Below are 115,622 nucleotides of genomic sequence, written 5' to 3' on the forward strand. Positions count from 1 at the left end.
GACTACAATTATCCATCATGTTAATCTAGCCCCAACAGTCCTCATGCCATGGCAGAGCAAGAGCAAGAGAAGGAATTGCAGCCCTTGCAAGAACAACACTCTACTTCGGGCAGTTTTCCTTGTCTGCCCAACGGTTAGGTGGAGTTTTTCTTTTTTTTTAATCCAGCTCTCCTTTGTGCTTGCACAGAATGGATAATTCCGAGAGGGGAGAATAACCTCATAAATATGATTATTCTCCATTCCGGATCGCCTTTTTTCCATGATGCGCTGGCTGTTGTATGTATTTTTGCCCACACACCAGAGCTTTGCTAGACTGGAGTGCCATTCACAGCACATTTCCTGTCCTGGAGATTGTGTTCAACACAGATGGCTCTTTATCGCTAAGTATATGTGAGAGCTAAATTGAATGTGCTCTCTTGTCTAATATTTAACAAAGCACATTTAGTTAATGACTAATGTTTCATTATTGCAGGAAGCTTTTAGTACCAAAAGGTTAAGTGGTTCATTTGAATATTGCCCGAGTATCTTTGCCCTGTCAGGATTTTTTTCGGGAGTTAATTTGCTATTGTTGTGATCGTGTCTGACAAGTGGTGGGTAAAAGGAAAGGCAGGTTATGGGGGTCTGTTTCCATGACATAATTTTACCAGTATTTAGCAAGCTGGATTTTACTCAGCTGAGCACATCTAATTTGCATGGACCCTTATTCAGGGATGAAAAGCCAGATTCGAGCATAGGCCATCCTCCACTGGGAATTATTTACATGTGAAGCAAAGGACTTGGGAGAAAGTGATGAAAAAGCGGGCAAAATTAATGGAGCTAGAAGAGGTTAATGGAGCTACCAGAAGAGGTTTGCTATGCATTCAAACAGGTAGAGGAGTAGGTTTAGGTATTATTGTTAAAAATAAAATTGTAGCAACTGAGTAGTAGTAAAGCATCGTGGAAATGAGTTTCTGCTACACTGATATTAATGATGTAAACTGCTTGTGATCTGGTCATAAAAATGTATATACATATATACACATATATATATATACACACACATATGTATATGTGTGTATGTATATATATATATATATTTTTTTTTCTGATAAGAAAAAAGCCCCCTTGTTACTTTGTTTAGGCTGAACTCTCAGTTCTCTGAACGAGTTTTTCAGTGGAAATCAGAATCCTGGTAAACCAGTTCACCACATCTTTTTTTTTCTCTCTAGTTTGTTGAAAAGAGAAACATACATACGCACCAAGTCTACACCATCCCATTTTACTGTTTTCCTGGATGGGTGCAGCTTGTGAAGCTGACTTCTGAGCCCTGCAGTGAGAACATGGCTCGTGCAATTCACCCAAGTGGTTTTTTTTTGTTTTGTTTTGTTTTGTTTTTTCCATGATCATTGTCATTACTTTGCCACCCTGTGATAGAACATAAGGCTAAATGTTCACCTGTGGCTTTATAGCACTAGCACTTTCAGCAGAACTTCTTCTCAGGACTGTGTGCCGACCTTTATCTTTTGAACAGATGTGGATACATTTTATTTTGAATCTTCAGCTAATTTTATTTTATTTTTTTCTTCAGATTAATGCTAACAACCTATAAATTCACCTCTCTGGAAAAGGCGGCTAGCTTAGTACAGCAATGCTAATACCAAGAAAAAAATCAATCAGAAAGGCTTTGCTTTTGAGGTTCTGTGTATAGGATTTTATATTTTTAATGGGGTTATTTTTAACTAATTCATTATTACAGTTTCTACATCAACTCTTTAAATAGGGCATGCTCTTGCTGTTGTTGTTTTTCCTATATGTGAACAAATTAAGATAGCTTTTCAAGTAAGACTTGCTTGCATTATAACTGAACCCGATCTGTTAATAAATTCAGGTACCTCTTGGCTACATATTATTTTTAAATATGTTAGATAGAAATGAAGCTTCTTTACAGCTTTCAGTTTCAACAGTCTGATCTCCCTCAAGCTCTGGTACAGAAAGTATCCTGGAATTTGAAACTTACTGTGCAGGGAGATCTAAGTTAACCTTCATCATTTAATTTGGCACGTGCAGACTTCTTAATCCTGGCACAAAAAAAGTTCAAGGATACTTTCACAGGCCTTCTACCAGCCCTTGAGACGCCCCTGCAGTGCAGTGCTGTTTCTGTTCAGGACTACATCTCCGCAGTTTTAGAATCACTACACTCCTTCCCCCAGAGACAAACCTGATTGTCTCTTTGTTTACTCTGTAGTTCAAAGCTAGAATTGTTTCCTGAGATGGTTCTTGGTAGTTCCACATGTATCGTTCAGGCACAAGAACTAGCTTGAACATCAACCTCACATTTTTCATGTTTCAGGAATCTAGAAAATTTGGAGGTAAAAATGTTTTATCTTACATTGCTCAAAGTACTTGAAAGGAATATTAGCTGCAGGAAAAACACACATCCTTTTTTGTAACTTTTTTTTTCAGCTCTATTAGACCAGTAGATCCATGCTTTGGGTGGTATCTTTCTACCTCTGACACTAAACAGCCAAACATATTTCAGCAAACCTCTGTAGAGCAAGGGGTTTCACAACAGTTTAGGCTGCCAGGCAAAAGAAGTGACTCCAGAACAAAGAAACCTGTTTTAAACATGATAGCAAGTGCATACCTTGAGACAAGACTCTGTGCCATATTTAAATGAACAGGGAACAGTTGCTCCTTCAGGACCACTTCAGTAGAGGCACCGAGGAAAGAGTGAACAAAAGGGATGTGTAAGGTGCACCTCCTCTGCTACAAAGTAATGGGAAAGGAAATGATTAATTTTAATAGACAACTCAGAAGGCAGATTATGACCATGATGCATGAGGGACTTAAACCACTGTATCTAGCTTTCTGTTCATCGAAACTAAAGGTACTAGGGATAAAGTACGTAATGGTCTCCATGCTGTGCCTGGCTATATTTCAGAGGACTGATGTGGATTAATGCACAACACTCTTGGATTAATGCAAAGCCCGGGAGGATGGGCAATGGGGGATGGCGAGTAGTGTGCTGCCCCCTCCAGAGGTCATCGCTCAGGGGCACGGCAATGCACCCACCAGGGCAACAGGTACCCCAGGACACAGGCAACGAGGTGTGAGAGAGCATCTCTTAATGTGCCCAGCGCTCCCTGTGCCGTGGGGGCCAGACGATGCTGCACTGCAGCCTGGAGTCTGTCTGCTCCACGGATCTGAAAATGTTTGCCCACAGGCGCTTTCAAGTATGAGTTGACAGAGGAGGAGTTGCTAAATTTGTGTCAAAAGCCAACATTTTCTTGCCTCCACAGGTCCTTGCAATGCTTAGCTCCATGTACCCTGCAGAAAGAAGAAATCTTTGCTTTGTGTTTAATCCTCTGGGAAAAAAAAAAGTCCTCAGGAGATTAGTCATTTCCTTTTTACCTCTTAAACTATGAAAACTCAGAATTGTTGAAGGGACCTCAGAAGCCACTAACACTTTCCTTGAGTACAGGTAAATTCTCCCCTTGTAATATTATCTACTCCTTGACCTTAAATTCATAGAAAATAGGGAACTTCACTTTTCTGAGTTCCTATTTATAGTTACTTATTATAACATATTTCCATAAACGTACTTCTCAGGGATCCATATCAGCGTAGTGCTTTTCACAGAATCCTTTTGTTTTAAAAGCTATCTGCTTATGTCTTGTCGTAGAAGTTGTTTTCTGCTTCCTGAGTTTATCTGAAATTTGCTAAAAGTTTTTTAGCTGCTTCTGTTTCCACACCCAGGATGTCAATGTACAAAACTTAAAATTTTTAGAAGAAAATTAAGTGGACTACTGCTGCAATTGCCTTTTTAAAATATGCTGGATTGACTCATTTGGCTGAATAGCTGTAAGAGCAGAGGCTTCTACTAAAAAATATGATCACCCAGGCACATCTCACTAAACGAAGGCTAGAGCAAAGACTTCTACATCACCTGTTCCAAGGCAGATAAAACGTGCCCATCAGGAGACCCTTCAGCTTATAAATTGTCATCAAAGTGCAGGCAAAAGTGTCCTGATGTGAGTTGGTATCAAGGAGCAATAGCCTGAAGGCAGTACTGGAAACATATGGTCTATAGGAATTGAAGTAGACTGCAGTGGTAGCCTGAGCTGGATTTTGGCTTCTCCAGTGCTGATGTTGTGTGGCCTCAGCAATTCTATCAGCAAAGTCAGCTCCAGGTCCACTCATGTTTTCTTCCTCAGCTTTAGTCACTGCAGAGATGTAATAGCTATTATATGCAGTGGGAACTGTGTGTTTCCAAGGTATTAAAATAGTCCTGTAAGGACTCTTGCCCTAGTTTTGTTTAGCTTTGGCATGTGTTGGGTTCATAAGATTTTAATGCTGTAAATACAGAAGATTTGTGCACAAACTACTGGGAGCTTCCAGAGTCCCCATGCCAGTCTCTCAGCAAACACAGCTCTGCCTGCCTGGCAGCAGCTCCCAGGGCCGAGGAGTTTGCAGCGTGGTGAGCAGCATCTCTCAGGAGGATACCTTGGCTGGGCAAAGCTGCACACCGACAGCTGGTCGCAGCTCATGTCCTGGAGAACTACAGGAGTGTTGGTCATCAGCTGTCTGTATAGACATTAAAAACAAACAAACAACAATAATAATAATAACAACAACAATGACAACAACAACAACAACAATAATAATAATAAAAATAATAATAAAATGTAACCAAAGTAAATGCATCAAGCTGCCTTAAAATGCTAATGTCAGTAAGAAGACAAGTCATCCTTTTCTTCCACGTCAGGACCCCGCCAATTCGTTTTGCAAAGAGGAAATTGAAGAAGATCGTTGATGAAGCAAAGCTGTTGTGTCACTTGTCACAAGGGCAGCTAACACTCATTTTTCCTCAGAGCTTTCACTGGTGCAGTAGCGCTTGATTTTCCACGGGCACGCGCCTAGCCATCACCCGCTGAGTTTTGCCTCTTGCCATATGCTTTTCCCTCTTTAGCGTGGCGTTTCCTACAGGAGCTATGCCCGGTACCTACTTCTAATTACTCTGCTCCTGTGCTCCTTGCCAGCCTGGGGCGAGGCAAAGCCCCGCGCCGCCTTGGCTGCTCAGCCAAGCCTTCCCTCGCCAGCTCCAGCAGATGTGCATGATTAATGTATTATTTACATTTGGCTGCCTGATTATTATTTTTTTTTTCTGCCTCTAACCTTTACACTTTCACAATTTTATTTTGACTCTGAAATTCTGGGGATTCCACTTATAACCTTTATGTTTATTGGTGAAGGAGCTGTATTATTAGGCTGTTTTTCTCCCCTCTGTCTAATTCTGGAATTTAATTATATTTTTCTTTCTGCCTTTTGGTACAGGTGCAGCAATTAGATGGTATTAAGTCTGTTTCAAATTTATCAAATAGGCTTGTTATTGTCCTTTTTGTATACATCTGAAGTTGTAAATAAGTTATCTTTCCCATGAATTCGCCTGACAAAACTTTGCTATATCACCGAGGTAGACAGTGCTGATACAGATGCCCTAAGAAATGTCTTTAGATAGTTAGGGATGTTCCCCGGCCCTTTCTAGCCATCAGCATAGAGAGGCAGGAGTGGAAAGAGAAATGCTGCATTTAAGAGGGCAGCACAGGTCTGATAGTCTTGGTGAGTTGCAGGGAAGCAACAGGAGTTTATACAACCTTAAGTATTGAATATGAATACTTAAAACATGAAATTATTCAGGGATGAGTTTGCTTTTTGACTCAAGCTTGTGATCTTAGGCCCCTTGGATGAGCTTCCCGACATTTTCTGTGGCTGTTTGCTTTTTTTTTTTCTTTAGTGGTTCTAAATTGCTATCAATGAAAGAACAAAAGGTGAGATTTTTTAAAGCACTATTTAAGGGGTGAAACACAGGAAACACTAGCTATCATGTTGATGCAGCTTGCATAATTTCGGAAAGTGGGAATTAATGAACCTTTAGTGCTAGGCGTGCACGAACGGAGTTTGCATGAGCAAAGACCTCACCCCAAAATACTGTTATGAGAGACAGTGAACATAACTGCGATGTCCCGAAGGTGAACCAGCACAAGGAGTGCGGAGGAAGAGAGGCTCTTGGTGGTGTAATTTCACCGTGCCTGTGCTCTGCCCAGCACTAGCTAAGGCTGAGAGTTTATTCTCTGTCATTATACTAGGGGAAAAACATCCATCTTTTGGAAGGAAGTCCTAAACACATTTCAAAATGTTCTTATAGGAAAGCACAGGCAATGAAAAGCACGGACATGAATTTACATAGCCTCCAGGTGGTACGTACCTCTTCACACGGTGAAAGGTAAGGCTGCCAGGTTTGTTCAAACGGCGTGGGTGTGCTCAGTGACCTTCACTGGTGCCGATGCGACAGGTAGCAGCTTGCTGCTCCTGAGGCCAGGCAGGGTAATTCCTGGCTGATGAGCGATGTGGGAAAACAGTTCACATGAGATAGAAAGAAACTCTCTGGGAACCTCACCGAGCAGGCTAGATCCCGTGGGACAAACTTTGTATATTTTTGCTGTGCTGTGGGGCTCAAGGCTTGCACTGGTCTTTGGTGCAGCCCTTTGTCAGCGTGTTAAGAGGAATAATGTATTTGTCCTTGACTTGCCTCCCAGCCTGCTGCTGGACTTGGGTGAAAGAAAATCCGTCCCAAAAGGCCAGGTGAAGGAGGGCCTTGTGAGTGGCATGTTCTGCCCCTCAGCTAAGGGCAGTTTCCTCCAGCTGAGGTGCCTGCTTAAGTGCCAGTGCTAGCTGCTTCTCTCCGTGGTGCATGGCTGGAAGGTGGCTCACGGACCCCCGGCGTGCAGTGCCACCACTGTCACAGCACTCAGGTAGAAGGGGGACAGTTGTGTGAAGCTAGAACAGGTAATGATGCATAAAATAACACATCCAAGTTGCTGCTTGTTTATGATTTCCCTTGCCAGGACCACCTGAACTACCTGAAGGAAATTTTATAACTAAGTTTTTTGTGATGGGTCTGACCCCACACAACATTTAGATGATGTGATATTTAACTCCATTTCCTTTGGTTTAGAAGACAGTTCGATTCAGGAGACCTTGTCTGAGAGTTTTGTTTTGCATGAAATCAGCACTTGCTCTTTGTTATATGGGTGATGAAGTCAGAGACGCACCAAGCAGCCACTCTTAAAGCTGTCTTCAGCTACAGCTCCTGTAAATCCCAAAGTAGCCTGTTCTTTTCTAAAAATTCCCTTTTTATTCAATCCTGTAGTATCTGAAAAAGAAATAAAATCCTCCAGGACAGAGACTGCTTTTAGCCAATTATATACCACAGACTCTTGTGGACGCTTAAGCATTACTTTCCCCTGGCAAAGAGCTGATCAGACATTTGGGCCTTTCCCAGTCTGGTTTCAATCTTACCAGCAATGGCCTGAAACAACACAACCAACCTGACCCAGGTTGACCCTGCATTGAGTTGGGCTTGGACAACACCATCTCTGGAGGACCCAAACAGCCTAAATTTTTCTGGTTTTAACCCAGACTGGGGACAGTCAGCTCCCACTCAATGCAAGTACCAGGCAGTATCTTCAGGGTGTTATTGGCAATTACAGGCCATAATAACGTTCCTCGTTGCTATTGGATTTTTAGGCACTACTATCATCAGCCTCATTACCCACTGAAAACCTGCTGCGTGTTCAGCCTTCAGGTTTCTGTTGGCAGCCCTGGCCTCCGTGACCTTGTGCTGTCCTGCAGCTATGGTTGTTGCAGCGAGCCGGGCCTCTGGGGCTCGTTTCTGCCAAAAGTCAGCTATGCTGTATTGATTATTTGTCTTGGAAGGAGTTGCCATCTGGATGATTAGCGTGGACCCTTTTCTAACCACTGTCTAGAGGCAAAACAAGCTGAACTCCTGCTGTGCCACAGCCACAACTGGCTTTTATTTTTTTTTTTTTTGAAGCTGACTCTTTGCATTGCTCTTCCTCCCCTGACGTTGGGATGAAAAGGTTGGGAGAAATGCAAACCAGGGCTCTCCAGTGTGTGTTTTCTTGCTGCCTGAAATTCCAACAAGTGATGCTCCTTGCAGGAACATTCTTAATTCCCTTCACCATCATGCTGCACCCCAACACCTCTGTAAGAGCCTCTTGACGACCCCCAAAACCAAAAGCCTTTGCTTGAGCCAGAAGAGCAAACCTGGCCTGACGGCGCTGCAGAAACCTCACCAGATGAATACAGGCACAAACTTCAAAACGAGAGCTGTTCAGTTTATTGTATTTTTACCCTGCCAGCTCCCTAGCTACGTGGTGCCCAGCCTGCCTTTGGTGTCCTGCAGCATTACCAGCACCATGTTCCCTGGCAGAGCTGCCTCCTCCTGCTGCTTACCCCGTCCTCTGCTGCCTGAGCACCAAGATGCTCCAAGAGGTTTGAGCTGAGCTCACATATAAAACATCCAGGATCCTCCTGCAAAAATCTTGAACAAGAATGCAATCTAGGTTTCTAGCGAAGGCCAGCATGGTCACATATAAGATTTCCTACTATCACCAGGAGGAAAGACACAAGGAGGAAATACCCAAGTATGACTAGAGAATGGCTGAAGTAGGTCCCATACATGTGTCCTAAATTCTTCCTCTTTCAGAACTTGTCTTTTGTGCTCCTCCTCTCTTGCTGCCTCCCCTTGGAGATACACATTTCCTTGGCTTGTCCCAGCCTCCGTCCCAGCCCTTACCATCGCCTTCCTAGAGTTTCCTCATCAAGCCATGCAGTATCACTGTGCACCCCCAGGCCCCCTCCTGCCCTCCAAACCAAGACCACTTCCAGAACTGGTGAAAGGGAGAGTGAAGTCCTTCCTCTGCCCACATGTCCCCCACTTTAACTACTGGCTTTAATCCCAGGAGGGATTATTTTGGCAACACGGAGGCAAATTGAGGTTTTCCAACTCTAGAATGGCAGTAGCTACTTCCACCTGAATCTTCAAATTCAGCAAAACCCACCAGTGTTGAAGAATATCTGTTTTTTCATGAACATCCTGTACTTGCTGACTTCAGCCTTCTCATTTCATAGAATATGAAATTTCACCACCTTTGTCTGTCAGTCACCCCAATGAATTTTCTATTGACCTCTAAAAAATAAAAATATCTTTATCTTTCACTTGGCCATTCACATCCTATTGCTTATGTATCTAGGAATGAATGACAAACATAATTAAAAGTATTTATTAAAAATCAACATATTTATACATTTGTACATTTCACAGACTGCTGTATATGTTCACCAACATAACCATTAAGTCAGAAAGCATTAACAGTACAGATTTCCATCCAAACAAAATTTACTGCAGGGGAACTTCAGTTTTATAATCAAACATTGTAGAATGTCATTAACTTTTTTGTTTCCTTTAAAAATAGCAGCACATTTAATTATCAGTGTTCACAGGGCACAAGCCCCAAAGTGTTGTACAGCAGGAGAAAAAACAGTAAATAGATGCAATGGGAGGAGAGCTCACAATGAAAATGTATCAGTTACTGCCAATTATAAACAGCAGGATGTAATAAAAGACTTAGGTCTATGCTGAATAAAGACTGCAGCAAATTGGGAGAAGCAATAAAATGAAGCTACCTCTTGATTAAACTGTATAAAATAACATCTTTTAATGTCATTCAGGATAGGAGTCTTGCAAATAACAGGTTTCGTTATAAAGATTAAGCAGAATCAGGATAATGCTTGTGTGCTCAAATATGTAATGAAGGTCTCAGAAAACATAGACAAACTCCATCTCTACCACCACCTTTCCACAGTTGGCATTATAAGCTGCTCATGTTGTTGATGTAACTAAGTGATGTTTTATTGAACAGATAGAGATGTGCTAAGGAACATCTGGAACTCTCCAGACTAACACCCATGTCAATTTATTTAGGGCGAGGAAAGCAATATTAATTGGGTAATACAGGTTATAGGTTTTGGAGGTTGGAGTGTGGGCAGTAAAGCCAAGTTCCCACTGTAGCCTAAGCTCCTGTGCACAACTGAGCCGCTGGAGGACAGGCTGCCTGAAAAAGTCACTTCATTGGTTCTTCTGGTGTACTCTGTATAAAGAAAAATAGCTCATGTTTTTCCAGACTTTGAGCCCATTATTCTTATATTATTTACATGATAACTATCTCTTCAAATCACAGAAGTGAAGACTTAAACTCTCCCTAGTCATAAATGTACAGCCGTTACTTCGAACACAGCACCAGATTTTGGGCAACTTCTTTCCTCTTTTTGTCTCAGAGAAGGAAAAAACTGCACAGGATGACATACACACAGATAATAGACAATTTTTATGAGAGGAAAAGAGGATATACAAAAGAAATAGAAGTGTTTAAGAAGTGCTTTTTGTATGCGTCAACCACTGTAACAGAGGATGGATAAAAAGAAAGTCAGAAATGCAGTATTTCCTTAATTAGAAATTGTGGTAAATGAGTCTCAATACCTGCAAAAGCATCCGTGTGAGAGACTAACCTCACCTGTTATGCCCTGAATCACAGACACCGTGACATTACAAAAATTCTGCACTAGTGTTTGGATTTCAACACATACAAAATTGAGGACATTCATCAGCAAAAAAAAAAAATTACAAACAAATATTTTACCAAGAGCTAAATTAAGAAGAAATATTCTGCTTCAATCTCTTTTCTCTAAGGGCAGGTCACATCCCCTAACTGGACAGAGAGAATAAAAATCAGCAGCTTCAAGCTTTACCTCTCAGAGCCCCAAGTCCATTCAATTTCAGATCTAGAAGGATGGTCAACAAAATAATTTTCTTTCCTGCCTTTATTAATCTAGTTGTCAATTAACCACCAGATTATCATTCCCTCGCTGCTCTGTAGCCATGTCAGAAGAACTTACCGAAGCAGCAACGCTGTCCCAGCATTTCAGGTATACAAAACTAGAATGAGCAAACTGACAGCGCTAAGAAATGGAGGAACGAACTCAGGTTCTCCAATATGAAGTTCCTACAGAAGAGGTGGTGCGGTTGTCCTCCTAAGAGGATTTAAGTACAGGCACCTTTCATGAGTTTCCTGGTGATAAAATACAGCATCCCACACACCACTCTGACTAAGGGTGCCATGTCCTCTGGCTGTGGGTTATCCCAGTTGCTGAAGTGCTCTACGCACACTGCAGCAGCATCCTTCACCTGCCACCTCCCTGCTGAGCTCTTGTTCTACCTCAGCCTCGTGCTGTTTTTTTGCTTTTTTGTTTTCCTACCGTGGGACTTTCATATTAGTTCATCCAAATGAGTTCCAGTATAAAACTCACCTGGGGAAAAAAAAAAATCTAACAATGTATGAAACAAATGTTAATACTTTTTCCCGTCCCCATTCCTGGAGGGCTAAAAAGGATAGATCTCCCATCTTCAACAATCGCTTTTTGGTCATCAATGATTGCAGATGATTGCTACCTTGTGTTACTCCTATTTCTGTATTTGTTCTGTATGTAGAAATAGACATTTGTTACTGCTACGTTTTAGCCAATGTAAAAAAATGGAAAAATCATTATTATAAATAGTTTATATTTTTCAGCCTTACCTTTTCATGCAATAACAATTAAGAATTTTCTTGTGGTCTGGAATAATATGATCTCTAATCCATTGCAACACTAGTTGACGAAGACTAAGTTTGTTCATCACTACCTAGCAGCCAGAATTAGTCTTAACCATGGAGAGTGATGTTTGCTTTAATACCTCCTTATTAGATAGGAACAAAGAGCACACTGAGGATGCTTGCAGCAAAATAAAGTATTTCTTTTGAATTGCATGCTACTACACACAGAAAGTTTATCAGATCTTTGAAAGGTCACTGCCTCTCTATCAGCAAATATTTTGGGGACAGGGAACTACAAATTTGTCTCTCATCACTGTTATTTGTATACATGTCTGAAAACCATGAATACAAGATACAGAACCTGCTCATATCAATGAAACACAGGAGAATCACCCATAGCAGAAGTCAGAAGTGACAGAGAATGTCTTTTTTTGAAGGTGCTTTTCACTAAATGTTTACATACCTTAGTAGAAAGAGCTAAAAAACTTTTTTTAACCCAACACAATGGCTATACTTTTCTGATTTCTGATTCAGGAAAGAGAAAGATCCAAAGGACTTTTGCTTCAAATAGAAAGAAATGGATATCCTGGATGTAGTCTGGTTGCCCATTCCTGTATGCAACACAATGTTTATGGAAAGGCTGGCTTATGAAACAGCCTTATAACACTTCTGAGACTTCTGCTGAGACCGCAACTAGATGATATCATGCAGATGATCCACTTTACGGGAAGTCTGAATTCTGATTTGGAACACTAAAACAGTAAGAAGCCCTACTGACTGTCAGCTGCATGCTGTTCACTATTTATTAGAGCATTAAAAAATTGAAAGAAATGCTTTGACTTTGAAATTCTTAACTTTTATTTAAAGTCATCATTTTCAAACCTTTTTTTTGTGGGACGCTGCCTCTTTTAAATTGCTTTAAAATGGTTAAACAATTCATCCTGGCAGTTAAATATTTTTTGTTGTCTGAAAAGCTTTAGTTTACAGAATGTTTTGTAGAATACAAAAAATCCAGTACCCCTGTAGTGCATCTTTGTAGATTTGCTCCCAGTTATACCACCTTTCCATGATTCTGATTGCACGAAGTCATCCACAGGTACTAACACCCATTCTTGTGGAGTTTCAATCTGCTTAAGTTATGTTATAGCAAACATTTAGCATGTAACCTATATGCTTATGCATCAGCTACATCCTTATCCTCCAAGGAAACTCTATGATAAGACCAATTTATTCAACTGTATGTACAGTATATTTGCATATTAATAAATAAATCAATATTAAAGTATCTTCCCCATATAAAAGTGACTACAGTCTGACCAGACAATCTGACTTCATTTTTTTCTTCCGAGCACAGCTGTGTGACCAAGGCAATCAGTTTCCACTCAGTTTACTACAGTAACTGTAGGAGTAGAAACCTAACAGACCAGTGCTCAAGTTTAAATTCTATACAGCAGAGGAGAGAGGAAGGAAATAAAAGTACTAAAAAGTGCAAAGCCAATGACTCGTAGAGCAAAGAACAAGTTCATAACGTGATCCTGGGGAAGAGAATCCAAAAGAGGACATGCTGCAGCAAACAACATAACCAAAGCATGTTTTTGTCCTGATAGTCAGCTGCATTATGCCAGTCTTGTCATGTAATGCTCCAAGAACTCCAACTTCAAGAGATGCCATCTCCACCTCTACACGTTTATCGACACCACATTCAGTGCAAAGTGACATTTCTGAAAATAACTGTTTACCTTGTCTCCATAACATTCATCCTTACTGTGAAGAAAAGGCTTGCTTTCTTTGTTTATTACTATGTACAGAATAGACTATATTTACACCTCTCTGTGGTAGTGAACTTTTTTCCTATATCAACATTCATTAGAAATTGAGAAGGCAAGTGGCCACATTTTATGTTTATGGAATTCTTCCCATTAACCCAAGGACTATCTGTTCATCTTGATTTATACTTAAAGTAGCTGCACTTTGTTCTTTTTTCCAGCCCACTTTCAATGGGGTGTAAGTCATGGGAACTTGTGGGACCTGGAACATATTTCAAGTCTGATTGCTGGAGCTGGAAGAGTGATGAGCCATGTTTGAATTCAGACGTCTGTTTGCAGCACAGTGTGTGTGGACCATACCCCCATTCGGGTATCTTACAAATACAGGCTCGCAGAAAGGATTTTGGCACACTTGACAGACTTTTTTGTCCGAAAGGAGAATTGGGGTTCCTTTTTGTTTGACCTAAGGAAAAAAAATCCAGACATGAATCTAGCAAGGAAGGAAGACTAAGATGCAGCAAAAAAAAACAAAAACAAAAACAAAAAAACAACAAAACAGATCACTGGTAACATCATTACAAACACAGTCAATGACATAGGTGGCAAAAAAAAAAGATTTAGCTTTTTAAAACTATTTAACTTGAAATTCAATTTCCACATTCATACTAGTTTGTTTTCATGCTTCTTCCTAATCTTTTTAAATTGTTTTTCAAAGAAAGGCACTCACACATTTAATGTAGCTAAAAACCTGCAACAGCTTCCTAAACAAGGACACATGACAACTTGACAGCAAACCGAGTACTGTCACATTCTTATCGCAGATAGATTAAGCTGGATAAACTTTTATTAGAACAAAACAAATTTAAAAATCCACTCGAAACTTTAAGCAACACAGCTCTATAGTTAGGAATAGAAGAATGCTTCATAAGTGAATTTATCACTAAGCAAAGATTGACAAACTTTAATTGACGCCAAGTGCTGTGCGTTAATGCCAAGCTTTCTTGCAACTTCTCACAAGGCTCAATCCTAGCAAAAAAATGCTCCGTTGTTAGAAAAAACTGAAAGAGCTTCATTAATCTAGAAGTCTCAGATTCACTTTAATTCAGTCCACAAGTTCAAAGTTGCTCCTATTTCTAGGCTCCACCTCCCCTTGTTTTAATGAGAAAGCATAAAATTGACTCTAGCAGCCATGGCAAAAAAAAACAATAAATGCACCAATTAAAATTGCCAAGGACCCTATCTCAACTTTCTCCTAACTCTTCAAGTGTCTGACTATAGTTAAGACACATTGCAAATACATAATAAAGCTTCAAAGTGCCTCCATTAAAAACAAACAAAAACCTACCTTCTCGTATTTGTAGATCAAGTTTTCGGCTTGTGCTAACCCAAGTGCAGCCTGAGTCATTCTTTTTGTATGAATGCTTTGCCTCACCGCTCCGGCCAGGAAGGGGGAAAGGAGCTGCACTGACCAGCTGTCAGGCACCAGCTGCAAAACCAGAGCTGCATCAAACTCAGCAGCATGGTTATTCAAGAGATCCACAGCAGCCATGACTAGCGCATAATCCGAAGCGCCTGGATTTAGATATACCGACAGCAGCATATGGAAAAGCCTCCGTCTGTACTGCAGATCTCTGTTCTCAGAGTTCCATATACAGTATTCTTCAGCAGCATGGAAGTCCTTTAACTCATGGACAAGGATATGCAAAGCCTTCTCATGTTCTTCTAGTTTTCCATACAAAATTGCACTTTCCATATGAAGGTCCGTGCCACGGACTTTGTCTGTTAAATGAGAAACAAGGCAACGTTTGCTCAGTGCAGTAGAGAACACTACTACTTCTCCCAAATTCAATGTAGACAAGCCCACAGTAAGCTCAGTTCCCACGAATTTTGCAGAGGTGTTGGCAGCTGTATAGAGGACAGATATTTATAAGTAAAAGAATGCACGCAGCACTTAAAAGAACACCGCAAACTAAGGAAGAAGAAATTCCTAAATAACAGGTGATAAAACCAGTATCAGGAGTATGTTTTAAAATTCCACCATGTGAGTTTTGCATGTCCCTGCTACCACGTATGATAAACCCTAAGATGAAACTGCAGTATTTTTAAGCTCTGCGCCTGTCAAATATTATAGAAAAATACAGATACTTTGAAGTCTGTAAGAGACACTAAAGATCAAATAGAGTCCTTTTCTTAAAGAGAAAGGCTACAAACCCTTAATCTAGTCTGGCAGTTTAACCTTGATATGTTAGCAACAGGCATGACAAAAGGTATGGATATACAATGTTTTTTTTTTCCCCAAAATTGTTTTACCTGTTTTGTTTTTCAAAGGAACACACAAGCACGCACTGATCTCACCTTTATGTAAGATAATATAAGAAAACCTATGTTCTGAAATACACTGATTTCAAGAGAATAATCCAAGCTGTAACTCTTACTCTGAAAAATGTAAAGATGAGTAAGAGTTTCAATCAGTATGTTATACTTGTACATTACTTGTTATATAATATTTTGTTGACTAGAAAGGCAAGGAGGCAGCAAATGTTATTTCATTATTTTAGTTATTACTCACCTGTTTCTCTTTCAACAGCCAGCAGATTTTTCCCACTGACTTTCAGAAAGTATTTCACATCTTTCAGTACAACAAGCCATTTCCCTTTTATCCATTGGAAGGTACATTAAAAAGCAGGCAAAGAAGCACTGGCCTGAGGTATTTTAGCTCAACCGTTGCTTGCCTTATACTACAAATAAGATATATACTGTTCTTTTCACTTAAAAAGGATCCTCTTTTTCTGCACAGCATGAAAACCAGTTTTCAGGGCAAGAGGCAGTTATGTACAACAAAAGCCCTAGTAATCAGACTCCTCAAAGCTTTTCTGTAGTTCACACTAATTGAGAAACAGACTGCTTAACAAAAACTTTTAACTTTTCCATGTGCAAAAGATTGTCACATGTTACATGCACATCATTAAAAAGAAACTGAGTATAAATTAAGATACTGTATGAAGACACGTTTTCTATCTAGTTACATGCTCTGTGTTTGATGAAGTGGCAAACATACCATTCTGACTGATGAACTCAGATCAAAGGGAACAGTAACAGCCGTTGTATTTGCTAAATTACCTTGAGTTTGAAATAGGTGTATTTGGTTGATAGGCTTACCATCTAAACCTCAAATACTTTTTTTTTTTATCCATAAGAGAACTTTACAAATGCTGTATGTTAGCTCCAGCAGGAAGCAAAGTTATAGAGAAGTGTGTCTTACCCAAAATAAAGTGAACTCTATAAAGATCAGATTTTTGAAGAAGACTGCGTAGTTTCGACAGAAGTTCAGTTGTTTCTGTACAATTATCCGTGGTCACAGATTTTAGCTGAAGTATTGTCTCCAAATACAATGCAGCTAGGTGAGTATGATACTTTTCTTTCTACAAATGAAAAGAGCAATGTTAGCTCAGTTTACAAAAGCCAACTCCTTCTCCCCAATGAACCCTTCAATGAACATTTACATAATTACACAGAAATGTTTAAGTTCATTCATTTAATTCAGATCATCCAGAAGTCTTTTGTTCATGCAAACAACTTATTCAGACCAGCTTTACCAGACAGGATATGCTCTATGTACAATACTGGGTTCTCTACATCAACAGGACAGATTTCTGAAATATAGATATGACATCTTGTTCCTAAACCCCTTTTGCACCTAAAGTAAACAGGATTAATAAATAGCTTTTCTTGTGCAAAAATTATTTCCTTTCAAAATCTCATCTAGTGAAAGTCAATACAGTAAAACAGATCTCTCTCCTTTGATTATAAGGATGTTCACTCTTCTCCTCCTGTCTCCCTAGTTTAAAATAAAGTAATTTTGGCTTAATACAGTTTTCATCATATTCAGGTAAGTTCTTTGACCTTTTCTATTTCTGCAATAAAATCTGAGAAAGCTGCCACCAGAGGCAGACAAGCACTCTGACAGCACAATGTTTTTTGCATTATTCATTACCTCATAATCGTCAAAACAAGCTGATGATTTGACTGCTGTTTGAAACATTCTCACTAAAGCAGTCATAATAATCTAGTACTTTCCAGAGAGCAATTAATTTTATAACCCAGCCTTTACTAGCAGGTAGTAATAAAACGATTTAAAAGTTTATTTGAAAACATTCATAACATTAGAAATAGTACATTAATTGTTAAGTGTCATACATGTGGGATATCTGAAATAGCAGAGGGAAACCATTGACCTAGTATGTACATTTTAAGAATGTAGACTCATGAACTGTTCAGATTTACTGAGTTTTTGCTTTTTCTTTGTATTCATTTTTTGTAGGCTAAAGTAACTTTTCCTATGCTTAAAATGTCTCATATCCAAGTATTATAAAGTTTTTCTGCTTCTGTATTATACTTAAAAATCCCACCAAGGATAGAACAATGCAGTCACTACAACCAGTAAACACAACTTTTGGACATTCAACATAGAGATGCTTGCAATTCTACAGAGTGAAAGATGCATGTTTTAATTTTATTTCTTCTTCAGATCTTTTCAGAAGGAGAGAATAAAACATACCTACTTTTAACATACTGAATTAGCAATTTTAATATATTACTGCCACTGTGCAATAGGATTAGCAGTTGCTCAACCAATTTTCTATGATCTTACTGGAGTTGCACTTTATTTTTTTAAAAAAAGAGAAAAGAGAAAAAACTATAAACCAGTGACATTCTCTAATGGGGAAACTACACCACAGTAAGTTTGAATGTCTGAAAGCAATAAATGACACTTAAAAAAATATGGCTTCTAGTGATCAATATACAGTCAATTCTGATAGACTGAGTACACTCTTATGTTCCACCTTCTCCCATGCACTTTGTAGGTGGCTCAAAGTTCTGTGTGTCAACAACTCCTTGTTTGAGGATGTATAGTTCAGTCTGAATGAATGCCATAGTGAATATGCAAGCATCCCAGAGAAATTTTGATTTAAGTATCTTAAATCACTGTTTGTGGATTGAGCCTCACCAGTGACACAGAAAAGCAAGTGAGAATCAGATGTAGAAAAACTGACAGGAGGTAAGCAACTGTTTTGCCATCACGAGAGTTGAAAAGTTATAAACATAAGGCACTTCTCAGCTCCTCATCTTCTAGTTTAACCTTACAATACTCAGAAGAGAAAGAGTGACATAAAAAGCCTTTAAATTATGCTTATTTCCTCTAGACTTTGGTTATTTTCAGAGTTGCTCATCATACGCATAGGATTTAGAGTGTACACTATTTTTGGTATTTTTGTAGGACTCACCTCTATTTTTCTTTCTAATACAAGATGTTCTAGATATTTAACACGTGCTTTAGGGTATTTGTTAAGGCAACTGATGATATCATCTGGATTGATGTTTTTCTCCTGTTCTTCCAAAGGCCTTTTAGTAAAAATCTGTACTCCAACCTAGAAAGAGATAATTGTATTTAGGAACTTACTGACAACCATTTTTATTACCATTCCACTATCTACTTAATAGCGCTATCAGATCAGCTAGTACATTATTCAGAAAATAGACAATGTAAAAACTCACTCACACCATTAAGATTACACTACTTTGTGCTTAAAGTGATCTTACCTGCTTCTATCTCCCTTACCTCATTTGGTGTTCTATACATTGCCAATACAATGTATTATTCTATGTTGTTCTATATGTGTACCTTTCATTAGGCATAATCTATTCCACCTACAAGAAGTATTGAACAGATCTGGATAACAACAAAACAAAATACTTCAGTCCTTTGTAGCAATAAAGCATAAGTTGGAGACCAGGATGTTTACAGCCTTCTCCCTCTGTGCATATCATCACCTTTAAGAAACTTCTACAATGACCAAAACCAGAGTTGAGAAATCTGGCCATTACATGCAATAACTGAGCTTTTAACTAATATAGATTAGGTAGTGATCAGTTCCAACAGCACAGACTAATACAACATAAAACATCCCACTTCACACCACAGTACACCAACAGATGTTTCAAAACTCTATTTTTAATTTTTGTGGAATAAGTTAATTTGTTTAGCAATGAGATGTTGTCTTGAATGAAGACTAGTTATTCTATAATTCCTATAATGTAAACAGATAGTACCCTTCACTGAAATCCTTTTATATATGAAAAAGCAACAGCAGCTAACATCTTAGGTGCATTTTTTTTTGAAGGTCTAAAAATTATCTTAGAAATGTGAAAAAAGATTATATATATCTTTCATTGTTCAGACTGTTCAGAATGACTTAAGCTTTGTTTTCAGAAAAAGAAGAGGCAAATATCACTAGCACAGGGATTGCTAATAGTGGGACTTAGAAGAATTGAGATGAAAACTTTTAGGTTTCTATCAGTTACTATTTACTAGTTACTAAATATTCAGCAAAAATGGTCCAATCAGCATTGATACAAACATTATTCAACACCCAAACATTGCTGCAGCATTATATATATGATGATCTGGAAAAAGTACACCAATTACAAACCTCTTCATTTTTTTGTAAAACCCATTCAGAGTATTTCCACACTAGATCTTGGTCTGAGCAGAACGTAAGGAAGTCTACTATATATTCATAGAGATCCGAACGTGTAGAATCTTCAATGTCTCCGTCAACTATCTGCACCCATAACTGCAAAAAGAAAAGATTCAAGTGCTTAAAACATGTACTGTCTTCTAACTCAAGATGTATGCAAGCTACTACAACACTTAGTAGCAGTCGTTGGTACTTGTAACAATTAGAAAGGGCTTCTAGGAACATCAGTTGTAAGGGACCACACTGGTCGCTAAATTCATACCTCCTCTCCATCAGTCTTTTCTTGTACCTGCCATATTCAACTAGTTCCAACCCCATAACATGCGAATTCTCACTATCTGAGAATGACTAGCAGAAGAACTGAGGTGGAGGTACACCAACCACAAAGAAAGTTTTTGATAAGAGTCCTTTTCTCTGGTACAGTCTACTTTTCATGTTTTCTGAGCATGAAAAGTAAAAGCAAATGTTTCAAACAGTTTGGAAAAAAAAAGACATGTTGTTCTTCTTTTATTTTGACTGAAGAACTTTAATCACTGTGTGAGAGGATTTGCTTTTAGTTCCAATTTTAATTTGTGTAAAAATTGCAACATCTAGCAGACCAGTTTAGCAATGAACTTTGCTCCTTGAAACCACCAAAAACATATCTTGTATGCAACAATGGAGCTTCCTGGTTTGTTTCCTTACTATCTTTCTGCCCAGGAAATTACTATTTACATCTAATTGACTTGAATACATTTGACAGTAACTGCAATAAACATACTCTAAAAGCCACACAGCAAACTTCTTAGATACTAGATATGCCCTGAGATACACATTATTTATTGATCAAGCACATCTTTCTAGATGAAGTTTTTCAGACACTAATAACAAAACTGTTTAGTCTGCAGTCTGTAAGCCACCACTGGTCTTAATGACATCAGAAGGGGGTCCCTAAAGGAATTACTAAATCAGTTGAAACTCAGAAATATTGTAAATTACGTCCTAACCTGGCAATGAGCAGTGAACAAATTCCCAGTTGCTATCAGTGTCTGTCATGAGATTACATTACTGCTTTGCTCTGTGCATACAGACTGATCAGCACAGGATCAGTCCCTCAAACACCAATTAAAGTGGTATCTTAATGATTTTAGTGCTTCTGTACATCTTTTAAGAGTATAAACATTATGGTATGAACAGTTTTGATTAAGAACAGGATACAAGCATGCAAAGCACTGTCATCTTCAATAAGTGAGGGTCTTTCAGATCTAACACATTAATTCACTCAAGGAAGTCTTAGCATACGTTTCTCATATATACACGTCACTTTCCAAAATGTGAAGTTAGCACCTCAGATTTTTATCTCAGGTGTAGGATTTTGTAATGGTTTACAGATGACACTAAAAGCTTTATTCTGACCTGAAGTGCTGCAGCATCTTGACCATTGTAGTGATACAGGAGACCAAGGGCAAAATACCTGTATAAAAAGAGAAAACGGTATTAAAATTGTTAGATCTTCCCTACTAATATCATTATCATTTGATTAACAAGGAACGTAACAGTTTCTTACAGTGAGACTTGTAGGTGACATGCACATAGCCATGTCTACATTCAAAGGAGAGTAGTTCTGTCCTAGAAAAGTGTCTGTTTCTCTCTAAAGATAGTTTCTAGTTACTAGCTCCAACTTGAACAGTGACAAACTACTTGTCAAATTAGAGATGATTCCCTTGCTGTTCTTCGAATTTCACATACACACCTAACAACTCCAAATAAAAAAGTATTCATCCAATAGCTAATCATGTCTTTAAAATCAAATTTGTATGATGCTTTTATTTAAAACTCTGTTTCACTATCAGAAACATTTTCTTTAGTGCAACACAAAATCCAGTCAGGCAAGGAAGAGCTTTGTACAGTACACCCACACAGAGGTCTTTTTGTGTACTGTAATACAAATGAAGCTGAAGTTCTATAATGGCTGTTCCCACAAAATGATGCTCCACACTTCACATTTGCAAAAGCTTGCCATGCAAAGCATACATACCAAGAGGATTCAACAAAATACCTAAAAGGAATGAAACCACTAAGACTAATCACAATTAAAGACTCCTTGTCACCACTGTAGTTGCTACTAATGTACTACATGTTTTAAAGAAATGAAATCCAAGACAGAGATACTACCTACGACTGGAATATTTTACACATTTACTATCTGGTGTTTCCTGTTTAATGACTAACACCCAATTCTCCACCCACTGGCATTTCTAAATTGAAGTCACTTGCAGCCAACTTAAGCAGTGTCCTTTTAGTGGATCAGTGGGAGTTCAAAATCTGAAAGCAAGCCTTCTTTCCCTGAATAACTGAGTATAATTTAAAAGCTACTAGTTAGCAGATAGTTTCTACGTGTTTTGAGGCATCTTCTCCTTCTGTCCAAAACATCAAGAGGAGTATTACTACTGCCTCTATTCATTTCCCACATCATCATAAGATGCAATAAATTGCTTGCCCTCCCACTCCCCAACCAAATCCTTACCAAAGGTATTTTTGTGTTGAACACAAAGTTTCAGGGAGAAAACTGTATTTACCAGCATAGGACAGAATGAATTTTCTTCACTTCAGACTACCAATTAATACCTTTCCCCTGAAATTTGTAAATGCTCACAAGTAAGGCCAAATTGTCTTTTGGACCTGAAGCTGGAGAAACTGCACGGATTTGAACACATTGCTCTAAAATTCAACAGCGTTTAAGACAAACATGTTCCCTCCTGATCTCAAAGGTACCTTACTCAAAAAAATCCACTCACTTTTTGTGCTTTTCCAGCCAGGCTGCGCTATCTGTTAAAAGACAAAAGTTCTCTGAAACTAGCAGATCTAGCAGGCTTTCGTGATTCGCCTCTGCATATAACTTGAGTAAAGCTGTGTCGATGTCTTCCTTATAGCCATTTGCAACCTCAGTGCTGCGGACTTCGTTCAAGTAACTCATGAGGAATCGTTTGCATTTTGTCATCTTCTCCTGGTCCCCTTGGGTCAGCTGGTTGAGGTCAGCATACTCATGCAGGGGGGGATGAGACCGTATAAATGAAGAGGAAGTAGGCAACAGGAAGGGGTAGAGAGAGATCAGCTCCCGGACATCAAGCTGGCCGCTTCTGCAATTACAGTGTCAAACTAGATGAAGCAAAAAGAAAGAAAAAGTATACATAGGCACACACAAAAAACATAACATTCTGGGAACGTGTGCTTACAGTTAGGACACTAACAGGTCATCAGTTTCTGAAAGCTACTGCCTTCTACACTGGAGAAAATATCTTTAGAATAAATTTGGATTTTTTTTTTTTGACATTTCTACCCAAATTTGTTATTCTTTTTACACCTCCAGAGTATCAAGAACTCAGAGACTGGCTAAGCTTTTGCTTTTGACATCCTACAGCTATTTGGTGGCACACACAAAAGTCATCTAATAGGCCCAGTGCTGTTCCTAGCAGTATCATAGATTTCATTAATACATTATGGTAGTTACTGTGTTGATTGAGGCAAAAAAAATGGAGATGGTGAACCCTTGCATGCAAACCACAAAGACTCTGCAAGTGTAATTCTGCAGAAGACAGGCATCTCCCACAGAGAACTGAAGGTTTCTGAACACATTTGGATAATGAAAATGTTTTCCCCACCTCTGAAATGCGCCAGATTCCTCCTTCAGCTTACTTCTTTAGGAGGCTCTGAAAACGACCCGTGGGTACTAACTATGCATCCCTCTAACCAGTAAGAGGAAGTCTATTCTGCAGGCTTACATCAGTGTCAAATACTAGCAAGAGGCTTTTCCCTTCACATGTGTAGGGCATCTATACCCTATCTAGGAGCAGGCTTTAACAAAGAGATGTTACCCAAAACATTTTTCTTTCTAACCCATTGAAGAAACTACTCAAGCACTGGTAGAATGACTGTTGTGACAGAAGAATAAAACCAGAATTTTGTTCACGCGGCAAATACCTTCCTGATTTTCACAGCTAGAATGATTCTTCCTCCTAGTCCTTGCTATAGAAGAACAGCAAGAAACCAGGGGTTATGATTCAGTTCCCTGTCAAATTCATTACTCAGAATTCATCTTTAAAGATGAATAGTCCTGAACTGCAGAAGATACGGTTGCTGAGAAAACCCTCAAAAGGAACTTTTGAAGTTCTTCAAAATAAATCCTGTTTAGTTACTATTTTGTTGCAAATAAAACTGAAATAGTTTTGATCTATCCAGTGATCAGCAACCTCAGAAAGACTTTTCCCTTCACAAACTTGACTGGAAAGTATCCCAAAAGCAAACAAGTCATAACTATGAAAGCAGATGAAGCAGGAATATTTTTACCTTCTGCAGGCAATCAAGTGTGAAAGATCTGGGCAACCTGCTCTAGGCGGCCCTGCTTGAGTAAGGACCTTCAGAGGCCATTTCCAACCTCAACCATTCTGTGATCCCACCAGGTGGGTTAATCCCTCCTTTACTGTTCCGAAGCAAGGAAAGCAATACAGTATGCCTCAAGTTGTTCACTTCTTACCAGAGAAATTATTCCAAAACCATCCAGGAAATATGAGCTGGTAAGAAGCATCTCCATGGCAACAATTTTTTTTTTAAAGTTCTAAATAATTATTTAAGAGTATTCTTTGGCTACTAAATCTGTACTGTAAGAATGAAATTCTAGGAGACAGGAACAACAGCAAAAAATTTAAAAGCAGTAAGTACCCTGTCCAGAACCTAGTGACCGCAACGCATGGAAACAGCAATGTGGAAAGCAGAAGTCTGCAAGAGAGAAAAATCTGAACGTGACAAACCTTCCTGTGAAAAGAGGTTTGAAAAGAAAGTTTTTCCGATTCATACACAGAGCTCCTACTGCCTAATAAAAACAGCTCTACACTAGAAAGGCCAACCTCTAATAAGAAGCAGTGTTCATGTCTACTTTGCAGATTCCTGCAGTTGAGGTTTCCTTTTAATTCCTTATTTCAGACTTTGACTTTGCATTTGGTTTTGAAAGTTTTAGATCCACATTACGTGGAACTCACAGGTTGATGAGATTTATTTATTTTTAAAGAGGCAGAATAACCAAGAAATAGCAGGTTCTGTCAGTGGCATGATCTGGCAGTTCAAAGAGCATTTGGGCTTACATTAATGTAGTTGCAGCTCTGGTTAGTTCAACTACTCCACAAAATTAAGACAGGAATAATCCTATTTTAAATAAAAAAGAGACACGGGGTCTTTTTTTCTACAAGATTCTTCACTGATTTATGTTAGAACACAAAGCTAATCCGTAACTTGAATAACATCAACAGTCCAGTCCAAATTTGTGCAGAAGGAAGAAGTCTTATTAAATCCATGGAAATTAAAGTACAGAGACAACAGTTTCCTTGCTGGACATGCTTTCATGTACTTGGATATGGCCCAGGTTTAGATGGAGACTATGACCATGGAGAAGTTAAAAGTGCTGTATTTAACAAGTTTTAGAACATGTTCCAACTTCCACAGTTGCTGAGGTTCTGCACCCTTTCATCTTACCATCCAACTTTTCCTAAATGAGGAAGTAGTCAGTTACTTCACCTCTGAACTTCATGGATTCTGGCCTTCATGGCCATCTGAACATCAGAAGGAGAACCAAAACCAGCTTCCAACGTGGTTAGGCCATGCCTTGGGCTGTGAATCGAATCACCAGTGGTTCTCTCAGCAGGTCTGATTTGAGCTCAGATTGTACAATTTTGTTCTCCCCACAGCAATGGTAACTGGCAATCAGGCAACCTCCTTAAAAGCTAAGCATCATTCAGAACAGACTTCTTCAGAGACACAGCAAATACTAAACAATGGCCCCATCTGCATGAATGAGTAACATTCACCTCAAGGCTCATGGCTCCTGGGAGCTGCAATTTTTGGCTTGGTCTTTTTCCACTGTTTTTGAAGGAAATGATTTAAGAAGAGAGTTACAAATAGCACCTTCCCTTAGAATATTTGTTTGAATTTTCAGCTTCTAAGGTTTAGCAAAATATAGCTAGCCACTTACTAAAATGTAGAAGACAAGCTCTTAGCACTGACAGTTTGATCTGTCTTAAAAGGCAACTTCCCTCTGAGTAATTCTGCATTAGGTCTTTTCTGGCTTTATGTTTACAAACTGCACAGTAGGCAGAATTTACAAGACATGGGAAAATTCAGGTCCAAATTAAGACTCCTAAATTTACAGATATCAGAGATATCAATGTAGCCTACGTAATTTGGCTGTTTTACCCAGATATCACTAGCTGTAATGGAAGCTTACTTAAGATGCAAACCTCACAGTAAGTCCTACTTCTTATGTATCCGAGTATAGTTACCAGCATTTTTTTATTATTATTTTTTATTCTTTTTTTAAACCTTCCTAGTGTAGGAAAGAACTTAGCTAGAAGTCCATCTATGTCTCTTCCCATGTGAGACAATATTACAAAAAGAAGAGTTTATACTTTGATTTGTTAGTTTAATCAATCTGTCAGATTTGTTAAACTGTCAGATGTAAGCAACACCTAACCAGGGAAAGGACATAAGCAAATACCACAGAGAAATAGTTTCACTGTGGCATCTATACCAACATCTCAGCAAAATAACTAGAATTCGATAAACAGCCTGCTAAGCATGCTGTTTGGTCTAACTGCATGCAAACCCCTGACGACAGCAACGTGAAATAGCATGATTTGTAAGTTATAATGGATTGTATGGTGCTAATAACAACTGAATCTGTCAGACCAAAAAAAAGTTTTATCGTTAACAGCATGCTCAATTTAAGGTTGACAAATTCAGCTAAAAAATAAAATCTCTTCCCTTTGTTGAGCTATTTCAGTTTCAATACAGCTAGCACTTCCTTCCTTCTTGTCAATGTTCTCCAGTATTTTGAAGTATCAACATAACCTAAAGGAACTCAGTAGGAAAACATTCCTCCTAGAGGTTTCGGTATCTAAGAACTATGACAGTAAGCGTAAAGTAACTATCTTGACAAGGTTAACCAAGGCCTATTGGTGCAAGAAAATGACACCTGTAGTCCACTGTAACTATTTCCCCAGCTAATCTATAACTCAGATACTTTCTGAGGAATGAGATGATCTCACTTGAAATTTGGCCAGAAGCAGACCCACATCACACCAGTTTGTTGGAGCTACTGATGACACTGCTAAATCCATCTTTTCCTCAGACAGACATCAAGTTGCCCTTTGGCATTTTAACACGAGTTATTTCTGACTAACGCCAGCCTGAGATACCTCCAGAGCAACACAGAGATTGGAGGAAGTGTTTGCGTGGATTGCCATTACCTTTCCCATTTTTCCTTCAAACGTCAATAAGCCTTAAATGAACAAGACTGTCTGAGTGTTCAGTCAATGCATAACCAGATATTATTTGAACTGGGTGTAATGTCCTGGACTGAAAATCAGAGATCCTGCATTCTACAAGTTTTCAGTCACCCAAGTATTTATGGCTTACACACGGCTGGTCAGAAAGGATGCTTGTCTGTACTTTCTCCCCCCAGCAAAGGCTTTTAGCAGCTTATGAACAGCTGTTCTGCTTTGGAATAGCAACTTTCAGAGGAAGGGAACACCCCAGGATGCTGACTCAGCTCCAAAATTCATGCTTGGACAGGAAGTTCTCATTAAACACATTTCTTCTGATAAAGAAGCTTGCACAGTATCATTCATTGAAGCTCATTTGTCAGATAGACCACAAGCTGGATGGGTGCTGAATAACTGATCTTGGCTATTCCATCTCCATTGGTTGTGGCCAGAACAAGTTGCGCATAGACACTGTTCAGACCTTTCCTGTCTTTCTCCAATTTTTACCCAGTGTTTCCCATTACCCTGGAGAGCAGTAGGCAAAATGGAAAATTCCTTCTCCAGTAGTAACTTTGCCCAAAGCTTCACTTTCCTTGACACATTTCTATTAACCCAAGGACAACCTTTTTTTCCTCCCCTATAGGATACAAGTCTACCACCTACAGCAAGTTGTTTAACCATAACAATTCTATTTCATAGGCTCTCAACTGATTTGAAATGAATTTCAGCAGATAAAGATTCTCTTATGTAGTCAGCATGGATTACAATAACTCTGCACAGCTTCCCTGCACAGAATGAGGTACTGCTAGCCGAAATGAAATTATCAGATAAAATAAAGATAAAAGCAGTCAAAAATGCTGTTTATGGAGTGAAAGCGGATTACCAAGGTCATTGTATAAACAGGGCACTGTTGAAACAGCTGAGTTGGGAAGGTTTGTACAGACTTCCAAAAGAAGTGTTAAAAATAATTTCAGTAACATGATTCTCAATAAAAGGTGCAGTTGTGTCAACTGTATATACATTGTGACTTTTTGTTAAAAAAAAAAAAGCTTTTTTTCTTAAGAAGAGACATGCCACAGTGCGCACTCAGTAATAACGCCTTGAACTTCATATGCATGGAGTCAAAAAGTCTCTACACAATCAAGCCACAGGATTACAGCCTTAATGCTGCTGTCTGTTAGTATACAAAAAAAACAGTTGCATTAACTCTTCAAATATTAAATTGTTTCAATCTTACTCTGCTTTTCCCCCAACCAAGCTATTTTATCACACTGATCTCCAATCTGCATTGAAAAACATTCAAGTGACTAAGTGCTTTTAAAACTAAGAATGCTAACTCCTTATTTAAAAAAATAATATATTTCTTGTCACACAATTACCTGAAGAGCTCTTTTGCTTCAAGGAACTGAAGCTGTGCAAACTGTATAAAACCTGCTTGCTGCAGGATTCGTTTGTACATTACCTATGAAAGACAAGAGGGGAAAAAAACATTATTATATTTGTAAGGAGCTATTCGCATGGTACTAGTCATAGCTGTAATAAGTACCTTATAAAATCACTGAACACATGATCTTCAAGCAGGACCATCAAGTTAAATGCAAAATAAAGCCTTGATCTTCCCCATTTTCTACTGTATGTACCTGAACATACACAGGGTCTTGCTACCCAGACTGAGTTTCTTTTTACAGATGTGTAAACACAACACTATACACTAGTACTTACTAAAAGCAAAGTCAATGAGTAGCAAATAAAAGGTTTTTTTATTCAAAAAATGACTTCTCTAACATCAGTATGGCCTGCCTTGAGTTTTTGCTCATGGTATGTGCAAACGTGATGGCTGATGGTTATCTTTAAAGTTCTTGTAATTCAGCAGTCAAAGAAGAGAAAATAAAGGGTCCCAGCTGACCATAAATATTCAACTTTCTCCTCTTCTGACCCCACTTCTCCAGCAACCTTGCTGGTGAGTTTCATAGCCTCTTTCCCAGATGATCATATTTATGATTTTCTGCCTTTTAAAAAAAATACTTTTAAAGCAGTTCAATTTATAAAATATAGAAATCATACATAAAAACACTAGTAAGAAAAACAGAAGTAAAGCACAAGAACAGCAACGTGGTATGAAGTTTTATGGTTAAGATCACGACTCGACAGAAAAAAGTTTACAAAAAAATCACTTGAAAAAGAACATGAGATGTACTTTACATGTGAGGTTTTTTCTTCCTTCAATCTGAATGGTTAGTTACCACTAGATTAAATGTGGGTCAAATATTTCCAATGGCAAAAAGAGAATTACTAGAAGGAAACTAAATTGTGTTTTGCAAAGAACCCACCATTTGTGACAACATCGGCATTTTGTGAACGCAGCCAGCTAGCCACATCCACTTGCCCTTCATTTTCTCCCCCACATTTCCATGAATAAATATGCAGTTTTCTGATGTCTAACACAGTACCTGAATGCTGTTCTTAATTATAGGCTCCTATTTTCAATCAAAATAGCTAGAGAAACAGCAATACTTTCATGAACAAATTCTAGGCAGGAATTGCTAAAGAGTGACAGGCCCCAAGCAGGGTAGACCGATAGTCCAACTGCTGATTTTTCACCTTGATTAAAGACTGTGGATTGACTAAGAAAAGCTTAAGTCCATTTAATCTGTGCATATTTCACTAATGGATAATCCTAAGGAAACACTTGATCACTAGTAAACCATTAAAACCTATTGATCTGTAAGGTTGTAGGAGTCTTCTTGTCTCTCCAGTGTCACAAAGAGAAGGGAAAATAAAGGGAAATGTTATCTGGTGCATTTTTTCAGACAAATCTAACAAAGAAAATAAAGAAAATCACATCTTTATATTAAGTAATGTTACTATGCTATATGTCCAACTGTACTAATTTAAAAGACAGTTAAATAAAGCTAAAAGGGAAATTAAATACAGCAATAAAGTAAAACTGCCTCATAATAATACATACACAAAATATATAAAATATTTTTCATTTCCAGCTATGGTATTACACCAATGAATCAAAATCTGTGAACTGATGAATGCCTGTCTGGTCACTGCTTAAGGATGCAGATTGAAATCCTTTACCGTCAACTACCTGTACCTTGTTCCACCAGGAAACTTCAAGATCTGGCCTCAGACTTGCTAGGGAGGGTTAAAATACAAACACTTTTCATCTTACTAAAGAAATTAGAATCAAAAGGTGGTTTTTTTATTATTATTTTTTAAGTCTCTTCAATTTTTCCAATGGAGGGACCACTAATATTTACACATTAAGAATTAGGACATCGGAATTAAGTTTGAATTGATCTAACACACTGAAGACACTGCCTTAATTGTATAGCTTAGTCTGTACAGCAATCTTTTCAAATAGAAGTTAAAGTGAACTCATTGACAGTTTAAGTGCAGGCCTAAGAAATCAGCTTTAAATTTAAACTGATTAAGTGGTGTATTAACACTTAAATGAAAGTGAACATCTTCACTTGTCCCTTGAAGTCGTGCACCAAAGGGTTGTAAAATGTCTCCTGGCTGGCAGAGGCTTTCCCAACTTTTGAAAGATAAACTGGTAAGTATCCAGGTTGATTTTCAGCCAAGATAAGCATTTGACATCAAAATGTCTCATTATAAAGATTATGGAAGCAACAGATGTGGAAAATTCTACAGTCTTCCTCTGAGTTTTAAAAACAAGCTACATCTATATGCCAACTACAGTTAATTTTTGTTTATGATAGAAGAGCCATCTTCCAGAATGAGTTCTTCCAGGCTCATCTGCCATAATATTGTAATTAGCATCTTTTAAAAAGGTACTAAGCTATAATCCATCACATTATTCAACACATTATTTATTCCCCTACCATTTTTGAAGGGCAACTATAGGACTTGAAGTGCTTTAGGCAAATTCTGTATTGTTGACTGAATTCACATTAGAAAAAAAAACTAGTGAGAACAAAAGTCTAGCTACAGAAACATGAATTAAGATTTGTATTTGTACTATTTGTATTTGAAAAAGCACTGACAAACAGAAAGATGACTGCTGAACCTGCAGTGGCTGTAGTGAAGCCTCAATTCTCCCAGCTGCTAGAAAAAGGTCTTTCTAGGATGATCAGAATTACCAACAAGATTGCAAAAAGATTTTTTGTAGAAAGTTACTTTAGCTTTCTGGTCAGGTTTGCGTACAGTTAAACAAGCTTTTTGAAACTAGTGAAAAATGAGAGGCAAAAAAAGAGATACCTATGCAAGATGTGTGTCAATCTAACCAAGGTCTTCACTACCATCAACCATGATTTCTGCAAACTTCAGCTGTCCTGAAAAATTAATAAGTAGCATTCAGTCATTTCATGGTAGCATGGTAGAAAGGCCTCTGTATTCTTCTGACATGATATCCAGCTATGCCATCTCCTTGCACCACTTTGCTTAGCAGCTTTTACTTCACAATAATTCTTGATGTTCAAAAGACAAAGAAACTTTCATGTAATATAGCAGAGAAATTTGCTGTCTGCAGGGGCTATAGATTAAATAACAGGTTAGAGCTACTAATGCTTGACCTCCTTCTTTCCAGTAACACTGGTTGCACAAACAATTCTGCGAATGCAGTATTTTACTGTTTCCAACCCACTGTCATTCTGCACCATTGGAATATATGCATATTTATGCTGATACAAATGGAGACAGCGTGCACCTGTGTGCATGCAACAACAACGCAGTACTCAACTGCAGGAAAAAAACCCATGCCCTCAAGAACTCTCTTGACTGAGTTAGTTACATGTAGACAGCAAAAGCCACCCCAAACCGGGGAAAATAAAGCAGCTTGTGGAAGACAGGTTTTCCTTGTACAAAATACTACCTGTATCAAGAAGTTACAATTGCTCTTTTGTAAGGATAAATTATAGCTCCTGGATCAAGCGTCTTAATTGAATACCTCGATCTTCCTAACCCCGCTAGTACAAAATGGCAAAATAAATCCTAGAGTTTGTCAGCTACTCAAGAATCAGTAAAGCTTGCAAAGTAGACACCTGAAGGTATCTATGAGACAGAAGTTGGAAAGGAGCAACTATGTGATCAGTTAAAGTACGACAACGAAATTATGCAACAGATGCATGCAAGGCATGTAATTTGGTTGTACTCCATCAGATTTATATTACGTGAGACTACAGTAAAGACTGATGTGCTTGTAGCAAACCTGTAATGACAGCATTAATTATCAGAGGCACATTAGAAAGCACACTCAACATGTTACATTTCCAACTACTGATGCGCTCTGAAAAATTGGACTACCTTGTCAACAGCTAAACCAAATTCAATCATTTTAATATGAGTCAATGGGAGACTATCAATTTAAGCTGGTTAACATCAGCCTGTAGGTACAACTCAGAACCACAACAGGTTTTTTTGCATACAAGCAAATAGCTTTCTGTTTTTCAGCCATAGCATTAACCCAAAGTAACTGAACACCCTTAAAAGCACAAAGTAAGAAAAAACTTATTCCTGGAAACAGTAATTTCAGGAAGTAAGACATTCAGTGCACATAATGTACATGTAAGCAGAAAGTGACTTATCCTAAAGACAGAAAAATCCTAAAAGCAAGAAAACGTCCGAGGAATGAGGTTACATATGAATTTCAGATAATGAATTGCAGGTAAATCTGTGGGGGAAAAAAACAACCAACAACAAAAAAAACAGACATCTTCCATGCTAATAATCATAAACTGAAATAAATAATTAGAAAATTAATGCCTTTGCATGATGACCTTTAATCACATATTCTGTTCTGACAGAAGAATTCTGGTTTGATTCGTTAGGTTGCAAAGGAAAACTTGGACATAAAGATGCAACACAAAACTGAATTCTGAATTTGCTGAAATGCTTCTCAATACTTCTGTACTTTTTAAGTACTAAGGTAAAACTATCTGCAAATAAAAGGAGGGAAATGCTTTTCTGGCCAAGTATTTTTTTTTTTTTTAAACTTGCAGAGCAGCCTCCCAGCCACTCATTCTACAGAGGAATTAGGGATCGAAATGAAAATCCCTAACATTTTCATTTAATTTAATGACTTCTTTCTTCCAAAGGCACTGAACAAAATTTAAATGTTGAAATATGAACAAAATTACAAACTTCTTAAAATTAAGATATACATATCCTGCCAGACTAATTCATTTTGGAATTACTTCAGCTGGAAGTAATGCAACAGATGCCATTTTGAGGGCAATGAAATACTCTAAAGTAGCTGAAAATAGAAAAAGACTCATTTTAGCTCTGCATGTAGGTTTCCTGCAAACTACAGATAGTTTCAAAAAAGAAAATAACCATCAAAGATTCATTCACCTGCTTGGTGAATTTTTCTCATGTTCTAAAACATTACTCAGGAATAAAATGATTATTCCTTTATATTACAGAGATTTAATGCTACTTTATCCAAGTTTCAGTCTCTAAATCACAGATAGGAACAAATCCAGTAGCATATGTATTACGATATAAACACAAGGTAGAAGGAAAGGAATACAAATCTCAGTAACCAAAGATCTAAGATCACTCCCATTTTTGAAAAGGGTAGAAAGGAGAACCCAGGTTACTACAGACTGGTGAGCCTCACCTCTGTACCTGGAAAGATCATGGAACAGAGCCTCCTGGAAGCAATGTTAAGGCACATGCAAGACCAGGCGGTGATCCAAGGCAGCCAGTATGACTTCACCAAGAGCAAATCACGCCTGACCCCTCTGGTGGCCTTCTGCGATGGAGTGACTGCATCAGTTGACAAGGGAAGGTTGACCCATGTCATCTACCTGGACTTCTGTAGGGCCTTTGACATGGCCCCACACGACATCCTGATCTCCAAATTTGAGACAGATAGATGTGAAGAGTGGACCATTCCACCAGTAAGGATTTGGCTTGCAGATAACACCATGCCGAGTGATGCAGTCGATACAAGAGAAGGGATGCCATCCAAAGGGATGGGACAAGCTAGAAAAGTGGGCCCATGGGAACCTAATGAGGATTCAAGTCCAAGTGCAAGGTGCTGCACTTGGGTTGGGGCAATCCTGGACATGATTAAAGACTGTGAGAAGAACTTGTTGAGAGCTGCCCTGCAGAGAGGCTTGGGAGTTCTGGTGGGCAAAAGGTTTGACATTAGCCAGCAGTGCAGGCTTGCAGCCCAGAAGGCCAACTGCATCCTGGGTTGCATCAACAGGCGAGTGGCCAGCAGGTCAAGGGAGGTGATAGTCCCCCCTCTAGTCTGCCCTTGTGAGGCCCCACCTGGAGTGCTGCATCCAAGTCTGAGGTCCTGAGCACAAGATAGATATAGACCTGTTAGAAAGGGTCCAGAGGAGGGCCATGAAGATGATCAAGGGGCTGGAGCACCTCTCCCATGAAGAAAGGAGAGCTGGGGATGTTCGGCCTGAAGACAAGAGGGCTCTGCAGAGGCCCCATAAAAAAGAGGCTTATAAAAAAAAAAGAAGCCCCATAAAGAGGCTTATAAAAAAAGATGGAAAGCAACTCTTTGCTCAGGCAGATAATGATAGGACGGGGGGAATGCTTTTAAACTTAAAAGAGGGAAGATTTAAATTACAGGTTAGGATGAAATTTTTCACTCAGAGGGTGGTGAGGCCCTGGCACAGGCTGCCCAGAGAAGCTGTGGGTGCCCCATCCCTGGAGGTGCTCAAGGCCAGGCTGGATGGGGCTTTGGGCAGCCTGAACTAGTGGGTGGCATCCTTGTCCATGTGGGGAGCAGGAGGGCATTGGGACTAGATACCTTTAAGGTCCCTTCCAACCCAAACCATTCTACGATAAGATACTTTTCATTCTACGATAAGATACTTTTTTGCTGCACAAAGATCTTAACTATTCAGTTACACACCAGTACAAGCCTGGAACTACCATGTACTTGGCTTAGATTTCCCATCACTTAACTTCAAAGTTGTAATACTGTGGAGTTTAAGACACAGTGAGAATTCCCAATAAAAAGTCAAACTTAAAAATTCTGACTGGAAGTATACTTTTTTTTTTTAAACAGCAATAGCAACTAACAACTGAACCTAGAATAAGCACCGCAGTGTTTTTTCTATCGCTAGTTTATTGGTTTTGTTTAGTTATACGCAAGAGGAAAAAAATACCAAAAACAAAAGAGCAGCATTCAACCCTGAAAATGTCATAGCTATTACAAACAAACAAATTCAGTAGCACATCTATTTCCTCAGGCCGAAACCGTAACAGGTACTAGTTAGAATTCTTTTCAAAGTAAATCCCTCTCCCACCTTCTACAGTCACTTGACCATCAGCATACACAGCCCCCACCATAGGTATACATTTTCATGAAAATTAAAGGACAGACCTGAAATTTCTCTTTTGGAATATTTCTTCGAGCTCCTTTTGCTAGAACAAGGGCTTCTTCCACTCTGTGACTAGCTAGAAGATCCTGAATCTGTTTCTCCAAAGGCAGAGGCACCAAGATATACACACACTTACTGGTAGCAACAATCACCTTTCCTGGACAGAGCAAACAGACATATTCAGTTTATAATCTCTGCAGGAAAAAAAAAAACGATTTTTAGAAATAAGCTTTAATATTTACTATCTAAGACAGAAGAATCTAAACAGGGTTAAAGTTTTAAAACTTGCATTTCTTGTTACTATATTCACCAGGTAGTACAGTTTACCTGTAAAATGCCCCTCATATGAAGATAATGATTAATTTTATTTATTTACAGCAGATTTTGTTCCACTCTAAGTAAATGAACAGCTCATCATAAGAGATGATAGCCAAAGTTGCACAGGTCACCACTGTAAAACTATTGCCCAGATTCAAGACAACAGAGACTTGTAGCTAGCAGTTTATTTCCTCAGGCTTACATTAGGAAATTGTAAGCTGTACTTCAAAAGGTAACTAGTAACACACAGTTCACAGTACTAGAGTTTGTAACTCCCCTAGAAAAAAGAAAAAGAGAAGTGATGCAATGTATTCCACACTTAAATAGTCTTTAACTGAAAAACAGATCATAATTTTTGTATTTCTGTTTAAAAGTTCTTTATAAAATACCTACTTCTGAACCTCTAACAGATATTTCAGATAGCAGTCCAAAAGCACAATTGTAAGATGTTAAAACTGCCAGGAAAAGTAGCAGACTGATATTTGTAGCTCACAATTATAGACTCATAACATCAAGCTAATGCTGTTCCTTCACACAACATAAAGCTAATAGTGTAATACAGTAAAGAAAATAAATTGTAAGAAAAAGCTCTAGGCCCACACACTCCTATTTGACAAAGGACTCGACAATTGGAGCACATTCAACAAGCATACATTTTGCTAGAAGTGTTGAATTTTGGATGACAATTTTCCTACCATAGGCTGCAGGAATCTAATCAAAAGTATTTGCAAAGGAAAAGTTACAATGGTTAACATGCTTGCTAGATATTTTGTTTAAAAAGAACAAATGGAAGTAACTGTGCCCACACTGGTGACTGTTCCAGAATTACTGATACAAAAAAGCATCCTTTTGAATACCTTCAAAGTCCTGTAGAATGTGTCCTTCTTTAAAAGGTAAGGTTTGCTTTTGCTGCTGGTCAAGCATGCTGTGCACTGTAATGAACTCTTCATCTAGAGCAACAACGTAGGGAAAGCACAAAGCTGCTCCGATCACGTTCTCGGACCAGTGCACGGGGGCACGCTGTGAAATGCCATCTACAGTCGCAAACATGCCTACAAAAAAAAGAAAAAAAGCTTGAGGGTTGCACTAATCAAAGACTATTCCCTCCCCTTCCCAGCATGGATACCAGGGTATAGAAATAACATGCCCAAAAGAACAGATGCAGTATCAGATAACACAACGACAGTGCATCATAGCTCCCTGGATCTTACACACCTGTTGGTTTGTTCTGTTCAAAGTTTTTCTTTATCCTTCACCCACAGAAGCAAACACCATGAGAAATGAAAAGAGAGGAATACTGAAAAGGCCTAACAAGAACTATTCGAGTTATTTAAAAAAAACCCTAACATTAAAGAATTATGCCATGTTCAAAATCATTCAAAACCACAAATATTTAGTGAGATCCAATATTCAAACAATACAAACAATATTGTCTTAAGAGCTGCAGGCCTGCACTGCCTGACCTATCCTGCAATATAGGCATATTTATTCTTTGCCATGTCATATGTCTGAAGAGGATTTTAATATATAGACAATTATTTACTTCATCACTTTTGCCACTGCAAAATTTTCAGAGAATGAGAGTCAAGTTCCTTCCTGTAAGGTGTAATCAATCATTTGAAAAAAATTCTGAGATTATGCATAAAACATTTTCACAAAAGCCAAGCACAGATTAGACTTAAATATCATAAAATCACAGAATCATTAAGGTTGGAAAAGACCTCCAGGATCACCCGGTCCAACCATCCCCCTGCCACCAATGTCACCCACTAAACCATGTCCCTAAGCACCAGGCCCAACCTCTCCTTGAACACCTCCAGGGACGGTGACCCCACCACCTCCCTGGGCAACCCGTCCCAGTGCCTGACTGCTCTTTCTGAGAAGAAATGTCTCCTCATTTCCAGCCTGAACCTCCCCTGGTGCAACTTGAGGCCATTCCCTCTAGTCCTATCGCTAGCTATCTGCGAGGCTGACCCCCATCTCCCCACAAGTTCCAACAATGCCTTCAATGTAACAAGATTAAATCCTATATCTTCAGTTAATTTGTTTTTCTCTGCCGCTGTCTTCCTGTCTATTCTCTTCTACCAAGTTTGACTTGCTTTTGAACAATGTGTCTTTCTATTTCTTGTACTTGGTATTCCCCAATTCTATTTCCTGAGACTTTTCTAGCATTAACCGAAGAAAAATTCCTGTCTGAATTTTCAAACATTGTTCAGCAATTCTGACAGCGAGCCATCCTGAAGCATGATGTCGATTCCAGTTTTAAACATGAACAAATACCACCTAAAATCAGTACTTTTTACACTAAAAGATGTGACTATGGAAATTGTTCTACAGCAGGAATGAGCCACTTGACAGCTGGCAGAATGAGTCTGAGCTCTAAAGAACAGAGATTAAAAGATTATGTTATTCAATTTACAAAAGCTCTTCCAAACAGCGGATAATGAGGTAAGGCTAGCTGGGTAGGAGGGCCATATTGAAGGGGAAGTAAAAAAAAAAAGATGTGGTTGTACATGGTTACAGCACTCTGGTATAAAATTAAGATTCTGGATCCTTCAGAACAGCTTTGAAATGACCAGACCCTTCCTTTGAGTAGGGGTGCTAGACAAAGACATCATTTCACACCTATTAGCAAACAATGTTATTTACTTTTACACTATAATGATTCAGCTTTTTTATCAGAGCACCTTGCAGGAAATACCATAATATGCAATCCGAATTTACTCTATAGATCTCAATAACCTTGTGGATCAGAAGTGAAATATGACACAAGGCTGACTGTGCTACCCATTTTTAATGCCTTCCAGTTACTCCAACTCTCACCTAAGGATAACAATAAACACTACAACTATAAAAAGGCTGTGGTGTCTGGCTAAGTGCAGGAATATAATTGATGAAAGATGAAGTCACTGATTAATTTCATATTAAAAATGCACATGCTATCCAAAGGTTACAAGAGCTACCCAAAAATGCAATGACGCTGTTTTAGCACTAAGAGATCTAGAAGTTTGTAGAATAACAGAATCGAAGAAAAACGTAAGTTCTTCTGGAGGACATCCAGTCCAACCCTCCAGGCTCAAAGCAGGATCAGGTTACTAAATCAGAGCAGGTTACTCAGGGCTCTGTACAATAGACTGCGTAGGGTTTTTGTTTGTTCGTTTTTCAAACAAAAAAGTTTCTTAGCAAAAATATCTGGAAAAAGTGAAATAAGGAAAGCAGCATTAGTCTTGTTTAAAAAACTAATATGAGAACTTTTGGTTATCAAAGTTGACAGTATGAGGAATACTAGAAGTGGTTGCAAACAGGAAGGGGACGTGTTTGTTACCATTGACCACCCTGCTTCATGCAGTATCATCAACTGTGAGAAGACCCCACACACAACCTTTTATCAATCGTTCTGCTTAGCACACATGCCTGCTGTAAGTCACAAGGCTCAGTTGTCCGTTTGTAGGCTACTCAGGCACTACACAACTGCTCAAACCACACACTGCTGATAAGAGTTTATGCTGGAAAAGCAAAAGGAATAAACTAAAGTTAAGTACTTAAAATTTGTGTTTTGCCTATTAAAGTCATGGAATAGTTGAACTTGGAAGGGGTCTCTGGAGATCGCCCAGTTTAATCTCCCAGCTAAAGCAGGTTCAACTAGGTTGCTCCAGACCTCATCCAGACAGATTTAAGTACCTCTGAGAACAGACTCCACATCCTCTTCTAGTTCCACAGTGTGACCACAATCAAAATGAGGGTGATTTTCTTATGTTTCCATGGAATTTCCTGTATTTTAATTTGTACCCGTTATCTCGGGTAACCCGTTAGCACTCCCCTCATGACACTGACCACCACCCTTCAAGCACTCATGGGTGCATCCCATCAGGTCCTGTGGATTTGTCTGCCCATTTTATTTACTGTTTCATAACTTAGTTCTTCTCTACTGCCGTCTTTGTTGCTCCAGATTTTCCCAGTGGACCCAGGAGCTGAGGATTCCAGAAACACAGTCAGGCTCACGGATCTGCAGGGTCCTAGAAAAAGGATTCACTTTCCTTTTTGTCTTCTCCGATGCTGTGCTGTCTGTGGATCATATCCTACATCATCTTTACATGGCAATGCAAATTCCCAACCAAGCACGCATCACCTGAATGCAAGGACAGTATTTCCAGCTGCCCCAGTCTCAGCTCTCTGCAGCCTCAGACCTGGGGAGTTGCATCCTCCCCTTGGGAGCTCAGCGCATCAAGACCAGTCATGTTCCATGGGTAGCTGCTCCAGTGGGTGCTAGGAATGCACACCCTGCACCAGTATACAAGAACAGTTTGTTGAAACTTATCAAATAAATGAAGCTACAGGAAATCTGATGAGAAACATTGAACAAAAGCCTCATGAAACGAGAAACTGAATTTTGGTAAGCATAGTTTCATACCTATCAGAATTCAATTCTGATTCATACATATGAGAATTCAATTTTGACTCATACATATCAGAATTCAATTCTGATTTTCAAGTCTGAATGAACTAATTACTGGTCTGAATGAAGACACACCAAAAATTAAGTTCCCGCTCCCTTCGAAAGAATGAACTATACGCTAACTGCAAGTAGAATCAAAGTCCTGAATGGCTAAATCTATCGATCAACTATGAACAGTTCTGATTTCTTTACCTTTGTTTCAAAGGAAATATGCTAGATGCCCAAGAAACTCAAAGATGCTTTACTTATGATTACCATTTCAAGCGGTTGCTTGCCACCATTCTTAACTCCAGTCTTTAATCAAAACGAAATTAATCTAGTAGATACACATCACTTCAAACACTATAAAGCCAAATATATTAACGTAGAATATTTCCACCTCAGTAACAAGAAGTTGAATTTAATCTAGATGCTCTACCAAATGCCAAATGAATGCGTATTAACAAGATGTAGAAAAGCAAACCAAAATTAGAATTTAAGATTCACATCAAGCCTTTTCAAGTCCATTCACTTAACAGAAAGAGCCTGCCACAAATGCCAAGATGCCAATGATGTTTTATAAAGGTGCTCACATACATTCTCAACTGCAAAGAGACTATTGCTAAAGACACCAAGAATTTTACTGAGGAAAAACATCAAGGTGGATGATAGCAAACAAATCTACAGTGAGGATGGAATGGAAAACAGATGATTAAAAAATATCACAAACTGAATTTGGCAAGGAAGTACTATACGATCAGTGGCAAGCACTCTTAGTAAGGTGTCTAAGACAGCACAAGTTAGGCTTTGTCTGCATCACAGGAAAAGAGAAAGTTTACAGCACATCTAGAACTACAGAAGTGTAGATTTCTGTAGAAGAAGTGTAGAAGAGTGCTTAAGGTATCACGTACCTGGTATTTTAACCTCAGGACAATCTACTTACACAAACACGTTGGATTTTATAAATAAAGGTCTTTACTGTGTAACTCTCTTCCAGGACAACAGATAAAAACAAAAGTCTAACTAAATATAATTCTGCTTTCTATTTTGTGAGAATGTATCTAATCTTCTAAAAAATGAAAACAAAGCAATTGAACAGAATCTGATTTCATTCCTAAAAAAAAAAATAGATTAAAGTAAGAATCGTGTCTCCCTAGAAATACACCAAAAAGGAATACCTTCAGACAATCCATTCATTACTTTTAACTTTCACAGCACTACTAAACTGGTTAACATCCACAAATTCACATCCACATTCAAAACAACAAACAGTTCTAATATAAAGCATGTAACCAAGATGATTTAGAAAAGTCTTCAGTCTAAAAAAAACAAGTTCATCTTGGAACATCTTTAATTTGCATAAGCTGATATTCTAATGCACCCCTACTACTTTCAGGGAAAAACTCTGAGTTGATGTATATTTGGTCACAAGGTGAAAATAATATAAACACCTGATCTCATCCTTGATTTCCTTTGGAATTTATTAAAAAACACCATGCAGATCCCTGAATTACAGACCTAAATATTTCAGATCTCTTTGCATCATGTTATTCCTAGTGTGTTATGAAAGACAAACTGTACCTCTTAAATGTAGGATCATACAGCAAACAGCATGAAAGCATTCTGCATTTGGTCATATCTGGGATATCGCAGCTTTCCCAAAAAAAGCTCAAGATTACTGAACTTACAGCATGTTGTTGATTTAGACAGATTGCAGCAGCATTAGTCCTTACAAACATCCATTAGATGAGAGTATTATCTCTCATGATCTAACTTCATTTCTGCAATACTTAATCATTTTCTGTAATGCAGAGCTGAAAACTACTTAAAAAAAAAAGCAAATGAGAGAATCAGCACTGTCTCTGGTCACAAGATCTACAGTTAAGAGAGCTTACTTCTGCAGGAGTTGGGATGCAGCTTAGTTCCGTAACGTTTCTTATTAGTGCTGCATAAAACATACCTATTTGTGAGTCTGCTACAGCCTCTGAAAGGGAGTTTGTACAGACTCTGAGTAACAGCTGAGGAAAAAATAGCTTGCCTACATTAAGTTAAAAAGAAGTCATAGCAACATGGGGCTCTTCAAACTCACTGCAGCTAGTCACTGCAGACAGGCTATCAGCCTTTGAAACTTCACTTGGTACCAACCAAGTTTTATTCACTCTGGCCTGCAGGACACTACTTACCTTGTTATCTGTCTGTACAGACATAAAGCTTTCTACAGGCAGGATTAAAATACAAATAACCTGATTTGTGCGCATTAAGGCGGCAGGAGAGCAGTAACATTTAGTATTAATAATATATCATCTATTTTTGTATCACAACATTCCAACACAGAACTGTGAAGAAAAATATCGTGATTCTGTAAAATACTAGGAGTTACTTAAGTTTTCCTTCTCAAGTCCAAAAAAAGAGAAGAATAACCTTAGTCTCACCTAGCCCTCCAGGACCAGCCAACAGAAACTCTTGCCTGCCAATCCTCTTCACAATCGGCCGTTTCTCATCGCTACTGAAAGGAAATAGATCCTGAGAGACGCCAGTATTATAATTCAAAATGATATACTGTGTAGTAAGTGCAAGACACAAGTAATAGCCATCTACAGCCACGGCACAGGGTTGCTCTGGAGTAAACACTTCCTTCACGATCTGGACTCTGTCTTCAAACACCATGAACATCTGAATGGTCCGTCGCTTGACCGAGATAATGCAGACTTCGACGCAGAAAGGGTCCCCACTCACAGGGTTTTCATTTAACGTGAACGTCACAGCTCCTTTGATTCTAGCACCAGTGGGGACAGGTTCCAAGTTCATCATATTAACTAGTGTTATCGTGTTGTCACAGAGCACAAGAAGCCTGGTGAGTGCAGATGCCGCTTTCAACTCATTCACTGGCTTCTTGAAGCCCAGGTATTTATGCAGTTGCTTGGTGGCAGCAAAAGATATTTTTCCAGCTGTCGATAGCTTTTCATCCAGCAGAAAGTGATAGATAAAGCAGTCGTTGGTTCCAATATAGAGGTTCTTTCCACAACACTCGATGCATTCGATGTTGATGTGATTTTTGTCTCCCATTAACACCTCCCGCTCGACAGCAGAAACGAGCTTGAAAGCTTTAACACTCATTGTGTCTTCCGGGTGATCTGAGTAAAGAAGAAAAAAAGTTATCAAATCACCACCATCAAATATCAGAGGTAGCCATTTAACATTAAGCAGCACAAAAACTTCACAGTTGCTTTTTCTTTCAACGGGCTATATTCTTGTTTCCAGCCAGATTACACGAACCAGAATGAGCACGTTAGTAGCCACAGAACTGACTCAAACTGACTTTTCGCTTCAAGTCTGTTCTGAAGTAGATTCACAGTAGCACCCAGATATTTTGAAAGTAATGCTTCTTCCGCATAGAACAAGCCCATTGCTGGCTCTCTAATACTTTGGCACTGCATGCAGTTCTTCCTAGTGGATTACAAACACCTTCTCTACGTGAAAAGATACAGGCTCTCAGACTTCTAGAGTAGCTACAAGGCTTTGAGTGCTACAAGTTAACATCTCATGTTGCTTTACATTCTATTTGACAAAATTTACTCCTATTAGTACCTCTTCTAGTGAAATAGCATAGGCAGATTCCATTTAACACATTTTCCATTCCTTACTTTCCAACAGTAAGAAGTGAAATTAACTTTCAAGCTACTGATAAATAATTCATGAAAATCACCTAAGTGATTTTTTTGGGGTAATATCATCAAGCATCAGTTTTAGAGATGTGTGAGTAGCACTAAATACCAAACTATGCACTGGCAAGTATTAGGCATGGTCAAACAGCTGACTTGGAAATATGACCAATACAGCACTCATTAAGCCCAAGAAACACTGAAATTAGAGGAGTTTCTGTTCACTACTACCACAACCATTCCGAAAAGATTGTTTCTAAGTGCTAAGCAGCACTTATAATATTCACATTCTGCAAACTACACCTTCCCTTTTACAATCAAGCACTGCCAAGGCACAGATCCAATTCACGAAGCGATTATCAGTGTTTAGAAACCAGTTGATGTAATTTTGCTGTACTCCAGACTTGTCTTTTATATGGAACAGGCAGACACCTGTGCTGAGTGATCCGAAGAATAGACGAAGAGCTGCTGACCTAAATTAGTCACCCTTCACTGTGTCATGACTGCTCCATAACAACCACTTATCCACTCAAGACATTCAGTGTTGGCTTTGAGAAACAACACACACAATTCTCCTACACTGTGGAGATATAAAACGTCAAATGAGAATTCTGTGGACCAAAATGCTCCTGTAATCACCCTGAAATTAAACACAAATAATAAAAATGAATTCTGTTTCAAACCACTACATCTAAAAGCAAAGTTTTGCTCTTATAAGGTAATATTGAAAACCACAGCAAAAATTTCCAAAAATGAATAAGCAAAGGTAAACTACAATTCATGAGTTACCAGTAACTGAAATCAGACCAAAGTAAGAATATATCCAGAAATGGATTACATTAGAATGTAATGTAATCAACAGTGATCTTTTAAGCCAAGCATTTCCTAGTTTTTCCAGAAGTCAAAAAGGATTTTGGATTTGGATTCCCTGACTGTTTCAAACTGCAGCCTCATCTAGGGTTTAAGCTTGTCCTCTGACCTTCAGCTAAGAAAACACGAAAACACCAGAGAAATACCCCAAGGTAAGATGATAGCGAAGGTCTCTGAGCAACACAGCCACGCTGCCCTCCAAAACACAAGACGTTAAGCCAAAGAGGGCAGCCCAAAGGTTGACTACCGAAACAGCTTTTGGTCGTTTGCTTTTCGGAGAGCGTGTGCAGCACGAAGTGCCGGGCTGCGTCCCGGGGAGGACGGGCGGCTTTCCTGCCTGGGAGTTTAAAGTCTGCGTGGGGCAGGGCAGGGCAGGGCAGGCACATCCTCTCCTAACGCCTGCCGTCAGGAGAACCTCGCAGCCCTGCTCTTGGCCAAGCAGCCTTCAAAAGCTTGCAGAATAAGAGCAAATGAAGAATACATAGAACTATTTAATACCTAATTTGAGGGTTTTAAGGTAACGAAGGACGAACCCAACTCCCCGGACACGAAGCCCGAACACACCGGCGGTCTGACGGCCCGGCCCAGCCCGGCAGCCAATAAACCAACCCCCCCCCGGTCACCACACGGCGAGAAAAGCGCTCCCAGGACCCCCGGGGCCAGCCGGCCCGGCCGCCGGTGGCGCAGACCCCCGGTCCTCCGGGTGTTACTCCCCCACCCGCAGCCACACCGGGCCCCGGACGGCTCCCCCCCCCCCCCCACCTGCGAGCGCCGGGCGCCGCCGCTCCGAGAACCGCGGCCGGGCCGGGCCGGGCCGGGCCGGGCCTCGCTGGGGCTCCGCCACCGCCGGCCGCGGGCAGGGGAGGGGCGGGCGCGGAGCTTCCGGTACCGCGCCCCGCCCCGCCCGGCCCCGCCCCGCCGCCTTCCCGTCACGTGGGGCGCGCGGGCGGGCCCCGCCCATCGGGGAGGGGTGCGTCACGTGAGGGGGCGGGAGGACGGCCGTTGGGCGCTGACGGGGCGCGGGGGGGCTTGGGGCGGTCCTGTCAGGGGCTGTGCTGGCGTACGAGGCTAAGCTGAATAAAGAAATAGCGGCGGTGGGGGGTGGGGGGTGCGGGAGGAGGGGAAGGGGAGGACGCGGGGGAATGGGTGGTGTGAGCCAGCAGGAAACAGCCGGGGGGGGCGCTGTGTGGGGGGATGGCACAGGCTGCCCAGAGAAGCTGTGGGTGCCCCATCCCTAGAGGTGCTCAAGGCCAGGCTGGATGGGGCTTTGGGCAGCCTGGTCTGGTGGGAGGTGTCCCTGCCCAGGGCAGGGGGCTGGAATTAGGCGATCTTTAAGGTCCCTTCCAACCCAAACCATTCTGTGGTTCTGTGAACATAAATAAACGTTACACTGCTGGCTTGTACAGTTAAATGATCTTTAATATTCCAAATTTGAATTCATAATAATAGGTCTATCTTAAGAGCTCTACGTATCTATAGTATATATGTGCTAAGTAGTTATATGTGTGGCTTGTTCTACGTGCAGGTGTGTTTGTGTCACATAGCTTGTTGCCTCTTAGTTCTGTAAAACGCATTAAATACTTGAAATCACATTTTACGTCACAAGGGCAACGCGGTTAACTTACATCGTTATTTGCAACTCCCTGTCCTGTTTCTAAATGGACAGGCAGTTCGCTAACTCAAAGCAGAAGGCACTTATTTCACTTTCTCCTTCTGTATACTGAGAAAGTTATAATAAAATGGGTTTCCTCTGCTTACTGACCAGCACCGCATCGCAGTGATCCTCCCCTCCCCTCCCCTCCCCCCCGCCCAGACTCCGCGCTCTGACGTCAGTTCCGCCTCCAGGCCCCGCCCCCTCGCCCGGCGGCCCCTCAGCGGCCGGAAGCGGTGCCGGCGGCACAAGATGGCGGCGCAGCGGCGGGGCCGGGCGGGCGGTGTCGCGGCGGAGCGGCCGCTGGGGCGCTCGGACTCGGAGCTGCTGCTGCACCCGGAGCTGCTCTCGGAGGAGTTCCTGCTGCTCACCCTCGAGCAGGTGCGACCGCGCCTCGCCCGGCACCGGGGCGGCCCCGCAGAGGGGCACGGCCCTGCCCGGGGCCGGGGGGGGGAGGTCGGCCGCGGGGCCCCGGCGGTCGCCGTGCGCGAGGTTTTCTCCCAGGCCCTCTCTGCTCGCCGGTCTTTGTGCAGCCCTGCGCGGGTGCACCAGAAGCACTCGGGGAAGAAATAATTGGGAAATAATAATAAATAAAGGAATGCTATGATTCGGATGCTCATTTAAAAGAGGCGTGCAGCCTGAGAGCTGCCCCCCTTGTTTTCCTAGGGGCTGTGTCTGAACCTTGCTGCAGTGGTTGCTGAAGAACAATTTATCCAACTTTGCATGTCCGTGAGGCAGCATTTATATACAGTAAAGTTACCCGTGGAAAGTCGATCTCTTCTCTGTTAAGGCTGGTGCATGCGTGCTCGGTGAGCTAAAGGCAACACATCCTACACGATCAGCAGAGATAGCGTTTAACTGTGTGTTATTGAAAAATCTGAGTTTGAAAGTGACTTACAGCCGATTTTGAAGCTTCAGTTGATGTGGAGTACTTGCTGCTGCCTGATCTGCAAAATTAGGTGAATGAAACAATCATTTAAGGCTTCTACAGGAGCTTGCTCAACTTTGTGTGCTCTTGTTCACATAGTTTATGTGCACAATAGTGTACAGGTTTTGAGCCCATATCAGAAGTTATAAAGCATTGTCAAAACCAATAGCAGCAGACACTTGACCTGTTTTCAGTGACCTGTGTTTGCATGACGTTACCGTTTTTTTCTCTTAATAAATTTGATCGAAGGTACCAAAATTTGTTTTCACAACGGTGTGTATGATCAGAAAGAAAACTTGCGTGCTCTTATAACTGACAGTGACAAGAAGTCTCTCTTAGCAGCTTACATGTTGGGAACTGGTGCAGAAGCAGAGCTCCACATCTGGGAGTTTGAACTGCGTTATGTTCTAATTGCCTGGTTTTTGGAAGTATGAAAGAGAGCTCTGACTTTGTAGTCAGGGAGGCGTGTTAAAGAGTGCATGAAAACCTCGGTTAACAGCAGTGGTTCTATCGTAACTTAATTCTCTTGTGTAACTATTTTTATTGGGAAAAAAATTGCAGGATTTGCATAGCAGTGGACTGCGGGGGTTATCTGTGTGGGCAAAGGTGAGGAACTGCCCTGTGCTGGTCACAGCAAGGTTCAACTGTCTGACAATGATGAAAACAGCCCATCGCACACCAAAACTTCAGCCAATCAGAGGAACATGTGGTACTGCTCAAATCTGCTTTACAAAGAGTGGCAGCAGCAAGAGGCAGGAGGCACAGAGAGGCCGTGCAGGAGTAGACAGATGAGCAGATGTGAGGAGAATGGGGAAACGGGACTCATGAAAAATTGATGGTTTTGGGGGCGTGGCTGGTGATGGGCTCCAGCCTGTGGAGGGCTCTTGCTGGAGCAGGGAAGGCCTCATGGAGACTGTGGTCCATGGAGAAACCCATGCTGGAGCAGAAGAAAATGAGTAAGAATCAAGGAACAGAGGAAGAAGATGCGTAAGAAGTCAGAAATGGCAGAAAGAAACCATTAAACACATAGGGAGACGCCTCTTCTCATCCCTTCCTGGTCTCAACTTCTCTTGTTTCCAGTGTGGATTACTGTCATTCCCTCTCAGTTCCTTGCACGAGGAAGGAGAGCATTTCTTCACAGAGCTCCTCATGTGCCTTCTCCTCTGTGTCCTTTGGTGTCTCCTGCCCCTAGTGGCTTCTGCCCTTTGTTAAAGGTATTTCAGCAGCGGCGCCATGTCCTCCTCCGCTTGGTTGAAGCTTTGGTGTGCAGTGGGTTGTTTTCAGAGTTATCAGCTGTCACTGGCACAGGGCATTTCTTTGCCTCCCACAGGGGTCACCCCTGCAGCCCCCTCCACTGACACCCTGGCATTTATGCCCAATTCACTACTTCAGAATGGCTTTTGAAAAATGAAATTTTGCCACTGTTTGCGCTCTGAATTTGTCATAATAATAACTTTTTTTCTTCTGTCCCCCACAGAAGAATATCCTAGTCAAAAATGATGTAAAGATGGACAAAGATGGCCTCACTGATCTCTATATTCAACATGCCATTCCGTTGCCTCAGCGTGACTTACCCAAAAGTAGATGGGGGAAAATGATGGAAAAGAAAAGACAGCAAAATGAACTGAAAAGTGAAAATAAAAGGTAATTTCGCTTTCAACGGGATAGATCTGGAGAGTTTAGGAAAATGCAGTTAATTTGGTCTTATCTGACTACTAAAACTTGTACAAGTTTTGAACGTTGTTACAGTTTACCAAGAATGTTGTCGTCATCTGTGTCGTAAGTGTTGGATTCTCCTACTCCAATTGCAGGGAAAAAAGTATGATCTTTTTTTGTAATCTAAATGTTATTAGTGGTATCTAGTTTATAACACTTGTTTTTTTATTGCTGTTTCAAAATAGTGTATGAAGAAAAAAATTGTTATTAGTTTCACCTAATAGTTGTTAAATATTAATAATCATGTTTACAGTGTTTAAGACAAATACCAGCAGCATGTTGAACTATGCTTGCTCACTGAACAGGGTTGGTCTGCTGAGTCAGGAATGTATGCTGCAGCAGTTTTGTGTGTCCAGTTCAAAACTAATGCCTCCTTTCTGAAAGTGTTCTGCCTTGTGTTCAAAACCTTTACGTTTGGATTTGATCAGAAAGCAAAATCTTCTTCGGAAGTTTATTTATGTTTTCTTCCCCAAACCTCCTCCCTGCCCAAGACTTTAACTTTGATGTGCATGAGTGGCAAGTCTGATTTAGCTCCATCAGTAAATGCTAAAGGAAAGGTAGACAGAAATTCTCATTATGTTTTTTGCACTATTACAGCTTGCTAATTTCATAAGTCTGTTTTAGCCTTACTGAGGTTTCTAGCAAGGAAGAGCTAAACAAATTCTGGCAAGTTATTTTTTTATTATTTTTTTAAGCAGTGTCTAGAATACTGACTTGTCTTGTTATGTCTTTTTTTGCTTAAAGGGTCTGTTTGTAGGTAGGTCTGTTTGTGACTTGAAGATAAAAGCACGAGGCTACTGTTCAAATAATAAGACACTGTTGATGTGCTGAAGTAGGTGCAAAAGAATTTTTTATCAGAGAACTAAAGATAGCGGGGAGGATGTTTTTGAGAGAAGGCAGCTGTGTTAATTTTTAGATGGGAGAATGGCTTCATCCTTATATCATATGTAGAGTAAGTGTAGGAGCTGTTATTTTGGTACACTAAAACTCAGTAAGGGTCAAACCTATTTTTACTAGGGAAATGGTCAGTAAAAGTAAATATGTTTAATCTACCAGTCTGCTTTTCTTTAGCAATTGCTCTTAGCATTTAGCATCTAGCATGCCAGGCTTAGTTTTTGCTCTGGTGCTAGACGATTTTAAGGTTTTCTAGCAGTCACTATTTTTTGCTAGAATGAGATCTTCATACTTGACAACTATGCTGGCAAAGAGCTATCTAGAATAGTTAATCTTTTCTTGCTAGCACTACTGACACCAGAGAACTGGGAGCAGGTAATGGAATTTCAGCACATTCAGTAAGTAAAAGTTGCACAGAGAAAGCTTCAGTTACAGTATGGTCATGGGAAGAATCATGGAAGTTTGGTCATCTTTTTGGATGTTAAAACGGTATGTTTTTCCTCGTAGCTGTGTTGTCAGCTTCAGGAGAGTTGGTGTCATGCCGTTGTGAAGAGAAGGAAGTAGACCTTGACGTTCTTGTTTTTAAAAACAAAACCCCTGGCCATTATGAGGCTGTAAATTATGTGCAAGTCAGAGGTAAACTGACCTAAAAGTAAATTACTTACTCAAAGTCAGATAAGCTGATTGATCATTTGAATAACAGGAGCTGTCTGCTGCATTCCACTGTGGAAAGGCTCTGCTTTCCAAAGTGTGCTCGCAGTACTGTGGGGCTTGGAGACGATCAGCAGAGCTCGGTGTGTAGTTGCATACCTCTAATAGCTGCAGGTAGGAGGTAAAAACACATTAATAACTTCAATTGGAATTTAAAACTCAGTGTTGAGTACTGTGTTTAGTCTTACTGCTGGTGATTGCTGGCATGTCCTAAAAGATTTGCTGTGTATCAGCTGAGTTGCAGTGTCATGTTATACCTCAATAATACAATGAAATATCTGAGGTCATAGGTGATAGCTGAACATCTTGTTTCTGAATTTTGAGTGTGCAGACAATCATAAGAACAAATGTACTGTATCCAACTTCAAACATTTTAATTAACAGTTATTTTGTAGAAACATCTGTAAGATCATCTTGACTTCTGGAAGGAGGAGGATGGTTTGAATCTCAAAATGTATGTGTAGTTTCTGAAGTGCTATGGAGTCTGAAGAATCTCATCCACAAACTCATTCTCTGGGAGCTCTGTGGATGTGGCCTTGGTAGAGCTGATAATTTTTTCACTTGATAATTTTAAGTCACTTGACAGGCCACTTCAGCATCCTCTGAGAACTGCTAATGCACTGAAAATACTGAGTTCAGCATATAATGTAGCACTCGTGACCAGTTTCTTAAAACATTAGCAGAAGAGGTGATCACCTGCCTGTTTTGGTAGCAGGGTAATCAGGAGTCAGGACCTTAAACCTACACTTCTCACTGGTTTTAGGGTGTTACATTAAGTACCAGGCTAGGCTAGACAAGGAACCTTTTTTGTTCAACTGTCCTTATGGTCGGGACGTGCTCCAGAAGCCATCCTGACTGCATGAGTGAACTGAATAATCATGTGAAAGAGCAGAAACCCTGCTTGCTTGTGTAGAGTTGTTGGTTCCTCTAGCAAACCTTGAGTTCTTCACCATACACTACATAATAAACATCAGGATTAGAGCATGCCCACCATTCAGCCCGGCTTACAGTGTGGTTTGAGCACTTCCCTGGAATTTAGGAGATGTGCATTAAAATTTAGGTTTCACAGAGTGTCTTGTGGAGAGGAACACGATCTCAAAATGTTTCTTTTCAGCTGTTAGCGAGCTTCAATATCCTCCCTCAGAAGAATGCTGGCTAATGTGAGTCCTGCTCTGCGGCTTTTAAGCTTTCTCTACTTCGTGTAAAGAAAATGAATGTCACACCTCAGGTTCTGTGGTCTTCTGTAAGCCACCTATCTAAAAATTAGATGTTGTGACAATTCTTGATGGTACGGTGTCCAGTTTTATTTTGGAACTTGTCCAAAGTGTTTCTCTGGGAGTGTTACCTGTATTGTAGCATGTGGAAACCTGTACAAGTGCTACAACTCTAAAATTCAGTTTAGCATAGATAACAATCCAGGTAGAATCGTAGTTAGTTCTTGAATTACTAATCTTAAAGCTTAAATTAAAAAAAAAAAATTAGAAAAAACACTTTAAATTAAGGAAGGTGACTGAAAAAGGTTTAAAATCCCTTCTTTCACATAATTTGTAAACTAGCTTTCCAGAAAGGCTGCTGGGGAATATTTTTTGTTGTTGTTGTTTTTTTCCAGAGTGTTAAATAATTATTAGACGAAGCCAAAGTGAGCAAAGAGTATCATGCTTTATTTTTGAGGCATGTATCAGCTTTTTAGGCTTTTCAAGTGAAATTGTACTCCTTAATGTAATGGATGTGTTAAATACTGCTGTTGTTTCAGTGAAACCCTATCTACTGTCTGGTTGAACACTCCTTGGAAGTGAGTCATGTTTTGTAGAAGCTCTTCTAGAAACCACAGTTACTGTACATGTAACCCAAAGAGCTGTCTGATCTCTTGACAAATGTACCAAATGAAAATAAGGTCTCTGTGTCTATCAGTTCTGGGAACCTGATGAATAGAAAAAGAGGAGGCTTGTGTGACGTGTATTGTTGTGAACAGATAGTAGTGTAGAAGCAAATCTGAAGAAGAGCTGAACTTTCTCGTGCTCTGTGAGCCCCTAAACTGTTACTTCTTAAATTCCAGAAATCCCTGGTCTTGACAGAAATTGTACATGAGATGTATCATTTCTTATTTTAATGTGTGAAGTTTTCAGCGGCTACTAATCTAATGTTTCAAATCAAACAACTGAAATCTCTATTTGTGGCTTCTTTTAAAGTCTGTAGATATATCTAACATCAGTATTGTCAAATTAATGAATGTATTTCTTTGTTGAAAATGCTATAGTTCAACTTCTATTCCCGTTTTATGCAAGATGGCTAAACAGTAAGTGCGTACTGAAAAATGTAATTTCTAAACAGGAATAATATGACTTAATGGTGGTTTGATTTTTTATTTGTTAAATCTGCACAGTTTATCTTTGCCATTCTTAAGCAACACATTTTTAAAACTTTATTTATTTAGAGTAAGCTATGATAACTGTGTTCTATTTTTTTTTTTTTTGCCAGTCAGGATGTTTTCTGATACTGGTCTTTTAATACTAGCTTGATAGTATTCTTTTTTTCATAAATCAGTTGTTACTAAATTGGCCAGCTCTGACTAGACACAAAGGCACAAACTATTCAAAAGGCATTAAATCTGCTTAGGGTTCCTGCTCAACGGCTTATTTCAAAACCAAGTATGCATTCTTTTTTGCTTAACATTTTCATTATGAAAAATGTTATCTCACAGTTTCTCTAGGATATCTTACTACAATTTTGAATAAGTACGGAATTGAGGAGATTTAGAAGCATCGGAATATTAGATCCTGTTCTTGTAAGGTGGCTCATGCTTTCTCAAATACTTTTGAAATACTTAACAACTATTATGTCTTTTGCTATTGAGGAAGAACTACAGTGGTATAAGTGTACAATCTTAGAATGTTCCTCACATAACCCTCTGTGTTGACCTCCTACGTGCCCCATACTTCCCCCTCTCTCCCCTTCATATTTTGGGAGCAATTCCTGTTGCTTAAATTTGGGGCAGCTAAGAGTTTAAGGTCAGTATTTTGGGATGTATTTTTACTTTAGGCAAGATTAAATTCATTTTTGCTGCTCATGTCTTGGATATGGTATTTTTGTGTCATCTGGCTTGTGTTTCTGATCGTTTTACAATTTGTATTTTCAGTGTTACAGCGGTGGAAGGATTGAGGAAACGGCCTTTGATTGTATTTGATGGCAGTTCAACCAGCACAAGCATAAAAGTGAAGAAGACAGAGAATGGAGCTACTGATCGCCTAAAACCTCCCCCAGCTGGAAGCACCACCAATACTGTTAGGAGATTATCAGCTTCTTCAAATGCCTCATCATACATTTCAGCCTCCAGTTTATCAGAGGACGCTAAGCTGGAAGTGAGGAATAGTGAGGCTAAGCAGAACAATATTTCAAAGACTAATAGCAGTGTATTGGCTAGTCTGAAGGCGTACCCTTTGACTCCAGTAGCAGGAACTACTGTTGTGAAGTTAAAGAGATCTGTTCCAAAAGAAGACTCTGAGTTGCCGGTATGTATGTCTTGTTTCACAGTTTATTTTTATTGAAACTCGAAAGAGCCAAAGGTAGACCCTGGTAAGAATCTCCAGGATTATTTTATGTTGGAGTAATAGTACAGCATTTAGAAACAGGGAGTAGCTGGTTTGGGAAAGTCTAGGAGGAAAGAAAAAAAAGCAGTACTTTATATTTGTTTGTGGGAAGTTTCTGTGTTAGAGGCAGCTCTGTAGAAAACAAGCATGTAATTGTAAAATGAGTAAGTAGGTAATATGTAAGGTGGTGCTGGTAGCAGAATCAACCAAAGCAAACAAAAATAACCCTACTTGTAGGTCTGAGAGAGAGGACAGGTATTATAGAACAAGAGCAGCCTGGTCTGTTTTGTAGTAGGGAAGAAAAAAGCGGAATGATAACATTTGTAACAATCACACTTGAATGATTAAGACAAGCTTTCATTTGTCAAAGTGAAGGAGGAGATGTTGAAGGAACTGAAGTGAGATGCTGCAAGCTGTAGCATGTGTCCTTAAAGGAAGAAGGCCATCTGTTTTAAATCTCACATAGGAATTGGCAAGCTAGAGGTAGGAATTGGATGAGAAAATCTGGAGAGCTGCCTAGATTGTGGGTCTGAATGAGAACAACAACAAACCATGCTAGCTGGAGTGAGAGGACAAAGGCCGAGTGCTCATTTTGAGCCATGCTGATCTTGCTCAGGTACCTGGGTTTCTATAAGATGAGGAGGAGGTTGTGCTGAGATCTTGAACAGAAGGGTGCTGTTCTCAAGTAGAAAACTGATCACTGAGTTGTTAATCATAATGCTAAATAGTGACCTCTTGTCTGTACGTTAGATTCAGCTGCAAACGAATTCTAGGTAGAGAAGAGATCTATGTTATGGATAAGGCAGAAGGAGACTGATAAGCTGAAGAGATGAGAGAAGAACTAAGGATATGTGGCTTCAGAAGGGTGGACCTTTGAAAGTGGAAGTAATGGTGCTGAACACAGCTGCAAGTTGAGGAGAAAGATGCAGTCATAGTTCTGAATGTTGGTGAAGGTGCGGTTAGTCTTAAGTGTTTGCCATTGAGCAAGGAGCAGAGCCCAGTAATGGGCCAGCTGCAAGGTAGGGATAACTCTTACATTAGTGTTGTATTCTTTCATAATACAAATGTATTAAATAAATGCAGAGGCTCTTTTACGTTTCCACTGAAAGACAGGAATACTTGGAACAAGTCCAGGCTTCAAAGGAGGAATAGAGGTATATGATCTTGAATGAACTGCAGAGGGAGCTTTAGAAATGCAGCATGCAGTTACACTGTTACATTGACTGAAGTTCTCTCAGGACTCCACACCTTATTTCTGTTTCCTCAGTATTGCCTCGTAATTTTTTTGTTCATCCTTTTTTCTTCCTTTCATTTTTTTTCCTCCCTTTGCTGTTTTTCTTTCTTTGCTTTTCCCTTCTCTTTTTTTTTCTTTGTAATTCTTACATGAAGGATTGCAGGTAATATCCTTACTGCATAGTTTGGTAGGTTCCATATAAGTTCTGTTAAACACAAGCGTCTAAACGTATCACTGGTCTGAAAGACCGTTTTAACAACTTTTACAAGCAATATAGCTGTGGCACTGAATCAATTTTATGCTGGAGAGGTGTTTCCTACTACCAATATCACTAACTTATTTTATAATTTAGAACTTCTCTGTTGGTCAGATCTGAACCTACAGAGCTTTTGAAACTTGCTTGGTATACACCTCACATCTTTTTTCTGTTTTACTTGAATGTTTCATAGACATAATGATGAACACTTAAGTGACACTATATTACTGACACTTGGAAGCCACGGCTTCTGATACTTGACTTTCTGTCTTAGCCACAGTTTGTTGTCCAGTTTAGTACAGGTAGGTTCAGTCATATGCCTTGGTTAATGTGGGTCAAAAAAGTTTGAAGTTAGGCAAGTATGGCCTAATGGCTTTTGCTGTACTGTCTGAAATTACAGAACGTGGTATTGAATAGTAATACAGACAGGAGGAAGCAGTACACTTGGTTGATGGTTGAATCATAGAGTCATAGAATCATTAAGGTTGGAAGAGCCCTCCAAGATCATCTGGTCCAACCATCCCCCTACCACCAACGTCACCCACTAAACCATGTCCCTAAGCACCACGTCCAACCTCTCCTTGAACACCCCCAGGGACAGTGACTCCACCACCTCCCTGGGCAACTCGTCCCAATGCCTGTAGCCTATGAAGCCTGGTGTATTTATAGTATAGTGATAGTAATGACGATTGCCTTTTCAAGAAAGTGGTTGGGTTTTGACTTCCAAGAAAAACTGAAATTCTCGTGCAGAATAGCACAGAATTATCCTTCTGATTAATTTGCTACAACCTCTCAGTGGTTGAGGCCCACAGGATTGCTGTAAGCTAACTCTTCAGCTCTGAAGGAGAAGAGAGATCTCCAGATCATGCCAAAACTAGCATGTTCAAAATGTTCTGGAAGAGTCACGTACCTATATTTACTATGTGTGAACTATTAAAGCCCTAATTTCTCAGATTTTTTCCTTATTTTAGATGAAGAAACGTATTTATTTTACCACTTCAATCTCCCATTGCTTTTCTTTAGGCTTGCTTAATGTTTTCTGGCTTCTTAGAGGGGAGGAGCAGGGATTGAAAAATGAGTTTATCTGAGGCTTCAGCAGTTATTTTACATTTTTATATAGGTCATTACAAAGGGAGACCTACTTTTCCTTTTTTACTAACATTTTCTGTTTGACAACAGTGAATTGATTTTCTGGTTCTGTTGACTGTTTTCTTTACACAACCCTGTTGTAGAAAGTATTTTAAGAAGACAATTTGAAATAACTTAAAAAGTGTGTTTTGAAGCTTTAATGTGTACCATGTTATGTGTAATGTGTTATACTTTTGTCTAACTCATTTAAGGATTAAGGAAAAGCAAAAGATGTGTGAGATTTGCATGTAGTTAAATTCATTGGCTTTATTTCCTTCTTCTCTGTCTCTGTGATATTCAACTTCCTCCACAAGATGGCAATAGAAAGCTGCATAGTAGCTGAGTACAGCAATAGTTAGCACTAGGTTTGAACATTTCAAGTTAATTACTAATATCAGCTTGGTGCAATATATCTAAAAATACTTGTATATTTTCTTCTGTTGCAGAATGACCTAAAGCCTACGGAAGCAAAAAAGAAAATCCAGCATGTTACATGGCCATGAAGTAGCTATGGTGCTCAAAACATATATGTTACTTCCATGTTTTCGAACAGATAAGTCGTATTTGAACAGTTTAGGTACTCTTCTTTTTAAACCTTACAGGGATTCAGATTGCTGTGAAGTTTTAACGAGTTTAAAGGTTCCCTGTTGTAAATCTGGAGTCATTATCACCAGTCACCTTAAGAGTGTCTACTGTTGTACACCAAGCAGTTTATTCCCTCTTTAAAAGGTGGTAATATTATGTTACACTAAACCCTCCACTTTTAGTTTACAAGACTATTATAGTTCATCTCCTGTGTGTCCTTACGAATCACATGCATAAGTATTCTTGATTTGTTTTCAGTAAGATTCAGTTCTGTTCCACTTCTGGTTAAATAGCTAAAATAGTTATTGATATTCAGAGTGATCCCAGGAGCCTACTTGGCTCTAAAAAGATGACTAATTTAGATGAGAAAACTGACCTTTCTGCTGATAAGTTATTCTGAGGCACTTTTTTTTTTCTTTTTTGTTGCACAGAACAAGAGTGTAGAATTTACGGGGCAGGTTAAGTTGGTAATAAGAGATGAACTATTTAACAGCATTACTTCAAATTGAAGTTTCTCTTATTGACTTATGAAATAAGAAATGCACAGACGGAAGTACGTTATTAGGCTGTCTGATACGAATCTTTGAGAGGAAGTAGTGAATGGATTAGTGCCATGTTCTCTAATACGCACAGGCATATTTTATACACATGTAAGTGTAAAAATGTGCCGATATAGCAAATTTGCTTGTTTTCCTGGTTATAATCATGCTCATAAAATATGGGGAAAACCTGTGGAATGCAGACCAGTGCTTTCTCAACTTACAAACAGTTGGAGAGGGAAAGGGTCAGGAAGACAAAGTACCACCTTGAGAGCATTAGTGTATGTAGTTGCACTCGTAAGAAATACATATTTTATTCTCTTCCCTTATGATCATTTAAGGTGGATGTTGGTTTTCTGTGAAACTTGAGGTTTCATCTGGATTATTGGTAGTGCCTTATAAGGCAGGCATCCAGTTAAGTTGATGGCAACTTTTTTATTAAATCTCAGTGGCTCAGGATGAAGCCTGATCCATTTTAGATATGAATGGTAAAAAACAATAATACTTCCAGACTTAGTAAAACAAAAACAAAAATCTACTTCTGAATCCACTTAGTTAACTGACTAAAAGAAGCTGTCAGTAGTGATCTGAAGGCTTGTTTACATTTTTTTAATTGGTTAATATTGAAACCAAAAATTGTAGCTTAATTCATTACTGACAGTTGTCCATTCACTGTTGTGACATAAAAGGCACTTCTTGAATGCTGTAAAATGGTAAGAATGTGTGTTTTGAAATATGGTGTGCTGTTTCCCTTTTACTAAACACTTGTGCAGTTTTTGTACTTGAGTACAGCAAACTTTAACGTAATGTACATTTTGTATGTAAAGAGTTGTCTTTTAAGTAGCCTTATCCTATTTAAATAAATTCAATTAAAAGCAAACCAAGTAGTTCCGACTTGTTTTTATGATGTAATTAGACCAGTCCATTTTATGCAGTTATATTTCAGTGGAATTCAAGTGACTAGAACTTAAGAAATACTTACAGGGTAGAAGGCTCTGTGGCTACTTCGGAGTTTTAGCAGCAGTTGGTACCGTGTGAAGTGCTGCTCCTTGCACTAGTGTAACCAGTAGGAGTTCTGTTTTGTGGGTGGCTTCTTGGCAGTGGTTTAGAGCCGAGGTTTTATTTTATTGTAGGTCCAGTTGCTGGAAGAGTGTGTGTGTGTTGGTATTGTTAAGGAGTGCTGTGCAGAGTTGTACTGGAATGACAGCCTGATGCTGCTGTTGTGTGGTAGGAGTCTTGTTTTAAGGCCGATACGCTTTCCAGCTTTGCCATATTTCACCTACCTTTCCCCAAAGCTGGGACCATTCTACTTTCTGCTGTAACCTTTATTGTAGGGTGCAAGCCATGCTCTTCTTACTACCCTATGCTGCTCCTTTAGATAGCAGCAGTATTTCTCTCAGCAAAGTACACAAGCAGAGCTGCAGTGTGCTGGAAGACTGGCAGAACCCCAGAGGAGGCTAACTGAGGTGGGCGCTCTCCGGCTTTGGGAGGTGTGGATGTCGGAGGGTTTTTATGGATGTTTTTATGGACTGCAGCCTTCATTCACAGAATGAAGTCACTGCAGGATAGATTTTAATTATCTAGTGGGATCAGATTAGCAGGGTGTGCACTTCAGAAATATCAGACAGCCAAGTTCTTCCAACTGTACAGTAAAACAAGTGTGATCCAATGCAATTATGTAGTTTGCTGAAGTAATGAGAGAGGAAAGACCTGTGACTACTGTACCCTTGGTACTAAAAAAGGACGAATTTGAGAATGGTGGCATGAACTAGGAGCAAACTTACCTTCCCCAGTTACACACAGAGCAAGTACACTCCTAATTCTGCATTTCACGTTTGAAGATCACTGAATGACAGAATGGTTCGGGTTGGAAGGGACCTTAAAGCCCACCCAGTTAACCCGCCTGCCATGGGCAGGGACACCTCCCACCAGACCAGGCTGCCCAAAGCCCCATCCAGCCTGGCCTTGAACACCTCCAGGGATGGGGCATCCACAGCTTCTCTGGGCAACCTGTGCCAGCGCCTCACCACCCTCACAGTAAAGAAAGATTCCCATTGGAAAAGTGATGTTACTTTCCTCCTCTTCCATGATACAAGCAAATTCCATGGGGAAGGTTTACTGGGTTTGTGCATTGCATAACATGGCCACATTGTGTTTTGGGAAGATGGTTATCATCCCGTGGATTGTGTCATCTCAGTTTTATTGCCTTTGTAGCAAACATGTAGCAGAAATGATGCTAGAGAGAAGGGTATTACAAATTGCAATACATAATAAAATTAAAGCATGCCCCAGTCAGAAGCTAAACTTCTGACTTTTTGCAAAGATAAATGTTATTTGAATTTTTTTTAAGCGTGGTTGCTGGAAAGAATACTTTGGTTTTGAGTTCAGAGCCTTGAACACACTTTTATCAGCTGCAATCAAATCGGTATTTTCGCATAGTTTGGTTTTGCTGATAACTTTCCCCGTGACTGCAGTTAGTAGAAGACTGCTGTATCAGCAGGGCTTGTACAGGGATTGTTTAAACTCCACGATTTCATAGTGACTTGGGCATGCAAAAAGGATTGTGTCTGTGTGGCTCTTCCATTCTGTTTCTTAAGACTGTGAAAGCGTTTTATTTGTAAATATCTGTTGTGTAAATGCAGTTAAACCACGATAACAATTTTGTTTTAAATGACTTTATTTTGAAAAATACAATGTGCAGTGTAATGTTGACTAAATGTAATACTGACACTGTCAATCAGAGCTTGTACTTCACACGATGATCAGCTAGTCATGCAATAAAATATGTATGTTATGAAGCACTCCCACTTCAACTGTTTTATCGTTATCTCTTTATGACATTGCACAAATCCTTGTACATTAACACACCCTCTACGCCTGTAGTCTTCCTACATACTTGACAGCACACACTAGTCACATAGCTCAAGAACACTGAGGTGAGACCACAGCCTTATTGAAATTGGGTGGTGTTTGCCATTAATTTCAGCAGGCTGGGGGCTTCACCCTGAATACCCATCTATGAATTTATTGCGTGTGGCCATTGTAATCACTGAACTGTATCACTTGCTCGTAACTTAACTCAGATGCTTAAACTGGAATATTTAATGGGAAAAAAAAAAGTGTATTATGTCAGTAACACCCAAATGGTTTTATATCTCAGGTTTTGCATTAGTTTTAGTTAGCTACAGAAATCTTAAACACCGTCACTGCTACTACAGATTCTGAAGTTGTTTTCCCTCTGTACTTGGAGAGTTTGAATAGGAAGGTTAAGTGATGTTAATAGTATAGCGCAACACGGAAGGGCAAAGCTAGTTCCAAACATCTGTGTGTTTCAGGCTATAAATTGCAAGCGCGGCTTTCTGCCTCTTTTCCCTGCCTCTTATTTTGAGCTTTAAATATCCTTTCCACATTCAGGGCAAAGGATGTCATCCCTTTCTGTTAGGAAGCCGCGGCCCACTAACGAGAGAGAACACTTCTTACAGTTAAAGCAATCATTATGCCACTGCCGCTCTTCAAACGAGATGTACTTGGTTCCTCCGAGACCTGTTGGGAAACCAAAAGCATTCTGTTACAGGGGAAGAATAGCGCATTAGCCATTAAGTGATGCTATTTCAGACTCCACTTCTGGGTAGCTGTGGACATCTGACATATAGGAGTGAAAAATGCCATTATGCTGAACCTATTTCTGTTTGTTGCTGTGCTAATTTTGTCACCCTTGCTCTGGAACAAGTAGGATTTTCATCCTTAAGCAGTTCTGTTGCTTTCAGCTGAGTTAGTGAGCTAGACTGTTGGTGTGGTTATGGATGGTGGCAGAAATGAACTTTCAAGGGATAGCTTAGCCCTTAGCTGACAGCAGGATGGCACTACAATGCACAGCAAAAGAAAAGCAACTGCATCTGAACTACAGAAGTCTGGTGGTTATTTACACAACATTTGTGATGTCTGGGTAAGTTAATCTTGTTTTGTGAAAATGCATTAAGTTCTTTAGAAAATAAGTCTTGATAGGCTATGTAATCAGTTGATACACAGATTTCAGGGAGGGTGCCTCAAGAAAAGAAGGTTAGCAAATGACAAAAAACAGTCAAGTGTGAGGCTGTGGAGGTTGTCATAGGGAGTATAGAAGTTGTACAGAAAAAAAAGATAAAATGGGCGAATGTCTCTTGTAGTAGTAATTATTGCTTAACCTTAAAAATGATAAGCAATTTGAATATGATGCAGAGGAACTGACTAGCTGAAAGTCAATGAAAGGACTTACTTGGGCATATCTCATACTTGAGAGGGTTTTTTTTTTTGGTTTTGCTTTTAGTAATAACATTGGGAAAAAACGGCATGAAAGAAAGGACTGCGATATTCAGAAGAGAAATGCCTCTGGAGTGAACTGGTAGCAATAAGCAAGGTGTTATGCACTGACTTTTCTAGGAGATATGCAAACCAGCATCTATGAGTGAGGGGCAGAGCAATATTATTATGAGAAAAAGATTCAGATATAACTCAGATATGCAATCGTGGTGTTAAATGCTGATTACTTCCTGTAGGAGATTACAATTTTATGCTAAGTGTTACAGGTAAAGCTGTAAGCAGTTGCTCTTTTGAGTATAATTGTACTGGAAAGCAGTATGTAAAAGCCTTGTAATTTCCCAGCTGCTGTCCCGGGAAGAAATACTTTGCTACAACATGAGGTATAAGCCAGTTAGGCGCTGCTGGTGGAGACTGTTGTTGCTGAGTTCAGCGATCCCTCTCATAAGCACAAGTGAAATGCTGTACAGAACATGGATATCCCACTACCTGCATAACTCTGTTACCGTGCATCCACCATGTTTCATGAAAGTCAGGTGGAAAGGAGACAACTTCAATTTAAGGACCTCTTCCACTTTTTATTAGGCACTTGGAAGGCATGGTAAGTAAGTTCACGAATCCTAAATTATGTAGTGTCTTGATTCTCTCAAGCTATTTTTAATATTAGAAGCAGATCTTCAGAAAAAAATAATTTTTCAGTGACTCGCCGCGAGAGACCTACCACTGATCGGGTTTGTGCATCCAGCACACTTTTTGGCGTAAAGGTTGCAGAAGCAGCTCAGGCAATACGCAAACTCATCCCTGGAGGTAAAGCGCTGTCCAGACAACTGCTTCTTGCATCCAGTGCAAACAAAGCACTCCTTATGCCAGGGCTGCTCCCGGTAAGTAACGCCTCCTGAAGTGATAGCCTGTTTATGGGAAGTAAGACAAAGTGTTTTCTTGAGGGTGGCAGCTTTATATCTTTGGTAGAGAGGAAGGGTGATGAGGTTTTTGTGGGTGGGAGGAAGGAAAAAAAGGCTTAGCAGCAGCAAAGCATAATTTCGGCTGAATTTAACCTCGAGAAGAACATACAAGTGACTCATTATAATTGCCCCATTTATACAAAGAAGCCCTATGTATCACTCTGAATTGTGCTCTTTGTTTTTAAAGCCGGTCTTTGTAGGTCTTTTTTTTAAATTCATGTGCTAGGATTTGTCTCATTTCTGTTCCTTCACCTGTCCTGTTCTTCATAGTGAAAGAACTACCTTGTGTGTTTTAATTTTCCTCTTTTTTCCCTTGGCAAAGATCGCTTTATTTCAAATTTTACCTGAAATCTTTGCTTTCTGCTTCTCCATAATTCGTCTGGGCTTTTTCCTCTTATAACTAGTCATTGCCTACAAAAACAGCTCCCCTGACGTTAGACAAACCAAAATTCTTTTGACTCCTGAGTGTTCCTAAAAAACTGTAAAACTGGTCAGTTTAATTTCATTTCCTGTCTTCACAAAGGGGAGGTTCCCTGGTAAATCCGTCTTCTGTGTGATCATGCAGTTTAATATGTGCGTTCATCTGTCTTTGCCTCTTCCCAAAGTATTTAGGAGCTTGTTCTGAAACAGAGTTAAAATTAGACTCTAGGAGGGAGATTTAAGGTATGAAACTCCTATCCATCCATCAATTTTTTGAAGCTTCTAGGAGGTAGTAAAGGTAATTAGATCTATATTCAGACAAAGGAAAACACGAGTAAATGTTGTGCCTGGTGCAGGATGGGAGCTGATATTGTATCATCTCTTGAAATCAGTTGATTTTGAATCTTTTAACACCCACCCACCCACTCTCACACACACAAAAATACGATGTTCTACCTAATCGGACTTAAAATGTGATGGAGCTTAATCCCTTGTGTTTTAGGAAAATAAGAGCACTACCTTCTTGCACTGGACGCACTGCATAGCAAACTGCTTTTCGTAGCAGGGTACGCAGAAGTTTTGATTGTCTTTCGGGATGAAACTCTTTGTCCCAATTGGCTGTTGACAACGGTAGCAGATAAAGCAAGTCTCGTGCCAGCTGTTGCCTTTGTATTCCATCTTCCGAGTACCTGTAATGAGACCAGAACACAAACTGAATTTCTGGCAAAACCGATGCAATTTGTAACTCTAGTTGATGACAGGCTGTCAGGGAATATGCGGTGCAGCTATGAAACAGGCTTGTTTATGTTCGCAAGGTGTGGGGTAACAGTTTAAGTTTTTGGAGAGCAAGAGGTTCTCCTTCTCCTTAAAAGAAGAGAGATGTTTACTGCTAATCCACTTTTCTGTTTGTTGACACGATATCAAGTGCTTAGAAGACTAACGAGCTGTTTGTGTGCTGGCTACTGATGAAGAGCCACACTAATTCCTTTGCCAACTCTTCTCACCCCTGTTACCACAGGGTGAAGTTTTACCATTTTCCCTTTCTCAAATATTAATTCCTCTTTGTTTACTAGTATCATAACTTTGTTTTTCTTTTTTGGTCTCATTAAATTCTGCCCATTCTTCAGCAATTTTTTTTTTAAAGATCTCACTTGCAGCAATGTAGTAAGTGCACCGTTACTCATCTTTCTGCCTGGTGCTTGAGTATAGCTGACCCTTTTTGTTAATGGACACCTTTTAAGAATTTTGCACTCCCTGTGCTGGTAACTCTTTATACCATACCAAAAGGAATTCTTGGAGGAGTGGCATCCTGGGAAAAGATATGGATACATGTTTTTGGAATAGTCGAGAATTATATTTACACATTTTTAGCTGTTCTTTATTTGGATTTGTATTATCACTGAAACACAAGGCAGGGGGAACCCTGTTTGTTACCTGCTAGGTTGAAGTCAGTGGGAGCTCAGTTTGCAGAAGGCCTGAAAGATCAAGCTTGTAATTATTTAGTATTTAATGGGCTTGTCATAATGCTTTATTAAATCTAAATTGTACATTTAGTGGAGCAAAGAAAAGGACAAGAGTAGCATCAACAATCTCCATAAAGGGTATCCAGCCTATTGCTGGTTCTTTCAAAATGAATTATATTCCAGTTGGTGATCAGAGGGCTCTCCTGTATTAACATGGAGTGCTGTATGAACAAACTTTAAAAATAGTAAAAAAAAAAAAAAAAAAAAAAAAAAGTAAAAATAAAATATTTCCAGCTTTAAAACTAGCGCTAGTTGTTCTGCAACATGTTAGTTTTTAGTACTGTATCTGAAAAAACAGGTATGCATTCAATAATAGATGGAGATGCTTATACTGATAGATGAATGTCTATCTGCTTTTATGTATCTTTGCTGTTTCTTATTTATATGTCCTACGCTGTCATCAAGCCCTTATCAAAACATTTCAGGTGTGCAAAGAAATTTGTGGTTTTGAGCTTTTTCCTACGATGACTGATGCGAGAATCAGCCAAGGAAAAATTTAACTGGAAAAAGTACCTGGTAATCTTTATGGAACATGAATATGGATTGTTCAAATTGCCTTTTAATGTTTTATTGCTGGACCAATATTCCTTCCACTTTAAGGCCTCAAATCATCAATCAAATCAATTAAAAATCAAGTGCTGTCCTATCATCATGTGCAAGTGAGTCTTCTTCTGTTTTCCTGTTTCTTTATACCTTTGTGCTCAAGAAAGACCTTACAGATATATTGGCCAATTATTCATTTTTATTGAAGAATCTAAATTTAGAGTATTTATGTAAAAAGTTAAACCGAGAATTAAGTAAACTGCATGAGCGTCCTCTGATCTTCAAGCATGGAAAGCCAACTGAGACAGAGTACAAAGGCAGGATTGGACAGAAGAGTTGTCCAGCTATCAAAAGCCTTTAAATGAATGCTTCTAAGGAAAACTGTAGATTCCATTAATAAAAAATACTAAATGAAATAAATACTGGTTTTCAAGAATAATCCACGTGTATAAAAATTCTGTCAAGATCCATTATGAAAGCTATGGGTTCTGGTCATGGAAATAACATAGGATGCAACTGTATCTTACGAAGTTCACCGTGTCTTAGCAGAGAGAGTCACGGAAAGAAATATTTGTCACCACAAATATTGCCGAGATTGGGTTTGATATTTAACCTGATCTTTCCTCAGTCCAAAAAGTGAGCATCCTAACCTGGCATAATAGTCTTCTTGCACTCGTTACATTTGGAAGAGTATTCATTGGAGTAGCAGTCAGTGCAAAGTAGATGTTCCTCTTTTGCGGCAAAAGGCTTGTCCACCAATGAATTCTTGCACTGGAAGCAGTGAAAGCAGGTTTCATGCCAGTGGCGCTCCTTGTAAGACAGATCCTATAGAAATCCAAAACCACAGAGTAAACAGAATGAGCAATTTGCACAATTGGAAGCTCAGAGAATATAAACATGTTCGGATCTGAATCACAGCCAGGAGCTGAGGCTTATTCCCACAGCTCAATGAAGGTGAACTTATTTTGCCATGATTACCAAAAGCAGCTGATGACAACTGTCAACCCTCTCTCAACTGAAGGTCAATTGAATTAAATTTCAGTTCAGTTAGGTATTTCCTCTGAGAATAAAGTCCTGGTTTTGAGTCAGGTTAGAACTTGTTAACTTTAGCAATATAATAACTTCCCCTATTTGTCTTAGGTATTTCCAATTTCTAGGTCATTTCATAGCTGTTTCTTGCTGGAGTGAAATCCTTTTCCTGGTTACTTTCTGATAGTTCCACAGATTTACACCAAGGGTGGAAGTGGCCTGATACCTGTTCCTTTTGTTTGCGTGTGTGTGCATGTGTGTGTGCTGTGACTGATTTTTAGCAGGTCTTATATTTCCATTTCAAATGTAAATCAGATGCATTGCTGGAGACTGAACGCTCTGGAAGATGAGACCACACCGTACCTGCAGCCCCTGATCCAGAACACTCTTGACCAAGGGATTAGCACCTTGGAGCACCTAAGTATTTAAAATATCTCCCCCGTTATGCTTTTTAAAATTAAAACAAAACAAACAACAACAAAAAAACTTGTTCTAAGAACTGTGACTTAAAGGATGCATCGTGTCTTTTGAAATTCAAAGTAACCTGATTAAGTAACATTTAAACAGTGTCTTTGGGACTTCAGACAAAATGGAGCTCAGATCATTACAAGAAAGAGTATCTACCCCTAAATATGTAGGCTTCATTTTGAGGCAGGGCTGGGAGGTGTTTTAGTGTTGTCCTGAATGAGAAGTATAAAAATTCAGCAGAAATAATTTCTCAGGTTCAAGCTCAAGATCTGCTATATATTAATTTGAAGCACAGAATTATTCTGGTTAACTGAAGGAAAGGAATGAGTTTAATATTTTTTTATTATTATTTTTTCTAATTGTATAAAGTAGAATGGAAACAGTAGCTTGTGTCAGACCTACTCTGGCCTAAGTGACTCCATGTGAGCACAGTCACAGGTAACTCCAAACACACAATCTTAGCCCAGAGCAAACAAATACTGTGGATGTAGGTTAGCCTAAAATAGCAACATGTTATGTCAGCAGGATCCTTGTTCTCAAAAATAGCTAACAGGAAACACTGAAATAGTTTTTGCATAGCTCAGCGGACGCGTAGTAATGTGCTAAACTATAGTAACTTCAGAAGAATTTGCAAAATGAATAATCTCTCTTTGGACTGCTGAGCTGCTCACCTAAATTTCTTAGGTCACTGTGAGTAACAAGTAGTGTCCAAAATGTCTTTTGTCTCTGAGAATGCAGCCCGAGAGAGAATATCTAAGCTTCCTACTGTACAGCTTTCTGGCAGTTGTTTACTCAGGTTGTCTGTTCATTTCAGCTAAATCTTTTTGAAACAATTCAGATTTCTGATCACAAAATCTTAGACTTTTCTAATAGCAAAATAAAACAAAACAAAAACAACCAAACAAAAAAAACACAACCAACCAAACAAAAAAACTTGTTTAGAAGTTATTTAGCTTTTCCTTTTTTTTTTTCTTCTTCTTTAAATGAAGTTGATTAGCCTAAATCTGATCTCAAAGGGGAAAAATATTTTCACCAGAAAAATATACAGCCAAGAGGGTTTTCCAAAATATGAAATTTGCCTGCAAGAAAACAGAATGACAACAAATCTGTTTTTCTTTCTCTTGTAGCAGGACATATTCCATTTTTTTCCACTTTCTGCATTTCTCCTTATTTTGCAATATTCTGCAAGCTAATTTTTGTATCCCAAACTCACACACTGATATTTCCTTTCATTTTGCCTTGTTTAATCAACAAAATTACACCATGCAGAAGGTCTGTTTCCTGTTGAAGGGGAATAATGAAGAAAAAGATTAGTTTTTGCTGATGCAATGTTTAATATTTGAATCGATTACGATGGCAGATGGTGTGGACGCTAGTGGAGCGGGTCACAGTAGCAGACACGGCATAGTGGCAAAGTGATAAGTCGCAGCTACAACCCAAAGCAAGCAGGATACAGACTGGTGCGAATAATCTTTAGCTAGCTTGGATGATTGCAACAGCTAGTGTCATCGAATGTGGGGGATGTTTAGGATGTCTGGGTTGGACATGCCTGCAGCAGAGTATTGGACAGGTGAAATGGTTATTGCTTTCTTTCTCTGAATCTGCCATCCAGAGCAAGGAAGTTCAAGGTACTGATGAAACCCTTTGTAAATTGTTTCACGGTTGTTCTTAGGTCAGTGCTATGAAGTCGGTGGATATCAGGTTTTGTCTATGTCAGTACATTGCATATCTAACTGGAGCTGTTGGCTTGCACATAAGTTACAGATTTATTGATCTAGATCCGATTCTACACTGGAGAAGCTGCATCTGCAAGGATGACTTCAAGCTTGTCTGACTATTGGGCTGGTGCTCAGTTAAGCTGAAAGAGCATTAGGTTTACTCGAGGTTAGGCTAGCTGACAGGAACATAAACAAATCTGTTCCAGCAGAAGACACAAGCGATATACAACTAATTACCGTTTATTGCATGGATTTCCAGGAAGAGCTAATAAAGACAATTGCTATTGTGGACTCACAACTAAAGTGCATCCTTAAAATACTGATGAGTGTGACTTCTCAGCTGCTTTATGCAGCTTGAAAGAAATGAGTCCCTGATGCTACATATTTTAACTGTAGTTTTTAATGAATCCTCTTATGTTTCCTAAAAGAAATCTGGAGAATGACTTTTTACCATCAATCTGTGCATCTGGCTATGTAAACTGACAGCCACGTGCTCTCGTCAGATAAAGCACATGCAAGCACAGATAGCAGCCTGAAGAATTACCATAGATTGACATTTCAGAAGTGGGACTGTGTTTACATATAGAGAGATGCCTACACACAGATGCTTGTGGACTTGGTCTGTCCTGGGCAAGTGTTTTGCAGCTGAAGAGCAGAGAGCTGCAAACTAGTTCCAGATGTGCCCCAGTGAAAACAGAGGGGGAGGAGGGCAATGCCTGCCTCTGAAGAGCTACAATAAATCCTGCAGCTGAATTTGCAGGAAGAAATATTTAGCACTTCATTCAGTTATATTTCTTCTGAATGTGAAAAATAATAATTCCCTTATCTGCTTTTGCTTGAGTATAAACATAACTAGATTAACGAGACCTGAAGCTACTCAGATTTGAATGGGTGCATCTCTCAGCTTGATCTGAGAATCTGCCTCTGTTGAAAATTTCAGCACAGCACTCCTCGGGGGGACCAAATGAGTGGCAATGTTTCTCCAGCAGACATCAGAGTGAGCCAAGAAGAGGTCAATTATACACACGCAGATGACTGACAGTAGGAATATGGCATAAGGAAAAATTAATGTGGACCCCATTTGTATCTAAAGCTTTTTAGTCATCCCTTGCAAAATAGGTTTGAAAGTACGGTTTTAAAAGCCCTCAGGTGCTTTTCAAAAAACGTTATTTTTCCTGACTTTCATCATGTCATCTCCAAAGAAAACTTTGTCAGGATAGCTGTTTTCAGCCCCTCATATCCTGCAAATACATTGTCTCTTAGACCTTTATAGGTCTAAGCAACTTTAAGCCATTATGAATAACCTTTTCTCCTAAACTGGCTCTCAACAGAGACCCAATAGGAAGAAGGAGACTAGAGGCACCATTACAAGAAGAGTAACTGTATATGTTTGTTCACAAATGAAAAACACATCAGACTTTTTTTTGCTAGCAATGATGCTATCTTCAGAAGGATAAGCAGGGGAAATGGGGTACTGCAATAAATCTCTGTACAAACTATGGCCACGAACACTCTGTAACAGAACACTTTAGTATACTAGATTGTTAATTCCCTATCAAAATCGTATTTAGAAAAGGTAAAATTAAGCAGCACTCTACTGAAGCCAGCACTGTAGTGATATGAGAAGAGATGAATGGTCTCTGTCACCATTCCTCTTCACGACAGCGAGTCTGATACTCAGTAATGCACAGAGGAAGTGTTGCAACGCAGAAGAGAGCTTAAAAATTAGGACATCTTTTCACCCTTTCCTGATCCACACCATTAGATGCTTTATTTTTTGTTTAGTTTATATGTAAGACTGACCCTTTTGACTCATTTTTGGCCTATGTGCTGCCAAAGTAGTTTTGTCTCATGCTCCACTTCTAATTTCATTCTCGCATTTTGTAGAGGGAGTTTTCACCCTCTCCTGCTTGCCAAGGCCAGCTTGTGGTCTGCATTAAGCACTTGATTACTGGAGGTATTTCCTGTATTTGTGATGTTTTCTGTGCCAGAGGGCCTGCAAAGAAACTATTAAAAAAAGGCAAAAATCAACCAAAAGTCACATTTAAGCAGTTAAGCAAATGAGAACATTATGGATGGATTTCCAGAGAGAAGCAAGAAACAGTGGGCGTAGGGAGCATTCACCGGGGACACGGGCATCAAAATGCCAACCTCTTCTGCTTAAAAGGATCAAATTTCTGCTAGGACCTGTTGGCATATGGAGGATGTGTAATAGCTGTGAGAGACATGGCATCCTGTTTTTCGACTGTCTGTCTGCCAGTGCCTCCCACCACTCGGTATATGAAACTTCAGTGTAACCCAGGGGAGGTGATGCTATGCACCAGTGCTGAAACACAGCAAGAAAGACACCGCAGTAGCGTCAGAGCTGGTGAGCTGGCCGTCTCCTTGTCACCACCTGTTTTGCTTTGGCGTAGCCCCTTCAACTGTAGGAGGGTTGTTCCTGAGTGGGAGGGCTGGTTAGGGGATTGCTCCTGTCCACTAAGAGGAGATTCTGTTCACTGTTTTTCTGCTGTCTTTTGTATAGTAATTTTCACACAGATGAGTAAGCATTTATGATCTTATCAAAGCTAGTTCTTGCTTTGCACCTAATTTTGCAGGTAAGTGTTCATTCTTTGGATTTGAGGAGCTCCAAATCTTAATCCTAGTCTTTAGACTCAAATTTTGCAAGTCCTAAAAAACAGCCATAGACTAACCAAGCCACCCACAAGTAGGAAATTCTTTGCAGGGTGAAACGAGGAATATCCCCATTGGAGCTGAGTTCTAATTTCAGCTCTTCTCAGTGCAGAGAAACAGCGATGGCCAAGAAGGGACTTGCAGAGGAGGATCTGAGGTGAGAGCTAGATGGGGCTTTTCAGTTTGTCCTGTGGATGGATGTAAGGGTGGGTGCCCCTGGAGGACGCAGAGGCTTGGATGCTACTCTTTCAGATAACACTTTCACTTCATAAAGTTTTAGTTCTGAATTTTACAGCTGAATAAAGGCTATGTCAGGACAACTAATATGCATGGAGTCTACTTTGTACTTGTTGTAACCATAGTGGTTTTATTCCCAAGCAAGACATGTTTTGACTGTACTGCAAATGCAATGTGTGAAAAGACACACATATGTATATATGTGTATAATGTGTATATATCTATTATGTGTTTAGATGCTTATGTGTATATATATAGTTTAATAAGGAGAAGCAGCATGATTTTTGTGACTTTGTGTTTCCCGGTTGAATTATGCTCAATCATGGAAAAACTTTGACTGAAACTTGTGGCTGAGAAACCTGTAAGGGCTTTCTCTTAAATGTATTCTCTGGAGTCTGTTACTGTACTTGAAAAACTGCTCTAGTTTTCCTCTCAATGGGAATATTATTCAGATCTCTTTTTTACTACTCACAACATATTTTATTTTCAGAAGACTTGAAGAGCTTAGGAACATTTATCTATTTATCAAAATTTGCTTAAAATTGGTCAACAGGCTGAAAGGCTATAGCATAGAGGATTATTTGGAGGCACAAACAGCAGTCACAGAAACAAACAAAAACAAAGGATGCATTTTTTCCTGGTACACAGTTAATCTGTTTAAGAAATCTTTATTTGCTATCTTTTAGTTTTGGTTCTCCACATGTAATTTTGGTTCTTTACATATAAAAATATTCTTGTATTGCAGAAAATTAATTTGTTGCTTTTTGTTGTTGTTGTTTTTCATCTGCTATTAGTGTGTGTTTTGTTTAAAAATACAGAAATGAAGTATATTGGATAACACCCACACTCCCTAAATCCATAAATTTGAGTTGAAAAGTTCAGCCTGATTAATTCCTGAATACTTTGTCCGAGATTTGTTGAAGCCAGTCCAAGTTTTGAAATTCTTGAATATCAACACATGGAAATATCTTCTCAGGGGATTAGAAGGAGACCTTAAAACAAAAGCACATTCTAGAATGGGGCAGAAATATTTTGCTTTTCCAGGTCAGGCCAGCTGTATTTTTTCTCTAATCTGCATATTTATGAGTTGTAGGAAAACTGGCAGTTTTATAACCTCTTACCAGTTATTGCCAGTTCTCTGTCATGATGGTCAAACATTCTCACCTTTTTAAGGCTTCTGAAAGGGGCTTTCCTACCCATTTTCCAATAGGGTAGGATGGATAAGTTTGGAAGACAAGAAATCAAATTTTCTTGGTCTGGATAATCATATACTTTTATATCTCTTGAGTCTTTGAGGTAATGATAGTGTGGTAGTACCAGTAATATGAATTAATTCATGTTCCTAGAGGCATGGATCAGTAATGAAGGAAATCAAATGAAGGAAATCAAAGAATCCCATGGCCATGTAACGTAAATTGCTGTTTTAATGCAAACCATGCTGCCAGTGAAACTCTTGGCCAACTTTGAACATGTCAATTTTGTGCAGGGAGGGTGTATGTGGGATGAAATCCATCCATAGCAGTTCAACAAACACTTCACTGGATGCCTCAAATGTTATCTGTCTTCATTCAGTCAGAGTAAAACTGGTGTGAACTCCAGTTGTTTGGGGTAATTTAAAAGGAAAGCAGCTGGTCACACCTCATTTAGAGCGGGTAGGTGTTGCCATGTGGTGCAGCAATGCATAACCCAAACAAGCGAGGCCTCTGCTCTTTCTTATGTAATCTTTAGTTAGGCTCCACTATCATTATTCTCCATTTAAAAGTCTAATTGTGTTCTGACTGACTTGTTACTTCGGTCAGTGTTAGCCAGATTTTTGTGGTCCATGAGTTGGCATCTTTTTCTGAGTGTGTCTTGTCTCTTGATGACAATTGTGGTCACTGCAGAGCCAGCAACATCTTAGCTCCCTCCCATCCAAAGGCAGGAAAAATTGGCTTCTGGCACCTTTCCAGATCCTAGCTGGCCCCGAGGCCAGTTGGGCTCTCCTAATGAGTTAAGGAGACTTTTTATCATCAGATCATCCTGTGGCTTGCAGGAAGAACGGTGCTTTTCCATTTCTACTAATATGCTTTTTAAATAAGGGCTTGCCATGGGAAGTGATGAAAAACGGGTACAGGGGTCCAGAAAGATAATAGCACCATGCTTCAGACACCTCTAAAGGTTCCCACTTAAAGACAGTGTTCTCCATCTTAAATGATAAAGTAAAATGTCAGCACTGTATTACCTTTGAAAAGAGGTCACTAAATTTAACCCGTTAACTTTGGGGAATACTGAAGGATTACATGCGTTTTTAATATCAAATATTTTCACCCGAAAACCCTCCTGGTACTTTAAATTGGGTCTGTTGCTGCTCAGAGCACCCCCTTCTCTCAACCTGTGCATCATGCCCTCCAGCTATATAAGGCCCTGGGCATTCAGGGCACCCTTCCAAACTAAATTAACAAACATTTGAAAGTTTGTTGCTCAACTGTGTTTTAAGAGGTGCAAAGCACCCTCCATTCCTGCTGGTTCCAAAGAAATGTCTAGTGCTTTGAGGACCAAATCATTCATTCATTGCATTAGTGAATTAGGCGCTCATGGGGCAGTATATTACTCTGCCAAGATTTCCATAACAAGACACAACTCTGCCGTACCTTGCAGTCAGCACCAATAGGTTTTTTGCATTCCTCACAGGTGTTGGAATAGAGGTTTTCGTAGCATTTCAAGCAGTAGGGGCTGTCCTCCCTCAGGATGTACTTCTTGCCAAACAGGGACTCCTTGCAGTAGTGGCAGTCAAAGCGTTCAGTCATGTTGGTGTCTGGAGACCAGCTATTCTGCCACAAAGACAGAAACAGGCATTTATTAGACTAAGCATGTTGACCCAATCCCCCAAGAAGGCTTTATTATCAATTCCAGTTTATAAAATTCAAATGTCAATCAGGTAAATCAACGCAAAAGGATAAAACTATAAATCTTGTGGCCCTGGGCAAAGACTGTAGCCCATCTATTTTATCCACCATTGACATGTCTTTGACCAGAGCTACTGTTAGAGACCAGAGAAAGGAAAATGGGTAATACCTGATTGTGAAGAATTCACATGGGATCGTAAGGAATATCAAGTAAGTTTGACCTACAGGCCCAATGCAAGATGTTGTCTCTGTAGGGGATGGAGGAAACCAAATATCTTAAGAGGATGAACCAGCTAATCTCCAGAAGGACCAGCATCTCTTCTGTAAGGCGAGAAGTTTTGCATTGCTGGTAGACTTTAGTCATGCACAGGCTATCTAACACCACTGCCGTGTGCTTCTGCACTTTCCTTCTCTGCGTTCTCAGTAAGCCCATGGCTGACAATCATTGCTCTGCAGAGAGCCGTTACCCCTCCATCTCTGCTCACACACGGGACTGTGGGTGCTGTTAGCAGCAGGAGCTGGGGGGGCAGTAATTGTGCATCTGAGCCTTCTCTGATGCCACGGAATGAGTTATCCAACTGCTGTGGTTTAGTGGGACACAAACAAGAGCTAGCTACCCTGGTTAAACCAAATGTCTGATAATGTTTATGGAAGAAAAAAAAAAAAAAACACACTAAAAGGCACTGCAAGAGATCATTTTATCTGAATCAGGGTCACTTGCTATTTTCTCCCCTGGTCTTGTTATGTCTCCAGTATATTTTGGATGCACACACAAGGAACAATGACACGAATGCCTTTGATTACTTGCATGAATGTTCATTACTGCCTGGGACAATTTATTTTGGGTCTGGGTTTAATTGGAAACATCAGTTTCTTAGCCTGAGGCTCACAGTGTGTGTTACACCTGAAATCTGCTCAGAGGTTACAGCTGGAGCAGGACATAGCCGCCTGTATAGGAAGGGGAATTTCCCAGGCAGAAAACACATTCCACCTGTACTGCATGACCTTCACTGCCTGCCAGGCCTGGGCTCCCCTTTAAGCCAGATTTGGTCTATAAAGCCTTAAATGCTTTGGGTACTAATGGCTTAAGTGACTATCTCTGTCTTTCACACACAAGTGACATTCACAGCAGCTGCAGTGCTTTTGCCAACTTTAGCCCTCACTTTTAAACAAAAAGTTGTTACTTGCTTAGTATTCTTGGCACGGGTTCCTTGATCCTGGAGTTTGTCCTCTTCTTTTGGCTGGAGGAGCTGCCCTTAGGGCATTCTGAAATTCTTAGTTCTCCTCCAGGATTTCAGTTCTTATTAGCCTATATCCCCTGTAGCTGGGGTTTGATTAAGGTTGTAGGGTGGTCTGAATGGGCAAAGTTGGATTTGGCAGCTAGAAGGCTTTCTATTTTTGATGATCTGTCAGCTGCTGAATTGTGTGGTGACTCACACAGGCTAAGAGGTGAGAGCTTTTGTATGTGCGATGCAGGTACATGATGGCTCTAGGTAATCTCAAACCACTGAACTCCCCAAAGTGCTTGGAAGACAAATCCTAGCAGCTGGTCATCCGTGCTATGACCAACTCAAAAGGAGCAGCAGTGCAGCTGTTTTCACCCCACAGAAGCTGTGGGGAGGAACTAATTAACTTCCTTATCCAAAAGGAGAGCTAGGAGTATGCTAGGTGCTCTCGGTCCTTAAGGAATAAAGAGGATCATACCTATTGATAACAAAATGATGGAAAATAAGGGGAATTACACTGGAGAAAGAAGTACAGAGACTACCCAAGGTTCACCTGTAGCCCATCTCCACCAGCAGTGGCTAGCAACAACAGCAGAAGGAAAGAAAACCAGAAACTGGGCTGGTACAAAGCTATCTTTCCTTCATAACCCGCTTCTTGCAGGTTAGTTTCCTTTTGAAGTAGAAGTGCAGTCTTTGCCACAACATTTAGTCAGTGTTGGTGGATTTATATTCCCTCCATTTTGAGCCCATTTACATTCCCAACCTGCACAACACATTTGTATTTCCCATGAAAGAAGTAGAAAGGACTTAATTTGCTTCAAGCAAATTCCTTCAAGGAGTAATTTCAGCAAAATAAATGGAGTCAGACTAGTATAAAGTTGTCTGTATGTATCATTGAGTCTGAGAGGAGTGATAGCTTTGTCTAAAAGGTAGGTATTTAGGACAGAAGTATACAGCTTTTTACCAGACCCTATCACCTTTTTAAATGATAGGATTTGGTTGCACAGTCAATTTGCATTATTATAAAGCTGAAATCTGAGCAAGAAATGTGTATGGACTTGCATTTTTCACATTTCTTCAGATTTTTTTATGTTTATTTTATTTTTTTTTCTAGTCTTGAATTAGGTGTGCAATACCAAAGAGCCAAAGCTTTCTGTGCGATGTGTAAGATTGTGAGATGTGTAAGAGCGAAAAATATAGACTGTGATTCCCTTAAAGGTTTATACCATTTCTATTCTTCATCCAAAGCTGCAAAATGTAAAATAGAAGTGGTTCGTGACTGGAAGCAAGGCCTGTTCCATCTGAACTGGATGTTCCGATGTCACGGGGGTGTTCTTCTTGAGTGCTCTATTATTTTCTGGGTGTTTTTCACAGGAACAGAGGCAAGCATTACTGCTTGCTTGTTATAAGAAGAGTCACTGCCACTATTTTGGAAAATAGCTAGACACATTCTGAAAGGGATGTGATTTTGTTAACTGTGCTCTGAGATTGTCAAAGTGGTTTGGGTCCCTCCCAGAGCAGGGAGAGGCAGACCTAATTTCTATGTCTCAAATAGATTTGGGGTGAACTCCACTCTGAGAAGACCCTAAAGGGGTATTTCTGGTTAGGGTTAGAGGCACAGCTCCAGCAGTCTGGGAAATTAAACATCAAGAAAGGAAAATTTCTAAGATCTGCATTTTGGTTTTAGTTACGTGACTTCTTCATTGGATCTGGCACCAATTTCAGACCCATTATCTCTTAGAGTTAGGCATTCAGGTTCATATGGTTTCCTTCAGAAAGCTGGAATTCAGAGCGAAACATCCCAAGCTCCAGGCTGTTTAGATTCGAATCTTGGACTGAATTTCACAACCCACTATGTGATATTTTGAGGATATTTTGGCAGTTTTATTCTTCTCTGGAGAGAAGAAATTAAATCTAAAATAATCAGAGGGCCTATCTGCTGAATATTAGTAGGAATGTCAAAATAATCCTATCACTGTTGCCTTACAAACAAACGTGAAATCACACTGAGCAATGCTTTTCCTGTCAAAAAATAAAAAAAAAAAAGACTATTTTCACAGTTGTGGACAGGCACAAATTGCAGTTCAGCCTTCTTGCCATTGATTAATGCCTTCCTATTGTGCTGATACTTGTTGACTGTAGAGCTCTGTGGGCCAGAAGCTCATCTTTATTACGCCTCTCTGTAGTATGACAAGGTCTTTAGATTTTATTGCAGTAGTCATTTTATACTGATGCAATTTCAGACTGCTCTCAACATTAGCATAAGGGAGAAATTGATTTTTCTGCCATAGTCTCCCTCCTACAGAATTAGACATAACGAGTACATCTCCAAAAGGAAAACAGCTTTCCCCTGCATGCCCAGAAGGGAAGTTCCAGCTTATGCTAAATGTTAGCACTACCCAGATAGTGTCTTCCAGGATGTAAGAATTGACATGAAAATTACCAAAAAGTAAGTAGTAGGCTGAAATAAAAGCTGTGCTTCTTTCCTCTTCTTCCCCTATCGGCTCAGACAGGCTCATTTTACTAGAAGCAATTGTTGAAGTTATCATATCATATCTCATAAAAATTAGGGTTTATTAAGGAATCATGTGGTGTTCTCCCATCCCATGACATGATCTGCTACTGGAAGAAGGGACTAGCTGCCCCAGACCTTGTATGTTTTTTCCAGCTATGTTTGCAAGCCTAATAAGAGATGTTCTTGTCTAAATTGTCTAAAAAATGTAGGAGTGTTTTAGTTTATTTAGAGAAGTGAAACTCTGATCTCTTGCTGTTATGGTATTTAAACATACTGGACTAAACCCCTGTAGATGCCTAATGGCGATATGCTATTGACCTTGGTCAGGTCTATAGGGCTAGGGCTTTACCTGTGCCCCTGAGAGCAAGGTGTTCTGTCAGCCACCTGCACATGAAATAAAAGTTCTTTGGAGACACCCATCTTCTTCCAACATGTACACACATTTCTCCCACCTGACTTTTTTTTTTCTTTTTTTTTTTTTTTTCCCAGAAGAACTGTGCACATGGAGTATTTTTGATCTGTTTATTTTCCTTCCCCTGAGAAAGGAAGATTTGTGTCTGGCAACTCCAGTGACATAAGCCATGCAGGTCCAGAGCATTTGGAAACAATTTATGTTAATGTTCCAAAGGCTAAATTGCAAAGATTTATGATATCCTTTGCAACTATGAACTAGCAGTTCAAACTGTGCTGGTCTTTCTGGCAAGAGGTGATTATTTTCCTGTAACTTAGCAGCTATTGCCACATTCATTATCTACCATCTTACTGCAGCAACTGCAAGCCACTCTTCTAAGTGCTGATCATTTTTCCACGCCAGGCAATAATGTCATGCAGGGGAGCAGGAGAGAAGGGGAGATATATAGATATATATATATATCTTTTAAATTTACTTCAGGAGAAGTAAAGAAATGACCATTTGCCAGTAGCACTGACAAGTGGAAAAAAGATGTAACATGCAGTCAGAATCCACCTGAACTTCAGTGGGTAGAATTTAGCTGGAACAGATGCACACCACAAACGTTCGAAACAGTCCTGCATGTTTAATCCCATAATTTAATCACAGAATCATCTAGGTTGGAAGAGACCTCCAAGATCACCTAGTCCAACCTCTGACCTAACACTAACAAGTCTTCCACTAAACCAGATCACTAAGCTATACATCTAAATATCTTTTAAAGACCTCCAGGGATGGTGACTCAACCACTTCCCTGGGCAGTCCATTCCAGTGCCTAACAACCCTGGGATGCATTTAGGGGCAGTAGCCTTCTTTCTTTGGCTGACCAGGTATTGCTTAAGTTCTGCTTCATGGGATGAATGCCCACAGACACCCTGATGGCAGAGCCTGTACGGAAACCCGTGTGCTTGGAGCTCCAGCTGGCCTCAGAACAGGTGCTACCTCTCTGTGTTGCTTGCATCCCTGACCCTCCAGAAGCGGGCTCCTGGCCATGGGGAACCAAGCCAGCTGATGCAGAACGGGTGAATGTCTCTCTACGGATCACAGAGGGACATTTGCTTCCTTAACTTCCAAAAGCTAAGCCAGATGCTGAGATGCAAGTGATACAGAGCTCATCCTACGGAAAGCTCAGCCATCTGCTCTTCTCCTGCCATGGGCCCTCTGTCCCTGACAGTGGCTGCTGGCCTACCACTCTGTAAAGATGAATTTCTTCATTAAAAAGAGGGAAAGAGTTACACTTTTGCAAGGTTATTGAGACACTGAAGCTTATTACTATGGCAGCTGTTCATACCGTCATTTTTTGTGCAGGTCCTTGAAAAAGGGAGGCATGATTACTGTAGGGAATGAGTTGCTGGGTGTCCCTGTATCCCATGATCTGGGGCTTATACTAAGCTTGTAAACGAGATAGGGACAGATCTGGCTTCAGTCTTTCTTCCTCTTGTCATTTTTAAGCTGAGGAAAAAGTGGAAGCTTCTTTCTCTTGTTGCTGTGGAAGAGCAGTCCTGTAGTAAACCCATCAAAAGATTTGGCACCTTTTCTTCAAGAAATCAAGGCCTCGTAACACATCATGTCATTGCTCTTCCAAATCAGCCCTGTTAACAATGTCCAGACTGCTCTACCAGTATCCAGGTCAAGGTTAGGATGTCAGAAATATCTGATTACAGAGGTGTCCCTTGCTGTTTCTGAAGATTTTAAGCTCAGAGAAGATATTTGTAGATCTCCTATCAATTACCTTGCAAAAGCAGGGAAAACTTGATTTGATATTTGACCATAATAATAAAATACATAAAAATTGTACCCATATCTTAAATATCCCACCCAAACTTTTCTATATACATACTAAATATTAAAAAGTATTAAACAAACAAACAACAACAACAACAAACTTTAGTTTTTAATGGACCTTTTAAAGCTACCTTAAAATATTCTTCAGAATCACAGTTAGGTTTTTCCAGCAACTCATCTTGCGTGTACATGGGTGACTTATTTTGCTTATGGTATAACATTCCAGTGTCCCTTTTTAAGTACTTTAGAGCAATTTTCTGAGCAGACAGACTGCATTAACATGTGCAGATAACCAAAGCATACCTGGTTCCTGTCTGGATAGCACAGTCAGCCTATCATGAAATAGAAAGTGGAAAGTCTGCTATTTAAGATTGCTTTCATTAAAGTAATAATAATAATAAAGAACAGAAAATGTTTCTTGTGTAGGAAGGCTCTCAATGCGGCTGCCTGCGTACAGTCGCAACGGTGGAGAAGGAACACTCCAGTTGTGGTTTCTGCGTGGTTTGTTGTGTTTGGCATTCAGTAAGGAACTGCTCCAGTTTAGAGCCATTCCTGCAGCTGTGGAGTAAGCACCAGTGGTAGTAAGTACAGATCCCACAGAAGAAATGAGCACTGATACTTTGACAGTGCACCCCACACAATTTACACTATGATTAACTGAGGTTGATATTGAAGTGACTAGAGGATGTATGGTTTTACAAACATTCCTGCATACATTTCATTTACAAAAGGAGCTTATTTAAATAACACAGAGCATGACTCTTACATCTACCATAGCAAGGAAGAGCACAGCTCAAGCGGAAAGGCTTGCTCTTATGTTCTATTTCAAAGCCTTTTGAAACTGCTGTCTGCCTTCTTTCTCTTGTGGAATAAGCTAAGACTTACACGAAAGAGAGAGGTCAAATACTTGACATTACTTAAGCACAGAAATTCATATTTCTAGTAAGACCATTTAAGCAGATAACAGAAAGTGAGAAAGGAGAAAAATAGTATAAGATTAATAAAACCTGCAGTTATCTCTGGCTCTACCCTATGGAAAAAAAAATATTTAAGCTAAATGACTGCAGCTATTAGGCTCCAATAGAGGTATATTTTTCCAGAAAAGTATCATTTTCTCTTATTGACAGGAACACTGCTAATGTCAAGGAAATCAGACTCTAAGATAAAAATATCCAGAAAAAAATCATGTTCTACTATGTAATGAAATTTCTGAGTTCTTCTATATATTTGAAATCTTGTATAATACAATCCAGGACACAAAAATAGAACAGAGTCCCAGATATCTAATGTTTGCTTCTTTCTAGAAAGTATAGAAACAAAACTGGGAGGATCCTATACAGGAAGAATGCTTTGTTATTTGTCCTGGACTTTAGCAAAACAGCTCCGTCTCTTTCTCTCTGTTTCTGTTTACAGAGTCAAGACCACAAAAGCCCTTTCTGTCTAAGATAACTGGCACACATGTTGATGTGGAGGACAGTTAATGCACGTCTTTCATCTGCTGTGTGAAACTACTGTAGCAATGAATGCCTCGGTACTGTGAGGCATCCATACTACTCTGCTAAGCTCCTGGGCCATTGGCTTTCCAAAATGTGGGAAAAAAAGGCTACATAAGTCTTAGTGATGACCATTCAGAGGGGCATATCTTAGAAAAATAGGTGAACTACATGTGGGTGAAACCAGTTTGGTCCAGTTCATTGGCTGGGGTTTGGGGATGGGGACTGGACATAGCGAGCAAAGACATCAGCTGTTAATGTTGAGTCAAAATGTCTGTGGTGCATGAGAGACTTGGGAACAAGCACTGAAAGACAAAGTGAGCCAGGGGACAAGGAAACAAGCAATCCTTTTGTAGGTGAGATCCTTCCTAACTGAAGAAGGAAGATGTTGGGTGGACCATGGAGAGATGCACTGCATAGCACGGAGGAGGAATTCATCAGTGGTGGAACCTAGTCTCTGAAGATACTTCTGGTCTAAATCCCAAAAGTTCCTCAGAGCAATGACAAAACAGGGCTGGGAAATGCTTACAAATATTTTACTGTTTTATGCAACTTAGTACTTTTATTATGCAAGATGAAGTAAAGAGAGATGAGTTTTGAACCCTTGTTCCTGTGTTTGCCAAGGGTCTAGAACTGCTTCCTGCCAAACAAATGTGCAGCCCTAGAACTTGCTCTTCTGTGGCTGATATATTTGCGAATTCAAAATTGAAAATTTGCTGTGAAAGGGAGATATGAATATTCTTATGTTGGTGTTACATTCACCTACATCCCTCTTACAGTGTTTTACTATATATGCACTAAACATTATCATCCTAGTTAGCCAATATAATGTAGAAAGGTATGGAAAAAGGAAAAAAATGAAGATTGAAATTTTTTGAGTTGGCATGAGCATTGTTGTATTCAGCTTTAAAATAAGCCTCTAGTGTTTTGCCTCATTCCTGGAAATGTCCAAGGCCAGGTAGGATGGGGCTTTGAGCAACATGGTCCAGTGGGAGATGTCTCTGCCCATATCAGGGTGGTTGGAACTATATGGTCTTTAAGGTCCCTTCAGACCCAAACTTTTCTATGATTACATATATATGTATATCTAATTAGTATTGTTTTAATGTTAATGCTTCCTTGGCAGTCAATTTATCCAAGATTTATTTCCATGAAATCTTTCATTACCCTGCCATTTCACACTCTCACTTGGGGAGAATCTGCATCACAAATAACTGTGCATATGTAAATGAACCATAAAAATCGCACAATTAAAATTAATCAACCTAAAATGCAAATTATGAGATCTGCAGTCTCTGAAGCAGTACCCAAATGCGGTAAGGTGATTGTCTAGAACACTACACCATACAGAGTTTCTCTGATGATTCTCAGGATCAATTTATCCAACACAAATTAGCCTCAGACCTGCTTGTAACTCGCCTTTAGGGTCCTAGAAAGAGCAGTGGTGTACTGGCCAGCAGCAACAGGCATTCATTCAGTTTTCAGCCCAGTTTTCATAGAGGAGAAGCCATGTCCTCTGGCTGTTGGTGTTAACATTTATCCAGTCCCCCCTTGAGTTCTGAATGTCCTGCACACTGCAAGGCAAGGAGGTGAGGATAACAGCAGGTAAGACGTTGCTTGGTTCTCAGACCTGGGACTCAGTGTCCTGTGGAACAGAGCCAGGATTCACTCATGTGAGTATAGGTCTTTACAGCCCACTCCCCCCATTTTCTTCAGGGGAGAAAGCTTGAATTTGCATGGAAATGTGGCAGAAACCATCACATCAGCCCTTACAAATGCAGGACCTTTATTTATTTATTTATTTATTTATTTATTTATTTAAATCTCCTGATATTTAAAGCATAATAGGAACTTGCAGGACTACGTTGTGTGTGACTGAAGGAGTTGTCTAAACCTTTTCTAGTGCAAAGTGTGATCTCTGGGAGTGTTGATGTCTGTCTGTACTTATAGGAAGGATGTGATTTCAGGGAAAGAGACTTCCTTAAGAAACTGTATTATCTTAGGTAGGAAAGAGAGTGTTATCTCTATCTGAGTACTTTGATCAGTTATAGATCAGTTATAGACTAAATTGCCATTGAATGACCTTCATGGCAGAACTTTTGCATAAATAATGTCCAACAAAGCAGCTGCTGCTATATAATAGCAGTGATCTCACAGAAAATAATGAGAACGTGTTATAAAATAAACAACCACCTGGAAGTGATTATTTGGTGCTTGCATGTGTAGCACTGCTGATTCCCTTGGGAGCACATTCAACAGAATGGTAAGAACCAAGAATAAGTAAATTCTACCCCAACTCTTCTGCCATCTTAGGATCTTCTAAGCATTCTGGAAAAAAATCTCAGGCACTGGTGCACCTCCCAGCCTCAGGCCTGCTAGTCAAGTGGAGGTGTCAGGTAGGAACCCCAGGTAACTTCTACGGACATGATTTCTCAACAACAACAGGTTTTTTGACCTTCCAGCTGGCACCTCATCCCAACTGTGTGTTGGTTCTGAAGCCAAAGGACAGCCCCAAACCAATATCTATATTATGGCTAGTGTAAAAGATTTTGGATATAGTAGTGCCACTAGGTAGTGTTTGGAGCTGAGTTTGTTAATAGATATAGCACCTCATATGATATATATTTTTTTAATTTTCCCCAAATGTGATCTAGAATATACATGGGCTCTATGGATAGAGCAGTCTTTTGGGTGCATCTTTTCGCAGTTGTATATACAGACACAGAAAACAACCACAATTTTTTATAAGATTTTTTTTTTTTTAAAAAGGACTATTTTTCTGTTTTTCAAATCTAAATGCCCGAAGTAACCAATTTCAAACTTTACCATCTGGCTGATAAAAGACACAGAATACTTTAACCATAAAGCAGGGAGTTCTGTAAGTGTATGAACAGATGAAAATAAGGTTCATAAAAGAAATGGCAACCTTAGCTACAGAATTCCTTCACACTGTGATCTGTGTGAGTGTCTGATAATACACACCCTTCTGTTGGCACTTCTAGGACAATTCCTGTTTAAGACAGTGTACGAATATATATAGCCAGCAATATATATTACAGCTATTGACCTTGGACCTAATGATCAATCAGCAATCTCAGTTAATATACCCCTAGATAGGCATCAGGGGAGTAACAACAGCAGCTGCTGTATAGATTTTACAAGGTTTGCTTTCTTGTGTGCCTCTGTACAGAGCAAATCTGAAATACGCCGGTATTGAGTGAACTAAACAAAAGCCATGTCTCTTTAGGGAAGTAGGAAGTTTAGAGCAGCCACTAATGCAGACAATGAAAGTTAGTATTTCCTTTATTATGTACACAGAGCAATCCATGTTCGGTGGCATATAGTAAGCACGTACATTATCGTGGCTGCACACACATGCACAAAGAGAGAAGGATGAAAGGAAGGGATTCAGAGCTATTAATTGGGATTTGCATTCTAATTTATTCTTGCCACGTAAAAAGAAGAAATATGGTGCTGGTGGCTCCCCGTTTTTCCCGTGCACAATCCGTCCACAGTGCTTGCCTGCGATCAGGAAAGGCTACCTTTGTTTCATGTGCATCTGCTCTTGCTAGAGTGCAAAAATCATCCTTTGTTGCGCTAGGAAGCAGGAAGTGTGCACAGAGGTGTGAGAAACCCAAGATCCCTGCTCTGACTTGCTATGACCTCCCCAGCGGCTTACAGCCACGGCACAATGCAGTCATTAAAAACAGGTACACGCGAAATGACCCGGTGCCTCATCAGCTCGGACACGCAGCACTAACTGCTCTGATGAGGAATTCGTCTTTTTTTCTCCTCTTCACAACCCTGGCCGTGCGCTCAGGAGAAAGGGGGACCGGCGATCCCTCTCCTCGCCTCCTTACCCAACAACCCACTGGGTACCACATCACACATCCCTCTCCATCTCTCTGCACCCTTTGTTTCCAGCGGCGCCTTCAAAGGCACAGTCGGTGGGTAGAGGGGAGGGAGAGGGGGGGAAAAAAGGGATATTTACTTACAGAGCAGCAGCGGGCAGCTAGTGTCACCTCCCGGACCAGGGGCAGGGGGTCACGTCCATTAACAAACGGGTAATGAGCACACCGGCCTGCCTGCAGAGGAGAGCGGTACAGCCAGCCGGGGCTTCCTAGTGCCTGCCCAGAGCAGCTCTTCTCATTTCAGCTCTGCAGGCAGCGTGGTGTGGAAGCAGGCTGCTGCCTTCCCCAGCCCAGCGAAACCCCTCGCTATCATTTTACCATATAAGGAGACAAAAGGATCGGAGACACCCGTTCTTGTAGGCTCTCTGCAGCTGGCACCCGGCACTTGCTCTTTTCCAAGGGTGTAGATGCTTCCCCCTCCTAAACATCTCAGCTTTGTTGGCCCCCTTCCTAAAATAAGGCTCCCCCCCACCTCGCCTCCTCCAGCCTTTGTTTCTTTAAACTCCTGATGCTTATTTAATAACACGGCTTCGCCAAAGCCGAGGGATCCTGTTTTACAGCAAGTCAAAGCCAAGCATTTGTAAGTCTCTTCACCTGGCTGAGAAAGTGAAGCGTTGGGTTAAAATCAGTAGTTTTTATTCACTTTGGCTATTTTGCCTGCTGTGACAGTGCCTCGCCCAGAGGGGAGTGAAACAAGCTGTCTCTCCCGTTCGTGGTGAGGTGCACATTTTTACGAGGAGCAGGTGTGCGGGCTTTTCCTTATGAGCATTCAGAGCCTGTTCTTGTTTCTCCCCACCCTTCTTTCTTTGTGAGTTCCCCCTGTAGTGAGGAGGAAAAAGAAGAAAGGCAGGGGAAATTAGTGAAACCACAAGCCCCTTGTGTAAGAGCAAGCCAAGGGAACAGATTGTCTTGGTACATGCTCGGGACCCAGCAGAGAGCCCTGCCAGTGGGCACACACTAAAGAGAGGGGAACCGTTAATCCTCCTATAACCAGGAACTAATTTTTCTGCTACAAAATCCAATTTTATATATCAATCATTCTAGCAGAAACACATTCTGTTAATCAAAACAGCGAGGGTCCTGGGAAACCTCCTAGAGGGAAGAATTTGGATCAGAAGCACCTGGGGGATGTCTGCTCTCTGCCACGTGAGGGGCAGAGAGGGGAGGCAATCCAGGGTGATACCCCAGTAGTTACTGGTGCGTGCCAAGAGGAGGCGCTTTAAATTCAGTGCTTTAAACCCTAAGAGAAACTAATAGGATGAAAAAGTAAAGCCCATTAGCCTCAGATATTGTTGCTGTTGTTTTTCATCCAGACGATGCAAGATAATCCTGTGTCCTTTTGTGTTGGACGCTGGGTCCTGGCGCATGCTTGGGCAGTGGTACAGCTATGCAGATCACTAAACCGCAGGATGCTTGAGGCCACCAGGCCCAAGCCCTGCCCCAGCAGGGCCACCCAGCGCTTTCTGCCCAGGATCATCTCCTGGTGGCTTTTGGAGATCTCCAAGGAGGAGACCCCACAGCCTCTCTGGCCAACCTGAATCACCCGCACAGTAAAAAAGTACTTCCTGAGATGGGTTTGCTAAGGGTATCTCCTGAAAACAAACAAACAAACAAACAAAACACAAACTGACAAAACACAGCAAACAAATAAAAGAAAAAACAAACAAACAAACAACCCCCTTGTGCCAGAACCCTGACTTGTACTCACTTTCATCTTGAGTACCTGAAAGGCAGTCAGATTTGAATGGGGAGGAATGTATTATTATGTCCCAGCTCTACTTGAAATCTACCAAAAGCACAGGCAGAATAAAATGGTAAGAAGGGGCCATTCCTAGCTCTCCTCTACAAATGGGAGTGGTTTTGATGTCCACCAATGCCCCTGGGTCTGTCTGTCTGTTGCTGCAGCCCTTACAGTTGCATTTTCAAAGCACAGGCATTGTGCCCTGGAGGACCAGCCACAGCTGTATGGGACTATGGAGTTTGATTCCATGGCAATTAAAGCTCATTTAAATCAAAGCTGCTGCTCTCCCCAGCCATGTGTCACTGGCTGTTCCCTTGCATTGGCACTGGCACTGGCAGATGAGGTAAACCAGACAGGGAGTAATTTTCAGTGAGCCCTTGAGCTACCATGGGGTTGTAACCATTTATTGGAAGAGCTACTGGATGGGTTTCCAGTCCTATCACTTGCCTGATGCCCTTGGACAAGACATTGAATCTTTCTGGTCTTTAGTTTCACCATCTGTAAATACAGATCTCAGGACAGATACACTCTTGTGTGAGTTGTTAGGAAATTTACAAAGTCTTGATTAATGCATAATAATAATAATCCTCATAATCTTTTTATTTTAGCTTAAATTATTGCACAGTAGCAACAAAAACTGTTAATTTCCATCTTAGTTGTAGTTTGGAACTCACATTTGTTTTAGAAGTGCATGTAAAGAAGAAAAATGAGCCCTGAAGGTGATTAGATTTGGGCTATTTGAATCAGTTTATTTCCAGACCTTTCTAAATCAAATTAAATGTTCAACAAATTAAATATTCAAACAAATTAAATACATATTTTTTTTCTATTTCTATGATATTTTCACTTCCCTATCTGTCCACTGACAGCCAAGGCAGCAACTCTGCCAGAGATATTTTGATGTGACCTGCTGTTATACACTATAGTGTTTTCCACAACTACAAGTCAAAAATACATACTCTTTCTAGCTGGAATTGTTTAGCTTAACTGTTGCAGGCCATGAGTTGACTTTGGGAAGATAAGATCATTTTTGTCTGATTTAATCAAACATCTCTGAGTCCCTGAAGGCAGAAGAGCCTCTGCTGATTTATAACCTGATGATCTGTGGGGTTGTGGGCTCACAATTGGACCTGAAGCTCAGCAGGTCAAGCCTGCGTGGAGCTGGAAAGGGATGAAGGAGAGTTACCAGACAGCACAGTTTGGTGCACTCCAGCAAACACTACCAGAGATGGCAAGAGGAACCTCTGACCTCATACTGACTGGCAAAAACCCACACACCCTCTCTCCCACTAGTATTAAATCCACTGGGGGAAAAGAAAATGCATTTCCTTAATTGTCAGGCAGACAGTGAGGAAAGGGATGGCAAGGGGGATGGGAAATTTGTTTGTTTGTTTGTTTATTTATCTATTTATTCCCCCCATTGGCAAATTTAATGGTTTAGTGACTTTTTTTTTCTCTCTCCTTTTTTTTTTTTTTTTTTTAAACTTCATTGGTTCTCTGATTAGCTCAGCCTTCTTCAAGGCCTGAGTGGAAACAATTCAATGAAGACATCAGGCAATATCTCTAAAAGGAAGCCTGCTTTTAGGGCTGAAAATACAAATACCTTTCAGTGCCATCTTGTGATTCAGAAACATACCCTATGGCTTATAAATTCATCATAGAGGTAGCATTTATGTAGCATTTATTGTTTGTTCTTCAGTTGACTGTGTGCCTTAACAGGTTTAAATCTGATATGGAGAAGGCCATACCTCACATATGGGAAATGAGATGGAAAACGTATTCTTCTCATAGTGGAACTTCTCAGTGATTTTAGTAATCCCTCAGAAATCTCACTTTAGCTACTATGTTGATGCCTCAATAACTACCATTTCAGCACTTATCTCCTTTTCTGGCTGAAATGAAGGAACCAAGAAAAATATTGGAAAAAGTTGTCTGGAAGTGTAATATTCATATTTCTCCAAAGCTGAGTCACAGAGAAATTTAATGTCTCTGAGAGTGCAAGGGAGGTGGAAAACTATGCTTTAAAGCTTGAAAATGGCTAAGCTACTGACTGATTTCTCCCATCACAATCTTATCCTGTCAACTGTTACGTTACTTTATCAAAATTCAGCAAATCCTTTTCTGATGCTGGAACCCATGTAACACAAGCTTCCATTGAACACGAGAGGGTGCATTTAGGAGAGCTGCTGTTTTTGGCACTGCTGTTTAGGAAGTAGTATAGACTCATGCAGACATTGCATTTTAGTTCATTAAACCTGAAATAACAACCAGGCAATATTAAATCTTTCTGAAATTTCATTCTTAAAGGATATTCTCAAATATGTAGTTATTCTCAAGCACACGAGAAATATACAAAGGGTAAATGGCTTGGCTTTAGTCTATATTTTATTTCCCCATTCAGTCTCCCAGTCATAAGTCTTTTTTGCAATATTCTGATCTTTTTTTTCTTTCCCTGGGTAATGAAAGTGTCAAACAGAAATACTCAGCAAGTAAGACGCATCAGAGTTTCACAGACTCTGAAGAAATTACAGATACTTTTAGACAATCCATTAAATCCACTGCAACCAAAGCAGACAAAGACCTTTACATGAGCTGGAAATCTGTCTACCTTGGATGGATGTAAAACTTTTATTTTTATGTGGGTGTTTATTCTAAAACAATGTGAAAAGCGTAATACTTTAGAAATTCCAAACTAATCTGGAAAAAAAAAAGAAAGAATGTTTTCGTTTTTAATTGTTTTCACAGATAGTTTTAACAATTTTCTGCAGTGAATTTAGAGGAAGATGCCATAGCTCAGTAGCACTGAGAAACTTCTGTTTTTCTATAGGAAATGTTATTGTCAGAAAGATGACATTGTTATGTGATAAGATAGGTGATACTGACTCAATTTCAAGGCTAACTCTGTGATAAAGTAGTCTGTGATGGTGCTGAGAGCAGTTTAGACCACTTACGTTTAGATCTTTATGGTCAGTTTGGACAAAGACTTTGTTCCATTTTTATAGTTAATCATGACCTTCTTTTCTACCTAGTTAGCTGCTCTTTCATTCAGAGAAATCTATCTCCTGAAAAAGTTGCCTCAAAGCAAACGTGGCCATGTGACACTGGCCAACATGTGGTCTGCCTCCATCTCTGTATTGCCCTTTCTCCATGGACTGTTGAGATGTAGGGATGCATCTGGATGCTTGCAGATGATACAGGCAGGAAAGCAGCTATGTCCCTACTGCTGGCACTCCCTCTGTCTCAGGCGTGGTGACAGACATCTCTTGACATTGATGAGCAGTTGTGCATGAATTGAGGGGATCAGGGGAGAGAAGAGCAGTGGTGCTCAAGGAAGGTGGGGATGGAGCACAACAGAGGAAGCTTCAATGAGCAGGTTAGGGTTTAAAGAATCTGGTAGCTGTTAAGGAAAATCCTGGTTCATGATGATTGGGTTTTGGAAGTGCCACAGGATCAAGACTAGAGCTTCTGACAAGAGTTGGGTGGTCTTTAGAAATGTTAACTCTTCTGTCACTCCTAGACACAGAACCTTATTTAAAAAGACCATCTTAAAAATGAAGATGAGAAAGCATTTGTTCTCTGCTTTGTTGCTCAAAGTATTCTCTCTGTATGTTGTAGAGGAGACCCAGGTAATAGCACAGAGCCCTGTGTGGAGGAGCTGTTGCTTTTTGCCTTTCCCCTCAATTCAGCTTGATTGTCATGCAGGGCCCTGTGTATGACAGATGGGAAGAGGCTTTTGGGTTTCCTACCCCTGCGGATGGAACCCGAGCTAACAAATTGCTACAGAGCTTGCAGTAATTGCTGGTCTTCTGAACTGGCAAATGCTACCCCTTAATTTAGGATTTATTCATTTTGGTATAATCATGATTTATAGTTCCTTGTTTCAGACACACGAAACAAGAACACTGTGATTGTTCCAAATAACTAATTGCTCTGTGTTTTTGATCACACAAGAGACAGGGAATTCTATAGGAAATACCTCACATACCTGGTTACTCCCCTCAGTGCACCCAGCATGCTCCAGTGCTTTTAGGAAAAGTCCCCTTTCCAGAATCCTGCCCCCTCTCACTGCTCCACTGCTCACAGTTTCTCCTCCAAAATGTTGCTTCTGAGTGACTAATTTCCTCCTGCTCCCCCAGATGCCTTTTCTGCCTGCGTCCCTGACATCTTTTACAACCCTCTAGGAAGAGCCAACAGCAACGTTTGTAGCTGCCACTTCCCATTATCAGCGAGTCCAGGGGAGCTTCTGAGCAAACTGAGGTTCATAAAACCGAGCAGTTGGCAGGCACCTCTAGAACTCATCTAACCCATTGCCAAGGCAGGATTGACAACATCTAACTTGTTCCTGGCAGGTCTTCAACTAGTCTGAACTTAACGACTAAGGTTGGGGCTCTATAACCTCTGTAACCTCCAAAGTCAAATACAAAGAAGTTTTGACAATCCAACATAGATGTAAAAACACAGAGAGAAAGGAAACAGCATTCAGACCAGAGTTTGCAGTCTAATATGAATGTCCGATGACTAGCACCGGGCAGAACCTGTAAGTTGCACGTATTAAGATGATGCTATAGCAATATGAGAATCACTGTATAGAAGTGCTCCTCTAACTCATTATCCTAGCCTTCAGGTCTAAGAAATATTTTAGGAAGAAAGTGAGAATAGCTTGCAGTCATATTTCCAATTAATACTCCCCCAAAACTTCTAACAATGTTTGGTTCAGGGATTTCTCAACTTGGAGTCACTATCCATACAGAATATCACTTCCATGAACTTGCACAGTTACCTCCTGATCCCATGAAACCTTCATTATTTACAATTTCCTGTAATAGATGGTTCTTCTCTATGTTGTTGAAGAACCATCTCTATGTTTGTTTTCAACATAGTACCCATTAGCTTTATTTGATGCACCCTAGGTCTTACTTTTGCAGAAATAATCACCATCTGATCTTTATTCATACTCTAAAAGCTGCTCATGTCTTTATCCATCTTTATTGTACCTCCCTTCAGCTATCTCTCTCCCAGGCTGGTGAGTCCCAGTTTATGTAGTCACTCTACGAAACCCACTCCCTATGTTTTATCTTCCTTCCGCAAACTTTTTCTGATATGACAATTTATTTTCTCAGATGATGTGACCAGAACATTCAATTTGCTTTTTGGCTGTTTTTGAGTATGTAGTCAGCCCAGAAACATTATTTTATAGATGAAGTTGTATTTTTTCCTCAAGTGTGCTGCTTTGTGCTCATCAGCATTCAGTTTAAGATGCTACTGCAGTGGCCAACCACCCTGTTTCCTAAGATCCTTCTGCTTCTCGGTCTTTGTAGAATTGCACTATTGATCTCCTTTTACTGCAAGAGCCTCTTTTTCTTTCAACCAACTTTACATAATCTGTGAGAGATCTTCCCTCTTATTCTGTGGCTGCTTACAGGTTTTTAAAGGTGTTTGGTGAGAGGTCTTATTGCATATGTGGAAAAACACAAGTAAGTAAGATACTGCCAACCAAAGGACTCCTGCATCTGCATGCTTCTTACTGTCTTGTAGGAACCCGATGGATCTGTAGAGCTTGATTTCCCTTTACAAGGTTGTACTGAATTTCTCCCAATGTATCATATTTATCCTTCTTCTCTATCCTAATTTCTGCTAAATGTATCAGATTTGCCAGGATCTAATTCACCCAGCTTCTCTTGGAATCATTTTTAAGAGCTGGCACTTTATTAGCTACTTTCAGGTGCTCATTTCTAAGCTTGTTTTATTTTAAATGAGGCCATGCATTATACTTATTTCAGCTGTTTCATCACTAAGTCCCTTCAGATGTCTTGCATGAACATCATGTTGTTCTAACATTTCCTTCCTATTTATTTTGTTTATTTGTTCCATACCTTTTTTACAGACACTTTATCTTGAAATAGATTCTCCAATGATCCCCACAGGGTAGTGTTCTCCTGTGGGAAACTCTCCAAGTTCCTCACAGTGAACACAGGAGCACATTTTTTTTCCCCTTCCCCCCCCGCCCCTGTTACAGCTTTCTCTTTCCTGAGGACTCCTCTTGTGTCCTGGTTATCTATTGGCCCCATCATTCCCCAAACCATTCCCCTTGTCTTGAATTCAAAAGAAGCATATGGTAACAAATCACTTTCCAGATTACTTCAGAATACTAATATATTTCTGTAAGTGGAAGCAGCCACCCTTTTTTGATTTGAATATGACTGGGAACACACTGTTTAGCAAAAAGATCCTTCTGTATGGCAACAGATATTTTTCTGCTCAACCTCCATAATACACATATTCTGAGAGGGTCAGAGATGTAGGCTCAGACATTTATTATGATTCAAAATATGAGCTTAGATTGTGCACTTTGAAGTAGAGTCCTTGCTATTTATCCTCTTAGGCCTGTGCTTACTTTGAATCCTATAAGTGTTCAGGCCCTTTAAATAATAGGATTAAAGCAATCATTTGGTTGCTGATGTGAATTTCATGTCTAACGCTTCACACAGAGCTCAAAAAATATATTATCCATTGTCAGCCTGGTAGACATTGTGTTGGATTGTGTTTGTCTCTGGAAAGTTTGTATCCACATGGCTTTCTGTTGGAGTTGCTGTCTTAATGTGAATGAAATTCAAATGCTGTGAGTAAAATGAAATAAAGCCATATAACAATGGCTTGTCTTGAAGACAACGTGTTGCATGCTGCAAGACAAGTAATTTTTGAACTATTAGAGAGGAGTCAGAAATCACATTATGAAGGAGCGCTAGTCCTTTCATTTATCCCCAATGTCTAACCTTAAAATCCAATGAGTTCTTGCTGGGCTGCTCTTGTACAGATGCCTTACATGACTGAGCACTGCCTGCCTGGCTGGCTGCTTCCTGGAGAGTCTGTCCACAGTGGTGCTGGCTCTTCCATATATCCAGAAGGATTTTAATGAATCCATACTGCTCATTTGAAAGGAAGAATCTTAACACTTGGATGTCCAGAAAAAAAAAAAAAAAGGAAAAAAAAAAAAAGAGGGAAAGGGGCTGGCTTGTCCATAAGCAAACAGAGCCAACAGGCAGAAGAAACTTCTCTCACAGGAGAAGTCAGAATAAGACCTTCTAGGAAGGCACACTGCTCTGCTTTGGTGCCCATTGATCTACAGCCATGCCCATGTTGCTTCTCCTCCTGGCTTTGAATTTGAGCATGCCTTGGACCCAGAGCTGTTTGCTATTTCTTTTTTTTAAGCTGCATATCCACCCTACATTTGCATTTGTAATTACAGGAGGAGAAGGCAGAAAGAAGGTAAGGCTGCTAGGTCTCTGCTCCCCCTGCTGCTCTGATTCAACAAATGAAGGAACCATTACCAAAGCAGGCAACTGGGAGGAGGGGCAGACTCCAGTAGGAAGCGATGATAACAGGGGGAGGAATAGCTGGGGTGAAGGTTGGCCATGCATTCCAAGACATCCTTAGCATGCTCTTTGGGCGTTCCCGCTTGTGGTGAGGGGAGAGGGCACCTCTGTGCGTGTATTTTGCCACTGGAAGCAAAGCAAAGGCTGCTAAGAAGAAAAGGATGGATGAACAAACTGTCCTTACATTCTGCAACCTTCCGCCTGTGCCAACGACAGGGAGATCTCAGGGTGACCACATATTATGTGATCACATCTGATACTATGTTCATATAATCAAGTCCATATAATCATACCCTCTGCTTACCTACCAGTATTCCACAGCAACAAATAATTGTCTCAGAATACTCCAACTGCACTAACAAATCTAGATCATCCTGAGGTTGTGAATATGCAAGACTGTGAGAGTTAAATACGATGACATTAGAAATAATGCTATGGTTTTGTTTAAGGTTGTGGTCTACAAAAAATGCGAACCTTACTACCATGAAACTCAGGAATGCTTCTGCAGCCAGTCCTGGAGGTCTCACTCAGAATAAAACTCTTACTAAAGGTGATGAGATTTATGGGTGGAGGGTGGAATAGTTTAAAAATGAATGGCTTTTGTTAATACCAAATCAGAAATGACAAATGTCTTTTATAATAGGTTAGTTATAATGTTTGAATATTCTCCTGTTAACTCTCTCACCAACAAACTTACATATGTGGTTTCCATGAGTAGGGCAAGTGCTATTCTTTTTCTTATTTTAAATGGTCAGTCAAAATGACAGACTCCAGTATCCTAGCTGACTGGTTGTCATTGGTGCCATAGTCACATTGTTTTGAGAAGATCAGTAAAAATAATTAGTGTCCTGGTTTCAGTTAGGACAGAGTTAATTTTCCTCCTAGTAGCTGGTAGGGTGCTATGTTTTGGATTAGGATGAGAAGAGCGCTGATAACATGCTGATGTTTTAATTGTTGCAGAGCAGTGTTTACACCAGGCCAAGGACTTTTCGGCTTCTTGCTCTGTCCTGCCAGCGAGCAGGCTGGGGGTGCAGCAGGAGCTGGGAGGGGACAGACCCAGGACAGCTGACCCAAACTGGCCAAAGGGGTATTCCATACCATCTGGCGTCATGCTAAACAATATATAGGGGTGGCTGGCCGGGGTGGGGGGCCGGCTGCTCGGGGATAGGCTGGCATCGGTCAGCGGGTGGTGAGCAATTGCATTGTGCATCACTTGTTTTCTTACACATTATTATTGTTAATACTATTATCATTATCACTATTATTATTATTATTATTGTTATTATTATTTTCCTGTCTTAATAAACTGTCTTTATCTCAACTCACAGGCTTCACTTTCCCGTTTCTCTCCCCCATCCCAGAGAGGGAGGGGGGAGGGTGAGTGAATAGCTGTGTGGTGTTTAGCTGCCGGCCGGGTTAAACCACAACAATTAGGAATGCAAATCGAACACATAACATCAGTCAAGAAAACACCAAGCATCATGCAAAATATCTTATCACTATTCAAAGTTTCTATAAGGGACTGTTAATGTTTCCACCATAATTTTAAATTTTTCAGAGACTCGACTTTGAACAAAGAGATGCATTGGACTAAAAAAAAATATCAAGACGTTGGCTGAAAAGACTATTGCCATTACAAATTTTTGAATAGATTTGTGTCGTTTTCTCCCTGCAGATAATGGGGCTAGTGGAATGAATGATCTAGAAAATCATCACCATGCAGTCCCTGCTTCTAGGTCTCTCTGCTCTTTCATAACCCTTTGTTCCTGAATAAACTCTTTTACACCCTCTTGTTTTGAGAGGCAAAGTCATTACTGCAGAATATTGCACTCTGTTACAGTCCCGCCAAGCTAGGAAAAATTCCAAACAAAATATTTCCACTTCCTGCTCTGGTGGAAGTCTTGACTCCACTAGAAGCACTTTCCATTCATCTGACATGCTCCTTCCTATGCTCAGGGTCTCACTTTGCAGTCTGGAATGAGATCTTCAAGAGTTTCTACAGCACCAAGATAGCCTTGATTCACCTCATGAATCTCCAGAAAGTGTCCCAAACCTCATCAGTACACAGGGAAGTACGGGAAGTAAACGTGGCGAAGGCTAAAGATGAAAAGTAAACCTAACACAGTCCTTATTACAGACAGTCTATATTACTAGAGCACCCTGGTTTGTGAAAGTAGAAAGGGAGAGAGGGTTTGTGGGTACTAGTCAGGGACTTGTGATAACACTGCCCATTCCTCGATCAACAAAATGCTCTGTGTAACCTGTACAAATAGCTTATGGTGGTGCCCATTTCACCCTATTTTAACTGACCAAATTTTAGTAATCTAAACTGGCTGCCTGTGATCCCACTATAGTGGAAAGGGAAAGAGAGGTTCTTGCAATGGCTGATTCATTAGACACCTATTGAGGATGAAATGAACTGCCCTGTAGAAGTACTTTTCTTTCCTCATTGGATCTAGAGGGAACCTAGAAGTCTAGTTCAGCCAGACACCTGACCTTGCGTAGCCAAAGTTAAGCAGGCATGTCCAGGAGTGGAATTCACACACCTGAATTTATCTGCTGTAGTTTCTCTTACTTTATTGTGCAGAGCTGGACACGACATCACTCATGCTGACTTTTACTCAGATGAGAGGAAGAGAAGGGATAGTCTCTCACCAAGACTTCTTTCTTGGAGCCCTGGGTCACTGCAGCCCTGACTTGGGTCTCACAGCCTGCCAATCCTCGCCGCACTTTGACACTTGAGTCTACTTTTGGACCTGGCTCTTACTTCTCATTTCTAAATTAGGAAAAAAAGTGCTACTTTTCTCCCCTAAAAGGACGTTGTGAGATGAAATAAAACAAAGATTATAAAGCAACTCGACAATATGAAAAGTGAGCCATATGATTACCCAATACAGAAGCTGTTTATCCTGTGCTCATTAAAACTCCTGACCTGGGGTTTGAACCCAGAATTTGAAAACTTCCACAAAAAAGGAATTATTCTGATAGCTTCCCGTCTTTTATTGTTCTGTACCAGGAGTGCCATGCCAGTGTTAGCACATCTTTCTTGTTGTATTATAAGTGGTGTCCTAGCCCCCAGAGTGACATGTTGCTTTCTGTGCCTGCATTTCCAAACACACCCAACACCAGTGGCATGGGGAGTGTTGCACTGAGACAGTGGAATGCATAGGAAATCAGGATACTCAGAATTTAAAAAATGGGTTAGATGACCGGATAATGGGCTTCTGTGTGGTGGTGGGAGGGCTTCTGAGGATTGTAGATACTCGTGTTTTCGTATGGTAATCTCTAGGCAAGCAGGGCTTTGCTTCCCTAGCTGCAGACTACCAAAAAGGGTCACTGTTACCTATTTCCCTCCAAAAGAAAATATGCAAATTTCTAGTAAGACTTTGGTGAAAATCCCTTAAGCTTCACAGGAGAATATGCTGATATGAAAGCTCACTGGCTTTGTTTGCCATTTGTTTGAAACAATTTCTGTTCCCATGTCTTTGCCCATTCTACTCCCATGACAATGGGGTTTGAAAATGTGCTTGTTTTCCTTTTTTAAAGAGTGTTTTCTGCTCATTCTTTTTGATATGAAAGTTTCACTGAGACAGCAGGAAATAATGACTACAAAAGAAAACCTGCACAACTGGCTTCACACAAAATGTTACTCAAAATATAAAGTAGAATAGATGGAAAATATCTTTTCTTCTTGCTCTTTCAGTTTCACTGCTTCTCAGTGGCATTTGTAATGGTAGCCAGTAAATCAACCTCCAGCAGAAACATTTTGTGAAGTTGATGAATCCCTTTAAAATGTGTATTGTTAGTGTTCCTTCCATGTTTGTGTCAGAATGAGTTGAGTGAAAACAGACAGGATTGCTCAAACTACTTTCAGAAAAACTGGGACTCTGTGTAATATGACCTATGCTTCTCTGAGTTAATCAGTATTATATGATGAACATTGTTGAAGCTGCCTGAGATTTATCAGTATGAAACTGTACTCACTGAGATATAAAGTCAGAGATAAAATATTGCAGCCAGCAATAATTCATCTAACTGAAAAACAACAGTCTGAAACATTCAGATTGCCTATGTTCTGCTTAAACAATATAGATATATATATATACTTATAAAAAAAAAATGGTATGGAAAATGTGAAAACCCTTTGCTGATGAAAATCTACACAAGTTTGGTACTATACAAATAAGGAGAAAAAAAAAAAGAGAAAATCTGAGGTTTATTAAAAGCAGTGGATGTTTCTGAGAAAATTCCCATTGATTTCAGTGGGGTGAGGATTTTACCCCCAAGTAAGTATTCACATTCCCTTCTTTCTCTGTTTTTCTTCCTTGTAAAAATGGCCTTTTACATTTTCTGTATTAAAGAAGTGTTTGAATGAGTCTGCCCCCTCCCAGCCTCTTGCCAGCTGCAATCAAAGGTCTGCCTTGTTCTGATGGTTTGCTGTTTGGAAGGGAAAAAGTAAAGATATTCATGCATTAATCATATTTTCAAATGCTAGGTAAGAACAAAGTACTATTGTTGGAAAGATTGCCTTTAAAATGGGTTCACTTTGGGAACAGGCTTTTGGTCTTTTTGTTTTATTTCACTTTTAAATTCAAATCCAGTGAAAAATCACTGCACTAGTATGCATGTTCATGCATTTTTTCAAGCTAAATATCTTTGGCCAACATATTAAAAGATGTTTTGCTGCACATGATTGGAATGCTACTTTTACTTCTTGTTTTTTAAGGGGGAATACCATCAGTACACCAGTGATGGTAATTTAAGACTGAGTGCCCAACCAGAATAATTGTTTTATTCCTATTGTTTTAGCCTGAGGCTTGAATGATAGACAAAAAATTTGAGGACAAGAAAATTTCTAACAAGGGGGAATTGAGGGGGAGGGAACAGAATCAGGACACCACTCTATTAAAAATTGATAATTTTGTGCATGATTTCTTTATTGCACAATTTACGGCAGAAACCTATCGGCTGAGCATAGTTGCAGGATCTTAGAAAACAAAAAACAAACAAAAAAAAAAACCAAAAACAAAACAAAACAACAACAAAAAAACAGTCCAAGGGGAGCTGCAGGCCTGGATAGGGCAGATCCCAACACTTCCTGATGGCCCACTCAGAGTCAACACTGTGCTCTTCAGTGGGAAGTGCTACTTTTGGTCTCCAATCAATTTACAAAACTCATTTCACCAGTGCTGGGGACGAGATGATCAGAGCTCTGTATGGATCTGAACTGAACAGACCACAGTCTGGTGGTGAGACCATAACTGTGAGAGATCAGAGGAACAAGCAGAGGCAACAGCAATGATGTTTGAAGAAGTTAAGCCTTCCAAGGCATCCTTGAGGGCTCAGTAAGCCTCTAGATAAGATAGATGTGTGTGCAGACTGTTTGGTATTTACCACTCCTTTTTTCCTTCTGTTTAAGTTATGTGCTGTTCTTCACATAAAAGACGGAACAAGCTTGTTCCTAATCTTGCTGTCTCGACACTGTCTACACTGATGGTCATGGGCCCCTGCCAGAGTAATCCTGGACAGCTCAGCCAGACCAGACTTGCCAGCTGGGGATGTCCGCCCTGAAAGTGGGTCTCCAACACAGTTGGTTTTGGACATGTGGAGGCATCCCCAGAGGCTGCATCTACGGTCATAAATCAGAGAGGATGTCAGGACAGTCACAAAGACTCAACTGACCACACTGGCCAGCTGTCCAAATGCCAGCTAGGACTCTCCCACCCTGGGCATGGCTTGGGAGAGAGCCCCATCCGTTGGACTTTTTTTGGATGTGGCCACTCTCTTTTAGAAGCAAGGAGGGTGTAATGGCATGGAATGGAACAAGAGCATTGCAGGGTGCATAGTACGTACTTGTGTGGTGGGGCCAGAGACACAACCCTGGTACTGGGCCCAAGTTCACATTGTTGGCCCAGTCAACACTTGATGTGAATACCTAAATCTCAGCTAATGTCAGTGGATCCCAGCAATTTGGAACATCTAAGGGCCTGTCCTTTTTCTTTTAAATCTTCATTTAAGGATTGAGCCCAATCCTAAATACTTTGAAGTGAGGTGACCATTCGTACAAGACTTGGGTTTGGGTCAGGTCTAAGGAGTCCTGCTTTCCAGGACTGACAGCAACCTGCAGTCGTATCAAAGCCTACTGAGCAATTTGAAAGAAAACCTCCTTTCATTCAATTGCCTAACAGAATAATAAATTGCGTAAAATGTGGCAGCTTTAGTCCTTGTGCTACAAGTAAATTAGTATTTCTTACCTTTGTATTATACTTTAAGGTCCTTGGATGAATGAGACTTTCATTATAGGGATGTTTATATTAAAACTGTGTGTGTAGATGCAGTCAAACACGTGTACACATGGGCACAAACAATCTTATTTTTCCAAGAGGTTGTCTTTTATCAGCTTCATTTGAAAATTAATGCTCTCATGAGACGAGGTTAAAAGTAGTTTAATATAACAATGGTCTGATAATTGGCATTTGGTTGTTATTGCTAATGTTATTTTACAGTCTGGTTCTGAAGAATTCCTGCTTTGACACCCAGATATGTTTTAGTGCTTTTCTTTCTTTTCCCTTTTCACACAGCTGCTGTAATCCATATCAAGCAATTGTTTAAACATGAAACAAGCAGGCATCACTTGTAATTTGGCTTTCTTTTACTTCAAGGCCATTAGGAAATGGTCTCAAAGAAGGAAAAAAAATAAAATGTTCCCTCTGCCCTCTATTTTCCCCACTATCTATTCATTTTCCAAATATTCATCATAAAGAAGAAAATTCTGATAGAGGGGAAAAATAAAACACACAAAACCAAAAAACAGCTAATCAGAATTTTTCTGCCTGAAGTCACTCAGTTTCCTATTCAAACCAGGAAAATGTCTATAGTTAGACATGGTTGTATTCCTTCAGAACATGGAAACATGACAGCATATTATTAGTGCAGAAACTGAAGAGCAGCTGCTATTTAGCACCTGATTCCTAACAGCAGTCTGGAAATACAAAGTGAGACACGCTGTATGTGTCCTGTCAGCAAGAAATGAACAAACATCCTAAAATCCCCTCTTTCCATAAGAAAGAAGCCGTCCCCTTATGGTGTCTAAGCAGAGCCCTGAGAAACTTCCAGTCCCTGTTGCAAAGGGAAGGTGAAAAGGAGAACAGGGGCCAAATGACAGTGAAAAGCCAGACAAGTCACTGCCTTACCTTGCTGCAGCCTGGTGGTGCCTCTGCTCGTGAGCCCGCGAGTGAGAGAAGACGGGGACAAAAGCGGAGACTCACGGCTTTATTGGGTTACCCACACTATGTATATAGCAATTAGGCAGTTAGGCATCCGTGCTCCAGATGAGCTATAAATATAATATCTCCAGAGCCCCAGCCACCCGGAGGAGATAAGGACCGCAGCACCTCTGTGCCACCAGCCTTTTAAGGCATCGTAGATAGGGCAGCACGAGGCCCCGATGGAAAGGGCTGCCGTGCTCCTGGCCTGCTCCCTTTGGGAGTGCCAGTTCTCAAAATACCCTCACCTACTGCCAGGAGCTCCTGCGCGGGTCCCTCAAAGAGCCAGAGTTATTCCATGGCTTGATATTTTAGCTGAGCTTTGAACAGCTCTGTCTCCTCACTCAGATTATCCCCCAAGGCTCTGGGATTACCAGAAGTACCCTAAGAAATGCCAGCTGCTCTGTGGATGCCCCAACTCTCCTTCATCTATCCATCCGTCTGTCCATCTGACCACCCGTCTCAGGTGTGCAGCCTCATTGCAGGGCAGTCTGTCCACCTCTTTCTGCCCTGTTTCAACCCTCAGCACTTCGTCTGGGGGAAGGCGGTGCCGGTGCTGACACTTCCCAGCAAGAAGAGAACGACGCTGGTGATCAGACTGAGGATTGAATCAATTGCTGTGAGCAGGGGCCCCATAACTCAGGAGGGAGCTCTCCTCTCCGGGCTCCCTGCCCGCTGTAAGGGAGGAGTGGTGCTTGGTTCAGGGGGCACTCACACTTCTAAGGAATGAGAGATTAGAGGTGGAAGAAAGGTCTTTCAGCAGCTCACGTGGCGACAGCCTCTCTGGCTGCAGAGCAAAACCTGCCCAAGCAGAATTAGGGTCACAGCCGCCCTCCTTGCCAATGTTGTGCCCATGTATGCAATTTGCTGTGATTCTGCAGGGCAAGATGCAACAGAGACACGGCCCTTGGTCATCTTTTTAACTATTTTAAGGTGTTTTTTAAGGGGAGGTAAAGGAAATCCTCCTTAATACAGGCAGGTGAAGAAATAGCATTGGGCAACCTCTACATGCAGGCAAATAACTCTCCTTTACACAGCAACATACATCTCAGGAGAAATACCGTGCTGTTAAACTGAGATTATCTGTTGTTCCTCCTCTCTGCTGAAGCAGGAGTATCTGCCATGGGATTCAATTTCTTTGATGGATTTGTCTATTATTTTCACAGTCCCAAAGAATGCCCCTTTCTCCTCACCTCCCTCTTCTCTTCAAAATGTTGGTAGATCAATAGCCTTTAGGAGATCATGTCACCTCCCAGCTCTTCTCTGAACAGTTTGTTTGAAGAGCAAACGTGGGTCAAAGCATGGAGCCTGGATACTAACAAAACCCGTGCCAGTTTTTCTGACAAGACAGACTGATTTACCATTTGATATGGAGCCCAGTCAGGTTTTATGTTTTTAATGCCAAGCCAGTCAGAAGCTGGCATTTGGAGGATTCATCCTGACATCAAAAAGCTCATAACAACACGTCCTCAGCTCCTGCCAAGCAACATAATTTGACAGCGAGAGTCAAGTCTCCTGGAACAAGCGACATCTGCCTTTGTCCATGAAAAGCCTCCCAGCTTCCAAGCACCAGGGACTAGGAGCATAACACAGAGACTTAGGTAAAGGAGATATGAGAATTATCCCACAGTTTCTTGATGAAAACATTGTTCATCCAAGAGTTAGTGGCTTTTTGGCACATGTTCCTGTAGCTACTGTGTAAACAGTCCCTTCTCATTTCCCAGAACAATAAACAGTTATGAAAAGCTGTATAAGTAGCAAAAATGTGGTAGTTAGGACATATGCTTGGACAGCTCTGGAAAGCCTCAGCCTTCTCATGTTGGCCAGTTTTTTGTTTGCATGATTCAGAGGTCGGGGCTAATTTGTAAAAACACCGTGTACAAAAGATGATTGTCCTCAGCCCCGTCTGTACTGGGCACTCGTGTCATGTTCAGTCCCCTGGTGTAAGCCCAATTACTGAGTGCATTTGGGTCTGGTGTAAACATCAAGTGAACGAGGATCAGCTTGGGGGGGACATGTCCTACTGACAGGCTCCATTTAACTGCTTGGGAAGGTGCACTGCACATCCATTAACTCCGCTTTTCTTCCTCTAAAAAGAAAAGCAGTCCTAGTCACCACCCCGATTTAAGCTGTCCCAGTTTCATCTGGGACACTGCTTTACTCCTTGATGAGGCTCACTGTGGGAAAGATGGCTCCCTGAAAAAGGATCTTGTCCAGAGGGAAGTGGCCCCACTCTCAGGGCACCAACTCTCCGGAGGTGCAGAGTGCTCCAGGCTAAAGATGTGAGAAAGAAGGATATTTCTGTGGACATTGTTTGGAAGCAGAGACATCACCAGGCTCCTTGGCTTTACAGCCACATTTGAATTTAGCCCTTTGAAAAGAGAGAGGGGGGCTGAAGCACTCTGGCCCAAAGCAGCATTGGCACTGTGGGCAGTGGGGTTCCTTGCTCTGGGGACTCCTGAGGGGACTTTTATCATTTTTATCAAGTTTTATCATGTTTTATCATTGATCGAGTTTTATCAAGTTTTATCATTGATCTTCACAATCAGGGCTTACCCTGCTATTTTTTGCAAGTCACAGGAGATGCCAATGCCTGGGCACCCAGGAAGGATGTAAATCTTCAGTACAGCTTTAACAAGAATATCTCTCCAGCTTGCACTGGTACTGCCCTTTATACAGGAAGATCTCTACTGACATATATCCATGGGAATCTGACCTTGCTGTCCTGACATTTGTGTTTGTAGCAGGTAGCATTGGGATTAAAAGTGCATTATGATGCCATAGAGCCTTTAATCTAATTTGGGGGATTTAGAGACAGGTTGTGTGCATTTGGTATTGACTGCCAGAGACTTAACAACAGAGCCAGAGGAGAAGAGAGAGCTTGCAGAGATTTTGCCGGTAGTCAATATTTTGCAAAACCTTTACATTCGGGCCCTTGCGGTGAGGAAGATAGGATTGACATCTGCTGTAGGAACAGGGGATCCAGATTTGCTATCAGGCCATCAGCCTGCCTGCTTGTTCTCCCCCTTTGCAGTCACAAGTCATCAGTGTTCCTCTTCCAAAGAAGACATCTGCACATGAAGCCCCAAAGCCAGCCTCCCCGCACCTGGAAGAAGGGTATTCCCAAAATCTGACCCCCATGCAAACCCATGGGCACACAGCCTTTGCCAGAAGGCACACAGGGAGTTGTGTATGTATTTGGCCATTCATGTGCTGGTGGAAACGTTCATGGCAGCTAGCATTTGCTCCAGCAGCCACGGCCTAGGGGACCCTGCTGATCTCCCTCACCACCCCAGGGTGGCTGAGGTGCATGTGGAGGACCCCAGCCCCAGTTTGCCCCCCAGCAGGTGGCTGTCCCCACTGCCTGGTGGCATCCAGGGCTCCAGGGAACACACAAGATGCACTGAGAGGACACAACACAGTGAGTGGGGTTTCCAAGGGCCTTGTTTCTGCCTGGCTTCCCCTCCTGCCCTGTGTTTCCAGCTGAGGCTCCAAGAAGATGTCATCGCTGCAAAGCTGAGCGGGGGCTGGAGAGCAGGCTCCAGCACTCAGAGCCCTGTGACCTCCCTGTTTTCCACGCCTGCTGTCATCAGCAGTTCAGCTCACCTACTTTTTGTCACCAAAAGCTGGCATCCAGTGTATCTGCATGCTTTCCCTGGCCACTGGAGGTGCCTATCTCTGGCTGCTGGCTGCAGAGGGGGGTAGATGGCTCACAGCTAGCTTCTGGTGACTACAGCTTTGTGAAATGCCTAGCACGCAGCGTGAGATGCCCTTGCTGCTTGCTGTGCCACAAAAATGCCTGTGCTGGGCCAGATATAGGTTAGTCCAGCCCATTTCTTTGCTTCCAGCAATGGCCAAATAGTTCATGCCTGAGAATATATATTCCCCAGGACTCCCTCCTGAATTCCCACAGGTTTTGGTTCGGGGACTGTCTGAAACAAACTATTTTTAATGACCTTGTTTCTTTTTCTTTCCATTAATTGCCTCAGCACTTTTTGAACCCAAATGCTCAGGGCATTTGGTTAGGGTGTTTGGTCCCTCCCATGCCCAGTCAATGCAGCCTGCACCCCTCCAGGCCTGGGGGCTTGCAGAGGCCTGGAGCAGATGCAGGAGCTCTCCCTGCAGCACAAACTGTGCTCACCTGGGGATGTGCTGGACTGTCAATGATACAGATGAGCCTTAACTTGAAAATTCAGTCACCCAACACCTCTAAAACCAAACTTTGCATGGAAAACCTAAGGAATCCTTTCACCCCCTGCCCCACTCACACAGAACACTAATCCAGTCCCCTGTCTGCCCTGCAGCCTTCCTGCCCCTTCTTGGCCCTATGCGAGGGTTCACTTTGTAAATCTAGTGACAAAAGCCCTGAGAAAAGGGAGGACAGGATGGTGCCTCTTTAGCCAGAGAGAGCTCTAGATGTATTTTCAGAGTTCAAACAAGTTTGGAAAAACAGGACTCGTTTCCTCTTCACCCCTCCGTTTATCTGCCCAGTAAATGTTACAGCTCACAGAAGGACACTGCTCTTCGCAGCTGTTTCATGGCCCCACCTCTGCCCTTTCCCATTTTGGCTGAAATACACGTTCACTCTGCTGTAGCTGCTGTTTTTGGATCATGCTAAGACTTCTCCAGTCCAAAGCTAAATCTACCCTCATAATCCACCAAACTAAGTCCTAATAAATCTAAGCAGGTTTCACTTAACTACAAGCAGGCATGTAACTATTTGTGGGTTGCTGTGACAAAAGGATCCTAGGGATTGCCTGAGTTCAGAGCAGATGGGGACAGCAGTCCGGGTAACACTGAAATTCAGTGCCCCGTTTGCACACTCACCTGCTTGTTTGAATCAACATCTTTACCACACTGCCCCTCACTCTGCCAGTGAGTACAAGTACACATGCAAAAGAAACTTTCAGGACTTCTTTCAGAAGAGAGGCATTTTCTCATGAGATAACTGTTATCTGAGAGAAGTACAGTGTTGTGAAGCCAGCAGCAAAAGTCAGGCATTGCCACTAGCAAAAATAAGCAAGAGCCCTGCTTCACCTGCCCACAGTGCAAATGTGCTTGTGTGGATAAGGAATTTCAGTCTAAGCAGTTTTATTTTGGCATGTGTAAGAGGCTGAAGCAGATTTTTGTAATAGAAGATGTAGATTGCTTTAAGCATAGGTATAATCTCCAGCCTGCCCATAATAAGTAATAATAATCCCTGTTCTGGCATTAATTCATTGTGTGACCTTGGACATGACACTCGCATCCACGTTATCAAAACTGGCAAGTGCATGCAAGTCCCACTGAAGGACAGAGGAGCTACAAGTGCCAAGCATTTAAAAAAAATCAAATTAAACTCCCAGGGTCTCAGATTTCTCACTTCTAGGGGAAACTATGAGAGACTGTTGAGAACAGGATCTGAAAAATACACTGAGATCTTGAAAAAACACAACACACCTTAGCAGACTTAGAGTTTCTGGACTTTGAGAGCCATTAGATGAATCTTTTCAGCATGAGTGCTTTCCCCTGTAAAAAGCCCCAAGTATGGCTGTGATAACCCTTTCTTTACATTGTATGGGGAGCTTTACTGGTCTGGCACAAAGCTGGGGCTGCAACTTTTCTCTAATAGTGTTTTTTTTTTTTTTCCAATTTCAGTAACAGTTCTGCCTACCCCACACCAAAATTGTCCCATTTCTACAAACTACATCACAATCACTAGGCTGTTCTTAGGACATATTAGGTAGGATTTCAGCTGTAGAACTAGTATGACCATTATGCTACCTTCAAAGGCATTTCCCAAAACAGGGGGGGAAAAAAAAAAGAAAAGAAAAGAAAAGAAAAGAAAGGATAACACAGCTGGCACTGGTGATAAATCTAAAATCTTCAAATGTTCAAGCTTTGTGTCATCTCTGCACACCAGGGAATAGGGCAGGAGAATCAAAAGTTCAGCAGCCTTCCTTTTTGGCCTTGCCTTGGTGCAATTTGAAGCAAGCATAGCAATATTGAAAAGTTTTGTTTATAAACAGCAGGTGTTGGTGTTATGGTGTACGTGCTTCCCCTGGAGTCATAAACAGCAGCGTAACTGGTAACTCAATCTTTGCTAACTGCTTGCTGCGATGCGGATAGAAGTGCAACCCGGGGGTACTACATACCTTTCAGGCCACTTAGCACAATGTGAACAATTTTGCTGGGAAGCCTAGATTAGTCTGGACACATGTGCCAAAATTAATGTTAAGTCTGAGACCTGTTTCCCCTTCCCCAGATCCTTCTTGTGACTGTGATGAGTCCCAAATGCTCATTTTTGCTTTTTGTTAAGACACCAATTTACCTCTTTTCTCATCCATAACACAAGAGGATTTGAGCAGGTTACATTGGCACTTTGGCTGTTTATGTGATATCTTTTCTGGGAACTCACAGAGAATTTGCTGGTGGCTGAAAAGGAAAGAAAAAACTGTATTAAAATTCACAGATTCACAGATTTCTCTAGGTTGGAAGAGACCTCAAGATCATCGAGTCCAACCTCCGACCTAACACTAAGTACTCCACTAAACCATATCCCTAAGCTCTACATCTAAACGTCTTTTAAAGACCTCCAGGGATGGTGACTCCACCACCTCCCTGGGCAGCCCGTTCCAATGCTTAATAACCCTTTCGGTAAAGAAGTACTTCCTAACATCCAACCTAAAACTCCCCTGTCGCAACTTTAGCCCATTCCCCCTCGTCCTGTCACCAGGCACGTGGGAGAATAGACCAACCCCCACCTCTCTACAGCCTCCTTTCAGGTAACTGTAGAGAGCGATGAGGTCTCCCCTGAGCCTCCTCTTCTCCAGGCTGAACAAGCCCAGCTCCCTCAGCCGCTCCTCGTAAGACTTGTTCTCCAGACCCCTCACAAGCTTGGTCGCCCTTCTCTGGACTCGCTCGAGCACGTCCATGTCCTTCCTGTAGCGAGGGGCCCAAAACTGAACACAGTACTCGAGGTGCGGCCTCACCAGAGCCGAGTACAGGGGCACAATCACTTCCCTCGACCTGCTGGCCACACTGCTTCTTATACAGGCCAGGATGCCGTTGGCCTTCTTGGCCACCTGAGCACACTGCTGGCTCATATTCAGCCGACTATCCACCAATACTCCCAGGTCCTTCTCGGCCAGGCAGCTTTCCAGCCACTCATCTCCCAGCCTGTAGCTCTGCTTGGGGTTGTTGCAGCCCAGGTGCAGGACCCGGCACTTGGCCTTGTTGAACTTCATGCAGTTGACCCCAGCCCATCGCTCCAGCCTATCCAGATCCTCCTGCAGAGCCTTCCTGCCCTCGAGCAGATCGACACACGCACTTAGCTTGGTGTCATCTGCAAAATTGGCACCTTGTTTTTATGGACAGGATTGTTTCTCAGGTTGCACAGGGAAGGTGACATTTAACCAGGTGACACCACTTTATGGGCCTCAGTTAAACAACAGAACTACTCGTGTTGCGATCAGAGCTGCTCAGGATTTTCAGAAGAAACTCAAACACAAATAACCAGTTCTATGACCAAGCATTAATTTGAAGGTCTTAGCAGACAGGTTTAGCCATTACATGTCTGAGCACACAAACCAAACCCAAAGCTTGCTGAGCGGGGAAGCGACACATCTTTGCTATGTGTGTCCTGTCAGCTGAAACAGCTAGGTTGTTAGCTGCACACCGATCGAAGTATGCAAAGAGCTCTCTGATTTTCAGATTGATGGGAAAAAAACACCTCACAGTGCCTTTTTTATGTTGTAAAAAGGTTTACTTACATACAATATAATGGGAGGATAGTGCCATAAAAGTCTTTGTTGTGCAAAATCTGTGTCCTGTTTTTGCATGTATCCTGACAATGGATTTTGTGATCCTTTTCTAATTGTCACCTGTATGCCTCATAAAACCATCACCTAATTTATTACAAGACCACCTTAGGGCTGCAGTCATTTTCTTTGATTTTTCCCAGGTTCCATCACCTCTCCTTGTCTTGGCCTTTACCACTGCCACTGCACACCTCTCCCCCTTCCTCTCCCTTTCCCTGCGCACCTGGCCTGTTAGCCTCCCGCCTCCACCCATGCCACGAAACCTGCAAGCTAATCCTCTCAGGCTGTGGTGCTCAGCACCCTTACTACCACTTCTTTCGCCCCAAGGATGAGCAGGCATTTCCTCAAAACCTCGCCACTTCCCCCCCTTTGCCTCACCCCCCTCCAATTTTACTCAAGCTCCCTAAGCCTCCTTTTCATTTTTGGTTGACAAATGTTCTCACTTTTTTCCTCATTCATCAAGCCGTGCACAAACGTGTGTCTGGCACAATTTTGGCAGGGGGCCCCAGACCGAGGGGAGGGCTGCATCCATCTGCTGCAGCTGCTGCTTCACATCTCCTGCGTGCTGCCAGAGCACGGCTGTGCCCTGCGAGCAGGAGCCTCGTGGAAAGTGGCTCGAGTCGATAAATCACCCGCACACGCTAGGTACGGCCGGGGGTGGTGATAAGGGCAGCTGCCGAGTGTAACCCGGGCATCTCTTGGACAACACTTCTGTAAGCACATCTGCCATTTAACATTTGGGCGCAGGTATTAAATATTCCACGGAGTGCCCTGCCAGGATGGAGACGAGAGGTTCACGCCTCTCCTCGGTCTGTGAGTGTGCTAAACTTGGCTTCTGCTCAGCTGACAGCAGAGCTCCTTTCTGGCTTTTAGGAAGAATGTGCTCCTGTGTACGAGTGCATTAAGAATCAAGTACTTCTTCTGAGTTCCTGCACGAGCCCCAGGTATCACCCTTGATTTGCAGTTTGGCTTGGGCCTGAAGAGGTTTGATAGCTGCCAAACTTAAGGGAGTACAGAAAGAAAGACCTCCTGGCATTGCAGAGCCTGGAAAAAAGGGAGGTGAGCAAGCTGAAAGAAAGTGAACTTGTTATCTCTGCCTTGCACACTGAAATGCTTTTAGGGGAAAAAAGAAGAAAAAAAAAAACCAAACATTGAAATACAATAATTTCATTAACATAATCTAATAGGATGAGCAAAGTTATATCTTCAGAGAGAGAAAAAGAAAAGTCACAGCGCAGCAGAAGAGGTGTTGGTGAACATAGGTGAGGCTGCACCTGGAGCACTGGGTCCAGTTCTGGGCCCCCCAGTACAAGAGGGAGCTGGACATACTGGAGAGAGTCCAAGGGAGGCCACCAAGATGATGGAGGGCCTGGAGCAGCTCTCCTGTCTGCCCAGCCTGGAGAAGAGGAGGCTCAGGGGGATCTCATCCATGTCTGTAAATACCCGAGGGGAGGCTGCAGAGAGGACGGAGCCAGGCTCTTGTCAGAGGTGCCCAGGGCCAGGACCAGGGGCCCTGGGCACAAACTGGCCCCCAGGAGGCTCCCTCTGAGCACCAGGAGCACTTCTGTGCTGTGCAGATGGTGGAGACAGTCTCTCCTCTCACGTGTCTGACCTAGTGCTGCCATGAGGGAAAATGGTTTGCATCATCTGTCAATGTGTGTAACAGACCATTTCTGCTACTTTTCAAACATGGTATCGTGCTAGCCACTCGAATTACTCAGCTTCTTCTTAGTAGCTCTGTAGGCTTGGGTGCCAGAGGCAAAAGGGAAGGCCTCATCAAGACTGACCCTCCCCCATAACAGCCACCAGTCAGCAGTTCTTGTGCCAAGCAAGATAACCTGTAGGTCAAAATCACTCTTCACAGGTGTGAGATCAGTTTAATGCCAAACAACCCAAGGTAATTCTTACTGAAGTCAATATGGCAGTGGCAGGTATGTCTTACCAACCTTAAAAAAGAAGTAAAATCTTTTGTATGTTTGCCATCAGTGGCCGGTTTGGAAATTTGCAAGGGAAGATGGGCACTAGTGTCACACAGGACCTAAACACGGGGACTGCTTGATACAAAGTGTTGGCTAATGTGGGTTTGGGAGAACAGATGGAAAATAAAACTCTGTTAATAGAACATAAAGTAAGATAAATGACTTCTGGTTTTAATGTTTTCCAAAATTCTTTCATCTGGTATATCCATACCTTCAAAAGAAAAAGGTGCCCTCACAGCATGTTGCAAGAGCATTACTCATGTCATGCATGTTCATGTCGTTGTCATCCTGAAACAGTTTGGTTACTATTAATTCTTGTCTTCATGCAGCCAAGATTTAATTAACTACATACATTATCACTGTTTATATGTTTATATCTACCATGATTGTTATCTTATGCATATATATGTGTTGGTGTTTTGAGCGTATAAAGTATTAATGCAAGGAGGCTTGAATCCTGCTCTGCCTTCAAGGTGGAGCTTTCCTTCACAGTAAGAACGCAATAAGGTAAGCATCAGGATAGTGATACTTTTTCCCTTTTGGGCAGGGGGAGATCCCACCTATACAGGAGGTACCAGTACTTTGCAGGTTAGGTGATGGCAAGTGGTGTGAGGGGGACCTGAAATGATCTTGGGGACAAAAGAGGTGTACAAGGATATACATATCCCTAAATCAAGATCCATTCAATGAAATACATGCTCTGGATCAGGTCTTCCTTGATGAGTTTCCAGCTGATAGCTATGTAAGCATGATGAGAGCTTGTTAACTGGTTAAAACAGAGAACAGAGTTAGAATAATCTGTCTGCAGCTGTAAGCAAAGTCTTCTTTTGTTTCTGTACAGCTGCCTCTAAATAAGGAGATCATACTGCTGATCTCTGGATTCCTGAATAAATTCATTCCTTACTTTATCTTCAAGCCTGTCTGGTGGTAGGAGTGATTTAAGGATAACTGGCAAATCACCGTCATTCCATTCCTGAAGAGATGACGATTCAGTAAGTGGGGGCGTTGGGCGATTCTTCTACAAAATACAAAGCCAGAGGTAGCCAGATATTTCTCCTTGAGCCTCATAGGCCATTTTAAAAGTTGGTAATGAGGCTTCTCAGCTTAGAAGGGATGTTTTTTGGGGCAGAGTATCTCTGGAAAGTGTACGGAAAGCTTAGAAGGTGTCACAACATGGAGTTTACAGCAAGTTCGGGTTGGCCAAATCTGGTGAGCTTTGGGACAGGGGTGGATTTCTCCTGTCCTGGTGGATAGCTCAGATAGTTGCTGCAGCTCCACATTCATGGGTCCAGCCTGTAGTGAGGCTGAGCATGTGTTCCCAATAGACCTATTCACACAAAATACACACATTGCCAGTCACACAGACCGCCACAGAGACAAAGCAGTGCCTTTATCTGCCCACACAGCACTCCCACAGACATGAACAGCACAGATATCCTGAACATGTTGCCCCTCTCTGGGGATCTGGATAGAAGTCCCCTATTGGTACATGCATACAAGATGTGGGTCACCCCAGGAGCTGTCCTCTGGTTGGCACCTAGCTCCTGGTCTCCTCCAGATGCTGGAACCCAGAGGTATGAGACCAGGGGTTTGTGGTCCACCCCTGGGTGCTGGTACCCTCTCACCTTGACAGTCTGGCCTGAAGCTTGCTAGCACTCATACAAAGCCACACAGGGTACAGACTGGATCCTCACAGAAGCTAGTTAGAAACAAGATTTAATGAGAATGCAGGATAGGTGGTGGTGATGAAGCACAGGGCTCAGTCAGGCAAATATACTGATGAGCAACCTCTTCATGCTCAGCTGAGCCCTCTTGTTCCCTTTTCTCCTTTATTTCCTTGTGTTTGTTATTCCCCAGTTACCTCAATCTCTCAATTTATCCACATTTGGTCCTTCCCCTCAGCATCCCTTAGTGAGACTGACACATTCTCACAGATCCCTGAAAACCTCCCATAGGAAATTTTATACAATCCTCAAATTCTCTGTCCCATGCATACCATATGAATCACAGAATGGCTCGGGTTGGAAGGGACCTTAAAGGTCATCCAGTTCCAAACCCCCTGCCATGGGCAGGAATGCCACCCACTAGATCAGGTTGCTCAGGGTCTCGTCCAACCTGGTCTTGAACACCGCCAGGGACAGGGCATCCACAACAAAAGTCCCTTACCTTGCCAGACAGTATCTCCCTTTTGCACACATGGCTGTCTGGCCCATTTGGGTACCCCATCATGGGGTGTTTCATGCGGGGAATGGTATAATCCTTCCCCTTTGATGGATGGGGAAAACTGCTGAGGTTGGCCTCTAGTCAAACAACCTAATGCAGAGAAACAATGTTTTCCAGGTGGCTGGTAAAAGACAAGGCCAAGCAGAGCTACCCACAGGGAGCCATTCTGTCTTGGCACACCTGGATGCATGGCGTCTGTCTAAACCACTTAAAAATACTTCTTTAGCACAGAGGGATATCTGGATTTCCATCTCTCTTTGCATGCCTATGAAAAGATTCCCACAAGTAATCTTGATCGCTTCCATCCATTCAACTCAGCATTCAACAAGCATTCAACTCAGAATTTATGAAAGGGACGTGATTTTGGGAGGGTCAGATGATGATGAAATTCAGTCCCCTGAAAGCTTCATCTTCACACAGAATAAAGTTTGTCCACTTTCCTGAAAGCACAAGTGTCACAAGTGCTTGCATGAAAAGCAGCGTGGCCAGCAGGTTGAGGGAGGTGATTCTCCCCCTCTGCTCTGCTCTCATGAGACCCCACATGGAGTGCTGCGTTCAGCTCTGGGGCCCCCAGCACAAGGAGAACATGGATGTATTAAAACGAGTCCAGAGGAGGGCCATAGGGATGATCAAGAGGATGGAGCAGCTCTCCTGTGAAAACAGGCTGAGGGAGTTGGGGTTGTTCAGCATGGAGAAGGTTCTGGAGATACCTTACAGTGGCCTTCCAGTACCTTCAGGGGACCTACAGAAAAGCTGGGGAGAGACTTGTTGTCAGGGAGGGTAGTCATAGGACAAGCAGTAATGCCTTAAAGTAAAAAAGAGTAGATTTAGATGAAATATTTCAAAGAAATTCTTCTCTGTGGGGGTGGTGAGGCCCTGGCACAGGCTGCCCAGAGAAGCTGTGGGTGCCCCATCCCTGGAGGTGTTCAAGGCCAGGCTGGATGGGGCTTTGGGCAACCTGGTCTGGTGGGAGGTGTCCCTGCCCATGGCAGGGGGGTGGAACTGGGTGGGCTTTAAGGTCCCTTCCAACCCAAACCATTCTGTGATTCTGTGATTTATCCTCAGATACTCCAGGAACTGAAATAACCTTGGTTGCCAAAATTTAATTAAACAACCAGTTTGAAATGTCTGAAAGCAGTTTTGAGACTGTGTGGAAAATATGAGCAGAGACAATTGTGTTAGCTAG

General features: G+C 40.9%; 3 protein-coding genes across 9 annotated transcripts; 1 reads left to right on the plus strand and 2 right to left on the minus strand.

Annotated features, from left to right (window-relative positions):
• Positions 1-9,111: 9,111 nt before the first annotated feature.
• Positions 9,112-45,725, minus strand: TGFBRAP1 (transforming growth factor beta receptor associated protein 1). Of its 2 annotated transcripts, none has more exons than XM_083818918.1 (12): positions 45,455-45,725; positions 42,593-43,294; positions 36,583-36,777; positions 35,410-35,564; positions 28,466-28,548; positions 22,575-22,916; positions 21,193-21,250; positions 19,750-19,893; positions 18,544-18,687; positions 16,521-16,680; positions 14,604-15,037; positions 9,112-13,721 (listed from the first exon to the last, which is right to left on the minus strand). In XM_083818918.1, the coding sequence occupies exons 1-12, from the start codon at positions 45,651-45,653 to the stop codon at positions 13,533-13,535; spliced, it is 2,805 nt and encodes a 934-aa protein (XP_083675044.1). In that variant the 5' UTR covers positions 45,654-45,725; the 3' UTR covers positions 9,112-13,532. The 2 variants fall into 2 exon arrangements, with proteins under 2 accessions (XP_083675044.1, XP_083675045.1); XM_083818919.1 differs by lacking the exon at positions 45,455-45,725 and adding an exon at positions 45,191-45,344.
• Positions 45,726-46,548: 823 nt separating this feature from the next.
• Positions 46,549-58,801, plus strand: LOC310890234 (ashwin). 2 transcript variants are annotated; one of them, XM_083819006.1, is made up of 4 exons: positions 46,549-46,724; positions 48,749-48,915; positions 53,729-54,101; positions 54,930-57,301. In XM_083819006.1, exons 1-4 carry the CDS (start codon positions 46,596-46,598, stop codon positions 54,954-54,956), a joined length of 696 nt encoding a protein of 231 aa, XP_083675132.1. In that variant the 5' UTR covers positions 46,549-46,595; the 3' UTR covers positions 54,957-57,301. The 2 variants fall into 2 exon arrangements, with proteins under 2 accessions (XP_083675132.1, XP_083675131.1); XM_083819005.1 differs by having other exon boundaries at positions 46,551-46,724; positions 57,244-58,801.
• A 1,779-nt stretch (positions 58,802-60,580) lies between these two features.
• On the minus strand, positions 60,581-102,510 carry FHL2 (four and a half LIM domains 2). 5 transcript variants are annotated; one of them, XM_083818969.1, is made up of 7 exons: positions 102,364-102,478; positions 83,565-83,719; positions 74,421-74,595; positions 66,316-66,490; positions 64,119-64,288; positions 62,939-63,125; positions 60,581-61,464 (listed from the first exon to the last, which is right to left on the minus strand). In XM_083818969.1, exons 3-7 carry the CDS (start codon positions 74,574-74,576, stop codon positions 61,313-61,315), a joined length of 840 nt encoding a protein of 279 aa, XP_083675095.1. In that variant the 5' UTR covers positions 74,577-74,595; positions 83,565-83,719; positions 102,364-102,478; the 3' UTR covers positions 60,581-61,312. The 5 variants fall into 5 exon arrangements, with proteins under 5 accessions (XP_083675095.1, XP_083675093.1, XP_083675094.1 ...); XM_083818967.1 differs by lacking the exon at positions 83,565-83,719 and having other exon boundaries at positions 102,364-102,510; XM_083818968.1 differs by lacking the exons at positions 83,565-83,719; positions 102,364-102,478 and adding an exon at positions 86,141-86,451.
• Positions 102,511-115,622: the final 13,112 nt, after the last annotated feature.

This window comes from Anser anser (genome assembly GCF_964211835.1).
Source record: "Anser anser genome assembly, chromosome: 1".
Taxonomy (NCBI): domain Eukaryota; kingdom Metazoa; phylum Chordata; class Aves; order Anseriformes; family Anatidae; genus Anser; species Anser anser.

Coding starts and splice junctions, on each gene's coding strand:
- TGFBRAP1 (XM_083818918.1), bottom strand. CDS start 45,653: ATGGGCGGGGCCCGCCCGCGCGCCCCACGTGACGGGAAGGCGGCGGGG. Junction 22,917..28,465: donor GAAGCAAAAGAGCTCTTCAG/GTAATTGTGTGA, acceptor CTGTAATTGCAG/AAGCGGCCAGCTTGATGTCC. Junction 13,722..14,603: donor TGATCTACAAATACGAGAAG/GTAGGTTTTTGT, acceptor TTTTTTCCTTAG/GTCAAACAAAAAGGAACCCC.
- LOC310890234 (XM_083819005.1), top strand. CDS start 46,596: ATGGCGGCGCAGCGGCGGGGCCGGGCGGGCGGTGTCGCGGCGGAGCGG. Junction 46,725..48,748: donor TGCTGCTCACCCTCGAGCAG/GTGCGACCGCGC, acceptor TGTCCCCCACAG/AAGAATATCCTAGTCAAAAA. Junction 48,916..53,728: donor CTGAAAAGTGAAAATAAAAG/GTAATTTCGCTT, acceptor TTGTATTTTCAG/TGTTACAGCGGTGGAAGGAT.
- FHL2 (XM_083818967.1), bottom strand. CDS start 74,576: ATGACTGAACGCTTTGACTGCCACTACTGCAAGGAGTCCCTGTTTGGC. Junction 64,289..66,315: donor CAAGAAGACTATTATGCCAG/GTTAGGATGCTC, acceptor GTCTCATTACAG/GTACTCGGAAGATGGAATAC. Junction 61,465..62,938: donor ATGCACAAACCCGATCAGTG/GTAGGTCTCTCG, acceptor GTTTCCCAACAG/GTCTCGGAGGAACCAAGTAC.